The following is a 144,179-nucleotide window of genomic DNA, read 5'->3' on the forward strand; positions in this document are numbered from 1 at the left end:
TCAAGGTCCCATTCTCAGAGAAATGTAATTATTTAACTTATCTGGTGGTTCCTTGGAAATTCTACTTACAATGTATATGTTTATTTGACCTGATTCAGAGCTCACCCTATGTGAACAGCCTTTATGCAGGGGCATTTATTGAAAATAATCACTGGTTGTTTAACTTTGCAGCTATGTGAGGCTATGATAATAGCTGGGGCAATCAATAGTCTTATGAAAAAATTTAAAAGGAAAAGCTGAGGAAGGTTGGTCCATAGAAGCCTTTGTAAAGTTCTGATACGTGATTGGGAATCTATAAATCTATGTGCATATGCATGTTCAGGGAAGACCTGAGGAGGCTGTAAGCCCTTATCTCTGTCCCACTTTGAGACTATGCAAGAGAGCTGAGTGTTGAAGTCAAGCCCCAGTGCACACACATGGACCTTTGAGAAAGAGCCTAGATGGTAAATCAAATCCCCATGAGGAAATAAAGAGTGCTAGTAAAGGTAACTACATAGATAAATATAATAGTAAAACTGTGATTCTTTTAACTTTTTTTCCTCCTAAAAGACAAGTGTATAAAGCAATAATTATAAATCTGCTCATGAGCATACATTGTATAAGATGTAATTTATGTAATAGCATAATGGAAGGAGAGGGAAAGGAGATAGATAAGAACTTAGTTTTTCTATACTCTTGATATCAAGTTGGTATTAACCTGAACCAGATGTTATATGTATTAATTTCCCGGGGCTTTCATATAATATTACCACAAACAGAGTGGCTTAAAACAAAATGAATTTATGCACTCACAGTTCTGCAGTCTCAAAATTTAAAATCAAGGTGTCCTCAGGGCTGAATTCTCTCTGAAGGCTTTAGGGAAGAATGTTTCCATGGTTCGTTATAGCTTCTGGTGGCTTCAGACAGTCCTTAGAATTCCTTGGTTTATAGCTGCCTCACTTCAAACCCTGCCTGTTCCATGGATGGTCTCCTTTCCTGCATCCATCTCTGCAGGTCCTCTCTTTCCATAGACACCAGTCATTGAATTTAGGGTCCACCCTAATCCAGTCTGACATCATTTCTACGTAACTAATTACATCTGCAAAGACCCTATTTCCAAATAAGGTCACATTCTGACAAGCACATCCTGGGTAGACATGAGGGTCTGGACATTCAGCTCAACACTAATTGTAATCCCAGGGTAACCTTTCAGTTAAAAAGATAATTAAAATATAATAAAAGAGACAAAAATAGAATAAAATGATGCACTAGGACATATTTAACATAAAGTAACAGAGGAATAGAGGAACATAAGAGACATAGACATTTAGAAGACAGTGAAATAGCAGACATAAGTGGTTTAACCACTTCAATTATAAGGAAGAAATTGACAAAAACCAACACAATCCAATGATGTGCTGTTTATAAGAGCCACCTTTAGGTTCAAAGACATACATGAATTAAAAATAAAAGAATGAAAAAATATGTATTACGGAAACAGTAACCAAAAGAAACCATTAGGCTATACTAATATCAGACAAAATAAACTTTAATAAAATATTGTTATTACATACAAAAAAGGAAATTTTATACTAATAAAGTGGGCACTATATCAAGAAAATGTAACAATTATAAACGTGCTTTTAAAAAAGGAAACAAAATACATGAAGCAAAAACTATCACAATTTGAAGAGAAAAACAGACAATCATTCAACAATAATAGTTGAACTTTTAACAATTCATTTTCGATAATGGCTAGAACAGATATCCAGGAAATCATCAAATTTGTAGAAAGCTTAATTAACACTAATAATTAAAGACTTCACAGTAAACAATAACAATAGCCATTCTTCTCAAGTACACATGGAAATAAAAAGAAAGGAATCACAAAGGAAACTAGAAAATACTTTGAGATAAATGAAAATGAAAACAAAATACTAAAACATATGAGATGCGGCTATAGCAGTGCTACAAAGAAATATATAGCTGTAAATATCTGTGTTAAAAAGGAAATAAATCAATAACCTAATCTTCTACCTTAAGAACCTCGGAAAAAAGAGTAAACTAAACTCAAACTAAGCTCAAACCAAACAGAAAGAGAAATAAAGACAAAGGGAGAAATAAATGAACTGGTGAATAGAAAAAAAGAGAACACCAACCAAACCAAAGGTTAGTTCTTTGAAAAGATAACAACATTGACAAACCTTTAGCCAGTCTGACCATGCAGAAAAGAGAGACCAAAAGAAGGCATGAACCAGAGGACGTTATAACCTCCTTTACAGAAATAAAAACGGTTATACTGGGAACACTGTGAACAATTTTACGCTAACAAATTATATAACCTAAATTAAATGGACCAAGTCCTAGAACAACACAAATGAATAAAACTGTCTCAAGAAGAAATAGGATATCTGAGTAGACCTATAGCAAGTAGAGGGATTTGGTTATGTTAAAACTTCCCACAAAGAAACTCCAAGTGCTGTATGGTTTTACTGCTGAGTTCTACCCAATGCATACAGAAAAAATGACACTAATCCTTCATAGACTCTTCCAAAAAAAGATGGAGAGGACTCCAGGGGACTAGCACTACTCTGATACCAAAACTAAATAAAGACATTTAAGAAAACTGCAGACCAATATCCCTTTTGAATATAAATGCAAAAATCAAAGTACTTCAAGCAATATATAAGAAATTAATTGAAGCAATATATTAAAAACAATAAATTAAATGCCATAACCATGTGAAATTTATCCCAGGAGTGCTAGGTTGGTTCAACATAAGAAAATCATTCTGTGACATATACCAATGTTAATAGAATAAAGGATAAAACCCACATGATTAACTCAATAGCCATAGAAAAAGCATTTGATAAAATCCAACACTTTCATAATACAACTGCTCATCAAACTAGGAAAAAGGAACTTTCTCAACCTAATAGGGGCATATACAGAATATCCATATCTATCATAATACTTAACGGCAAAGACTGAAAGCTTTCTAAGTTCAGGAACAAGATAAGGGTAACTATTCTCACTATTCAACATTGCGTAGAGGTTTTAACCAGGACAGCTAAGCAAGAGAAAAGAATTTTTTAAAATCCAAATTTGAAAGGAAAAGTAAAACTCTCTCAACCAATATCTGGAAAGCCAGCAAGTGGAAACAATGTTTGTATAGGAATGAACTTTAAACAGTGCACTATTGTTAAACTTGGAATCTTTGACATTAATATCAATTTAGTTATAAGGGACACTAGAGCTGAGAAGTTGAGAACAGTACAAATCTTAGGTTACTGAAATATTTACCTCTTAAAAATAGTATCTCATGAACGGGTTATTGTATTGGCATTGCCATTCTCTCGCATTATTCAGTGCTGCTCTCCTTTAATCAATGCTTTCTTAGCATTGTAGTTACCACCTTAAGGAGGCAAACTTCAGCCCTGGGAACCGCTGGTACCAAAGGGTGTGCAGGAACTTTTAGCTCATTGTTTTCACTGAGTGCTGTCAGGGTGCTGATAAGACCAAATGACAAAAAAGTATTTTCTAGACAAAACACTAAAGGTGATGCAGAGCCACTCAGCCTCTCTGTATTCCCTGGCTTTCTAAAGCATCTCCATCCTTTCACTCTGAGCAGGGAAACCTGCTTCTAGTATCACAGAAAACAGAAGACTCAGTAAGACAACCCAGCATTTTCCTATCCTTATTTGTCTCAACTTTTTCTGCATGTGTACTCAGTTTATTCTCATCCCTATTTTTCTCCTTAAAATACCTATTTCCATTCAGTTATGAAGTGAATCCCTTTCACCAGTGCTCTGGATTCCGTCTTTCTCTCCTACACCTTGTGGAAATGTGCTCCATCAATCAGCGTTTATTGCTCCGTACATTCAATTTGTATTTCCACACTAACTTCTCCTACCATGTCTAACTCTGGGGAGAAAATCCCAGGGCAAAATACCATTGAAACCGAAATCAGTCAAAGGGAGTAATAAACTGGGAGAAACCCATTTATTTCTTACAAGCTACCCACTTCTGCTCCCCCATGTCTCTCATGACCAGGCTGCAGAAGAAGAGACCCCCCACCCAACCTCTCCCGTCCAGATAAGCCCTCCCTGTAATTACCTGTTGGTATAGAGATGGACTACTTCTCTCCACCCTGTGGAAACGCCTATTGTATGGAGATGCATTAAAGGCAGGCAAGAGATTCTGGAAATATTGCAATTTTACCCACACCATGTAAATGTGATTATCTTCTCCATCTTGAATAGAAGCCTCCATAAGTTTGTCACTGCCCTCCTCACACCCCTCCATCCCATCATGTCTCTTGGTTCTTCCTGTCAAGCCTCCTGAAAGAGTAATTTACTCTCACTCTCTATTAGCTCATGTCTCATTCACTAGCCACCTTGAGCAATTTGATTTCCCTGCAACAATGGCAAAGAAACCATTCTCAGCAAAATTGCCCCTGCCATTAGGGTATTTTTCTGTCCTCATCTTACTCAAAATCTCTGTGTTACCTGAAACTCTTGCTTCCTATGTCTTCCCTTATACTACTTCCTCCTACTTTTCCTCTAATTTATTTGGCTGCTCTTAATTGAACTCCTCAAGGACATAGACCATATATTTGTCTTCCCATCACCAAGCTCAGTGCATCACACAGAGCAGACACACAAATACTTGTCAAGTGAATGAATAAATGCTCCTCGGCCTCACGGCCCTCCTTTAGCATGGCGGTATGCTAGCGTTTCATCCTTGGCCCTCTTCTTCATTCATTCTGACCATTTAACTGGACAGTCACATTTACTTTTCACCTTCAGGCACTGCAGATTTGGTGACTTCTAAACCTAATTCTCCTTTAAACTCCATAGTGATCGACCCAGTTCTCTTCTAGTTAACATCTCCTGATGGCCTGCAAGTACTACAGTTCAACATGGACAAAGCTTTCCTCACTTTTAAAGAAAGCATAACCTAATCCTGACTGATATACCTAGCGTTTCAGCCTTCCCCAAAAGGCTACTTGAAGGGACTGTAAAGAAAGAGAATATGATGGGAAATGTTTTATAGGTTGGAAGTTGAGAGGAGGGAATTCTTAGATCAGGGGATGTGTTCTAGCTGTCCCCTGCCTGAGAGAGTTAAGGAATAGCATCAAGATCAATCCCCACTTGATGGATAGGTCCCTGGGGGAAGGTAAAGTAATTTATAATAAGGATGATACGTCTCTAACTACTGAGCATATGGAACATAGTTTGTATTTTATTGAAAATTGCCAAAGATCCTCTTCCTTTTTTGGATGAGTTAACTTGGAAAGAAGGCAGTGCCATAAATTCCTCTACTCTAAAAAATTTTAAGATTGTCCTTGAATAAATCCCAGAAAATACAGCTCTTGGAATATCTCAAGGGGGAGAGTGTGATTTAAAATGTGTATGATATATGGAGCCATTACCTTTGAAGAACAGTAGACAATATTCTGAAAAAGCTGTATAATTAAATTGCTCACAGAACCAAAATACCACTGACATTTATTTTCTCAGAGGAAATCACTTCTCAATCACGGATTGCATGTATTCTGGTGGATATAATTCACACTTGAGGTTCTCCCATAGTCAGTTCTTTAAGAAAGGTAGTCAGAAGGAAGAGCGTAGGAATAAGAGGAAGGTGTCTCTCTGATAACCATGTTTTAGGACTCTAGATTTATAGATGAAAACAAATAAATGAGAAACTGAAAAAATGGTTTTATAAGACCCTCAGTTTCCTCATTTATCAAATAAAGAGGCTGGAGCACAATGGTCCTCTGGCTCTTAAAAATCTGCAGTTCGTCTTCTTTTGAATTTTCTAACTCAGGGCAATGTGGTAAACAAATTACATTAAACTGACTGAATATTAGAGGCACTAATCTCGTGAAATACATTATGTTTTCATTTATTCTATGGAGTACTTTCCAAATTGATCATAGAGTCAATTGCTATTCTACTAGGGACATAAAAACTTAATTAAACCACAGTTTTTTTTTCTGGTAAATTTAGTGGCCCTGCAGTGATTATGTCAGAGCTGGACATTTATTGAAAATTAAAGATCTGGAAAATCAATCCTTTCCTCAAAGTGATAATAAATCACCCTTTCTAAAATTACTGCGTATCAAATATATTTATTTTAAAAAGTAATTGCATGTACCTAACCTAATACTTCAAAAAGTTTGATAGCTGAATGAGATTATTAAATATATACTAGTCTTGCCATGATTAATAATGTTTACTTGTTAAGTTTGTGGGTGGTACATGGAACTCTCACTGCTGAAGGTGATGAGAAAATAGATTATAACAATTTACAATGTACCAATTTCTGTTGTTACTAAATCACATAATGGAGCTCATGTCTTTGAGTTGAACTAAGGTGTATGAAATGGTTTACCTCTTGATTTTAATAAGTTTGATATCCTCTCTTTGGACACTAAACATCCAAGACATTTTGTTTTCTCTTTTATTTTTCCACTTCTTCTTTATAGAACTACCATAACATGCTCATCTCTTTATCCATTATTTTTATTACAAACTGTTAATCATACAAGCTAAAGTGTGTAGTTAGTCAAAAATGTAATTGAGTTACACAAAATATATTTGTGTCCTATAGTTATCTTAGAAAAACAATTTTGAGATCTTTATCCTTTGTTCCTCTAAAATTACTTTCCTTAAGCATGCTTTGAGGTTTTCTGCCTCTCTGCTTTTGCTGATCCAGTTCCCTGACTTTGAAAACCAGTGTCCCCATCTAACTCCTTTCTTGCTTTCTGTCTATACCAAGTTCTTGTTGCAAGTCCTTCATGACCTGATATCAAAACCCAAACTGTCCAGGTCCTGGTGTTTCAATCCTTTTCTGACCTTTATATGCCTATCATTGTTCTGTGACAAGTACTTTAGTATTGCTATGTTTTTTTTTTTAATGAAGTTTTTGCTGTAATTCAACTTTTCATATGTATTTCTCTAGCAACTATACCATAAACTCCTTGAGGGCAAGGATCACATCTTCTATTTTGGGTGAGTTCTAAGTTATCTAACCCAATGCTGTATACTTCAAAAGCATTTGATTTTCTGATATTAAATAGTTGTCCTTTTTTGAAGGATTTGAAAAAATGAGAAGGCTATTCTTCCCATCCTCCATGTAAATCAGTCAGTACCTTAGTGCATGCTAAAGGAAGGAGAGCAAATCCTCCAATTGTAGATTCTTAGGAATCAGGCTTAGGTGCATTTTTCTTTGAAAAGTTGGGGTTCAAAACTCAAAGGAGTTAAAAAGGGCAACACTAGCTGGCGCAATAATTCATTTGTTTTTGTTGTTGTTGTTAAGACCTTTGTTGAGATCTAATTCACACACCATATAAGTCATCTATTTAGAGTGTACAATTCAGTGGTTTTCTGTATATTCACAGATTTGTGCAACCATTACCACAATTGCCTTTAGAACTTTCTCACACTCCCTCTCCCAGGGCCCCATACATGTTACCAGTAATTTCCTGTTCCTCCCGTTCTCCCTCTCTCCTTCAGCATGCAACAACCACTAATTTCCTTTCTGTCTCTGGTAGATTTGCCTATTCTAGACATTTCATATAGATGGAATCACATAACTTGTGATCTTTTATGGCTCACTTCTTTCACTTAAGCTAACATCTTCAAAGTTTAGCCATGTTATAGCGTATATCAGTTCTTCATTTCTTGTTATGGCCAAATAATATTGTATTGCATGAACACACCACATTTTGTTAATTGAATCATTAGTTGATAGACATGTATTGTTTCCAATTTTGGGCTATTTGAATAATGTTACAATGAACATCCATGTACAAGTTTTAGTACGGACATGTTTTCTTTTCTTGTGGAGGGGGGAATTGCTGGGTAATGTGGTAACTATATTTAACCTTTTTGAGGAACTGTCAAATTGTTTTCCAAGGTGGCTATATTGCTTTACATTTTTATCAAAAGTAAATGAGGGCTCCATTATCTCTATATCCTTGCTAGTTTCTTTTTAAGGCTATTATGAAAACTAACAAACAATAAAAAGAACTCTTAGAGGGTAAGGAAAGACAGTAATTTGGCCTCAACTTCAGGGAGACAATTTGGATGTGATGGAGACTGAAGTGTCAGAAGTTCAAGTCCATCCAAAGAGGGAGTCAGTCTCCACCATCTCAAGCCCATTGTACCTTGAAGGTTGTGGCCCCTTCTCACCAAATCTGTTTCTTCAAGAGCAGATGAAAATTTGGATATTTCATACAAATTTTATGATTTTTATAAAATAAAACCCTTTCAGGTGTGGTCTGCTATTCTGTGCCCCCTCCCAGTGGTTCCTGAGATTACAGACTACTGCCACTAAGCCACTCACGGTTCTTCCCTCAAGCTGCTCTTGTCACAATGCCTCCATCCCGCAGAACTCCTTCCTGCCCTTGTTACTCTCTCTCCCATGGGCGACTGTGTAAGTCCTGCAGGCCCTTCTCTGTGTGGTGACATAGAAAGAAGAGCACCTCATTCCATTTGGTCACATTTGTACCTGAAAGTGAAGGGAAATGTGCTTAGTCAGGTTAAGTCTCTGGCTTCCTTTTAAGGAAGAAAGTGAAAGGATTTTTGTTTCCTGTTTCACTCATCTCCTGGAGTCCCTTAAGCTACAGAAGGGCTGTGGAGTTTCTGGTGAAGTTCCTGCAGAACTCAATGTTAGCAGAGAGTGCGAGATGTCCCACGTGGCAGACGATATCGCCCTAGCAAATGTGTATAAAGTCTAGGCTACTGTTCTAAATCTACTTCGATAGATACATCTCTATTTGTCCAGACTAATACATGTAGTCTGCTTACAGCTGTAGTTTTGGGAAGGATCTGTCCCAAATACTGAGGTCTGCCAAATTATATCTAAACCACTGTCATCATTTCTTTTTTTTTTGTAGATAATTATTTTTTATTGAAGGATAGTTGACACACAGTATTACATTACATTAGTTTCAGGTGTACAATACAGTGATTCAACATTTATATACATGATAATTCTAGGTACCAGCTATCACCATACCAAGTTGTTACAATATTTTGACTATATTCCTTATGCTATACATTACATCCCGGTTACTTATTTATTTTACAATTGGAAGTGGGTACTTTTTTGTTTGTTTGTTTGTTTGTTTCTGTTTTTGTTTTTGTGAGAGCATCTCTCATATTTATTGATCAAATGGTTGTTAACAACAATAAAATTCTGTATAGGGGAGTCAATGCTCAAAGCACAATCATTAATCCACCCCAAGCCTAATTTTTGTCAGTCTCCAATCTTCTGAAGCATAATGAACAAGTTCTTACATGGAGAACAAATTCTTACATAGTGAATAAGTTACATGGTGAACAGTACAAGGGCAGCCATCACAGAAGCTTTTGGTTTTGCTCATGCATTATGAACTATAAACAGTCAGTTCAAATATGAATACTCATTTGATTTTCATACTTGATTTATGTGTGGATACCACATTTCTCTCTTTATTATTATTATTTTTAATAAAATGCTGAAGTGGTAAGTAGATACAAGATAAAGGTAGAAAACATAGTTTAGTGCTGTAAGAGAGCAAATGTAGATGATCAGGTGTGTGCCTGTAGACTATGTGTTAATCCAAGCTAGACAAGGGCAATAAAACATCCATGTATGCAGAAGATTTCTCTCAGAACAGTGGGGGTGAGGTTCTAAGCCTCACCTCTGTTGATCCCCAATTTCTCACCTGATGACCCCCCTATGACTGTGCCTGTCTTAGGTTGTTCCTCCCTTGAGGAATCTTACCCGTCTCTGGCTAACCAGTCATCTTCCGGGGCCATACAGGGAAATGTAAAGTTGGTAAGTGAGAGAGAAGCCTCATTTTTGAAAAGGTTAGCTTTTTACTTTGCAGATTTATGCCCTGTGGCTTCTATGCCCAGCATTTGTCTTGAGGTATCTTTACCACTTGGAAGAATTACGATACTCGGTAAATTTGATATGAGGCATGAATTCTATTTAAGGGTTGTAATTAGGAAGGAAGAAGAAAAGCTATAGAAGTAGCAGGCGGCAGAAAACATGGGAAGATTGATTATTTCTTTGACATATCTTCTTGTAGAGTAACTTCAGCATGTATAGGTTTTAAACTACTAATTAAATTGCGTACACACATTAACATAATAGGAGTATAGTTACATAACCAAAGCATACCTGTAATTACCAGCCATCTCCAGTGAAACCAAGAAAACCAGTTAGGCACCTTAGGCATTTGTGAAAACCTATCTATGATATGGTGGATATTGTCCAACTGAACGCGAACAGTCTGAGAGAAATCAGACAAATTAAAACAACCCATTCCTGGGGACTGTTCATATCCCATATGTTCTTTTAACAGTAAATAGTCTGTAGTTGTAAGATTTTGGAGTGCTACAATTTGCACTTCTCCTAATTCTTGGTTGAGTTCCAACAGTATAGATCCAGTCAAATTTGTTTTACTGTATGCACAGGCCAGCTTAGATATCTCCTTCCTCATTCCCATGGCAAGTCCAGGAACCGGTGGGATGAGTGCATCTACACCTGTAGCAGTGCATGGATCTTTGTTGGGGTTTTTTGATGATCATCTTCTGGCATGAGTCTTCCAGAGAGTGCTGATGTTGAAAGTTCTTTTTCATATCGTATCTTAGTTCATTTTCGGGGTAGCCCAATTAGGCATTGATCCTCTGTTAGTCCATTCCTGAGTTCTGTGATTCTGCTGCTGTTTTGTTCCTTCAGTTTTTCCTTTGTTCTTATATTCCACAGATGAGTGAAATCATTTGGTATTTCTCTTTCTCTGCTTGGCTTCTTTCACTGAGCATAATACCCTCCAGCTCCATCCATGTTGCTGCAAATGATTGGATTTGCCCTTTTCTTATGGCTGAGTAGTATTCCATTGTGTATATGTACCACTTCTTCTTTATCCATTCATCTATTGATGGACATTTAGGTTGCTTCCAATTCTTGGCTATTGTAAATAGTACTGCGATAAACATAGGGGTGCATTGGTCTTTCTCATACTTGATTGCTGCATTCTTAGGGTAAATTCCTAGGAGTGCAATTCCTGGGTCAAATGGTAAGTCTGTTTTGAGCATTTTGATGTACCTCCATACTGCTTTCCACAATGGTTGAACTAATTTACATTCCCACCAGCAGTGTAGGAGGGTTCCCCTTTCTCCACAGCCTCGCCAACATTTGTTGTTGTTTGTCTTTTGAATGGCAGCCATCCTTACTGGTGTGAGGTGATACCTCATTGTAGTTTTAATTTGCATTTCTCTGATAATTAGCGATGTGGAGCATCTGTTCATGTGTCTGTTGGCCATCTGTATTTCTGTTTTGGAGAACTGTCTGTTCAGTTCCTCTGCCCATTTTTTAATTGGGTTATTTGTTTTTTGTTTGTTGAGGCTTGGGAGCTCTTTATATATTCTGGACGTCAAACCTTTATTGGATCTGTCATTTTCAAATATATTCTCCCATACTGTAGGGTACCTTTTTGTTCTATTGATGGTGTCTTTTGCTGTACAGAAGCTTTTCAGCATAATATAGTCCCACTTGTTCATTTTTGTTATTGTTTTCCTTGCCCGGGGAGATATGTTCAAGAAGAGGTCACTCATGTTTATATCTAGGAGGTTTTTGCCTATGTTTTCTTCCAAGAGTTTAATGGTTTCATGACTTACATTCAGGTCTTTGATCCATTTTGAGTTTACTTTTGTATATGGGGTTAGACAATGGTCCAGTTTCATTCTCCTGCATGTAGCTGTCCAGTTTTGCCAGCACCATCTGTTGAAGAGACTGTCATTTCGCCATTGCATGTCCATGGCTCCTTTATCAAATATTAATTGACCATATATGTCTGGGTTAATGTCTGGATTCTCTAGTCTGTTCCATTGGTCTGTGGCTCTGCTCTTGTGCCAGTACCAAATTGTCTTGATTACTATGGCTTTATAGTAGAGCTTGAATTTGGGGAGTGAGATCCCCCCTACTTTATTCTTCTTTCTCAGGATTGCTTTGGCTATTCGGGGTCTTTGGTGTTTCCATATGAATTTTTGAATTATTTGTTCCAGTTCATTGAAGAATGTTGCTGGTAGTTTCATAGGGATTGTATCAAATCTGTATATTGCTTTGGGCAGGATGGCCATTTTGATGATATTAATTCTTCCTAGCCACAAGCATGGGATGAGTTTCCATCTGTTAGTGTCCCCTTTAATTTCTCTTAAGAGTGACTTGTAGTTTTCAGAGTATAGGTCTTTCACTTCTTTGGTTAGGTTTATTCCTAGGTATTTTATTTTTTTTGATGCAATTGTGAATGGAGTTGTTTTCCTGATTTCTCTTTCTGTTGGTTCATTGTTAGTGTATAGGAAAGCCACAGATTTCTGTGTGTTGATTTTGTATCCTGCAACTTTGCTGTATTCCGATATCAGTTCTAGTAGTTTTGGGGTGGAGTCTTTAGGGTTTTTTATGTACAGTATCATGTCATCTGCAAATAGTGACAGTTTAACTTCTTCTTTACCAATCTGGATTCCTTGTATTTTTTTGTTTTGTCTGATTGCCGTGGCTAGGACCTCCAGTACTATGTTAAATGACAGTGGGGAGAGTGGGCATCCCTGTCTAGTTCCCGATCTCAGGGGAAATGCTTTCAGCTTCTCGCTGTTCAATATAATGTTGGCTGTGGGTTTATCATAGATGGCCTTTATTATGTTGAGGTACTTTCCCTCTATTCCCATTTTGCTGAGAGTTTTTATCATGAATGGACGTTGAACTTTGTCAGATGCTTTTTCAGCATCTATGGAGATGATCATGTGGTTTTTGTCTTTCTTTTTGTTGATGTGGTGGATGATGTTGATGGACTTTCGAATGTTGTACCTCCTTGCGTCCCTGGGATGAATCCCACTTGGTCATGGTGTATGATCCTTTTGATGTATTTTTGAATTCGGTTTGCTAATATTTTGTTGAGTATTTTTGCATCTACATTCATCAGGGATATTGGTCTGTAGTTTTCTTTTTTGGTGGGGTCTTTGCCTGGTTTTGGTATTAGAGTGATGTTAGCTTCATAGAATGAGTTTGGGAGTATCCCCTCCTCCTGCATTTTTTGGAAAACTTTAAGGAGAATGGGTATTATGTCTTCCCTGTATGTCTGATAAAATTCCGAGGTAAATCCATCTGGCCCGGGGGTTTTGTTCTTTGGTAGTTTTTTGATTACCGCTTCAATTTCGTTGCTGGTAATTGGTCTGTTTAGATTTTCTGTTTCTTTCTGGGTCAGTCTTGGAAGGCTGTATTTTTCTAGGAAGTTGTCCATTTCTCCTAGGTTTCCCAGCTTGTTAGCATATAGGTTTTCATAGTATTCTCTAATAATTCTTTGTATTTCTGTGGGGTCTGTCGTGATTTTTCCTTTCTCGTTTCTGATACTGTTGATTTGTGTTGACTCTCTTTTCCTCTTAATAAGTCTGGCTAGAGGCTTATCTATTTTGTTTATTTTCTCGAAGAACCAGCTCTTGGTTTCATTGATTTTTGCTAATGTTTTATTCTTCTCAATTTTATTTATTTCTTCTCTGATCTTTATTATGTCCCTACTTCTGCTGACCTTAGGCCTCATTTGTTCTTCTTCTTCCAATTTCGATAATTGTGACATTAGACCATTCATTTGGGATTGTTCTTCCTTTTTTAAATATACTTGGATTGCTATATACTTTCCTCTTAAGACTGCTTTTGCTGTATCCCACAGAAGTTGGGGCTTAGTGTTGTTGTTGTCAATTGTTTCCATATATTGCTGGATCTCCATTTTGATTTGGTCATTGATCCATTGATTGTTTATGAGCGTGTTGTTAAGCCTCCATGTGTTTGTGAGCCTTTTTGCTTTCTTTGTACAGTTTTATGCCTTTGTGGTCTGAAAAGTTGGTTGGTAGGATTGCAATCTTTTGGAATTTACTGAGGCTCTTTTTGTGGCCTAGTATGTGGTCTATTCTGGAGAATGTTCCATGTGCACTTGAGAAGAATGTATATTCTTTTGCTTTTGGATATAGAGTTCTATAGATGTCTATTAGGTCCATCTGCTCTACTGTGTTGTTCAGTGCTTCCGTGTCCTTACTTATTTTCTGCCCAGTGGATCTATCCTTTGGGGTGAGTGGTGTGTTGAAGTCTCCTAGAATGAATGCATTGCAGTCTATTTCCCCCTTTAGTTCTGTTAGTATTTGTTTCACATATGCTGGGGCTTCTGTGTTGGGTGCATATATATTTAGAATGGTTATATCCTCTTGTTGGACTGAGCCCTTTATCATTATGTAGTGTCCTACTTTATCTCTTGTTACTTTCTTTGTTTTGAAGTCTATTTTGTCTGATATTAGTACTGCAACCCCTGCTTTCTTCTCGCTGTTGTTTTCCTTAAATATGTTTTTCCATCCCTTGACTTTTAGTCTGTGCTTGTCTTTGGGTTTGAGGTGAGTTTCTTGTAAGCAGCATATAGATGGGTCTTGCTTTTTTATCCATTCTATTACTCTGTGTCTTTTGATTGGTGCATTCAGTCCATTAACGTTTAGGGTGACTATTGAAAGATATGTACTTATGGCCATTGCAGGCTTTAAATTCGTGGTTAGGAAAGGTTCAAGGTTAGCCTCTTTAGTATCTTACTGCCTAACTTAGCTCGCTTATTGAGCTGTTATATACACTGTCTGGAGATTCTTTTCTTCTCTCCCTTTTTATTCCTCCTCCTCCCTTCTTCATATGTTGGGTGTTTTGTACTGTGCTCTTTTTAGGAGTGCTCCCATCTAGAGCAGTCCCTGTAAGATGCCCTGTAGAGGTGATTTGTGGGAAGCAAATTCCCTCAGCTTTTGCTTGCCTGGGAATTGTTTAATCCTGCCATCATATTTAAATGATAGTCATGCTGGATTCAGTATCCTTGGTTCAAGGCCCTTCTGTTTTATTGCATTAAATATATCATGCCATTCTCTTCTGGCCTGTAGGATTTCTGTCGAGAAGTCTGATGTTAGCCTGATGGGTTTTCCTTTATAGGTGACCTTTTTCTCTCTAGCTGCCTTTAAAACTCTTTCCTTGTCCTTGATCTTTGCCATTTTAATTATTATGTGTCTTGGTGTTGTCCTCCTTGGATCCTTTCTTTTGGGGATTCTGTGTATTTCCGTGGTCTGTTCGATTATTTCCTCCCCCAGTTTGGGTAAGTTTTCAGCAATTATTTCTTCCAAGATACTTTCCATCTCTTTTCCTCTCTCTTCTTCTTCTGTAACCCCTATAATACGGATGTTGTTCCTTTTGGATTGGTCACACAGTTCTCTTAACATTGTTTCATTCCTGTAGATCCTTTTATCTCTCTCTATGTCAGCTTCTATGCGTTCCTGTTCTCTGGTTTCAATTCCATCAATGGCCTCTTGCATCCTATCCATTCTGCTTATAAACCCTTCCAGAGTTTGTTTCATTTCTGTAATCTCCTTTCTGGCATCTGTGATCTCCCTCCGAACTTCATCCCATATCTCTTGCGTATTTCTCTGCATCTCTGTCAGCATGTTTATGATTCTTATTTTGAATTCTTTGTCAGGAAGACTGGTTAGGTCTGTCTCCTTCTCTGGTGTCTCTGTGATCTTTGTCTGCCTGTAGTTTTGTCTTTTCATGGTGATAGGAGTAGTTTGCAGAGCTGGAACGAGTGACGGCTGGAAGGACTTCCCTTCTTGTTGGTTTATGGCCCTCCTCTCCTGGGAGAACAGCGACCTCTAGTGGCTTGTGCTGGGCAGCTGCGCGCAGACAGGGCTTCTGCTTCCTGCCCGGCTGCTATGGAGTTTATCTCCGCTGATGCTGTGGGCGTGGCCTGGCTCGGGCAGCTGCTCCAAAATGGTGGAGTCGCGTTGGAGCAGGAGCTGCTGGGAGGCTATTTATCTCCGTAAGTGGCCTCCGAGCTCCCTGCAGCCCACGGGATTAGGGTGCCCAGAGATCCCCGGATTCTCTACCTCTGGATTAAGTGTCCCGCCCTGCCCCTTTAAGACTTCCAAAAAGCACCTGCCAAAACAAAACAACGACCACAAAAAAAAAAAAATATTTTTATTAAAAAAATAAAAAATGGCCGCTCATTTTTCTCTATTGTCTGGCGCCAGCCTCAGGCATCTGCTCACCGGTCTTCGCTGCCCTGTTTCCCTAGTATTGTGGTCCCTATCCCTTTAAGACTTCCAAAAATGCTGGCCAAAACAAAACAGCCAAAAAAAAAAAAAATGGCCACTCGCTTTTCTTATGTCCTCCGGTGCCAGGCCTCCGGTACCCGCTCACTGTTGTTGCTGCCCTGTTTCCCTAGTATCTGGGGCCCCGCATACGCACTGTGTCTGCGCTCTGGCCCGGATGGCTGGGGCTGGGTGTTCGGCAGTCCTGGGCTCCGTCTCCCTCCCGCTCTGCCTGCTCTTCTCCCGCCGGGAGCTGGCGGGAGGGGCGCTCGGGTCCCGCGGGGCCGGGGCTTGTATCTTACCCCCTTCGCGAGGCTCTGGGTTCTCTCAGGTGCGGATGTGGTCTGGATATTGTCCTGTGTCCTCTGGACTTTATTCTAGGAAGAGTTGTCTTTGTTATATTTTCATAGATATATGTGGTTTTGGGAGGAGATTTTCGCTGCTCTACTCACGCCGCCATCTTGGCTCTCTCTTCATCATTTCTTTTTTTTTACACTTCTGGAGACAGAGCTTTAGTTTATATATGCTTCTGTGGAAATGAAAAAAGTTCTCCTCAGAGAAAAGGAGGTAGTCAAGTTTGTCAACCCTGGGCACTCGCAGCCCCTGTGGCTTTGTATAGATTTGTCCTGTAAGCAGTAGGCTTACCAAGGAGCAGGTATTTCATGGGAAGAAAAAGGCACCCAGAGCAAAAAGTCTTGCAAGTGGAGTGTGGGCTGAGTTTCAGCCCCTACTGATCCCTTCAGCCCCAATTTTATGAGCAATATATGAGCTGCACAACTGCATGCTCAGGCCCTGCCTGGAGAAGCTGTTGGCTCAGACATGCCTGGTTCTGTCATTCATTAGCTGTATGGTCTCAGGCAGTTAATGTTTCAAAAATGTGTGTCCTTCTTCTGTACAGTGGAGATCATATCTATGTCATGGAAATGTGGAGAGGGTCAAGTAAGACACGTTAGTATCTAGCCCAGTGCCTGGCCCATGGTAGTAGGGAGCTCAATAAATGGGACATTATTATTATTATTAAACATTGTTAAGGAAAAGTATTCAGAACTTAGAACTAAGGTGCAGGGGTGACCGCATGTCCTACAGCTGGAGCGGTGCCTACCAGAGCCATTCCAGTATTATTTCATTCTCTCCAGGATTATTTGTACCTTGGTTTATGTCACTAGTTACTATGAATTAGGGCTTTACCCTCAGAGTTATATATTAAGTCTTGTAGATGTTTATTTGTTAAAGTTGCAGGTGATTTCTATGTGGTAGAATGAATGAACCCAAAGTTCACAGTTTTTTTGCCTAGTAGGAAATTCTGTATCTAACCTAGTAATCTTCTAGCAGTCTTTCAGTTTCCATGCATAGCTGACCTTTGAGCAACACAGGTTTGACCTGCATAGGTTCACTTACTGATGGATTTTTTCAGTAAGTATATTGGAAAAGTTTTTGGGGATTTGCGACAATTTGAAAAGCTTTCTTTTCTCTAGCTTACTTTATTGTAAGAATACAGTATATAATACATATAAAGTTCAAAATATGTGTCAATTGCTTATGTTTTTAGTAGGATTCTGGCTGACAGTAGGCTATTTGTAGTCAAGTTTTGGGGGAGTCAAAAGTTATCCATGGATTTTCAACTGCAGAGGTCTGTGCTCCCGAGCCCTGCATTGTTTGAGTCAACTGTGTATTGTCTTGAAGTTTTTGTGAACCATTTTTACCATCCTGCTGTTTCCCTCATTAATTAAATCAGAGTCATTTTGGAAAATTATACTTTGACAAAGTCCATAGTGCATGCTTGAATAAGTGTACACCTTTGAATAAGTGGCTGGTTCCACCAAATGAAATATGAGTGCGCCTTCTTCTCCTAAACTATTTCTGCATTTTCAGGGAGTTTCTGGGTTTCTGGTAAGAATGAGAGATTTGGGGGAAGCTCAGGGTTTTACTGAGCTGCTGCTTTATTTTATCCTGCCTGTCCTACTGAAGGTCAGTGGGGTTTCATCTCAGGTTTCTTCTTTCCAGTTACTACCAACTCTTACCTTCCTCTCTGGGATCCTCTTGGTCCTGCTGTTGGTGGTGAAGTCAAGGGATGCTTTTCAGATCAACTTTCTGCCTGCCCTCTTCTCCCCATTGCAGAAATAAACACCTTAACCAGTTCCATGTCTAACATACTTTTACTCTTAATATAAATACATGCAGTGGTTAGGGGATATAAGCAAAGGGTGAACTGCAGAGTGGTCAAATACTTAAAAAGTACTTGTCAGGTTTTCCCCCTACTGCTGCCCTCTGCCCTACCTTAGCCTCCATTCTCCATTCTCCATTCAGGCCTCAGTGAGTCAGCTCTGCTTTCAGCTAACCTCTTTTCTTTTTCTCAAACTCTTTGAAAGTTCCCTTGGGAGTTTCACATCATCCCTCTAGCCACCACTCTTTTATTTCTAGGGGCTGAGTTATCAAGACCTCTACCTTCTTTGAGAAAGGTATTAACGAGCTGCCATTCAAGTTAGGAGGATCTTTTTACACCTGGAGGAAGCTCAGAGATGGTGTCCATAACCTTGAGGTCCAGGCAATTGGCTTGGACATCTACTTTCTCTTAGGAAAAAATTAGCTGAGGTCATTGCCTAACAGAACCCGGACTTGCCTGACCTGATGAATGGAGGATCTCAACTGAGAACAGCGGGTTGCTGTGTGCAAGGCAAGGGGCAGGTAAATGTCTTTTGAAAAGGCATATTGTTCATTGTGATTTTGTACTTGGAACTTAAAAAAAAAAAGTTTTTATAGTATAAATTACAGAGAAAGATGCATGACAAAACTGGCTGTTGGTGACACACTGCAAATGTAGTACTTCTCTATGGTAGGATGGGGTGGGAAGTGGAATTATTGGAATCTCCTGGACATAGCTGATTTTTATATGTATCAGAAGGGAACATGGATTTTTTACATAGTTGAGAAATGTTGTGGGATTTTTGGACAAAGCCTTGCTATAGTTCAAATCCATCCAGCACTCTAGATCCTCAGAGATTTCAAGCAGCCTAACCTACGATTTTTCAGCTGCAATATGCAAAATTTCTAAGCTGTTTCAAATTCTGTCTGGAAGGTTTGTTTGCTTTTGTTTTTATTTTTTTAAGCTACAACATTGGAAATAGTATATGTGACACATTTAACTCTTAGTATGTTCTGACAAGTAATAAACTAATACTTATAATGGTTCCTGAACTATTTGAATGAAATGATTTACATCAGTGAGTGTGGGTATACATATACAATATTACAAGGAAAGACAATGATAGCTCACTGACTAGTAAAAGATTGCTTCAGAAAACAAATTATGAGAGATCCAAGTAATAGCTTTCCCTGAGGGGGTTTTGAAAAAATTTACATTTGAATTGAATCCTGAAACTCTAAATTTGAATTTATCACACATTTTTCAAAAAATATTAGAGAGCACTATAGGAATGAAATTTAATGACAACAAATGAATATGGTCTTTAAAGAATTATTATTAGAATTATGTTACTTTACTGAGGTGGTTCTTGCTCTAAATTCAGCATGTCTTCATAGCATCCAGAATCTGACCTCGAATGGATTTCATAAATAATCCCTTTTAATAAATTACCATGATTCTTTGAAATGTAAAAAGAAATCTCATGTAGAAAACTCAACCAGGAAAAGAGCTGGCAATAAATAGGGATAGGCATATAGAGGCATAAAGAGAAGCATTTTTTAGGTCCTGAGATGAAATCTTCTCTAAATATCAAAATATTTATGTCTTTATAGACTCATTGGTCAGTTTAGATTACCATTTATGACTCATGTGTTCCATCATTCCTAAGGATTAAGTTATTTACAGAAAATAAATGTGGGATGTTCATTTTTTGTTAAAGAGCTAATGGAGAATAACTCATTCAAATATGTTGGGATTTAAATGCATTCTGCAAATCATTTCATCAGAAATCAACTTTTATATATGTGTGTGTATATATATATATATATATAATTATATATGTCTTTAATATAGTGGAATGGATGACTTTAAGCACTGGCTCTGTCCCTCCCTCACTGTGGGCTGTCTACTGGACCTTTTTGCATTTATTTCTTCACATATGAAAATGGTGGTAACACTATTAGTTACCTCATAAGATTGGTGAGAAAAGTAAGGAAATATGAGTATGAAACCCTGTGCTTGGCACATGATAAGGGCTCAATGGCTGTTATAACTTTCATGCTTAATAAGTTCAAATGATTGACAAAGAAGGATTGAGGCTTTGCAATGTATCCTTTAATCCACATTTTGGTGTTGCTCTTCTTTCCAAATGCATTTAACTTCTTGCACAACAGAGCCATCACATTTGTACTGTATTTAAATCCATGCCATAAAATAAGCTGTCACATATTTTGTTTAGGGTCTTCATGGGGGTACTTCCAATGTTAAAATTACTTTATGATGAGAAAGGAGGAAAGAAAATAATGTCTCTTGAACAAACATACTGTTTTTTATTTTTCCTTTTCCTTTTTGTTATTGTTTCATCTATAGAATGGGCAGCACTTCAGAAAAGCTGGTGGAAATAATGCCCTTTGGGAAGTCTGCAACACTGGCAGCATGACAGAAACCAAGAAGAGTCCTGAACTGTCAGCTCCCAGGGTCCTCACATGGCCAAAATGCTCTTCATTTCCTGAAATTGGTCTAAGAATAATTTGTTACAGCAATTTGAATAAACGGACTCACATGCCACTGTGATTTAATGTCTGCTTTGCTACCGACCAGCTGTGTTTGGCCAGCCTTGCTGTCTTCACATTTTTCTTTGTGTTTATCCTTAAGCTTAGCAACCGACCAAACACTGAGTGGAATATCAATATTTAAGAGTAAAACATATTAGCAGCTACAGAGAGACTGAATGTGTGTGGTTTACATTTTTGTACTTCTGTTTTACTTATGATATTCTGAATGCATGAAATTTTGGCTCCTCCCGCCCCCCCACTATTCACTAGCTTTCAAATGCTGGTAAAATGTGTGTGTAAGTATCTTCAGTTCATGTAAGAGATTATGTTAAGTGTTGGTGAATACACAAATGTAAGAACATGAGGATAATTTTATTAAAGAATCAAAAGCAACAAATGTATAAACAGGACATTTGGTTACCTTACGGTAGTGACAGTAATTTAAGGTTACCCCCCACCATGTAGTTTCTTTTGACTAAATAACTATATAGCTGTGTTTCTTGATACAAAAATGTTTTAGTTGGAAAAATAGTGCTTTCCTGAAAGCAGATTTTAAACAAAATGTTTTATTTTCATGCCATTAAAAAAATGTCATACATTTATAATGAAAGAATTACAGTGCTTATTTTATCTGGAAAGGGTCCATTTCACACACAGTAATTTGAACTGGGCAGAGAAAAAGTATTGTGTTTTTTGCATCAGCCCTGGCTTCTGAATGGCGCCTTTTCCACCCATCAGAGAAACCTTTTGAGAGGGCAGGGTCTTTCAAGATGATTATTTTATACCCTCATTTTAGAGATAAAGAACCAGGCCCAGAGAGAGTAAGTGACCGGCTTACGGTCCACAGGCCTCCAGATACCCAGTCCAGGATCTTTCCCCAACGTCACTACTATGGAGGCTGCTTTTCGTATGACCTCCCTTTTCTGTGCACGGCCACAAGCCCGGCCTGGGCGCCGCCCAAACAGGCGCAGCCGCGCACGTGTCCCCGCCGCCCGCGCCGCCCAATCGGCGCGCCGCCCGGCGCTCTGGGTCGCGTCCGCCGGCTCCCGCCGCCATGCGGGTCCGCTTCGGCGTGGTGGTGCCGCCCGAGGCGGCCGGGGCCGCGCCGGAGCTGCTGGTCGTGGGGTCGCGGCCCGAGCTGGGGAGCTGGGAGCCGCGCGGCGCGGTGCGCCTGCGGCCGGCGGGCACGGCGGCGAGCGCGGGCGCGTGGGCGCTGCGGGAGCCCGGCCTGTGGCTCGGGGAGGTGGAGCTGGCGGAGCCGGCGGCGCGGGACGGGGCGGAGCGCGGCCGCGTGGACACGTTCTGGTACAAGTTCCTGAAGCGGGAGCCGGGCGGAGAGCTCTCCTGGGAAGGTACTGGGCGCTGCCGTACGTCCCGGGCGCCCCGCCGGTGGCCCGGCCCCCAACGGCCCGGAGCGGCGCGCGCGCCCCGGCTGCCCCTCCCGGGCCGGCCCGCTTCTCGCGACCGGCCGCCGGATCTGTCCTGTGCGCCGGGCGCGCCCCCCGGTCTGTGACCCTCCGGCCTCCCCCCTGCGCGCCGCGCGCGCTGTAATCCTGGTCGCGTTCCGTGCCCGCCCTCCCCCCCGCGGCCCCCCCCCGCACCCCCGCCGCGCCTAGGCCCCGGGCGGCCCCGCCGGCCCCTCCGCTCCGGAGGCGCTCCTCAGCTCTGCCTTGGTTTTGCGCCCTCATTTTCCTGCCCTACTTCACTAAGAAAGTGACCCAACCAGTGAAGTTACCTTTCTCGCTAATTGTAGCCTGCAACGTGCTACTTAGTGTATGGTAATTTTCTTCTTTTTCCCTTGGATTTTTGAGTGAATTAGTGAAAAGACCTTGGATTTTTTTTATCCCAAATATATGACAACTGAGATATGCTCTGATTTCTTAAAATATGCAAGCAATACATGCTAGTTGTAAAAAAATAGAAAAAGTATGTATATACAAGGTAAAACTTACCGTTTCCTGCACACACCTTAAACGCACTGCCCAGTATGTGTTTCTGTTTCACACCCCAATTGTGTATTATTCTGTATTTATCAATGTGTAGGTGATTTTTCGTTTTCCTCTGTTGTAAACAGTTAATAGCTTAATTGAAAGTCCGTATGGACAGTTGAGCCTTTCGGGCTGTAGCGGTATTGAAATCGTTTGGTCAAAGTGTAGCCATATTTTCATTTCGGTAAGGAAAGCCAAATTATACCCTGAAAATGTAGACTCTGGCCAGCGATGTGTGACTTTAGACAGCTTTTTCTTTAAATGAAATGTGCAGAGTAGAGGATTGGAGGGTGTGCAACTCAATAGTTGTGTAAAACTGGTGAAATGAATGTGTAGAAGTTTATATGACAAAAGTGGGCCATTTAGGCCATAATGATGTGGAACCAATGAATAACGTGAGTATTCTGTAATATGTTTGTATATTACCGTTGTTCCTCTTTTTGTACCCCACTGGGCTTTATGGGCTGGTAGCAGTTATTGCCCTTTTGTATTACCATGCTAGAATTAAAAGGTACCCTCATCGTTTATGCCCTGGATACTACTATTATTAATAATAATACATATTTAAAAAAATAACATAGCTGCTAATTTTAATAAAGATTAAAATGGTTAAAAACAAAAGTCTTCCCTTTCCCCTGTTCCCTTTTTTTATTTTTATTTTTTCTGATATTCCTCGCAGTTTTAAATATTTTTTATATTTATATTTCTTAATGTATCACCTTTAACTTTTCTGTTTTTAGATTTTCTTAGTTACCATATACATTATAGAAAACATTTAAAATTAAATGTATATTAAATTAAATGTCTGAATTTATATTATCTATTGACAGCTGTTCTATGCCCATAAATTTAACCATCATACTTGCTATGAAATAATGAGGAATTTAGCTAGTTTATTCTCTCTCCTCCCTGTGGATTTTTGTATTCTTATCTTAAATTATACATAAAATTTACTGTTGACTTTCTATTTATTAGACTTTCTATTTCATATTTGGGTGATAATGTTCTTTTACAACTTGTTTTAAAATTTCTAGTTAATTTTTTTTTAACCGAAGCAGCACATTGTTCCTCAAATTTCCCAGCTGAATTGCACTATTTAATGAATGCAAAATCCTTACTTTTTTTAAAACATTTTTTTTTTCCTTGAAGAATTGGGCTTCTTGTTTTAATTTTCTCTAACATAGAGCTTTTTGAACACAGTTCTTTGACTTTTTAAAAAAATGATCTACTGTGTTGCACCTCTTTGGATTCCCTGTCTTCTTCTTTCTTGAATATCTTAATCAGAAAGAGTTAATGGAAGATAAAATATCTGAGTCCTTAAATTCCTAGAAATGTCTTATTTTTGCCCTCACACTTGATCATTTGGTAGAGAATTTTACTATCAAAATAATTTTCCCTTTGAAGACTGTGCCTCAGTGCCTGCTAGCACCCATTGTTAGTTAATTCTGTTGCCAAACTAAGTCCATTCCTTTGTAGGCAATCTGTTTTTACTTTCTCCTTTTTTGAAGCTTTTAAAGTTTTCCTTTCATTATCTTAGCAGAACGTGCCTGAGTCTTTTTTGTTCCTATCACTTCGCAATTGGTTGGCTCTTTCAATTCTAGGATTTGTTTCTTCCAACTCAGGCATTTTTCTATTCTTATTTTTTATTTACTTAATCTCTGTTTTCTCCTTTCTTTCGAAATGTCTCTTATCCATATATTACACCTTCTTAACTTAACTTCTCTTGTATTTTCTACCTTTTGTGTTTGCATGGGTTTCCCAATGTTTCCCAGATCACTATTTGGTTTTTAATGCTAGCCATTCCATCATTTAGTTCTTACATCGGATTTTTCATTTTTGGCAGTCTTTATTTGTAATCTCCCACATTTTCCTGTTATTCTGCTATCTACCTTTTTTCAGAGCTGCTTGTTCTTCCTGTATTGACACAATTTATACCCAAATCTTTCTGAGGACATTACACAGAATTGATTAAAAGTTGTTTTTGTTTCACATTAACTTTTTTGTAAGCTCTGTGGTCAATTTTTTATGCTGTAGGTTTTCTCAGATATCTGGAAATCCTTGGACTAGTTCATTATATGAATAAAGGATATGTTGATTAATATAGGTTTCCTGTTAAAGTTTATGTTTATCCAAAATCTTCAAATGAGAAGATCCTCATTAGATACTGTACAGTTTGGCAGATTTTGTGATTTGGCAGAAACTTTCCCCTTTTTAGGGTGTGTGGTTGGGGGACCAGCAGGCTCCAGGTACTTATCAGTAAAAGGAAAAACAAAAAACTCAACTATGCGTAGAGATGTTTTAGTATATTTTACTCTGGAATGGACTTGCCTGTTTCTTTTACCTCCATGTCTGTTTTGTGTGTCCACAGACATCTCAAGATCTGTTCCACCTAGATCTCTAGCCCCTGTCCCCCATACTAGGGCCCTTTCCAGGAAAACCATTTCCTCTTGTTTTAAGCACATTTATTTCATGTTGGGGATAGGGTGCGGTGCAAAGAGGCAGGTGGGAAACCCGTCCTTCAGCTCTTCTCCAGGTTGGCATCTGTTCGTTTGGTAGGTCTCTTCTTACACATTGCTGTTTTTAGAAGGCTTCCCTGTCGTCTTCTTATTTCTCATAGCACTTCTTCTTTCCTCCTACCTCATATTACAATTTAAAGTCATAGTAGTTATATTGGCTTGGACTCTGGTTGAAAGTAATAGAAACTGAGTATGAATTAGCCTAAAAAAGGAATTATTATTAACTCATATAACCAAAACTACAGGAGGCCTAGGATTCAACCTCTCTCTACTCACTTGCTCTCTCGCTCTCTGTCTTCCCCTTGGGTTTGCTTTACTCAGGTATTGGCTTCATTTTCTCAGGCTGACTCTAACTAGTCTGTGGGGAAGGCTGGCTTACATACTTAAAGCCAGATAAGAAAAAAAATTCTTCCCTGTCAGCTCTGGTTAGAAAAATTTGGGGGTAGGACTGGAAATCACCTTGCTTGAAATAATCACTCTTGCCAAGGAAGTGGGAGCAGAATACTGGGCACTACCAACAGCAAACACTTTCTGGAGGAGGAGAGGAATACTTGCTTCCTCCTGAAAAGTGTGTACTTTTTCAGAAGCAGATTAGAATGCAATGGACCGCAAGTTACAGAAAATGTAACAAATAGTTGCTTAAAAAAATTAGAGTTAATTTTTCCTCTATTAAAAGTTCATAGGAAGGTGGTAGTGGTTAATGGTGTACAGCTCTTGGATGTCAGGTGAGATGTCTTTTCATTTTCTTAGCTTTTCCTTCAAGGCAACTGCTCTAGCCATCACATCTGCATTCATTGTAGTAAGAGAAGAAAGTAAAGGATGGAGGAGTCAGTCCTAGGTATCCCCTTTTGTCTGTAAAAGAGTAACTTCACCAGAATCCTCCCCTGCCACCAACATACATACTTCTACTCATGTTCAGGACTGGACAGAGCTGCTGTGTTCTCCCTCTGGTGTAAGAGGCTGGGAAAACCTTTTTTATAGTCCAGTATGTTGCTGTCCTGAAGAAAATTAAGATTCTGATTACCAAGAATAAGGAGAATGAATTTTAGGTAGGCAGTTATCAATGTCTGCTACCTTGTAAACAAAAGATATAAACTACAATATTTATATTTTATGTGTTTAATATATGCCTTTCTACCAGACTGTGAACTTTGGGTGTAGTTTCTATGTCTGCTTTGTTCACTTTTTTTTAAATCCTGCAATTGTAGTTGGCACATAGTAGCTGCTTAATGAATATTGGTTGAATGAGTAGAGCCCCGAAGAGAGAGAGGTGGAAGTTTTTCTTCTTAAGTGTCTGTGATGTGCTAATTACTTCTTAGGTGCTTACAATTGAATTACCCATTGTCCTCCAACAGCATTGTGAGGAGGTGGATAATCATTTCCCTGTTACACAATAAAGAGATCAGGCTTTCCTGGTATCTAATCCACAATCTGCCATCTGGTGTTAATTCCATGCAGTGAAATTTTCTTTACAGTGTTGCTTTTTCTTCTCTGGAAGTTCCAGTCAGTATTCCTCAGCATATTTTCCTTTTGTTCTCATTTAGTGTTTGTTTTATATAAATTCTTGACTACATTGAACATATAGCTAGAGTCTTTGTCGTCTAGTTCCCTTGTATTTGTCAAATTTGGGTCTGGTTTCTATTGAGTGATTTTCCTATTGGTTATGAATAATAATTCTCTTTCTTTTCCTGCCTTTTTCTTCTGACATAACTGAGCACTATTTGTGGATTTTGTTTACATAAATTGGATTATATTGTATATATTAAAAAAAAAAAACTATATTTGGAATAGTTTTAGATTTAAAGAAATGTTGCAAAGATAGTACAGAGAACCCTCACACCCAGTAACTGGGTGCTCCAGATTCAGTTTCTTCTACTGTAATAAACGTTTTATATTAGTATGATACTCTTGTTAAAATTAACTAACCAATGTTGACACATTATTATTAATTAGGGTTCATAGTTAATTTGGATTTCATTTTCGTTGACCTAACATACCTTTCTCTTCTAGGATTCTATCTGCAGGACCGCATTATATTTAGTCATCACAGCTGTAGAGGTTTCTCTCACTTTCTTTGTTTCTGAGATGACCTTGACAGTTCTGAGGAATATTCATCAAGTATTTTGTGGAATATTCCTCAGTTGGGGTTTTTATTATGTTTTTCTCAGGATTAAACTGGGATTGGGGGTTTTTGGAAGGAAAACCATAGAGATAAAGTGCCTTTCTTATCCCATCTTATCAATAATACATATTATTAGCATGACTTACCACTGTTAATATTGACCTTGATCACCTGCCTGAGGTAGTGTTTGTTAGTTTTCTCCTCTGCAAATTTACTCTTTCCCCCTCTCTTTCCATACTGTACTCTTTGGAAAGAATTCTGTACAGCCTACATTTTAGGAGTGAGAAATTATGTCCACCTGTTTGACAGTGAAGCGTCTACATAGATTATTAGGAATTCATTTGCCTGGGGGATTGGTCTCTTACGAAAAAATAGGTTTTTATTCATTTAATTACTTTTTGATTTTAGTATGAATTCATGGGTTATTTTTATATTTTGAGTGATAAGCTGTTAGTATTTTATTTTTGTTCAAGTATAATTGACATACATTTATTAGTTTCAGTTGAACAATATAACAATTTGGTATTTGTAATATATTGCAAGATGATCACAGTGAGTCTAGCTATCATCTGTCACTAAATATCATGATGAATTTTTTTTCGTGTGATGAGATCTTTGAAGATCTTTTCTCTTAGTAACTTTCAAATATGCACTACAGTATTGTACCGCAGTCACCAGGATGTACACTGCATCCTCATACCATTTATTCTATAATTGGAACTTTTTGTCTTTTGACCCCCTTTACTCATTTTGTCCACCCCCACCCTCCTCGCTTCTAGTATTTTATTTTGTTGCTCAATTTGATCCAACTTTGGCTGTGAAGAGATCTTTCAGTGTCTTTGAGATGCCGCCACGATTATGTGTGTGGTTTGTTTGTTTTGAACACTTCCTTACTTTTTGGCACCACTAGGTGCTCCAGGCTCATTTTTTTAAACTTAAATTTTATTTTTTTATTTCCTGCCCCCACTCGGAAAACAGCCATTTAAACTGAAATCTGGGCCCTGAGTATGCTCCTTGCTTCTGGGATGTTTTTGCTTATAGATGCTCTTTGCTGGCAGAACAAAGAAATGTGTGTATGTGTGTGTGTGTGTATATATATATATATATATATGTATATATTTATGTATGTTTGTTTATTGACCTGGTATATATACATAGGGAACAGATATACTGTTTGTAATGTTATATAGGTTTTCAAAAATGTGTAGTGCCATATATTCACCATTATAATACCTAGAATAGTTTCACTTCCCTAAAAATTCCCTAGTCTTTTTCTTTTCAAACATCCCCCATCCTGAAATCTCTGGTAGCCACTGCTCTGTTTACCGTCACTACAGTTTTGCTTTTTCCAGAATGTCATATAATTAGAATAATACACTGTGTTGCCTTTTCAGACTGGCTACTTTGACTTAGTAATATGCACTTAAGATCTTCCTATGTCTTTTTGTGGCTTGTTAGATCATTTCTTTTTACTGCTGAATAGTATTGGATTCACCACAGTTTCTTAACCCATTCTCCTATCAAAGAATATCATGGCTCCTTCCAGGTTTTGGTTATTTTGAATAAAGATGCTATAAATCTTGATGTGGAAGTTTTTATGTAAGCCTAAAGTTTTCAAGTCTGTTGGGTAAAGTACCTTGGAGTGAATTTGCTGGATCGTATGATTAGACTATATTTAGCTGTGAAGAAACTGCCAAACCATCTTCCAGAGTGTCTATAGCATTTTTCATTCCCACCAGTCATGAATGCTCCATATTCTTATCAGCAATTGGTTTTGTTCATTTTTTGGATTTTAACCATTTTAATAGGTGTATAGTGGTATCTCCTAGTAATAAATTATGTTGAGTATAATTTCATATGCTTTTTTGCCATTTGTGTATCTTTACTTGGGTATCTATTTAAATCTTTTTAAATGAAATGGTTTGTTTTCCTACTGCTGTTTTTTAAGAGTTCTTTATATATTTTGGATACAAGTTCATCAGAGATATGTGATTTGTGAACATGTCTGTGACTTGTCTTTTCATTCTCTAAAGAGGATCTTTCATAATATAAAAACTTCCATTTTAATTCAGTCCAACTTACCATTTTTTTCTTTCATGGAGTATGGTTTTGGTTTTGAATAAAAAAACTTATCTTGAAATCAAAGATCATCTGATTTTCTCCTATGTTATCTTTTAGAAGTTTTAAAGATTTGCATTTTCCATGTAGATCTATAATCTATATTGTGTTTATTTTTATGTATGGTGTAAAGTCTGTGTCTAGGTTCTTTAAAAAAATAATTTTTTCATATGGCCATCCAATTGCTTCAGCACCATTTGTTGAAAATACTCCCCCTTTTTTTTTTGGAGTTGCTTTTATCAAAAAAAATCAGTTGATTGTATTTGTGTAGGTCTTTTTCTGGGCTCTGTATTCAGTTCCACGATCTAAGTGTGTGTTCTTTCACCAATATCACAGAGTTGGTTACTGTAGCTTTATAATAATTTTGAATAGTGCAGTGTGAGTCCTCCAGCCTCATTCTTCTTCAGTGTTGTGTTGGCTTGTCCTGGTCTTTTCCCTTTTCATATACATTTTGGGAACAGTTTGTTGATATCTACAAAATAGCTTGCTGGGATTTTGATTGGGATTACATTGAATCTGTACATCAGGTTCAGAAGAGTTGACATCTTAACAGTATTGAGTCTTTCAATCTATGAACATGGACTATATCTCCATTTAATTAGACCTTCTTTTATTTCTTTTCATCAGTGTTTTGTAGTTCTTTACATATAAATCCTGCACATATTTTGTTAGATTTTTATGTGTGTGTGTGTTTTTCTTTTTTTTAGGGGAGTGTGCTATTTTAAATGGGATATTTAAAAACTTCTCAATTTTAAATTTCAATTGTTCATTGGTGGTATATGGGAAAGAAATTGATTTTTATGTGTATTAATTTTTATTTGGATGCTGGACATTGTAGTTTTACATTGTTTCAAAGAGTTTGGATTTTTTTTCTGGCAGTTATTTGTGGATTAGCTTGCTCCTTTTGAGGTTTATCTTGAAAGTTTGTAAGGGCAGGTCTCTAGTAGCTTTACTATAGGGCTAGTTTGGCTCTACTGCTAAGCAATGACCCTTCTAGGTTCTCTACTGAATGCCCCATGTATTAGACAAGCTCTCCTCGCTCTGGTGGAAATGTTTCCCAGTTCTGGGTGAACTCTTCCAATTCTTTGGCCCACAATTGTCAGAAATTATTCTTTTCTTGTCATTTATTCTTTGTATGGCTCTTTCAGATTCCAGCTTAGCCACCCACACATTGGCAGGAAGCCAAAGGTCCTGTCTCACAAAAAAAGCCAAATTTACTGTCTCACAGCCCTGGAAGCTCAAAGTCCAAAAATCAAAGTATCAGCAGGATTTGTTTCTTCTGAGGGCTCTGAGGGAAGGATTTATTCTAAGCCTCTCTCCCTCCTTGGTTTATAGATGGCCATCTTCTCCCTATACCTTCACATCATCGTCTCTCTATGTGCCTATTCAAATTTCCTTTTTTTATGAGGACACCAGTCATACTGGATTAGAGGCCACCCAATACCTCATTTTAACTTGATTGCCACTGTAAAGGCACCATCTCTAAAGTCACATTCTGAAGAACTGGGGAATCAGACTTCAACATGAATTTGGGGAGCCACAATTCAATCCATAGCAGGGAGTCAATAATTTCCAGTGTTTATTTCATTCATCAGATTGTTCTAAACATTCTAAATTACTAGAGAAGGCTGTCAGTTGTCTCTGGGTGAGAAAATTTTCCCTATAGTAACTTCACTGTTACCAATATTGTACATAAAAGACATCTATTTGGAAGGCAATATGAAGGGACACCATAGTACAGTGGAAAGAACACATATTTGGAATAGAATAAACCCAGATTTGTATAACCTACATAAATTACTTAACCCCAAGGTTTTTTTTTTCTTCCTTTCTAAAATGGGATCATTAACAACCACACTAGGGGTTGGTGTGAGGACTAATTTACAAAGTGTCTGCAATTAAGTAGTCACTATAAGTGTAAGGTAGCCAACAATTTATGACAGCTGAATTACTTCCACTTCTCTATTTTTACTAAGATGAAATTTATTGATCTTAAAGACAGTTTATGTTTGTAGAGGCAGTAGTTTTATTGAAATACTGGACTACTGCATACACTGATCCCAAACTATACCAGTATTGCCAGTATATCCTAGGCCATGCTGTAACCTCCTGAGAATTACTTGCATTAACCAATTCTACTTGCTTCTACTCTGCTATTTTTCAGAGAAGACTAGGTTTTATTGGAGGATAGAAAGACACATATTGCATAAGCGATGTCCACATTCTAGCCTTATTTTGTGAATTCAGTGCGTTCAGTTTTAATGGGGTAAATTTTGAATAAAAGAAAGGTCTCCTAAATATGACCTTGGTCCTTTGTTTAAGAGTCTTTCATGAACATACCTTTGCTTACCACACTCAAAGGAACCATCTGAGCAATCTTACAAAGGGAAAATAAACAGAGAGACCTGTTGGAGAGTTACATGAGGATACCTTAATGAAACAGTAATGAGACAAGTATAAAGAAAACCATGAGGAGTGATATATGACATGGTCAAGAAAGAAAGAAAGATTGATTTTGACACTAGTTTATTACTGTTGAGAGATAATGTCTTTTGATTGTGGTTGAAGAGGTTTTATTTCTCAGAGATATGTATTTAAAATTCATCAGCAAATCAATCTTAAGTGTGAGGATTGTAGAGAGACATAATCCAAATCAAATTTAAAAAGAAACTCTTCTGGGTAATCTGCTGTTACAAAGGGGAAAAAATGCCATGAAAATAGAAATGTGTTAATATCATTAATCCTCAAATTTTAGTGTTAGCTATGGAAAAAAGATCCCTGTTACTCTTCCTCCTTCAATTAGGCAGAAAACCTAACAAATTAGAATCGGTATTTGATTAATTTATTCAGCTCATTTAGCAAGCAATGTTGAGCCTCATTTACTCACCTGGAATTGTGATAGGTACTGAGAAACAAAGATGAAAAATTCCCAGGCTTTGAGTTTAAGAAACTTATATTCTGTCTGAGGGGAGGAAAAAGGTGTTCGGTCAATGGAGGACTGTAACAGAAATCTGAAAATCTATATGCAGTGTAGTAGAGAAGGTTTATCCTGGTAGGAATTCAGAAATGAGCAAGGGGATGGAGAAGTCTTTATTTCAGGGATAGTATTTTGAATTCTGTATTTACAGAAGAATAGAATCTTCTCTCATTAATTTTCTATCATTATGGAAATAAAAACAAATCATTCTAAAAATATCTGTGTGGTGTGAATCCAAAAGGAAGTTGGTGCTCTTTCTCCTTCGTGAGTGAGAGTCATGGTTTTATTAAAGTGACAAGGAAAGCCAAAATCTGAGGGTTCAAAGGCATCTAAGCCTTTTGTGGTGGGCTCCCTGGGAGTCCTGTGATGGGGTGGGCTGAGCTGCACGTACGCCAGTCTTGGGTGAAAGAACCCTGATGGGCGTTGCTGCAGGGGTAGCTGGTGAGGAGGGTAGGGATAGGGGTTGCAGGAAGCTGGGGGCATCTTCTTCAGGAGTGGGGGTAGGGCTTTCTTTTTTGAGGCCTGGAGAACTTGGACTATGACAGCCTCTCTTGCTGCTCATTTTGAGCTATCTGTGTGGGCCTCTTTTCCTTTTTCTTCAAATGTAACTCCAGTAACTGTAGTGAATTTTCTAGGCACACTGGTAATTCCCCAACCTGACTGATCACTTGGGAAGCTTTTTAAGCATACAGATTCTTGGGTCGACCACAGACTTAGGATGGAGTCTGGAAATCCATTTTTTTAAACAGTTTTATTGAGATATAATTTACCTATCATAAAATTCACCTCTTTATAGCATACAATGTGGTGGTTTTTAGTATATTCACAAAGTTATGTAACCATTAATACTAATTCTCCAACATTTTCACCACTCCAAAAAGAAAGCCTGTACTTACTACTAATCAATCCTCATTCCTCCTTCCCCCATCCTCTGGCAAACACTGTTTACTTTCTGTCTTTATGGATTTGCCTGTTCTGGATATTTCATATAAATGGAACCATACAATTTGTTGCCCTTTGTAACTGACTTCTTTCATTCAGCATATGTTTTCAAAGTTCATACATATAGCAGGTCTCAGTACTCCATTCACTTTTATTGCTGAGTAATATTTCATTGTATGGTTATGTCACATTTTGTTTATTCATTCATCAGTTGATGGACATATGGGTTTTCACTTTTTGAATAATGCTGCTGAGAACATTTGTGCATAAGTGTTTTGCGTGGACATATGTTTTCTTTTTAGACTGAGAAGTAGAATTGCTGAATCTTATAACTTGTGATGAACTGCCAAACTGTTCTCCAAGGTGACTGCACCAATTGGACATTCCCACCAATAGTATATGAGAATTTCAATTTTCTTACATCTTTGATAACACTTGTTATTGTCTGTACTTTTAGTTTTAGCCATTCCGGAGGTGTGAAATGGCATTGTGGTTCTGACTTGTATGTCCCTAATGACTGATGATGAGCATTTTTCATGTGCTTATTGTCCATATGTCAATCAGAAGATACATATATGTGTGAGTATTTTCTTGGAGAAATGCCTATTCACATCTTTTGGTATTTCAGTGACCTTCTATGTGATCTAACTCCTTTGTGTCACTTCTCTATTCAGTCCTTCCTACACACGGCTACCAGAATTATCTTCCTAAAATACAGATTGGGTAATGTCATACATATGATTAAAAAATATTTCATGATTTATTTCCTAAAAAGAGTCTAAACTTCTAGTGGGACTTCTCAGTCTCCTCACAATCTGCTAGATACTGACTTCTGCCTGCTCTTCTCCTGCCAATTCTTAAAAGCAGTCTAAGTCTCAGCCACCTAGACTCTTATCCCCAATATTTCATGCAGCTCTTCGTTAGTGCTGTCCCTATTTTTTTATTTTTTATTTTTTATTTCTGTCAAACCTATAGCAGCCTTAGTTATGCAATGAGCCATGCTACATTTTTCCATCTGCTTTAGTGGAATAATACGAAAAGCAATCAAAGATAGCCTCTTCAAATAATTTATATTTATTGTACACTATTTAAAATGACAAATGTTTATATGATATAAAATTATTGAATCTATGTAAATAAAAATTCCTGAGTAATGCACAACATTCATGCATCATATATAAATTTCTTTGAATTTAGGAAATCTTAACCTCTATGGGGGGGTCTGCCACTGTCCATAAGTGGCATTGTAAGACAACTTTCTTTTTCTCTGGCAGCTGCCTGGGGCATCACTGTTGTTGGATTCAATATGAAGGCTTTCATTAGAGCTTCTGGTCAGAGACTTAACCATCAGCATTGCACCCCTCCAGCTGGAGCAAGTGTTATTGAGCTATGAAGATAGCATACAGTTTAGAGAACTCACATATTTTGTTCAAATATATGATTAGTACATATGTTAACTCTGTTGCCTCCACTCAACTGGTGGTGGGTTTTACTATATGTAAGTCAGGCAACCCAATGTGTTGATCCTAGATGCAATTTATACATCTGGCTCTGAAATCCCATGCACCAGTTTTGTGCATATGTGCATTAAGCAACCCTGCCATGTTGCTTCTGAAATGTGACATCCTTCACTGGACACAGGCAGCTTCCATGAGTTTGTACTGATAAAGTGCTCTGTCAAGAACTGGGACTTAGAGTCTTAATTCATACTTACAAACATCCTAAATGCCTTTTCCTTGTCTACTTGTTTAATACATACTCATGTGTATCTCACATACTTGAAACCTAAATATTGCAAGTCCTCTAGCTTTCTTTCTTTTAATATATAAGTAAAATTGCTTGGATGCCCATCCCACATATCTAGGAAGTCTGGACCCTTTCTCAAACCACTTTTCCTCAGTGTATTTGGAAAAGTTGGAATGTGGCAGACTGTTAGTGTTTACCAATAACCGTGTCCTCTCCTTGGTGGAGAATTTTCCTTCTTCGGCTTGTTCAATAAGTAGATCTTCATTATGTGACTTGCTTTGGTCCATGAGATGTAAGAATAAATGGTCTGTGTCACTTCCTGTTGCTTTGCCTGACTCTTTTCTCTCTGCCAAGCAAATACTATTGATGTTCTAAATAGTAATTGCTCTGCCTGATGGCCCCAGCATGAAGATTATGACAATGTGAAGAAGAGCACTTATCAGCCAATCTGCAGTGAACTCTAACATGGGAGAAAAGTAGACGTTTGCTCATTTATGCCACTGATACGTTGGGGTTTGTTATCATAGCTCGTCCTAGGAGCAAAAATGACACTTGGCATTTGGCAAGTGTTCATTAAATGCTTGATGAATGAATGAAGTTGAACAAGACATTTTCCAGGGGTCTGAAACTGATACACTCATACTCTCTGCTTTCCCATCTTCAGTGTGGGCCTGGGCTAGTGAGTTTGTAGCACAGGATGGAAATGTACAACTGTCTTGGAGCAACAATTGTTCTAAAAGACATTTGAAGGAAAAAACATTTTTTAATTAAAACAGATGTGTATATTATATCATAGAATACAGATGTCACAGGAATTTTAAAAGGAAAATACAAGCCTTCAAATAAAATAGGTTACTGCTTCAAGATATGTTCCAGAGTCCTCTTGGAAATATTTGAGAAGCCTTGATAATCTCTGAGTCTATTTTTTTCCTCTGTGAAATGTAGTGTTTGGACAAGAGTAGAAATGCCAAGGTCTCTTTAGGAGGAGCCACATGGGCTAAGCAGCAGCTTTGGGCTTCAGTGCTCACTTTGGTACTAAAGCATAGGACTCTGTCATGTCGCTTAATCTGTCACTTAATCTGTTAGAACCTCAGACTCAGTAAAATACGTACTCACACATCTGCTATCTGTCCCACTGTTTGTATTTTTTTGAGGAATAATATATGAAAGTACTTTGAAAATTATTAAGCTCTATTATTTAAAATGAAAAGGGATATGAAATTCTTGCATTCTTTTCAAATTCGAAGATTTAATTTTTATTAATAATTCCACAGGGTGGCAGTATTTCCCTTGCATTCAACTATAATTTTATAGTTTGTATATAATCTCATAGAAAAGAATTTAATCAACATCTTATTCTCTCCCAACCTGACCTTTCCCCTTTGCTATCCCATGTACTCCATATTCCCAAAACAATTCTGAGAGTTGCCATTTGTCTAAAAAGATTTAATGACATAAATGACACAGTCACCCTAAGACAGCAGTTTATCAAGAACTTATGTTTCATTTGGGAAGAGGTGTTAGGTAGCTGAATTTTGCTCAGATGTACTTTGATGTAGGTATTTAAAATCAGTAAAAATACCACCTACAAAAATCTTGCCGTTGGCTTTTTTTGTGAATGTTTTCATGATTATTTTTTTAAATAAACTCGTGAATATTTTTGAGTGATAATGCCACTGATTTTTGTTTTATCCTATGTATTGTAAGATCATAAGGTTGCCACGCAGCCTCCTTTTATGTCTATGACATGTTTGAGAAACATTTTATAATGGTTTCATATCTGTTTACCTTGTGTCAGAGTTTCTTAGAGAATTAATTCCACGGATGATTTAAATAAGAAAAGTACACTTGTAAATCTTGACAAGTCATTCCTTGCTGACTTCTGTGGATATTAAACTTCAATATAAGTGATGAGTTAGGTCTACCAGAGTAACCTTGTCCTGTCGATGGGAAAAAATAAAAATTCCTCAGCAACATAATGGATTGCTAGTTTTCACTTGTAAGATGACCATCAATGCAATTTTTAAACTGCCATAATCATTACATTCTATGCAAGAGACAGTAGCTGGTTTGAAAAATCACTGTTAAAAAATTGTTTATAAAACTTGATGTAGATAGAGAACTCTTTATTTTTAAAATGGTTGACATTGATAGGAAATTTTAATTGTTTTGTTGCAAATAAACCTTTGCTGATTTAAGGGGAGAAAAAAGAATAAGCTTAAAAAAATAGATGGTTAAACTTGAATTGATATGTTAATGAAAATTCCCTCTTTGTCTCCTAAGGTCATATTTATGCACCACATGCCCTCTTTTCTAAGGTACTAGAATAATGATAGTAGGCACTGTGTGCATGAGCATTTAAAAACATTTTTGATGATCTATAGCTTTTTACTGATTCTCAAAGGGGCTTATGACCCACATAAAGCAAAAATCCCCTGGTATTTCATCATCATTAATCATATTTTTGAAGTAGATATAAAAATTGTTTTTGAAGTTTTATCATATCAAATGTCAATCCTCATTTGTATAGGGGAAAATGGAGGACCAATATATCTTAGTTTCAGGAAAGGATTTTACAAAGATCTCACAATTTACTTCTCCACAAGTTAAAATGCAACTGGCTGGCTTATAGATTAGTTACGTGGATTCATCATAACTGGAACAACTGATACTAAAGTGCTCTGAGTAATAAATGAGTAAGAACATGAGGGTGGGTGCAAGTGGCATTTTACAAGTCATTTTATTTTAGGCCCTTTTCTGCTAAATGTTTCTGTCAGTAATTTAGGAAACATGCTTATCAGATTGGCTGGTAAGAAAAAGCTGGGAGAGATAGTTGCTATTTTGTTTGCAATAAGCAGAATTCAAAATATTAGGTCCCAAATACAGGAATAGAACAGTAAGAAATTGATAAAACTCAAATCTTGTATCTGCCCTAGTAAGTTATTTTAAAACAGAATTAGAGAAATTTGCCTAGAGAACAATTCAGAGTGAAAAGATTTGGGGGTTTCAATTTCTTTTGATTTTAGGGAGAAAGCATGGTTTGGGCAGAGATTGGTCAGAATTTGCCGAAAAATCAGTGGTCTTATTTTTGGAACATAGGAGCTTACACAAAGTTACTGTCATCGTGTTCTTGTCTTGAAACACAGGTCTGAACAAAGCTGTCGTGAAAACAATTTGAGCTCATTTTAGGCATATACTTGTTTTGCAAGTCAGTATACAGTTTGTAAATAGACTAGAAGGACCGGAAGAGATGTAAAAGAATACTCATTAAGAGTTGTTACTGAACACCTTCTGTGGCAGCTCCTGTGTTAAATCCTTTAAATGGGTTATCTAATTGAGTTCCCTCACAACAACCCTTTAAGGTAGGTAGTACTATGATCCCTGTTACAGAAATGAGAAAGTGACTTTCTTATTACTCTTTACAAACAGTAAGTGGAATAGAGTTCAAATCTAGATCTTGAGTCCACGCATTGAATTGCTAGAATATGCTGCCTTCCCAGAGAAGATGGAGCCAACCTAGAAGAGCATCCACAGAGAGTGGTCACTACTGTTAAGTGCTGCAGGCAGGTAAAGGAAGAAGAATGAATCAGACAGGAGATCATGTCATTTAAAGTTGTTTTCAGTGAGATGTTAAGGGAAGATGCCAAATTGTAGTGCCCTCAAGAATGAATAGGGAAGTGTGGGTATTCAGTGAGGACAGGGCTAGTTGGCGGAAAGATAAAAGAGATGGTGGTAGGACAGACACTTCAGAAAAACTGGAAAAGGATGGATTTGGGAGGCTTAAGGGTTGGGCTAGAAGGAGACTCCGTTACAGTGAAGAGGTCGTACAACCAAACACAATCAAGAACTAGACAACCTGTACTTTCCCTTTATTTTTGTTTCTTGGCAACTTTCAAGTTTTTAAAATACATTAAAATGCTTATAGTTTTACTGTTGATTCATTGAAAAATAATTTACAATTAAAAGATTAATGTGTTGGATATTTCCAAATTAAATCAGGTAGAGCCATGTGAAATCTAAAGAAATGTGGTTTATCTTCCAAAATGATTTGCTGGAGAAAGATGACATGTTCAGACCCATCACAATCACCATCAGTGGCCTAATTCATGGTTGTTTCTCCCCACTTTCTCTGTTAACAGAATCCTGGTTTGTTTTGGTAGCAAGTGGGTGAATCATTATTGCTCCAATCAGTTTACAGAACTCTCAGTTCTTTGGGTAGCAGTTGGTCTAAAGATGTCTGTGTCACCTAGTTCTGGCTAATGAGATACAGGGAGTCTTTGGGTGAGGCTCCCAGAAAAGCTTTCACCTTTCTCATGGAAAGGGACAGAGGCTCTTCAGTCTTTTGCATGTGGAGTGTCCAGACATGATGCCTAGAGGTCACCCTTTGAACATGAGGTGAAAACAAAGTCAGTGTGTGAAGGATGGCAAAGCAGACTTTTAGAAAACACTTGGTATGGTCCCAGTTCTGGGTTGCCTGGCCTTGCACCTCTTGTTATGTGAGAGAGAGACCTGTATTTGTTGAAGTCACTGTTAGATTTCTGTTGCTAGCAAAATCCTTTTTCAGCTGTTTCTTATACACGTGTAGTTAATGGCTATGGTAATTTTAAGATAGTCTCCCTAATTGTTCCTCTCTCATTTTTACTGTTTATAATGTCTCATTAGAAGAGTTTAAAACAATCTGGCTTATTAATTTCAGAAACAATTTAATCTTTAAATATTACTTTTGAGTTTTCTCTCTCTAATTCTGGTTTCTAGTTTCTTTCCAGTAATTAGAGCAATGCCTATGTGAGGTTCACATTAGCTGTATGTCTGTAACATCAAAAGATATTTCTGCTATGGAAGAAACCAAAGCATAAAGCCATCACAGACGGTTTTCACATCAGAATTAGATTGGTTCAAGGGAATGTTTTTTGAACCACCAGGTCCACCTTCTAGATGATCTTAATTAAGGAGTGATTTCATGCCAAAATGTTTATTACTATAAAACTGCTAAAATGCTCATCTCCTAGGCTAGTTGGGTAGTTACGGGGTTAAGTGAAAAATAATGCTGAATGCTCATCAAAGTTACTGGGAGGAATATGTTTATTCTGCATTCTTTGCATCTAAAAGTTGGACACTCTTGAAGTATGGCTATGAGGGAAGTTACCACTTAATACTCCAGCATTATATGACTTAAATAGTCCACAAAGATTGGGGACATGTGAGATTTTTTAGTGGGCTTTAATGTATGACAAATGAAGAAGGGGAATCTGGTTAGAAGCATTTGCTTTATGTAATGAGTGTAATACTAATACAGGTGTTTTATTTATATAGTATGATAGCTTTATGTTCATATGATGAAGCAATGAAATTTCTGTAGTCAATTCTGGGAATGCTATGGAGAGAAAAATTAACCTGCCAGTTTAATAACAGCAACAGTCTAGACACTACTATAAAATTGTTTAAATGACAGTAGAAAAATCAACAAAGTTATTAGAGCAATTAAATAAAAATTTATTAAACACATGAATAAAAATCTCTGCATGTGACAGAGAAAGTAAAAGCCGTAGTAGAAAAGTATATCCAGTTATGCAGAGATGGAGCATTTTAATATGCTGATCTTGTTCAATCTCTTCAGTCATGGCATAATTAGCTACCAAAAGATCTGATCACTTCAAATCAGGTGGTCAAATCTTTTGGCTTTGCTGTAGATTATCATCACATTGAATAAATTATTAATAATTCAGTCTTGATGCTTTGAGTCAAGTTTATTAAGAACAATATAACTTTCAGGTTTTCTCTAAAAGCTGTATGAAAAGAAGAGCTCTGTTACTGTATTTAGTTTTAAATAGAAGTATAAATGCCTGGTAATGCCATTGGCTGTTGCTCAAGAAAATCTTCAGTCTTTGAGATGCTCCCCATTTTGACATATGCATATCATCATGAATGACTAATGTAAATTATTTTCACATATATTACATTAACAAATATGACTTCTTAAATATGGCTAGAGAACTGGTAATTCTGTTCTCTGCTTTTTCAAGTCATGAAGTCCACTTGTTTTTACAGTGCTCACTTGCGAATTTGATAAATAATACGGATGCCCTATGAGAACATACTATGTTATCACTCTACTCACTGAAGTAAAAGATTTGTTTTTATTCACTGTTTCTTGCTTTAAACATATTCACTCATACATTGTGCTCTTTGTTATGTATCTAGAACATACCCTTTGTCATTCACAGCTTGAGCATTATCTCCTGTATCACAAACCCTTTCCTGGTAATTCTAACCCACACTGATACAACCATCTCCATCTTTCAGTCTTCTTCAACTATGTACAAACCACAAATCTATTACAGTTTTCTTTCTTGTGAACCAATCACTCCTCAAAATACATCTTAACATAGCTTACCAGTCATCAGACATTGAAAATGGCATTGCAGATGAAGCCTATTTACAGTCCTTGAATATTTTCTTCATGTAGCAGTATTTTATCATATAGTTTTAAAATTATTTTTATGATTTAGTTAAGTTTTGTTTCATTCACTGATTGCTTTGTGTGAATTTTGTCTAATCATCAGTGGTCCATTCACTGTGGTAATCAGGTTTTAAATTTCGTTTGTCTATCTCAGTTCACGACAGGACTGGATACATAACAAGCTGTCAATAATACCTGTATATTGACTGGATTAATCCAGAGTATTTCACATATATGCATTAATCTTCTCAGACTACTGTAACAAAACGCCATTGGCTAGGTGGCTTAAATGACAGAAATTTATTTTCTCACAGTTCTGGAAGCCAGAAGTCCCCAATCAGGGGCCCAGCAGGTTTGGTTTCTTGTGAACAGTCTTCCTGGCTTATAGTTGGCTGCCCTCTTGCTGTGTCCCCACACGGCCTCTCCTCTTGCCTGCACGGAGAGAGAGATCTCTGGTGTCTCCCTTCTTATAAGGGTGCCAGTCCTGTTGGATTCGGTCCCTATCCTTCTGATCTCCTTTAACCTTAATTACTGTCCTAAAGGCCCCATCTCCAGAGGCACTTTGGGGGTTAGAATGTCAACATATGAATTTGAGAGAAATATAGTATGTAACAATGAGATATTAAATTATTAGTAAGTCTTTTAAGAAAAGAACTATTGAATTTTGCATTGCCCATGTTTTTTTCTATTATATTTCTTCAACCTGGCTTGATCTAAGCCTCCATTTCGCTTACATCTTTCTGTAATCATGGAAATTTTCCCTTCTAATATTTTCTGCTCTGTGTGGTTTGGTAGCTATTAAGTTTATACTTAAAATTCTTAGCTGGAACTGATCAAGGCTCTTCTCATTTTTATCTAAAAGATGCCCTCTGGAGGCTTGTCAGAGAGTGAGTCCAAGGCTGAGCTGTATCACTCCTGTGGTTCCCCTTTTCTGTGCACCTCAGACTCACTTTTGAGAGGACCTGTGCATCACACCCTTCTACCGAACAACTCAAGGACTTTGACTGATTGTTTCATAGGATTCGAAGCATATGGACATGGTCTGAAGTCTGATTATTAATGAGAACAAATGAGGCTAGGCTTTTATGTATAAAGGTATGAGCTCGTTGACTTGTATTCTCTCAAGTAATTGTCTTAGGCTGAGGAGCTCATTTTTGACTAAAAGGGTTAGACAAATTTACATGTACAGATGTACAGAGAGGTTGATAGCTTATGTATCCTATCTCACATTTCAGCTTACTATTTGCTGTAAAAATAGCAGTCACCAAGAGTAATGTTTTCTACCTTGAAAGACACTCACACACACATTCACACACATGAATGCATGCTCAGGCACCCCTCCACACCCCCCACCTGAGCCAGATGTTGATTCATTACCCTAATCACCCTGACACATTTGATATTTTCTGGTCCTGCAAACTCTAGCCTCCTTAAGAAAAAGTATTTTATATCTATTGTAGAAAAACATTATTATCTCTAAATCTCCTTCCTGTTTTCATCATTGTTAAGTGAGCCACATATTTGTAGTCATCATTATTATTTTTAATCAAAACCCTCAAAGCTCTTTCCTGAATTTGTTGGATGGCTTTGGTTTGGATTTTTCCTAGGAGTTATTTTAGCTTTAACTCTGGGCATAGCACATTTAGCTATGTAAGTCTCCTATTATTTTAATGCAGTATTGTTACAGAGGAACTGGGCTTTTGTCCACCTGTCTTCTCAAATTAGCATAGAACTTCCTTCATACCCTAGTAACCATTCATTTCCTAATTTTCATTAGCCAAATTTCATTATTTTTGCCATTAGCATGAAGTGCTACTTACATTTTGTATTTAAGATTTGTGCATTCCTTTAATCAAATGAGATAAAAATCTTGGAAATAAAAATATTCTGTGTAAGTCCTGTGTTATGTATTATTTTCTTTATAGATTTCATTGTTTTCTTCCTTAATAGTTTATTCAGTTGTTTCTGTGCAGTTTCCAAAAGCTTGTAAAGACTCTTACATAGGTTAGATTTTAACTGGTTTTCCTCCTTATGATACATGTGACGTATATAACCAGCCCCTGTTTCTGTAGTTTGGGGAGGATGGAATCCTCTCCAAGATGCCTGTTTTGCAGGGAAGGCTTATATCTTCACAGTCATTCTTGACTGCTTTCCTGCTTCCGTTCTGCTTAGGAATGCACACTTTTGTGACCATACTTATGTTGCCCTGTCAATGTACCCAAGGAATTCAGTTTCAAATAAATTTTCAATAGTGAACTACCCTGTCTCCAAACTAGAAATTTGTCTGTGAATATAGAAGGTTATATTGAAGGTTGGGGAGGCTGATAAGAATATTACAGAAGGGCAAACAATTTCAAGTTAAGTATTAAAATGCTTGCCTTTCCTGCTCTTTGGTGGTCTCATGACCAGTGTGTTTTGATTATTCACGTCACTTGATAAAGTTTAGAAGCAAGATCTCTCTGCTCTTTCTCCATCTTATCTCTCCTCTTCCTCCTAAATCTTCACATCTTTTTCTCCCATCCTCTCCTTCTTTGACTGCACTGAAGTCTTCTATTGTATGGTGCAAAGCAGCTGTCTCTCATCAATATATCCAAACTCAGATATTTTCTGCCATTGTGTTTTGCAGTTTATCAAAGTGCTTAACCAGAACAGAACCCGCTCTTTCAAAGAGATGGTTGGTTGAACAAAAAGATTTTTTGTTTTATTTTGTTTTGCTTTCACCATTAGAACAGAATATCAAAATGCCGAAGAGTTCGTAATAATTAAACCATGTTTGTACAACTTTATGCACCAGTAGCCTCTGAGGTAGTAACAGATGGGGCATGAGAGAATCTGATTTGGGTGAATTGCTAGGGAAAATTAGAGATTAATGTGTTAGGTTCATAATTTATGTTCATGTGCTGGAAATAAAAACTGCTAAGTAATTAAACTCCAAGAAGGATAGATTCAAATAATATATGAATAATAATTAGAATTTTAATTTTAAATAGACTACACTACCCAATAGATTTTGCTGTCCAATATAATTTTAGAACTTCTGACTTTATAAAAAATAAACCCATTTTAACCAGAACTTTCAAATTTATAGAACTATTTAAAATAATGCATTAGTTTTGAGGTTTAAAATCCTGCAGTTTCCTCTCTGGCTTTAATTGCAGTGCTGGAAAGCAGGATTCTTACTCCTTGATGTTTGTTCACTTTACTTTAACTTACCTAACAAATAACACTATGGCCAAATCTATGCTAAACAAATAGGTATTTATTGCTCACTAAACCAATCCTTGTCAGTTTTTCTTACCATAGCACAGATTAGTTTATCCCACCTAGTGAGATGTTTGTATCCTTATTTTAAATTAATGCCAATGAATAACTGGCAATGGCCAGCTACAATCTGGACAGATAATTCATTCCTACCTGTTCCCCATCCCATTTCCCTGCCTTTTACCTTTAATCTGTCACAGCATAGCCAACTGACTATTATAAGGTAGATGAGACCTGGAAAAGTTAACTAACCTTCCAGGCATGAACAATGTGTTATATATTGCACTCTGAGGCCAGTCCTGTGGAACAGAAAGTGAATTGGAAATCTATAAACATTTTCCAGTCCATTTGGAAAAAAAAAACCAAAACACTTGATTCCTTAGGATTGGCTACATAGACAGTTATGTCATCTGCAAATAAATACAGTTCGTTTCTTTCCTTTAGGTTTTTGCCTGTGCACTACGTTGAAGAGATTGTATAGAACTGGTGTTGATTCTTCTTTAAACATTTGGTACAATTGTCCAGGAAAATCACCTGGACCTTAAGATTTCTTTTTGGTGGGTTTTAAAATTATATATTCAATATCCTTAAGAATTACAGGGATATTCAAATTATCAATTTCATTTTATGAGTTGTAGCAATTTGTATTCTTTTGAGGATACTCCATTTCATTTTAGTTGTCAAATTTATGTATGTTTCGTTGTTTACAGCATCCCTTTATACATTTGATGGCTGTAGTGATATCCCTCATTTCTTTCTTCCTTCTTTTTTCTCTCCCCTTCCTTCCTCCCTCCCCCCTTTCTTTCTTTCTTTCTGGTATCTTGTGCTTTTGTCAGTCTTCTAGAGGTTTGCCAAGTTTATTGATCTTTTCAATGAAGCTCTTTGTTTCATTGGTTCTTGTTTAATGTTTTTCTGTTTTCAATTTCATTGATTTGCATTCTTTATTATTTCCTTCCTTCACTTTCCTTTGGGTTTACTGTATTCTTTTTCTAATTTCTTGAAGTGGAATTTAGATTCTTGATTTGCACCTATGCATTCAGCACTGTAAGTTTTCCTCTCAACACTCCTGTAGCTATGTCCCACACATTTTGATATGTTGTATTTTAATTTTCATTCATTTCCATTTATTTATTTCCTTTGGGATTTCCTCTTTAGCCCATAGATTATTTAGATGTACATTGTTTAATTTCTATTTATTTGAATATTTTCCTATTACCTGTCAATTATTGACTTCTAGTTTGATTCTATTGAGGTCAGAGGATGTATTCTGTATGATTTAATTCTTCTAAAATGGTGAGTGTCTTATGGTCTAGGATATGGTTTATCTTGGTATATATTCTCTGCACACATGAAAATGTTGCACATTCTACTATTGTTGGGGGTTATCTTCTATAACTGTTGAGTAGATTCAGTTGGTTGATAGTGTTGTTGAGTTATTCCTTGCTGATTTTCTGTCTAGTAGTTCTATGAATCATTGAGAGAGAGGTGTTGAAACCTCAAACTATAATTCTGGACTTGTCTATTTCTCCTTTCAAGTCTGTCAGTTTTTCTTTCACATATTTTGCAGCTCTTTTTTTTGTTACATACACATTTAGAATTGCTTTGTCTTCTTGGAAGATTAAATATTAAAATCATATAATTTCCCTATCCCTAGTAATTTACTTTGAACTGAAGACTTGACTTTATGTGATATTAATATAACCAATTGTGCTTTCTTTTGGTAAATATTTGCATGGTATGTCTTTTTCTATACTTTAACTTTCCACCTGCCTATGTAATTTTAGGTGGGTTTCTTCTAGGCAGCACAGAGTTGGTTAATTAAGAAAATCCATTCTGCCAGTATCTGTATTTTAATTGGTTTCACTTTCAATCATGTCCTCCCACCTCACTTACTCCTAGTTTTTCTCTCCAGCTTCAATTTCTGTGCATCCCTTATAAGCTTATCTTTCTTTATCTAGCTATTAAATGTTAGGATGCTTTTAGACTTGGTTTTATAACCCTTTTGTTCTCAATATTGTTTTTCTTTGTGACTCATATATATCCTTGTCTCAATTACAATTTACACTTAGATGATTAATAAACATTTTTCTAATTCAGTCAGGTCTCTGGTTTGAGTGAAGCCAATGACTCCCAGCTCTCTAGCTGATGTCTCCTATTGTATCTCAACAGCACTCCAAGCCCAACATGCCAAAACCAGACTGATTATCTTCTCTTTCAACCTTTCCTAGATTTCTCAACACAATGAATGGTACCACTAGATACTGAGTTATATTTGCCAGAGGCCTAGGAGCCATTACTGACTCCTTTTCACCTTTACCTCCCATATCCAATTAAACAGCAAGTCTTGTGGCTTTTCCCTCCTTAATCCACTCACTTCCTTCCATTTGTACCTCTAGGTTTTTATCATCTTCTGCCTGGGTTAATGCAGTAGTTTCCTAAATGGACTTTCTGCCTCTAATTTTATTGTGCTTGAATATATTTTTTTACTCTTTAAGCAGCAAGATGCTTTCAAAATAAAATTTGGTCATATCACTTCCCTGCTTTAAATATTTCAATTTTTTTTATTATTCTGTGGCATATATTAAAATCCTTAAGATGACTTAACAGTGCCTGTCATGTAGTTTACATTCAATAAATATTTATAGAAGAATGAATAGATGAACTTATGTAGTTTATAGTGTTTGCCAGTAAAATAGTATTGCTACACACATGTAACTATGTATTCTTGTATTTCTGATGGATATATTTCTAGAAGTGAGACTGCTGGTATAGTTTGCTTTTCATCTATTAAATGTCAAGGTTAATAGAGCACTTGCTGTAGTGCCTTTTAGCCATCAAGAGAAAAAGAGGAATCTGATCTAGGAAGACCAGTGATGATTTATTACAGGAGCCATCTCATACCTTCTAGCCAATGGAAGGGAGTTGTATCCTAGAGAATTCCTTTAATGACTTAAGGATTTTTTTTTTTTTTTTACAATTTTGTGCCAAATGACTTCAGGTAAAATGTTTTGTAAGACAGAGCAAGGAAGAAATGAGTCAAATTTTCATATTCTAAACAAATATGACTTACTCCTATTTTTATTTTGCTTATATGTTTTTCTTACTGACTTTATATGGAAATTAAATTAAATTAAAGGAAAAGAATGATTTGAAATGATGTGGTCACATTAGAAGGGCTAAGAAAAATCATGTAAAAATTATAATTTTCATGAAATAAAGGATTTGTTTGCTAGTGTAGTTAATACAGGCTAGAATTTTGATGTAGGCAGGTAGTGTTTTCCATGTTGGGTTTTTCTGTCTGTGCCTCTCCTGCTGCATTCCCGTGAGGGGGGGTGGTGTGTCTTGGTGTTTGTGAAGTAGGCGGAAGACAGCACAAAAGTACTAGGTGCCTGAAAGGGGAATTAGAGGCATGGGGTTACTACAGCTCTGACCTTACTAGTTATGTGAGCTTGGGCAAGCCTGTCAGTCTCTGTGATACTTAGTTTCCCCATCTGAAAATAATGCTAACTACTGATTTACATGCAAACAAAATTGGATGTGATCACCTGTTTTACCATTTATTAATGTCTTTATTTTTAATATGTATTTATTGTTTGAGCTGATACTAAAACGTTTTTATTGTTGATTTTAATAATGAATTTACATACCAGAAAAATAAAAAATGTAATACAGGAACATTAATGGCTTTAAAAACCTTTTTTCAGCAGCTTTTCAGCCTGCAAAATGACTCATAATGGGCTTTAGACCCTGAGAGTTACCATGAAATTCTGAGAGTTTATTATGCTTTTGGAAATGTCCGTGTATTCATGATGTAGTCAGTGAAATTCATAAGTAGCTCTACAGATTTCTGCTGTTTCCTTCTTACTCTAGTCTGGTTTTGTTCATATTGAAGTGTGTAGATTAAGCAGCTTTATATTTATTTTCACTTTCCTATTAATTTTTCATCAGCTACTTTGTGTCTGCTTAAGCAAAACATTGATTTAATTGCTCTGTTTTTCATTTCTTCTTGTTCTAGGCAATGGACCTCACCATGACCGTTGCTGTACTTATAATGAAAACAACTTGGTGGATGGCGTTTATTGTCTCCCAATAGGACACTGGATTGAGGCCACTGGGCACACCAATGAGATGCAGCACACAACAGACTTCTATTTTAATATTGCAGGCCACCAAGCCATCCATTATTCAAGGTAAAAATAGTGCCATGTTTATAAGCACAGAAGTAGGACAAGAGGTAGCATCAGGACAATGGAAATATTTACTGTGTTCAAACTGCAGTGTCTCTCTTTGGAGGGCTCTGTAGGCCTGTAGAACTTTGAGGAGATAAATTTCAGTGAATCACCATATGAGCATTTTTGGTTCTAGATGTGAAGAGTTCTTTTACAGAATTATTTTATTAAACACATACTCTGGCAGCAGTGTATTTTGACCAGACAGTAGATAACCAGTCTTTATACTTTCATAGTGGATTACAAATAAAAGCTGGGCTAAAATATCCTAGGCTCACAGTTGTAACGTTTATGCTACTGACCAACAGGGAAGTCTGCCTGCTCCCTCTACTGCTGTATTTCCCCCAATTTAGTCTTTCCACAGGCAACCACTTTCACATCTTTAGCTGATTATTTGCTTACTACCTTCAGGTAAATGATAAATAGTATGATCATATTGCTATCTATTGGTTTTAGTTTTAGGTATTATCTCTTTATTTCACACCATAAATGTAAAGATTTAGCTTTTTTTTCTTGGCTTCCCTCCACAAACCTCAGTTTCATCCCTTCTATTGTTCAGTCCTCCCAAAATACTTATACAGTAACTTTGATGAGATCGGTATCCACACATTTATTTGTATGCCTTTGTAAATGCCATTTAGTACTCCTAACTGTTCACAAATGTCTAAATGTCTTTTGAAGAATGTATACTCTTGAAATGTACTTTCAATAGTATCAGGGTTACTATTGAAAAGTCAAAGCCATTATGGTTCCTAGTCCTTTAAATTTGAATTGGAGAAGCCTTTAGAATCTTTCCATTTCCCATATTATGAAATTTTATGATGGTATGTCTTGTGGTGGGTCTATTTTTATCAATTTTTATTAAATTCTCAATGAATAGACTTTTTATCTTCAAATTCAGGTGCTTCTTTGAAAGTTAATTTCTGGAATTATTTCTTTGTTGATTTATTTTCCTTTCTTTCTTGAAGTCCTGTTATCCAGATATTGGAACTCTGGCCTGAGTCTTTTATATTCTGTATAACTTTGGTTGTTTGTTTGTTTTTCTTTCTAACAGATTTAATTAACTTGCTTTGTCCCCCCCAATGCTACTTAGTTTTTTTATTTCTGCTATCATTCTTTATTATCTGGGAGCTCTTTAATTGTCTGAGTGTTTCCCAGTCCAGAGACTTGTTTTATTCTTCCCCAGAATAAACCTCTAATCTTTGTCAGGACTGGGAAGGGAAAATTTCCCAGCTGAGGAGAGTGGGAAAATGAATCTGAGGGCCTGGCTCTTTCTTAAAAAGAATTGCAACCAGTTCTTATCCCTTTTGCCTACATCTAGGAGTGCATGGCAAAACCAGTTTCTCACTCTGTTGGGGATTCTGCAGTGAAATTCCAGTCTGTTTTCAGCTTTCTTCGCTTCTGACCTTAGGACTTAGTTTTTTTCAGAACTGTTATATTATTCAGTAATTAACCAGTTGCTTTCCATCTTCCACAATTTTGTTGTGGCTGTCTTTCCTCCTGTTCACTTCTTGTGGCTTTATATGTTTCATTTTTCTTCAAAATCTCTATTCTTGTTTTAAAGGGATTTGGTGAAAGGGTCAAATTAGATGTATGGAATAAGTTTGTCTGCAATGAAATGAAAGTGAAATAAAATAATAAAATTTGGGAAATAGTAGTCAATAAATATTAAGTCCATTCTTTATTTCTTGCATTTAACTTGTGTTCTGTTCCTCTGGCCTAGATAAGATTCTACCAGGGTAGAATGAAATAAAAAAAATTAACCGTATTCAGGATATACATAGTGCCAAACTACATTTCCCTCTTCAGTTAAGGTTTTTTTTAATGCAAGAGAATGAACATTTGCATTAAAAACATAGATAACTAATTTAATAAGACTTTAGCAGAAAGGGACTATAATTTCTGTATCTTGAAAAGGCTTATTGCCAAATAAACACATTTCAAGAGGTATAAATTAGACTCTATGAACATTATACTTTACACTTCTTAAAAGATGTTAGAATTTAGAAAAATGTACTGTTTAAAAGCATGCCTATTCTTTGTAGCTTCTTTGACTTATAAAGAAAATATATACAATACACTATTTTCAAAAATCAAAATCATTTTAAATACTGTAGAACAATAATTTTTCACATTTAAAAATACTTTTGTACCTAGCACATTTTCCAAAATGAGTGTAATTAATTACTTCAGAGAGAGAGTGAGGAGCTTGGGTGCCAGCCCAGTTCTCATTTACTGCTGGGTAACCTTGGGACAATCCTGTAATAGTTCTAAGTTTCAGTTTCCTGATTTGCAAAATGAGCTGGTTGAACTAGATAACCTACTAAAGGCAGTTCTGGAAATAATCAAGGATTACAGTTAATTAAAAAAGCTAAGGCTTATGAGACATTTTGCCAATGTTATATTGGCCTAACAGTGAGCACTCTCCATGGCAGCTTCTCTGCCTTCAAATCCGGGCACCAAACACCTGCAGTTCAGTGCTGCCTCTAGGTGGTGCTTTCCTTCATTTTTATGGTCTGGAGCGTACATTCAGTTCAACTCTGTGGCAGCTGTATTTGGAAATACACATATTTTATAGCTAGTATACAAAAAATCCTTAGTTAAGTACATATATGCTCTTTATATAATGACATTTTTTATGTTGCTCATTTTATAATCAAATTTTGACAAGAAATCTCTTTTGAAAAATGTAGAGAATAGCCACAAAATTCTGTGTGCAACAGGACCTCAGTAGATTGTCCTACCTCAATAGTTCATAGCTAAGACATCGGTCAAAGGAAGAATTTAATTTCAGTTGGTATTTACATCTGATTGAATGATTTAAAATTTTTCTAAACATTAAAGGCAAGATTATAATTGCTCATCTTAGTAGGACAGGAAAACAGCATAATCTTCTTTGTTGAGTTCTGTAGTGCAATGATTTTTGTTATTAACTAAATTTGTAAGATTCTTCATAGTTCCTTTCCCTGTATAAATAATGCTATTCATATTTTATAAGGTCAGATTAACTGATGGATGTCCTTTTTTATGATCAAGATACCTATTTATATATGAAACATTTAAACATATAAATAAAATAGATTGCATATTTTATTAGAACTCAACAAGAAAGAAGATTGTGCTGTCTTCCTGTCCTATGAGGATGAGCAACTATAATCTTGTCTTTAATGTTTAGGAAAATTACAAATAAGTAAATCAGATATAAGTTTCAATTGCAATTAGGTTCTTCTTTTGGCCAGTGATGTCTTGATTGTGAACTATTAAACTAGGGTAATGTAATGAGGTCTGGTTCAACACAGAATTTTGTGGCTCTTCTCTACTTACTTCAAAGGAGATTTCTTGTCAAAGTTTGATTATAAATATGAGTAATATTTTTATATATATTTCTATTCTACTGTATTGAGAAGATTTATTTTCAACACCGTATCAAAAAATGTTTGTGTTAGGATATTAACATCCTAATGGTAATGTGGACTAATGCAAACATACCCCTTAATTCTTGTTTCTTAGAAGTCATTTAAAACATCTGCTAAAGTTCATGGAAAAATTGGTTTTTGCTCATAGTGTAGCGGGGAATTAGTTTAAGTATAAAAGAAGCAGCTGGATTCTGTGTTGTCTTGTATGTTACTGACAGCATTGCTATTTAAACAACGATTGGAATGCTTTGTTCACTGTTGAGTTAGAACCTTGATTTAAGGAGAAAACTAGCCTATTGGATCTGAGGTTGTGTCTATAGGGATGGTAGCAAGAAAGAGGGCATATTCCACTTTTTATATTTTTTAAGAAAAATTTTAAGAAAATTGGACCCTGTGTCATTATGTGGGTAAAATATAAAAACTTTACCATGAAAATATGGATTTTTATTATAAAAGGGAGCAGAGAAATGAGGAAATAGAGAGGAGGGGAGGGTAGTTTATAAGGTGGGCCCTATTACAGAATGTTTTGACGTTAATGAAAATGATCCCATGGAGTTAAGAAATGTTAATTATAAAGAGGAGAAAGGGGAGAGTTTTAGGAGCAAAATCTGTGTAAGCATGAGCGAATTGAGTACAGAAGTCCATCTGTGATCCTGGGAGAGGTGGACTGTTTGGGCATGGATGCAGGTTGGTCAGTGTAGAATTGAGAGCATGTGGAAGTTTTGTTTTTAATTGCTTCTGTTTTCTCAGTGAAATAGGAAACCAAGTCATCAGATGAGAGTGAGGAAAGAGAGGAATTTTAGGTTTAAATGAGATATGTAGACTGGGTAACTCATGGAATGTAAATGTACTGACTCATGAATTTTAATTTTTACAAGACTCTTCCAATTCCAGTATTACAGTGGCCAAAGAAGAGTTATTTCCTATCAAATGAATACTGAAGACAGAGTATTTTTGACAAGCTAAGGTAGCCTTTTTCTACAGTTTTCTGTGTGACTCTAGCTTGATCAGAAAGATGTCTAAGTAACATGCTAACATGGAGTTGTGGTAGGTTAGGAATAACATACCGTGCTTTTTAGAGCTAGAATTAAATTTATTATGCTTAGCCATTACTGGAGGTCCTCTTCAGGAAGACCAGTGGGTCTGTTTATATTAGAGTCAGTGTATACATCAGGGAACATCCCTATCTTGTTTACAGAGGGTTAGAATAGGTTAATGGAAGCAGGAAGTAGATTTTAGATGGTGTAGAGGATTATATTGGGCAAGTAAAACCATCGTAACCCTTTATAACCCTCAGCTACTTCTAACTATGAGAGGAAGGGAGCCATACATGTATCCTCTCATGTTATAGAGGAACAAAGAGGGAACAAAAGCTGCCAGGTCCTGCTCTGAGTTCATCACAGCTGACTTCATTCCTGGATTCCCTTCCACGGTCCTCTCTGTTCTCCTCATTTTCTTGTACCAGAGCATTCTATGTCAACTTCAGATCAAAGCACGTCTGAATACAAATATATAACAAAAAAAATCCTGCTTATTTTCACTGATCAAATATTAAAGTTTACATAGTTCCCATAATCTAGAGAAGTTGAATTAATTATAAAAAAGACCTGAAACCTTTTTTTCTCTGCCAGCACCTTCATGCCATTGTTTTAAAAGTGATACATTAAACTACAAGTCAAATGTCCTGCATTTGACTTGTAGTTTTACTCATCTGATTATCTTTCCCCACCTTCTAATCTCCAACTATTGTATCAATTGCATATCTTGTTCCCCCTTTTCCTAGATTGCAGACCCTGTTCCAGCACCCCTTTCATCCATAAGATTCTTTTGTTTGACCTGTTTTGTTTTTCAGAGACAATTATTATTAATCTTCTTAATGTAGTCACTGGCATTTCCACTGCTATGCCCTCTTCTCAGACATGTTTATTCTACTTACCATTATGAATAGGCAATTGATTTTAGAGGAAGGCATTTTATGAGAGGATCTTCCAGTATAAACTATGTCATGTTGTTTTTCAATTGCTGTTCCAACTTAATTATACTAGGTGTGATTCCTGCTAGGCTTTATGAAAACTTAATATGTAAAGTTCCACAGATCAAAGAGATATATTTGCATTAAATAAGAAGTCACCAGAGAATTTATTTAAATGGTTACTTCCCCAAGGACTTGAGTTTATTCCTAGACTTTTTTTTGCATCTAGTTTTAGGAGGGAAGAGAAACCGACAGCTAAAATGAATGATCAACTGGGAATGAAAATTAAGCGTCTTAAAAATGATAACTGGTGAGAAGCATGATTAATGTGTTATAAAGATAGTAGGTTTGTACATATTATGAGGAGTTGTTTTGTTGTGCAAAGTGAAGTATATCTACATCTATAAAGCTATTTTTATGTTTAATCATATCCTAGAGAAATTAGGAAAGAAAAACAAAGAAGGAGAGAAGAAAGTAGGAAGAAGGAAGGAACATGGACTTTTTTCTGGATTTAGCCCCTTTTTGTTCAGCTGTTCTGTGACAGTGGCTGGTAGCATGGATTGTTTTTAGTCTCCTTTCCTTCCGAAGTGGGCTCTGTCCCTGGAAAGTGCACTCTGAGGTGTTGTTTCTGATGGTACCAATGGTTTGGAACTTGGCCCTCTTGGGTCTCATGGTCTCACTGCTTGTCGCCATGACGATAAGTTTTTATTACTTCAGATCTTTTCAAAGAAAACAAAGCCCAGGGAAGCAGTGGAAGTTGAAAGCGCCATTCTGGGAGACCCACAGTGCCCTGCTCCGTGGTCCTCAACCAGAGTGATGGCCCCGTCCTGTTGCTGGGGTTTGAGAACTCTTTAATTCAGGATATTCAAATTATGGGTTGTTAATTAAGGCAAGATGGAGTAAAACAGGCCAATAAAAATGTTATCAGAGAAGATGGAAATACTTCTCTGGTGTTGGGGTTGAGGTTGATGTTGGGGTTGTTGTTAATTTATTATAGAAATAGATTTGAAACCAGAACATCAGTTTTTAAAATGGCCATTTTCATGAGATTGTTTAATATTATTCCCTACTTTAAAAAATCAAGTCTAAGAAGCTGAATTTAGAGGTGTCATTTTGATTTTATACCATGTACCCAGTGTTGGGTTGTTAAATTTTTTCAACTGAAATAATGAAATTATATGGTATTTACTTATATCACAAAAGTTGTTCTTCACTTTGTGAAAGGATCGCCTTATATTTAGACGAGCAGACCTTCTTAGGATAGACCTGAGGAGCATGATCTCTCGCTGGCCTGAATGAAGGACACCCGAGGAACATTTCTGCCCTGATCACTGCCACGGTGACTGGGAAAAATTAAGAAAGGGAAAAAAGACCCCTCAAAACTGTGAACAGGAATTAACCAGAGAATTCACATTTTTAAAATGAGTATTGAGAATTCTAAACTCTCAACCTCATGGCCCTGATGATCTACTGTTTGTGGAATGGCATTTATAGACTTTATGTACAAACGTGCCTTTATCTATCAAGGTTTGCCTTACTCTTTGCCACCTTTCCTATTTCTCTGTCATTCTCTGTATTTCCAGTCTACTCCTGTCCTGTCACTGCCCTGCTTTGTTATCCACTCTTTCTCTGTCTCTCTTTTCCTACCTCCTCTTTTCTGTCTCCTACCCTCCGTGTCTTTCCTGTTGCTTTTTTACTATCTTAATGTCCTTCCCTGTTCTCTTCATTTTCTATTTGCTATTTTATTAACTGGCCACAATATGGGATTGCAGTCCATATTTAAACACATGTTTACAACATTTCCTACTTCCTGTTCTGAACATGGTAATCAGGTGATGTTTGTCTATTTTACTCCATTCATTCATTCACTCATTCATTCAGCTATTTTTGGGGCACTTACTTTCTGCCAGAAGCTAGATACTAGAGGTAAAAAGTCAAGTATGATCTGGTGTCTTTCCTTCAGAAGCTAATAGTTCCATGATAGGGACAAATAAAGTATGTATTTGAAAATCTTAATACAATTAAGTTAAATGTTACTGTTTAAGTGGCCTTCATGAAGTAAGGTCTTGAATTTTGGTTGAAATCTTTCTGTGTTTAAAATATGACTATGCTTACAAAAAGTTAATATTTAATTTTCAGGAACAATTTCTATTTTTAACTAATTCAAAATAGAATTTATATCACTAAAGAGAGTGATTTTTCAGTGTTGAGTCGCATGCATTTTAGCCTAAATCAGTACTTCTCAAATTTTTTTCACAAAACACTATTTCTTCAGGCAGTTAATCCACAGTTGGGAAAAATGGAACAGGTTATGATCAAATACATTTGGGAATTGGGAAATGCTGGGTTCAGGAACAATTTTTCCTTATTAAGGTATTGATACACAGTCTTATGAAGGTTTCACATGAGCAACATTATGGTTACAACATTAACCCATACTATCAAGTAACCCCCCATACCCCATTATAGTCACTGTCCATCAGCATAGTAAGATACTGTAGAATCGCTACTTGTCTTCTCCATGTTATATTGCCTTCCCTGTGACCCCCCTACATTATGTGTGCTAATCATGCCCCTTAATTCCCTTCTCCCTTGCTTACCACCCACCCTCCCAACCCCTTCCCTTTGGTAACTGCAGTCCCTTCTTGGAGTCTGTGAGTCTGCTGCTGTTTTGTTCCTTCAGTTTTGTTTTGTTATATTATACAGATGAGTGAAATCATTTGGTACTTGTCTTTCTCCACCTGGCTTATTTCACTATGCATATACCCTTTAGCTCCATCTATGTTGTTGTAAATGGTAGGATTTGTTTTCTTATGGCTGAATAATACTCCATTGTGTATATGTACCACCTTTTCTTGATCCATTCATCTACTGAGGGACACTTAGGTTGCTTCCATATCTTGGCTATTGTAAATAGTGCTGTGATAGGAACAAATTTCATTTTAATAAAGGGAGAGATCATGGCACTTAACATTGTATGAAGGAAAGAAATAAAAGTTTAATTTACTTCATATTCTTGTTTTCTCTTTCTAATAAAAGCTTTTCAATAATTATGCTGTTGAAGTACAGAAAAAGTTCTCTGGGTAAAGTACAACACTGTCTTAAAATTGTGCTTTAGAGTTTTATCATTATTAAAAAAATGAAATTTCATGGAGGGTTGGGGCAGGATGGCTTGGCCAACTCCAGAGTGTGTGATGCATTAAGTAATCCGCACAACACCCCTTCCCCACCCCACCTGACTTGGTAGGTGTGGCAGGCCTGGTTGCCTAAGACTTTTAGGTACCATAAAGAAATCAGTTGGTGGGCATTAACATCTTTTAGACAGACATATACTTAAAAATTTTATGGTGGATTTTGACCCAAGATGTAATAAATTCTAAGAAATTACTTTTATTAACCCTTTTAGTTTGTAAGTCAAGTGACTGATATTCCATCACATCTCCTTTGGGATTCTGAGTTAAGGCCTCTCATGCTGTTTAATCCTTAAGCATCTCCAACTTCATAGTGATGGGGGTTAGAACAGCTACCCCAAAATATGGCAACTTGGGTAATGAATATAATTTACCTGAAGGAATTTGAGAAACAGCATGTGTAGGAAGGACTTTCTGACCTTCCCCAAAAGCAGGTGTTTAAGACCCTCATTGAGTGGTGCCCTGCATACACTTGGAGGAGAGGAGCCCCCTCGTGTCTGAAGATGGAGGGGAGTCCAAATGCACAGGCTCTGCCAAGTGTCTCTCAGTTTATTATCCTCAGTTCATATCCCTTTGTCCTGTCACATTTTCCCACAATTGTCACTCTTTGTCAAACCTGGTATAAAAGGCTCAGGTTTAGGTGCTTCATCAGGCCCTCATTACCTTATGTAGGCTCCTGTGTTATGTATATATATTAATATGAATACATTTGTATGGTTTTCTCTTGTTTATCTTTTGTGAGTCCAGATTGCAGGACCTCAGCCAGGGAACCTGGAAGGATAGTAGGAAAAATAATTTTTCCTCTTTTACAATAGTGTGAACAACTTTTCTGGAATTTGTGTAGGATTAAGTATCTAGGCCTAGAAACAAACACTTCTAAGCACAATAGGAAAGTGGAGGTTAAAAAAAATTTTGTAAAGTCCTCTAATCTATTGGCAAGATTAACAGTTAACATTAAAAATAAAAGCCACTTTTGGATTTTGAATTTATAAAACTGTTATAGCTTTTTACTACTTTAAAAAGCTAAAATGGATTTTTCTACATATTTAGGTCTTTGAAATAGCCTTACAAGGCATGTGGCATAACAGTAGATTTTTATTGCTTAATAATAAATTGAATTTTAATGAAAACAACATAACTTTTGTCTGGAATTCAGTGAACTCTGCCATTACAGAGTAAGACTGAAATAAGACATCTTAGTTATATTTTAAATGAAAAGAAGAGGTATGGCATCTACAGGGGTTTCTGCTTTTAGAAATAAGAAACAACTAGCTCTTTGAAAACATCTGAGTTCTAGTGATTTTATTGAGGAGAAATAATGACTTAAGGAGCAGGAGTCATCTGTTGTGTTGTAAATGGTGAATCCAAACTACAGATCTTCATTAAAAATAAGGCTGTAAATTTAGAAATGCTGTAGAGTTCAGAATAGGTCATTCACTTAATGGAATATATCTGTAAATAAAATGCAAAATAAAGAGAGGGTGGAGTATGATGCATGCTTGGAGAGATGCAGCCAGTATTTATTTCCTAACTGGCTTAAATTACTTCATCTGGTTGACTCGACTAATTTCTTCAACTTATTTAAAGCTGTTTGTCTTGAGCTGCTTTCTTGCTAATGCAAATAGCTTTCTGATAAATCAAAATAGTAAACATAGAGTGCACATAAAGGCAGCTAATATACTGAGAAAAATTAAGAAAATGAAGTTTTATTTCAGACAGTTGAGGAAACAAACACAGTCTTATGATATACTAGGCTGATAGGAACTTGGTATTACCAGTTTAGGACAAAGTAGAAGGGCAGTCCCTAATGATGCATCACTTGAGTGCACGTATGACTGAGTTCAGCAGACTCTGGGGACAGATACTGTAAATTTTTTGCCCTTTTAAGAGTGAAATGACAGCCTTTTAATTAGAGCATGAAATTGGTCCTTAAAGTGAACTTGAAAATCTTAATAAAAGGCTTCTCCATGTTCCTAAATTTCTAATAAAACCCTGCCCCGTAGCAGCCTCAGACCATAACTGACCAAAACAAGTTGTTACAAAAATGCCACTTATATTGAAAGTCTGATCCCTGATTATGGATCAAGTGGTTAAGAGAAGCTAGCATAGAAGGAGAAGGAACAAATGGAAGAAAGGGAATAGAAAAGAATGTAAATGAGAAAAAGCAAAAGTCAGAAAGAAAAACTGGATGCATCCTAATGAAGAGAATAAATCCTGTCCTATGAAAAGGATAGCATCTGTAGAAAATTGTAACACTTGACTGGAAAAAAAGAATCAGAAAGATTAATTTTCTCAAATTAAAAGAAGTGATGGAATTCTTTTGTTTGTTGTAATTTATCACTTCAGATTTTATTATTGATTCTAGGCCTATGATATTGAAACAAATCCTGCTTTATTAGTGGATACTGAAAAAAATTTCTAGCATTTCCTATAAAATAAACTAATATGCATAAGACCCAAGAGAATATTTTATCTTTAGCAGTACAGTATTGAGTTTCACATGGCCAGGCTCTCAAAGGAATGTTAAAGAGCCTTGTAGAGCAGGAATTTTTTGTTTTTTTGAGACTCCGAATACTATGCCTGACATTCCGTGACTAAGAACATAAATAGCAGCAATGGATCAGGAAATTACTGCATTCAGACTCATATGGCTTTTTTGGCCCCAGCACTGTAACCGTGTCAACTCTTTTCCATGATGTTGACATATCTTGATATCAGGTCCATTCTCTGGTGTCAACTACTGTGAATCCTTCTCTGGTAGGGAGCATAGAAACTTTGTCTGTTTTATTCACTGTTGTATTCTTAGGCTCAGTATCTACATTTTGCTTATGTAATTGATCACTTCTTATTTTACGTGAAAGTTATTTAATGATTCATCTTGACAAGAAGACTATAACTCTTTCAGTGCAGGATATATGTCTGAATTCAGCTCATATTCATTCACTGCATTTTACACGATGGCTTGCATATAATTGAGGTTATATTTGTAGATTGAAAGACGAACTTCATGAATTCTAATGGGTCATTATTACTTGCCATCTAGGAAATTTTCCACGACATTTGAAACTCATGGGTAGGTCCTGTGTGGTAGGTGCCACAGGGGCAACTGAGCTGCTACAGAATTGTAGCTTGGCCTCCATCAGGCACAGTGCCTTCTCCCCACTTTCATTCTCTAGAGTGCACGTCTGACCATGTATTATTGGCAATTCAGAGTGGATGCTTCTCAGACATAACTAATTATGAAGAGTGCACATTTCAGTGGATAGAGGGAGTGGGGAGATGGGAGTAAAGTGAATAAATATAAACTATAAGAAAATTATACGAATTTGGAATTATGGAATGTTATAGGATCAGTTGATCTCAAGTGATAGATGGCAACTCAGATCAAGGTGGTTGAGTGCTTCTTGGTGTCTGTGCTGAAAAAAGTAGAGCAGGTGTCAGATTGCCTATTCTTTGAAAAGCCTGCTTACAAGGCTGGCCCTTTCACTGTTCCCTGGGAATCTGGCTTGTGTTCCTTTTTCTTCCTTTTTTTCTTTTTTGTTTCATTAGAATCATTTCAATAGAAATAGCAACCAAAAGATTTTTACCTATGCCAATCCCTGAAGTAATTCCCTTTAAAGCTTGAGGGAGATCTGAAGCCTAACAAGCAGCATCTTCAAGTACTATACTAGTTGTAAATTTGGGTCCTTTAGATCTTAAATTATTACTATTTTGAAGTCATTTTGTTTTGTGAGTTTGAAAATAAATTATGATTCACTCTCTCAAATATTACTGTAGAGGACTAGTGTCACTGTTTGTGTTTTTGATGTTAGGAACCGTCTCTTACTTGCCTTTATATCCTTACATCCTATTTCAATGCTTGGATGCTGAGTACATACTCCAAAATTACTAAACAGTTCCTTGGATTGTTTTTTCCTTTGATCACAGAAGCAATATACAAGTTGTTTTTACATACTTAATAGCTATTTTATTCTTCTCTAGCTACTTTGGATGGTTTCTAAGATCTACAATAATAGATGCTTAGCCATTAAGTACATAGCATATGATAGAATATAATGGAAAAACACCACTAGGAAGAACCATCCCACTTTCATTTCACAGTAAAATATTTCTGTTTGGAATACCAGGTTCCTGGAATTTTCAAAAGTCCAGATTTGCTCCAGTGTCATCATATCATGTATGCATGTTGTCTTGTGTATATGCACACACACACACACACACACACACACAACCAAACCAAATAAACCCAACAATTCATACAATCTTGGGCAGTGACAAAGGGGAATAAGAATGTCAACTTCAAGGTGCTCTTAGGCTAGAGTGGACAGAATAGACTTATAAACAGATCCAGTCATTGGTGACAACAGTCCGACATTATACAAGTAAAGGAAAGGATTCTGGAAACAGGAAAATTGTCCAGAATTTCAGGAAGCTTCAAAAACAATTCCATTAACATACGGGACTCAAACTAAGCAGAAATTGGTTTAATATTAGCATCTCAGTAGCCAGTTATTAAACTATAAGCCAAATTCTCCATTTTACTTTATTCTTAAACTTTAAATAACCAGGAAGTGATATCAGTGAACAGATTACTCATACCTTCTGTTGCTGAGGAAATAAAGAAGTGAGTTAAAATCTAGGTCAGGTGGAATAAACTTGACAGACTTTGTAAAGCTCTTAAGGCAACTGGGAATTTCTGTTGGCAGATCAAAACCCTTTTTGTATTTCTTAGAATCAAGAACATTTTCAGTAACATATAAAGTTAAATTAGTATTTCTTAGTTTCTGCTTCCTGGTCCTGAAATAACTTTCTGCTTACCTGTACTTTTTTTTTCTGTATATTAATACAAAATTACATGAGCAACACTGTGGTTACTAGATTCCCACCATTATCAAGTCCCCACCACATACCCCATTACAGTCACTATCCTTCAGCATAGTAAGATGCTATAGAGTCACAACTTGTCTTCTCTGTGCTATACTGCCTTCCCCATTGCACCCCCCTACATTATGTGTGCTAATCATAATGCCCCTTATTCCCCTTCTTCCCTTCCCACCCAACTCCCCAGTCCCTTTCCCTTTGGCAACTGTTAGTCCATTCTTGTGTTCCATGAGTCTGCTGCTGTTTTGTTCCTTCAGTTTATTCTTTGTTCTTATGCTCCACAGATGAGTGAAATTTGGTACTTGTCTTTCTCTGCCTGGCTTATTTCACTGAGCATAATACCTTCTAGCTCTGTCCATGTTGCAAGCTTACCTGTACTTTTATGCAGTGTTAGAATTGCATAGCCTGTGCAGAAAATAGTAAAATTTACACTTTAAAAATACATTAGTTGATCAACAAATATTCAGTGAGCTCTGAGGTCAGGAGAGTAGAGGACCAAAGAAGTTCAGGAAAAGATCCCTGACCTCCTGGAGTTTATTATCCATTAGGAATGATAAGACATTAATTCCCAAACATTTTAGTAGCAATATATAAGTTAAACAAGAAAAGAGTAGAAGGGCCCCTAGATAAATAGCTGTGATTGTTAAGCTCTGCGCCAGCTTGGCTGGGCCACAGTACCCAGATATTTGGTCAGAATTATCCTGGATGTTGATGTGTCTCTGAAGGTATTTTTTAGTTGACTGTAACATTTAAATCAGTAGACTCTTGAGTAAATTGTATTACCCTATAGAATGTTCATGGGACTTATCCAATTAGTTGAGGGGCTTAATAAATAGAAAAAGATTGACCTCCCTAGGAAAAGGGATAATTCTGCCCACTGATGACCTTTGGTCTTAAACTGCAGTACTGACTCTGTTGTCCAGTCTCCTGGCCCACCCTGCAGATTTTGGACTTGCTCACCTCCATAATCACTTGAGCTTTTGTCTTAAAACAAATCTGTTGTATATGCACGTCTGTTAGTTGTGTTTCTCTGCAGAGTGCTGACTAATACAGTACCAATGGCTGTTTAACGGTATGATTTAAGCAGAAAAAATCAGCTGAAATAGTGTGTGTCATGAATCTCTTGTCTTGCTTCCTTTTCCCACATTTAATCTTCCTAGATGATGAGCTCCTAGAGATCAGTGGCAATAATATCAAAGGTCATGTGGATAAAGATTTCAAGGGGAGTATCCTTTACCTTTTACATTAAAGCAGTCAGAAATTACTTCAGAGTGCAAAGCACATAGCTTGTCATATGGATTTCTCTCCCCAGTGACTTAAGGAAGGCTTTTAGAGACAACAAGCAGTCCAAAGGGAAGCAAATTAGTTGAAAAGTCTAGATTTTGCTCTTCAAAAAGTTTAATGACATTGTGCAAATTGTCTTGTGTCTCTACACCTTTGTTTCTACTGGTAGATTTAGCAAGATAACAGAAATTCATTAACCTACCAAAATAGGTAAAACTAATCTATGTATTTATTATAAGTCCAAATAGCAGTTTTCCTTGCAATGATTAGAAAGGAGTTACAGGGGGGTCTTCTATGTCCTGTTTGAAGTTCTGTTTCTGGATTTGGGTGCTGGTTTTATGGATATATTCAGTTTGTAAAAAAACATATTGAGTGATGGGATTATTTTTAATGTATCTTTAATGTATATTATGTTTCAATAGAAATTTTGAAATACTCCTGTATTCAGTCTTGCAAATACTTTAAAAAAACTGATGGGGTACCAAAACCCTAATGTGTTCCAAAGATAAACAACCAAAATAACTTGCTGAAGCATTTCCCTTCGAGAGTTTCCATCAGAAAATTAGATTTGCCATTAAAGGCAAACAAAAAGGGATAGTAAAGTACAAGACAAAGAAAAATAAATTTCTTTGAAGTCCATTAACTGAGCCACCTAAATTGTGTTTTAGATCACAGGGACTGTATTTATCTTAGTGGTTGATATTCATCTCAAGAATGTGATAGGCCAAATGGCTGTATTTGGGAAAGTGCTTTTTAATACTTCTTAAAACATGATGGAGAAGCCAAAGTAATAGCAGTATAGCCTTTTTATAGATCATAAAAGGAACAAATAAAACCTCTTAAAAGTATATTTGAGCTTCATGGGTCCTAGTTATAAAATGGAATTACTTAGTGTTTCAGTAAAGTCATGGGACCATCCTCTTATGAACCATAAGTACCACGCCAGCCACCTACTTTTAATATGAGAAGAGGATGGATAGAATTTTCACACCTATGATTTGTGTTAGAAACAATAAAACATACACCAACTTTCTGCAGATTCCGTTTGACCTATGTTATAAACAGAGTTGTTTTTTTTTTTAAAGCACCTGTATTACTCAGGATTCTCAATCACTGCCATGCTGCCTCTTCTGTCTTGGTTATTTTATATTCATGACCATTCTTCTTTCTTTCCTTATGTAATATAAAAAAATACACCATTTAATTCCTGACTCTGTTTGCTGGATAGAGGAGGCAATTCATTAATCTGTGACTCAGTATTTCTGGCTGCGGCACAGCTATGCATTGCTAAGCAGAGGAAAAGGCTCCCAGGAAGCCTTCTTTACACTGACAGACACAGGTGCTCTCTTTTAGTTGTCATGTCTCCCTTTGGAGAATCTCACATAAGTGGTCCAAATTACTTTTAAGGGGAAAATTCACCAAGGCATAATTACTTTTCATCAGGGTACCACAAATAATGGAAAGAAAAGAACATTAGAAGTATATTGTAGTCTACTTAATCACTATCACTTTAAAAAGCTGTTGGAGAATTCCTTACTTCAAGACAAATTGTATAGCTTCGGTGGTAAATTAGGCATATTTTCTAAACACTAAATTATATTTCTTCTAATTCACAGTTGGCAAAGAAAAGCTGATTAGTCTTTGTAGTAACAGAATATATGAGATAAGGTTTGCAGCTGCCATTTCAAACAGTGCATTTCTGTCTGTTCTTTAATAGCCTCCTGTGTTTCCATTCATGTTAGATGAATCCCCTTCTTTATCTTTCATGGTAAGATAAATTTCATCACAGATGCTGTCTGTGCAAGATGCAGGCAGATAACTTATCACCTTGCCTCTCCATCTCCCCTTGCCCCCACCCTACCCAAGATCTAAACTTGGGCAATAGATTATTAGTATGGAAATATTAAAGCTTTGCCCAATAATAAACAATGATCTAGCACAGTGCCTAAGAAATCCTGGTCATTTTATGCAGCATTTTCTTCACTTAATAGAAATACTAGAACTGAACACTTCAGTTGAGGCATAATGAAAAATCTGAGACTGATAAAACTAGGTTTGACTACAAACTCAACCAACCATTGGTGCGAGGTGGGAATTTGCTTGAACTCTGCATGCCTTGGTTTATTCATCTGTAAAACTAGGATAATAATACCTGTCCTATAAGAATCAAATGGTACAACAAAAATGATTTTTTAGGACTGTACTTGATTAATATAGTAACAATAAAGGAAATCCAATATTTTTGGGAAGGCGTGTAGACTTTGGGGGAGGTGATGGGAGAAAGTGCCCAACGTACATCAGCATGTTTAACTAGGGTCAGGCTTCAGGTCCCTTCTGGTTTCCCAATTGCCTTCATTTTTTTCTCCATCAGCAGCATTTCCCCTGTGATTCCTGCTGTTTGTCCTTTTGAGCCGTATCACTGAGAGCCCCCCACCCCCATAGCCCTTCTCTCTTTGCATCCCAAATCGATGCTGTTCCCTTGCTCCTCCAACCAACTGGGCTGATGGAATAGAAATGCCAATTTGTAAAATAAAATTTGTCTTGATTAAGTTACTGTGGGGTAGAGCTATAGGCTTTCCAATATATTATATATCTAAGTCAGGGATCAACAAACTTTGTCTGTAAAGGGTCAGACAGAATATTTTTTAGGCTTTTGGGTCGTATGGTTTCTGCTGCAGCTGTTTAGCTATTCTGTTATCATGTGAAAGCAGACATAGACAGTATGTACACATATGAGCTCAGCAGGGTTCCACTAAAACTTTATTTACAAAAAAAGAAGGTGGGTTGGACTTGGTCCATGGGCCATCGTTTTCTGGTTCTCTAAGACATAAAGATGAATCACACCATGCTAGAGTTTAAAGGGACAATTACATATCCCCAGAATGTGCTCCATAGAATGTTGTCTCTCTGCCATCAGAGGTTAACTGGTCAAATGTATTTTAGAAATACTTTGATTTGACTCCTACTCACCATACATGAGGCTCACCAATTTATTAGCACACCAAAGGCTCTGACTTTTTTCTAGGAAGTAAAATACTAGTAATAGGAATAAAACTACTGTTTTAATAGTGCTTACTATATGCCTAGAACTGTTCTAATGTGTTTACAGATATGATTTCATTTAATCTCACAACCCTGTGAGATATGTAGTATTGTTAATGCCATTTTATAGTCAATGAAACCAAGACACTGAAAGGTTAATTAATCTGCCCAAGGTAACATAATATGTCGAATCAGGATTCAAATTTAGGCAGCCTGACTCCAGGGTCTGAGCCGTTGGTCACCCTTTCACTGCCATGTAACATCTAGATACCTATGTTGGCTACCATGTGAGCTGGGAAAATGCTTCTTGAATCCAGTTCTTAGTTGTACACATTAGAATGGTGATGTCTAGAGAGATTCCAGTGACTTTACAAGGGTCATAAGTGTAATTAAAAACAGATAAGTCTACAAATCAATTAAATCATTACCTGGTACTTGAAGAAATACCTAAATTAATCTTTGTAAAGACAGAAAATCCTTTTAAAAATGAGTAATCACCTCTAATTTCCCTATCTTAATTCAGGTTTTTATAACCAGTTAAATTTCAAAGGGGTATATGTGCAGTTTGATTTTTTATAGGGTGGAATTATTTTCTCTTTTAAAAATCTGATAGGTAAGCCCCTATGAAGGGAAAAGTGACAAATCTTTATCTCCAATCCTGACCTCTCAGGCTTTAAAGTGATTGCCAAGCTTCAGTGTATGTTAGAATCACTTGAGATGCTTGGAAAAAAATGATGCTGGACACCCACCTCACTGCCCCAGAAATTCTGTCTTAATGTAGGATCTAGCATTTCTCAAAGTAACTCCGAGAGATTCTAGTATGTAGCTAGGGTTGCAAATCATTGCTCTGGAATCACATTTGTTACTGTCTGCTCTATTTGTCCACCTGCAATAACAGCTAACATTTAAAATACTACATGGCATGAAACAAAAATGAAGGTTATGGCCCATGGGTTATAATTAATAAAAATGTGATCACATTCCAAGCATGAGTAGGACTTTATTATTGCAGATAAATTGTACTGGCAGCTATAATATTCAGTCAGCTTTATGTGAGGGGGACCTTTGGATTGACATGCAGAGCTGTGGGACCAGACTCACTAAAAACTCAGAAATTCCGATGTTGCAAAAATCTGTATGGCTCAAAGAGAGGCTGGTCACTATCTTTTATGTGGCTATTTAATGCCTGGGGCTTATGGTAAAATAAACAACATTTTGGAGGATTTGATTTTGCCACCATCCTTTACCTACTTACAAATATTATAATCATTTATAATAGAAGACTTTAGAAGAGAAATCATGCACAGTTGACCCTTGAACAATGCAGGGTTAAGGGCACCAACCCCCTATGGGTCGAAAATCCAAGTATAACATTTGACTTTCCCTAAACTTAACTATTCATAGCCCACTGTTGACCAAAGGCATTACTGATAACATAAATATTTTATCAACACATATTTTGTGTGTTATACGTATTATATGCTGTATATGTTCAATAAAGTAAGCTAGAGAAAAGGAAATATTTTTTTCAAATTGTTGCCAATGTCCAAAAAATTTTCCAATATATAGTGAAAAAAAATCCGCATGTAAGTGGACCCACACAGATCAAACCTGTGTTGTTCAAAGGTCAATTGTGAGTTGAAGAATTTAGGATAGAAATGGAACATCTATGAGAGCAATAGAAATAGAAATTACCAATCTATTTGGGGATTTCAAGTGGTATAATTACTACTATTAAACATTAAATTTGTCTAAGTTTTCTGGCAGTTAAGGCAAAAAAGGAAACATACTGAGTGACATGGTTATATATTCTGGCTAAAAATAGCTTTTATGTTTGTCGGCAGAAGAAAATTGTTATTTTTGAACTGATTTCATCCAGTAGTTTAACATGTATATCCTTAGGATAGCACAGTTGAAAATGTCTTTGCCACTGTTTTGCAAAAGTCACAGAAATGCTGTTCAGTTGGTGATAGTTGAAAGAACCATCATATAGTTGAATGAACTAAATATCTTGTGTAAGTGAAGACATTCCTGCAATTATTCATTTATTCACTCATTCAGTCAGTTACCTGTTTGCTTCTAAGTGCTAATGATATGCTGGATAAGTTCTGGGAATATGGTGATTAATAAGACATCATTCTTGTTCTCAAGGAGTTCATAGTACAGAGGAGGAAGTGCTCCGGAAAGGTAACATTTCAGAGTGAGAGAGATCAGAGCCTGAACTAACAGTGTGTGATTGTATATGTTATGGGAACACAAAGAAGGACCTAAGTGAGACTGGGGAGGATCAGGGAAGACCGAATAAGTTTAGCAGATAGATGAGCAGTGAAAATACATTCCAAGAGAAAGAAGAGCAGAATAAGCACCAGGGAAGGGCCAGTGCATGGTGCTTCAGGAGGATGACAGATACCTCTGCTAAATTGGGGCTGGGGTTCCCATGGAGATGCCATATTGGAGATGTATTAGGGGTCAGCTTCCAAAGGGTCAGGCCAAAGACTGACAGATTTCATATGAAAGTGATGGATTGATGGCTTGTCACCCTGTATTTTAGGCAGAGGACTCACATGATCAGATTAGTGGTTTGTTTAGAAAGATCACTCTAGCTGCAGGATGGAAGGGAGACAGACTTGGAGGTCATGTAGGAGGCTATTGTTGTAATTCAGTTTTTAAGTGTGGAGGATCTGAAGGAAAGTAACGGTAATGGAGAACAGGACAGCTATTTAGGAGATTGACTTATATGACTGGGTGATGATTAGCGAGGGGAAGAAGGAAGAAGTAAAGTTTCTGGCTTAGGTGACTGGGCAGCTTGTGACACAGTTCATGGAGATCAGGAACAATAGAGGTGAATTAGGTTTGTGGGAAGAGAGCAAAAAATGGAAAATGGTGATGATGAGTTCAGATGGTAGTTGTGGGACACTGAGTAGAGAATTCCAGTAGAGCATTGAGGTCCGAGCTGGAGGCAGCAGATTTGGAATTTACCGGCATGTAGATGGTAGTTATAGATGGCAACTTACAGTAGGGAGATAACTTAAGAGTATACAGATTGAAGAGACACCGGAGTTTGGAACTCTGAGAAACGCACTTAGAAGTCTTGGAGAGGACAGAGTTGATGAAGGAGACAGATGCACAGTAAGAATAAACCAGGAGTATGTGTGGTAACGGAAGTGATCACTAGGATACATGCTACCACCTAGGGATGTAATTTGGGACAGAAATAGAAAGTGTATATTAAACAGTCTCTGTGAAATATCACTTGTACCAGACAGGACTTGATAGGTGTGGGTCTCTGGCTGCTAGACTGAATTCTCTTAGTAAGAGCCTTACCCTTAGTAAGATGGCTTTTATTTATTTATTTATTTATTTATTTTTTATTGAAGGGTAGTTGACAACAGCATTGCATTACATTAGTTTCAGGTGTACAACACAGCGACTCAACATTTATATACATGATATTTCTAGGTACCAGGTATCACCATACCAAGTTGTTACAATATTTTGACTATATTCCTTATGCTATACATTACATCCCGGTTACTTATTTATTTTACAATTGGAAGTGTGTTTATATATATATTGTGAGGGCATCTCTCATATTTATTGATCAAATAGTTGTTAACCACAACAAATCTCTGTATAGGGGGGTCAATACTCAATGCACAATCATTAATCCACCCCAAGCCCAATTTTCGTCAGTCTCCAATCTTCTGATGCATAACGAACAAATTCTTACATGGAGTACAAATTCTTACATAGTGAATAAGTTACATGGTGAACAGTGCAAGGGCAGTCATCACAGAAGCTTTCGGTTTTGTTAATGCATTATGAACTATACACAGTCAGTTCAAATATGAATATTCATTTGATTTTTAAACCTGATTTATATGTGGATACCACATTTCTCTATTATTATTATTTTTAATAAAATGCTGAAGTGGTAGGTAGATACGAGATAAAGGTAGAAAACAGAGTTTAGTGTTGTAAGAGAGCAAATGTAGATGATCAGGTGTGTGCCTATAGACTATGTGTTAATCCGCGCTAGACGAGGGCAATAAACATCCACGTATGCAGAAGATTTCTCTCAGAACATGAGGGGGGAGGTTCTAAGCCTCACCTCTGCTGCTCCCCATTTTCTCACCAGATGGCCCCCTGCGACTGTGCCTGTCTTAGGTTGTTCCTCCCTTGAGGAATCTTACCCGTCTCTGGCTAACCAGTCATCTTCCGGGGCCATACAGGGAAATGTTAAGTTGGTAAGTGAGAGAGAAGCCTTATCGTTTGAAAAGGTTAGCTTTTTACTTCTTTGCATATTTATGCCCTGTGGCTTCTATGCCCAGCATTTGTCTTGAGGTATCTTTACCACTTGGAAGAATTATGATACTCGGTAAATTCGACATGTGGCACGAGTTCTATTTAAAGGTTGTGATTAGGTAGGAAGAAGAAAAGCTACAGAAGTAGCAGGCAGAAGAAAACCTGGGAAGATTGATTATTTCTTTGACATATCTTCTTGTAGAGTAACTTCAGCATGGATAGGTTTTAAACGACTAATTAAATTGTGCACACACATTAACATAATAGGAATATAGTTACCTAACCAAAGCATACCTGTAATTACCAGCCATCTGCAGTGAAACCAAGAAAACCAGTTAGGCACCTTAGGCATTTGTGAAAACTTATCTATGATATGGTGGATATTGTCCGACTGAACTTAAACAGTCTGAGAGAATTCAGATAAACTAGAACACCCCATTCCTGGGGACTGTTCATATCCCATATGTTCTTTTAACGATAAATAGTCTGTGGTTGTAAGATTTTGGAGTGCTACAATTTGCACTTCTCCTAATTCTTGGTTGAGTTCCAACAGTATAGATCCAGTCCAATTTTTGTTTTACTGCATGCACAGGCCAGCTTAGATATCTCCTTCATCTTTCCCATGGCAAGTCCAGGAACTGGTGGGATGAGTGCATCTACACCTGTGACAGTGTGTGGATCTTTGTTGAAGTTTTTTTTTTTTTTTTTTTTTTTTCTGATCATCTTCTGTCATGAGTCTTCCCGAGAGTGCTGATGTTGGAAGTTCTTTTTCATATTGTATCTTAGTTCATTTTCGGGGTAGCCAAATTAGGCTTTGATCCTCTGTATAAACACAAACAGACCCTTTGCCTACACTTTTATATGTCCTTTATATCATTGTGTAGAACTCATTAGAGGTCACCACATAGGAACTGCATTTTTTTTTTAATCATTAATCTACACTTACATGACGAATACTTTGTTTACTAGGCTCTCCCCTATACCAGGTCCCCCCTATATACTCCTTTACAGTCACTGTCCATCAGCGTAGCAACCTGTTGTAGAATCACTACTTGTCTTCTCTGTGTTGTACAGCCCTCCCCTTTCTCCCACCCCGCTATGGATGCTAATCTTAATACCCCCCCTACTTCTCCCCCCCTTATCCCTCCCTACCCACCCATCCTCCCCAGTCCCTTTCCCTTTGGTACCTGTTAGTCCATTCTTGAGTTCTGTGATTCTGCTGCTGTTTTGTTCCTTCAGTTTTTCCTTTGTTCTTATATTCCACAGATGAGTGAAATCATTTGGTATTTCTCTTTCTCTGCTTGGCTTGTTTCACTGAGCAAAATACCCTCCAGCTCCATCCATGTTGCTGCAAATGGTTGGATTTGCCCTTTTCTTATGGCTGAGTAGTATTCCATTGTGTATATGTACCACATCTTCTTTATCCATTCATCTATCGATGGACATTTAGGTTGCTTCCAATTCTTGGCTATTGTAAATAGTGCTGCGATAAACATAGGGGTGCACTGATCTTTCTCATACTTGATTGCTGCATTCTTAGGGTAAATTCCTAGGAGTGCAATTCCTGGGTCAAATGGTAAGTCTGTTTTGAGCATTTTGATGTACCTCCATACTGCTTTCCACAATGGTTGAACTAATTTACATTCCCACCAGCAGTGTAGGAGGGTTCCCCTTTCTCCACAGCCTCGCCAACATTTGTTGTTGTTTATCTTTTGGATGGCAGCCATCCTTACTGGTGTGAGGTGATACCTCATTGTAGTTTTAATTTGCATTTCTCTGATAATTAGCGATGTGGAGCATCTTTTCATGTGTCTGTTGGCCAGTAAGATGGCTTTTATTGTTTAAGGGAATATGATTTAAATATCAGATATGTTTCAAAAGTTTGATATCCAAACATTTCTCTGCACACTTAAGCCAAGTTGTGAATGCAGAATAAAGATTCTCAAAAATCTTGAAAATATCTGAGCACTTGCATATTACAGGGTGGAGATGACAATGAAACATGGAAGAGGCAATTTTAGCGTAAAAATTTTAAGGCTAATTTTTCCTAATTAAGCACTTCAGTGAATAGATGTTAAGTATGGTCAGTGGAATGGATGATCTTAAATATAACTACATTGTGAAGGTCTTGCCAGAATTTAATTGCAAATAAGAGCATCATGTAACTGAATGCACTCTCATGTTGATTAGGGTTATTTACCAATTTGAATGTGGGAGTTTTAGAATGGGTATGATTGGTTCTTAATTCTCCTTGTGAATTGTGTTAGGCCACATTTCCAACTGTTTATTTAAGACCTTTCCTGATTAGGAATAACATAAATAGATGAAGTATCACTGATACCTAGCCACTTTTCCCATATCTATCGATCCTCAGGATCCATGGGTAACATAAAGAGAACAGGCCTTTTAAATTTACATCTTTAACATGGTTCATTGACTGTCATGACTTCCGTCTGCACATCTTGAAATATACTGTCTGCACATCTTGAAATATACTGTATGTGCCCTGATTCCAAGCTGATGAAACAAGCAAAACTTCCAAGGGATTTTATAAGTCCCATTATTACAGTATATTTAGTTTTGCATCTCTCTCTGTCCCTACCACCCTAACTACTCCTATCTCATAGGGAAGAGGAGGTGTTTACTGTTGGTCTTGCTGGAATTTTCCTAATTTCAGACACCCCTGACTGCAACACTTGCTAATTGCATTAGAGTTCCCAACAATTTAAATTCCTTGGTGTTCCATAAATTTCAAGTCTTATGTGTATTCCCTCAGTTTTCAGCATCCATATGTAAAAAATGTCAAACTGCATTTTTAAAAGATAACACAAAAGGAAATTTTAGGTTCCTATCAAGAGGCCAATGAGACCTGTAAATAAGGAGAAAGAAGAATGTTTTAGAGCCAGAAAGGTTATTATGTAAACACAGTTGTTTTGTTTCCTGTAGATTCTTCGACAGGAAAATGAAAAAGTGGGCTGAAGAGATTTAAAAATTTTACGTAATTAGCAGAATTTTAAAAAATATTGAGACTCTCTACACAGTTAATATTAGGCCTCAAATATTAGCATCAACAACAGAGATAGCATAGTTGCCTTTTTATTTGCCCTCACAGAAGGATCTTATTTCTTTCACTTCTCAGTGTGTCTAAGCATTATGAATCATATTGAACTGCTGTGATGTATTACAGTATAACAATATAACAACAGCATTTAGATTAAATATCATAAGAGTATTCCTTACTACTCTGTGTGTCCCAAGTACCAGCAGCACTGGCATTACCAGGAGCTTGTGAAAATGCAGAATCTCAGGCTCCATTCCAGATTTACTGACCAATCTGCATCTTGACTTGATCCTAAGACTATGTGCCTGCACCAAAGCATTTGAGAAGCACTGGTCTAGATGAATACTAATTGTACAACTATCTCAAGTGCTTTTTCTTTTGATCAAGAAAATTATAATAACAACAATTATTGTTAGCTCAAAGTACTTACCCCTTCTTACACCAGGAATTCGTTGAATTTAAGTTAATCAAATGACTGGCTGGGAATAAAGAATAGTTAACATACAAAAGAAGAAAAATCATGATTTTTTTCGTTTTCCTAATTGTGTTTACTGAATTCGTTTTTTTATTCTAGAGCTGAAATAAAGACCCACAGTGAAAATAATACATTTAAAAAATATCTCTTTAGTCAATCAATTAAATAAACACATAGGTTTTATTGTGTTCCACTTTGTATACAGTGACTTTTCCTCAATATGAGCTCAGTCAAATTGATGGGCAACATAACCTGTGTATAAAGTTCTTACATCAATAAAAACCCTACCTTACTAACATTTCTATAATAGAAATAAAGATTTGGGTGGAAAACTAAAAGGAAGTTTGACTAATTTGATATTATCAAGTCTTTAGGCATATGCTGTAGGCCATAAACATGATGCCTCATAAGTAAAATGCTGGTTAAATTGAAACTTGTGAAAGTATGTAGTGAAGAATCTTAGAGATAAAGGCTTCACTGAGCGCAGACCTGGTTAAGAAACCATAGACAGCAATATCACATTAGTAAGCTTGGAGTCATTTTTGAATCTTCCCTTTCCCTCAACTCTTTCATCTAATTAATGTGCAAATTCTGTTGGTTTGACCGCTGAAGTACATTTTGAGTTAATCCACTTTTCTCTTTGCACTACTAACTGCATTCTGAGCCATGCCAATCCCAAAGGTCTTCCCTTTTCCTCTGTAGCATCTGCTGTCTATCCTGCCCAATCCATTTTCCACGTAACAGCCAGAATCACCTTTTAAAAACTCTAAAATAAGTCCATGTAACTTTTCTACTTAAAAATCCTTCACTGGTTTTCATTGCTTTTGTATTCCTACACAACAATAGCATATCAGTAAGGCTTGGCATGGTCTTAGTCTGTCTATGCCACACTCCTTCCTCGCCCACCCTTTTCCATGTCCCTGTGTTTTGCTCAGTTCTAAAGTATACCTCCACCTTTCAAACCATAAGGATGTTGTATGTCACTCCTTTTCCTATATCAGGTCTTAGTTTTTAGAGAGGAGCTTCCTCTTTGTCTTATCTGAAGTCTAGCTCTCCTGTGATCTTCTATTTTAAAATCCCTGTTTATATCCTCAATAGCACATTACAAGTTAATTTTACACATTTTATAGATTTTGTTCTTTTTTTTGGCTTATTGCCTGCCTTTGTCAAAGAATGTAAGGTCAAATAAGGGCACATATTGATGGTCTTGCTCACCGTTGATTGTTAAGTACCTGGCTAAAAGGAGGCATCATTATATATTTGTCGAATAGACAGGATGACTTTAAAGCAAATACAAAATAATCTTACATGTTTAATTTTTTATTACTTCCTTGATCTTCTGTAGTTCCTAATTCATTATGCAAGTGATTAATTTCAAGCAAATCCTTTCATTTTCATTATGTGAAAAAGTATTAAACATGACATTTTACTCTTTCCAGAAATTCTCAGCATTGGAAACAAAATTAGTGTTCCAGGAGGATATTTTAATGGAACATTCTGTTGAAATTTGTATCAAGGTAACCAATTGAGGCTGCTTGCCTAGTTTTTTGTCTCAATTTTTGTGTTACCTTGCAACTTTAAGAAAGTGAAGTGTGCTAGCTGCTAATTTCCTGATCTAACCTGCAAATATGGCATATAAGCTAAATTTCAGGGGAAGAAATGCTCAAACACAAGGAAGCCAAACTGTCTTAGATTCAGAACCTCAAGTTATAAGTCTGAAGACTGTACTTAATATAAGTTCAGGTGATTCTCCATTGGGTCCATTCTCTGAAAAACCAAGCATAGAGACCCAAGGCTCTACTGTGTTTATCAAAACTAGATGCCTCAGACTGAGTTATTAGATCAAGAAAGAAGCCCACATAGTCCAGTCAGGGGCCTGATAGTGTCTTCTGCCATGTTGGAGGAGCTGAGGTGATGGATTGAAGGACGTGAGTGAGGGGGCGAGGGTGGGTGGTATTGTGTATAAGAAAATAATTGGGGCACCACAACCAAATGTTACTTGTATTTGTAGAATCATAAACATGAAAAGTGAGAAATATCTGTTAAAATGATTTGCTTTAAATACACCTAATAGATGGATATTTGAAGAGTCTGAATGACTGAATCTATGTATTTTAAGTCTGAATGTTTAGACCTCGTATTAGTTTCCTAGGGCTGCTGTCAAAAACTGGGTGGCTTACATCAATAGGAAATTATTGTCTCATATTTCTGGAGGCTAAAAGTCTGAGGTCAGCGTTGCAGGGTGGATTATTCTGAGGACTGTGTGGGAAGGATCTGGTCTAGGCCTCTCTCCTTGCCCGGTAGATGGCATCTTCTTCCTTTATCTTCACACTGTCTTCTCCCTGTATGTGTCTGCATCCAAATTTACCTTTCTTATAAGGACACAGTCATATTGGATTAGAGTCTACCATAATGGCTTTATCTTAACTTGATTACCTTTGTAGTGACCTTATCTCCAAATAAAGTCACATCTGAGGTGCTGGGGGTTAGGACTTCAACATAGGAATTTTGGGGAAATACAATTCAACCCATAAAAACCTTAATAGTTAATTTAAGTATAAGGTATTTTATATATAGTAAATAAAAGGGACATATGTTAAAACTATTTGCTTCATGTGGCTGTAAACTATATAGCACATTAAAAAAAAAACACCAAAAACCCTCTAAGGAACTAACTGCACTTATAGAAATTAGCATGTACTCTATCTCTATATATACTGTATAGTCTTATGACCCATAAACAAACTATAATAAAACTATTTTCTGATAAAGAAGTTAATTAGTATCACTTTCTAAATTGGAGTTTGTCTGTGAGGAGTCATATACCCTTAAGTGGAGTCTGTTACATGCACCCTATTGGGTAGAAGTTTGGCATTAATAACTTAACACTTGACACCAGAAGACAAATTTTCAGCAAAAGGAGCTATGTGTGCTAATGGAGCTTGGGGAGTACTGGAGGTTGATTTTAATGTTTCTCTTGCTTTCTCACTAATGAGATCTAAATTACAGGACTGATAGACTTCTTTTTCTTTACCCATTATTTAAAAGCCAGTTCACATTTTAATTTCACATTGAATTGTCCATAAAATATTAAATAAGGTAAATGCAGCATAATTATCCAGCTTGGGAAACATGCTAATCTTTTTGCCTCAAAATCCTTAGCTGGATTTTATAAAGAACCTCAAGAAAATCTATCTTCTCCATCTTTGAAATGGTGTTGTGTGTGTTTGGCTTGGAAGAGGGCATTGTGCAGCTCAATAGTTGTGACCTGTTGGTGTGATAAGAAATAAAAGTTTATGTTTTTATATTGATCCCATCATTCCTGTGGTTTTTAACTTTTCTTTTCTTCCTATAAACAAAAATTAATGCTAATTTTCACCTTTCGGCAAAGGTTATTCCGCTATTTCTCATGTCCATCAGCAGCGGAGCCTGTGGCAGGGAGTTCATATAGCTGTCTCATGAGTTGGCATCTTCTGATTTTTTCCATGCCCCGTCCTCCTGTCAGCTCCCTGTGATGGGCTTCTTGCGAAGTGCTCGGATGCTCATTCTGTCTGATGTACACATCACTGTCAGTGAGGCCTCCTTAGACTGACGGCCGAGAACGCAGCAAGCAAGCTCTGATTCACACGCTTCAGTAGTCGTTGTGCTGTTGGCCTGGGCCTGACAGGCGAAGCAAATGGTGTAGTGTTGTGATGTGATTCCCTGGAACCACAAATCCAGATTCACTCAAATGAATGAAATTGATTTTGATTTACAGTCCAAGAAAGTAAGGTTCCAGAATGTTGGCCATCCATTTCTTTCCCCTGGTCTTTAGCTAAGTTATAATATTATTAGGATGGATTTTATTTAAATCCACCCTTGTTGAATCATAGTGGCACTAGGCAAAACACAAGTTAATGAATTTGTTTTGACAAAAGGACATTCTTAATGGATATAACCATGTTAAATATTTGTCATAACTCAGAAGTAGATTTAGTTTTTACTTCTTAGAAGATACTGTGCATTAAATACATGGACACACACACTTGTAACTGCTCTGTCACAACAGTTAGCTTCCCATTCTTCATTCTCTGTCTAGGAATCACTTGCAGTCTTGAAGCTTACTTTTGGAGAAGGGTAAGAAGTTAACTTTACATGTACATGTGTAGAGTTGAACAAGTCTATGTCTTCTCATCTCCATATTTTTTGCTGCTATTAAAAGTTATTGAGATTTATATACTAAGCTTCTCCCACATGTTTATTGGGATCTGCCAGGCTCATGATTTTGGAATCTCACTGTGTAGGTAATAAATATAATTTGGTTAATTTCTTTAAAAAAAAATCCACGGAAGCACAGGACTCCCTCCTTAACCACTTTATGAATATCTCTAAAATAGACAGTGGTAACAAATTTTTTATAGAAGCACCTCATGTAACTTGAATGCAAAGCCAGGTTTGGGAACTTCTGTTCTGGGTTGACTGAATATCAGTACACATTTGGATCAGTGGTTTTTCTTTGCCCTTTCCAAGTAATCTATGGAGATTTCCAAGAAATCTCTAATATAACTCATGATTGATAGTGAGCTATTCATAAAATAATTCTCTGGGAGTTTTACTACACAATTTATAATATAATTGTAAATTTTAAAAAATTGTATGTTTTTTATTTCATTATTATATCTTTGAAGTTTGGTATGTTTTGCATTAAAACTAACTTTTCAGAGATTTTTATTCCCTAAATTCCATTTCTCATTAAGTTCCTTTTCACCTTAAAAAAATCCTGATTTGTAAAATTGTTTAAAGTATCACAGACACCAAAAGAAGATTAAAACTAAGATGAGTAAAATATTTTTAATGGTGTCAAATCATTCTCTTTTGAATAAATAAGCAGAAGTTTAATTTCTGTTTAGAAAGTACACCATGTATCTTATTACCTCTAGAGTATCATGAACTAGAAATGTATCACCTACTATTAGAGACAACAAACTGGAATACAGTGCACATAAAGGGCACTTGAGCTGCCTGATTAAGCAGAATGCATTGATTAAGCTCAGTCCATTGTCTACATCCCATATAATGGTTCAGTACAATTTACTTTATAACTTTAATTCCCTATCCTTCAATACAGTGCTTGTTTTCAGAATTTATCTTTAGTTATCTATCTCCTAGGTTCAGAATATCTTGCTTAAAAAAATCAGGACTTATTTTATTTTCATTTCCTAAGACTTGTAGCACTTCTAGAGAAAGAATTAATTATGTTATCAAAAATTTGGAATTATCTGATTCAAAGACTGGTGCTTATGTGTGTGTGAGAATCTGTGGGTGTGTATTTCAAGGGCTTATTTCCCCTGCAATCTTGATGTGGGCAATATATATGTTAAGGTACCAACTTTGGGCTTATCTGTGGCTTACTCTGAGTTTCCTGAGGTTCTGGTTAGTTTAAGTATATATGAAGACAAGGCTGAATGAGATGATTGAGTTAACATGTTTTTTAGCAACATAATGTGATCTATATACTGACTCTTGGTTTGGGATTTCTTATTTTGTATGCTCACACATCCTGATTTAAACTTTGTATATCTCTATGGACTACTCTTTTGTCTTTATTTAAATCCTGCATGGCAGCCACTTTATGTTGGCATTTATTTCGGAGCTACATACTAAATGTTGCCCAGTCAAATAGTGCAGTATTCAAGAGAACTCTGGGTAACATTTGAAATTTATCTTTCCTGTTATGAATATTGACTTCAATATTTTACCAGTTCACACCAAGATTTTGCCAATAAAAATCTATTGTTTGTTCTAAGGGTTGTATTTCTTGGTCATACACCTGAGGTGTCCACATTCCTCTTTTATGGCTTAGGTACTTTAGTATACCTTAGTTAAGCCCCAAAGTATAGGTATGGCATCCAGATCCTTACCACCCACTAGGCAGCCAGCAGGTAACTGGAAGAGGAATCATTAAGGGGCAATGGAAGAAATGATGGAACATCTAGATAGAGGTTGGTTCCTGCTCCCACTTAACAGCCAGAAGAAAAGGGGCACTGACCCGGGGGGTGTCACATTTCCATTCCTGCAATGACTGAATGTGCAGCTAATGGTGTCCTGGTCAAGCCCGTCTCCTGGGCACTCTAGAAGTCTCCCTGCTAATGATCTTTCTCTCAGCAAAGTATCTGAGAATTCTCTGGGGTCAGGAATAAGGTGAAAAGGCCATTAGATCCTGTGCCTCTGTCCAGAATACTATTACATCTTTCCTGGGTTTCTAAATAACCCTTAAAAATTTTTTTTGCCATTACTTTCCCCATGATCATCCTCAATAATTCACAATGAAATTCTTAATAATCCATTAGACTGAGAACCCAAGCAGCAACACAACATTGGTTTTCCTTTTCTAGAGGTTAAGTAGGATCCAAGCTTTAGAAAGATGATGCTAGTTCTTGTGAGATGTTTCCACTGAGGGTAGGTAATACCCACATTGGAGGATTAGTCATTTGGCTTGTTATGTTAACATCAACAATGACAACAACAGCAGCCAAAAGGAAAAAAAGCCACAACAACAAGCTAGATATCATATAGAAAAATAGGGTGAGTATTCAATATACCATTCAAGTGAATGATACACACAGCAATGAAAAATTGTCTGAAATACAGAATATATTACTAAAATAAGTAAATTATTAGACAAAATATCTGCTTGCATCCACTAGGGTCAGTCCTATTCAAATACCTTTTTTACTTATTTTACTTCTTACAAAAATCCTGTGAATTATTTTTAGACCCATTTTAAAGATGAGCACACCAAAGGCTTGGAGATGCTCAATAAGTTGGCCTAATGTCAGACAGTTATTACCAAGTACTTTAAAAAATATCATGCTAGAATTGGCCTTTGACCTAGTTTCTCTGGCTCATGTTTAGGGCCATTTCCATTGTACTGCACTAAAAATGTTATAGTGCTGTTCAACTATCTAATATTAGGTTTTTGCTTCATTCTCTAGGTCTGTCTTTATATACATACATACATATTTTAAAATATGACATGGAGTATCATATTATTACACTAACATAACTGATGAGCCACAAAATCTGTGTAGATACATTGGTCTGACTCCTGTTCTTCATTCCTTTTCTTCCTACTAATATAAGGAGTTCAGTCCTACTTGTATTCCACTAAACCAAGGCTTCTTAACTTTGGCATTATTGGCATTTTGGACTTGATAATTCATTGTTGTGGGGAGCTGTCCCGTGTACTGCAGGATGCTTAGCTTCATCCCTGATCTCAGTCTACTGGATGCCAGTAGCACCACTCAGAGTGAAGATCAAAAATGTCCCCATAATCATTGCCAGGTAGCCCTTGGAAGCAAAATTGTCCCCTACTGAGAACAACTGCCTTAGGGTAACTAAATGAAAGTGTAGTCCCTCTGCTCAGTTTCTTTGCCACACAGTAAAGACTTCAAGCAGTTAATTATTTAAGCATTGTATCAGAACAAGTCAGGTTATGCTGTGGTAACAAACAATGCCAAAACTGGGTTAACACCACAAGCCATTCATTGTTTAGGGCAGCTGTCTTCCCTAAGGAAGCTTAATGTTCTAGGTTATTTAGTTTCCTGGCAGCTCCGAAGCCACAAGTGTTTACGGTCATTGCAGCAGAGAAAGAGAGAGTGTGGAGAATCATGCCTGAGGTATTTAGTATGTGCCTCTGGAAGGACACATGTTACTTCAGCTCACATTTGAGTGACAAAAGCAAGTCACATGGCTGTTTCTAACTGTAGAGCAGAGAGGAAGCTTAATCTTCTGATTGAAAGGAGATACCAGGGAACACTGGTGATCATCAGGGGTGTCTACTGTCCTCATCTCGTAACCTTCTAAATGTCCTATAATGAACCTAGTAAAGTTCTGAGTAACATCATTCAACTACAGTTTGAAATAGAGTATTTACCTGTTAGCTCTGGAGAAAACGTACACTTGTAAAAAAAATCAGTGTGCAAGACAGTTTATACCATATGCTGCAGATTAGAATAACATGCATTAAATTATATATTAACTTGAAAATACATTTTGTGGTATTTGCATTTTATGATTTTTAAATATTACCATTGGAGAGCATGGTATGTCTTTTAGGTTCTAGGACTCAGTTGTAACCTGGTGGAGGAGGAGGAGGCTTCCACACACACCCAGGGATTCTCTGGACCAACTGGGAGTCCAGCAGTTCAACTCAATTCCAATACTGTCTACCTGGAGATAGTATCAGATTCCACAGGTCAAGGGTTTAGTCCTACAAGACGGCTCCCACCGCCCAACTTCAGATCCCAGTCACAAGCCCAGGTTGTCATCTGTTCTTTTGATCTACTGGCTACAGATCGAAGGTTCCCATGACCCTCCCTTCCTTGGTCTTCATTAATTTGCTAGAGTGGCTCACAGAACTCAGGAAACATTTTACTTACTAGATTACCATTTTATTATAAAAGGGACAGTGGCAGAGGTGCATATGGCAAGGTATGCAGAAAGGGCATGGAGCTTCCATGCCCTCTCCCAGAGTGTCACCCTCCCTCCACTTGTTCACCAACCAAGAAGCTATTGGAACCCTGGCCTTCTGGGTGTTAGGGAGGCTTCATTACACAGGCACGCTTGCTTAAATCACTGGCCATTGGTGATTGATTTAATCTCTAGCCTCTCTTCCCTCCCCAGAGATCAGGGGGTTGGGCAGAAAGTTCCAACCCTCTAATCACAGGGCCAATGTCCCAGGCAATCAGATCCTATCCTAAAGTGCCATCCTAAAGTCACCTCATTAACATAACAAGACACTTTTAATGGCTCTCATCACTTAGGGAATTCCAAGGGTTTTAGGATGCCAGAAACTGGATGAAGACCAAATATTTACTTATTATTATAAATCACAATACCACAATATGTCTTAATTTGTTGGTGTTTTTACCCTTAATGTCCTCCAATAAAATTTCAGGTTTTTTGGGGTTAATTGTAATCCTAGATATCTTATAATTTTGGTTGTTTTTCTTTTGGATGAGATTCTGCCCCCTCCCCACTTCATTTCTACTGGTTATTGCTAATACAGAGAAAAGCTGCCTGGTTTTTGTATATTTTCCTTCATTTAGAGGTCTTAATCATAATGCTTTTAATGTTTTTAATACTTGTCTTAGCTTTTGTAGATGAATCTCTGAGGGAGTGGTCTCAAGGTTTTGCCCCTGAACTAGCAGCACCAGTTACTACCTGGGAACTTGTTAGACATCCAAGTTCTTGGACTGGAGTGCAGACCTACTGACCCAGAAACTCTGAGGATGGGGCCGAGCCTTAGGGATATTTAGATATAGAATCATACTTGCAAAAACAGTGATTATATTTATTTACAGATAATTATATTTCTTCTTCTTATAGATACAGCACATAGGACAGAAAATGTTGGGCTACTAAGGGACAGAATCTTGACTCATTTGATTTAAAAGAAGGCTGTTTGTTTCTGGTGTTTGAAAGGTCTCATACTATCTGAAAAATTTATATAGAGTTTTTTTTTTGTGAGAGGGCAGCTCTCATATTTATTGATCAAATGGTTGTTAACAATAATAAAATTCTATGTAGGGGCCTCAATGCACAATCATTAATCAACCCCAAGCCTAATTCTCAACAGTCTCCATTCTTCTGAAGCATAACGAACAAGTTCTTACATGGTGAACAAGTTCTTACATAGTGAATAAGTTCTTACATGGTGAACAGTGCAAGGGCAGTCATATCACAGAAACTTTCAGTTTTGATCACGCATCATAAACTATAAATCAAGTCAGATATGATTATTCGTTTGATTTTTATATTTGATTTATATGTGAATCCCACATTTCTCCCTTATTTTTTTTTTAAATAAAATGCTGAAGTGGTAGGTAGATGCAAGATAAAGGTAGAAAACATAATTTAGTGCTCTAAGAGGGCAAATGTAGATGATCAGGTCTGTGCCTGTAGACTAAGTATTAATCCAAGCTAGACAAGGGCAAAAAAACATCCACGGATGCAGAAGATTTCTCTCAAAACAGGCGGTGAGGTTCTAAGCTTCACCTCTGTTGATCCCCAATTTCTCACCTGATGGCCCCCCTGTGCCTGTGCCTGTCTTAGGTTGTTCCTCCCTTGAGGAATCTTACCCGTCTCTGGCTAACCAGTCATCTTCTGGAGCCTTACAGGGAAATGTAAAGTTGGTAAGTGAGAGAGAGGCAATATTGTTTGAAAAGGTTAGCTTTTTACTTCTTTGCAGATTTATGCCCTGTGGCTTCTATGCCCAGCATTTGTCTTGAGGTATCTTTACCACTTGGAAGAATTATGATACTTGGTAATTTTCGATATGAGGCACGAATTCTAAAAGGCTGTAATTAGGAAGGAAGAAGAAAAGCTATAGAAGTAGCAGACGGGAGAAAACATGGGAAGATTGATTATTTCTTTGACATAACTTCTTGTAGAGTAACATAAGCATGTATAGGTTTTAACAAACTACTAATTAAATTGCACACACACATTAACAGAATAGGAATACAGATACATAACAAAAGCAGACCTACAATTACCAGCCATCTCCAGTGAAACCAAGAAAACCAGTTAGGTACCCTAGGCATTTGTGAAAACTTATCAATGATATGATGGATACTGTCTACCTGAATTTGAATAGTTTGAGAAAAATCAGACAAATTAAAACAACACATTCCTGGGAACTGTTCACATCCCATGTGTTCTTTTAACAGTAGATAGTCTATAGTCGCATGATTTTGGAGCACTGCAACTTGCACTTCTCCTAATTCTTGGTTGACTTCTGACAGTATACATCCAGTCAAATTTGTTGTTTTACTGTATGCACAGGCCAGCTTAGATATCTCCTTCTTCATTCCAATGGCAAGTCCAGGAACTGGCGGGATGAATGCAGCTACAACTGCAACAGTGCCAGAATCTTTGTTGAAGTTTTTTGATGATCATCTTCTGGAATGACTCTTCCAGAGGATGTTGATGTTGGAAGTTCTTCTTCATATTGTATCTTAATTCGTTTTCTGGGTAGCCAAATTAGGCCTTGATCTTCTGTATAAACACAAACAAACCCTTTGCCCACACTTCGATATGACCTTTATACCATTGGGAAGAACCTATTGGAGACCACACAGGAACTGCTTTTTTTTTTTTTTTAAGAGAAAGGAATATTATCAGAAAAATGTACTTCCATAGCTGGTCATCCGATACCCTTTAAAAGATCAAAATTAAGGACATGGAAAGCATGCATTAATCATTGATTTGCAGTTAATTTTATCCTATCAGGGAGTAATCCCCCCCTTTTTTTGTTATCATTAATCTACAATTCCATGAAGAATATTATGTTTACTAGGCTCTCCCCTACACCAAGTCCCCCCAACAAACCCCATTACAGTCACTGTCCATCAGCATAGCAAAATGTTGTAGAATCACTACTTGTCTTCTCTGTGTTGCACAGCCCTCTCCTTTCCCCCATCCCCCACATTATACATGTAATCATAATACCCCCTTTCTTCTCCTCCCCCTTATCCCTCCCTATCCTCCCATTCTCCCCAGTCTCTTTCCCTTTGGTAACTGTTAGTCCATTCTTGGGTTCTGTGATTCTGCTATTTTGTTCCTTCAGTTTTTCCTTTGTCTTATACTCCACAGATGAGTGAAATCATTTGGTATTTGTCTTTTATATAGTTTTAAACAGGAATAATGATTAAGTTTTGGCAAATATTTTCTAGAACATTTTGATAAAGTCATAGGAGTTTTGCCTTCAGTTTGTTTGTATTTGAAATTTGTTGTTGGTGTCCTTATTTTGGATGACATCTATATTCATAGAATAAATACAGCTTGGCGGACCTATTTTAATATATTTCTAGGTTTGGTTTGCTAATGCCTATTTTCTAGGATTAAGTTAACTGAATTGTTTCCCCTAAAACACCACCACCAGTATTTTTTCTCTCAATGATAATATTGGTTTCTCATACTGCTAATACAGATTTTTCTGTGCCAGATTTAAAGGTTAATTGCATTTAAAAATTACACGTTTTATGCAGTTCCCCAGATCTTAAATCAATCTTACAACAATACTAAAAGTTGCTTCCATATATTCTCATTAGAATTCTACCAAATATCTGGCTGGGTAGCTGCCCTCGCCAAGTGGAACATGTAACCATCAAACTGAAGCATGAATTGGGGATTACAGCTGTGATGAATTTCCAGACTGAATGGGATATTGTACAGAACTCCTCAGGCTGTAACCGCTACCCAGAAGCCATGACTCCAGACACTATGATTAAGTTATATAAGGAAGAAGGCTTGGTCTACATCTGGATGCCAACACCAGATATGAGCACTGAAGGTAAGCATTAGAGGAATCTTCCTGGCTCCTTGGTGAATGTGTTTCAGGGAAGCCCTTGCTGTCTGTCTGTCTGTCTGTCTACCTGCCTGTCTACTTACCTACCTACCTATCTTTCTATCTATAATTGAATGGCCTAAATAAGAATGATAGAAATGGAATAAGTATAGGATTATAGGCTTAATATCTTTAATATACATCTTTTGCACCTTGGCTAAGATTCTGCTTAACATGGCTCTTTCAATTTGTTTATTCATTAAACCTATATTTTTTGTGTATCTAATGTGTGTGTATGGCATTATGTTGGTGGCTGGAAGTACAACAGTGAGGAAAAGCAGACACAGCTCTTGTCCTTACAGAGCTTATAGTCCTATAGCAAGGTAAGGAATAACTAAATGACTGTAAGTAGAAATTAAACCTATGACAAGGTTTTTTTTTTTTTTGATAGATACACCCATATTACTGAGAGCATGCAGGGGTGAATGCACAGACATATGAAGAAGAGTTAGCAGTGCTCTTGGGTATATCTGAGCTGAGATTTGAAGGGCAGGTTGGGGAGGGTTGAGGTGGGAAAGAGGCTCCCAGGCAGAGGGACAGGGTAAGAAGACCCTGCATTGCAGTGGAATGTAAAGTGTTGTAGGAACTGAAAGAAGGTCACTGTGGCTGCAGGTCTGAGAATAAGGGAAAAGGGGCTTGTAGAGTTTGGCCACAATAAGGATTTTAGATTCTATCTAGAGAAGTGAGAAGATCTTAAAAGGGTGTGAGTCTGGAGATGCCAAAATAACCATTTTTTTTCCTACAAAAATGTACTTTGCACTGTGGAGAATGGATTGGAGGTGAGTCCATAGTGGATGTGGGAGTGCCAGTTAGGAGGTTACTGCAGTAGTAGATTGAGAGACACTGTGAGGGAGCATGCAGCTTGGGGCATGGTGGCAGTAGGGAGGCTGCGTTTACTGCTCAGCGTTGTCTGTGTGAAGAGGGAATCGCATTGTGACAAGGATTCTGCTGTGGGAACAGAGACTAATAAGGCATGGTTTTGACCTAATGGCAGTAGACAAGGTCAGGACTGACCACAGTACAGAGAGGCATGAGTCTCGGGCTCCAGGGGGTGTGGTGTGGGAGGAGCACTTTCCATGGAGAAGCCCAGGGAGGCTCCGTGAGTGTCATGGCATGTGAGGTGGGCACAGCTTTGCCAGGTCACTGTGGAGGGTGGAGGGCATGCCACGTGGGAGGAACAGCACAGGCCAAGGCACAGGAACATGGGAATTTAGCGGAATGATTTGTATTGCAGCCTGATTGCAGAATAGGGTTTTTGTGTAAAAGTAACGGAGATCCCTGGAGCCAAGAGAACCAAATTACACTAGTAGTATCGACCAAATGTCAGCAGGGGGAAGCAGAGAGCTGTGGGAAGGGCACAGGCTGAGTTGGTGTATTTTTTCTGGGGGAAAGAAGGAAGGCAGTGAGGCCAACTGAGGAACGTTGCTACCATCAGCCCTTCTTCCCGCAAAGGACATTATGTATCAAACACTCATCTAAGCAGTTTTCATGCATAAACTCATTTACTTCTCACAACTAGACTCTGGGCTGGTGTTGTAGTTCTAAAGGAAGAGCTTTAGGTACAAAAACCTGGCCAAGGTCATGGAACGGAGAGAGACGCAGACTGGATTTCAACACAGACTCAGAACGGTGCTCCAGACACCACACCGTGAAACTTCTCCCTGCAGCTCCCACGAGCTCTTTGTGCACATTCTACAGCCCACCGCACTTTCAAGCCCACATATTCAGGCTCAGCTGGAGTTCGGCAAAGTCATGAGTTGCTAGGGAGGTAGCTTGTCTCTCCATCAGCAATAGTATAAGATGTGGGTGGCGACGGAAGACCTCAGGATCACAGGCAGCAAGGGCCTCAGCCATCTTGGCTCTTTATGGCCCCAAGTGGTCCTCCTGGCCGGGCCGAATCCCTCTGTGGGTTTGTGTCTGAACTGAAATATCGCTGGGGATGAGGTATAATATTTGCTCCTGAAGGAGGCGGTAGTTTGGTTACTCTGCTTAATAATGCTGATCCAGAGAAACTCAATTTAGCCGAAGGAGCTCTGCTCTTTTTCAAGGAAGAATAAAACAACAACAACTATTTGAACAGAAGAGCATTGGTTGAATGTAAGTCATATTCACACTGTCTAGCTTGTTTCTCTGGTTTCAAGCAGAGCAGATTGTAGGATAGTGTCCCTGTGGCTTCCAGGGAGCATTCTGCTTCTCTGACTCTGACTGTGCAGCACTGTCTTCCCACTGGAGTATCCTATGAGTTGGGGCATAGAAAGGCTGAACCACTAACGACGGCTCACATCCATCCATCCCCTGCACTGATTACTTGGAGGCCCTGATGACTAATAGGTTAATCCGCCTGATAGTTTGGGGTACATAGAAGCCTGAGGGGAAAACTCCACCCCAAAGACCCAATGTAGTTGTATTAAAACCTCCCTGGGGTCACAGAGTCTTCAGGTCCGTCATAACAGTGTAGCGTCTTCCACACCCATGCAGTTTGGTAACAGGAATGACAGCAAAATGAAAGCTCCCATTTGAAAAAAGCCAAACTTTAAGCCCAAATAAAGGGTTTCTTTAGTTCAGCATAACCTGGGGGAGCAAAGGGTTAACTGCCATTCCTGAGTTGCAGGGCCATTTCTGACCAATAGATTGATCTGTGTGGCTCATGATATTAGCACATTGAACATATAGATTAATTCAGCTGAATATTTTTAGAACTCTAGAGAAAAATCCATCTGGAACTGTTTTGAGCTGCAGCATAATGCTGTCAAAAAAAGTCTGAGCAAGACAGTTTGTTAGGCTTGACTGGCACCACTGGTTGTCACAGACCTGTTACAATCAATTGTGTTATCCATCCTTCCTCTTGTTCATTTTGTCATATGCAGAGGAGTTGCTAGGTTTTTCTTTTCTTTCATTTAAACTGTGGTTTGTGGCTTTCACCTGAGAAAGGAAGAGCTTCCAAATCCAGCACCCACCTGAAGAGATCAAATCTGTTCACTAAATTCAGTTTTCTTTTGTCACGGCGGAAGTACTCAGATTGTGTGCTGATCACAGTCAGCACAGGGCTGTTGATCCCAGCCTGCCCTTGCCTCCCACAGGAGTTACTGTGCCACCCAGAGTCCTCAGCTTCCCCTTGTCACTGCCTGAGCTCTTTGACAAAACACACGGAATTCAGTTCTGTCATGACGCGAACACACTGACCTTGGGGCCACAAGACCTGAGCTTGAGCCTCGTCACCACCAAATAGATGGGTGTCACTGGGCAGGCTCGTTCCTGCGTTTGGCAAATGGGGATAATAATTTCTGCCTTACAGGATCAAAGCGATAGAGTCAGATGACTGAAGTGAAGGTGCTTTGAAAATCACAAAGTTGGGACTATGTTAGTTCCAAGTCCTAAAGGATGTTATAGACAATGTGGACCTTAGCTGTATTCCTATATTACATTGCAAAGGTGGAAAAGGAGATATGCTCAAATATAATCGGAATGTATTCAGTCATAAACCTATACCTGGAGTAAAAAAGGAAAACGTGTGTGTGTGTGTGTTGAAAAGGCTGAAAATTGTGCCAGCAATGGTTTCTCTCAGGGCCAGCCTTAGGTTAAGTGTACCTTCAAGGCCTTACCAACCTCTCTCTTATTTTCAGGCCCGAAGGCCTCAGGCTGCCCCACCATGCCCCAGGCCTCTTCCCAAACCTTTGCTTGCTGAATGCATGCTTTCAGGCAGCTTTTAATCATTCCAGAGTTGAATCGGCCTGGAGTAGGTATGGAACCAGAAGTTAGGGTAGACGGGTCTAGTCAGATCAAAATCAGTATTGTTGGATTTAACATTTTTTTTTTTTTGAGAGGGCATCTCTCATGTTTATTGATCAGATGGTTGTTAACAACTATAAAATACTGTATAAGGGAGTCAATGCTCAATCATTAATCCACCCCAAACCTAATTCTCGTCAGTCTCCAATCTTCTGAAGCATAACGAACAAGTTCTTACATGGTGAACAAATTCTTACATAGTGAATAAGTTCTTACATGGTGAACAGTGCAAGGGCAGTCATCACAGAAACTTTCAGTTTTGATCACGCATTATGAACTATAAACAATCAGGTCAAATATGAATATTCGTTTGATTTTTATACTGGATTTATATGTGAATCCCACGTTTCTCCCTTATTATTATTGTTATTATTATTATTATTATTTAAAATAAAATGCTGAACTGGTAGGTAGATGCAAGATAAAGGTAGAAAACATAGTTTAGTGCTGTAAGAGAGCAAATGTAGATGATCAGGTGTGTGCCTGTAGACTAAGTGTTAATCCAAGATAGACAACGGCAATAAAACATCCACGGATGCAGAAGATTTCTCTCAGAACAGGGGGGGTGAGGTTCTAAGCCTCACCTCTGTTGATCCCCAATTTCTCACCTGATGGCCCTCCTGCGACTGTGCCTGTCTTAGGTTGTTCCTCCCGTGAGGAATCTTACCCGTCTCTGGCTAACCAGTCATCTTCTGGGGCCATACAGGGAAATGTAAAGTTGGTAAGTGAGAGAGAAGCCTTATTGTTTGAAATGGTTAGCTTTTTATTTCTTTGCATATTTATGCCCTGTAGCTTCTATGCCCAGCATTTGTCTTGAGATATCTTTATCACTTGGAAGAATTATGATACTCGGTAAGTTCGATTTGAGGCACGAATTCTATTTAAGGGTTGTACTTAGGAAGGAAGAAGAAAAGCTATAGGAGTAGCAGACGGGAGAAAACATGGGAAGATTGATTATTTCTTTGACATATCTTCTTGTAGAGTAACTTCAGCATGTATAGGTTTTAAACTACTAATTAAATTGCGTACACACATTAACATAATAGGAATACAGTTACATAACCAAAGCAGACCTATAATTACCAGCCATCTCCAGTGAAAGCAAGAAAACCAGTTAGGCACCCTAGGCATTTGTGAAAACTTATCTATGATATGGTGGATATTGTCCAACTGAACTTGAACAGTCTGAGAGAAATCAGACAAATTAAAACAACCCATTCTTGGGGACTGTTCACATCCCATATGTTCTTTTAACAGTACATAGTCTGTAGTTGTAAGATTTTGGAGCACTACAATTTGCACTTCTCTTAATACTTGGTTGAGTTCCAACAGTATAGATCCAGTCAAATTTGTTGTTTTACTGTATGCACAGGCCAGCTTAGATATCTCCTTCTTCATTTCCCATGGCAAGCCCAGGAACCGGTGGGATGAGTGCATCTTCACCTGTAGCAGCGTGTGGATCTTTGTTGGGGTTTTTTGATGCTCATCTTCTGGTATGAGTCTTCCAGAGAGTGCTGATGTTGGAAGTTCTTTTTCATATCGTATCTTAGTTTATTTTTGGGGTAGCCAAATTAGGCTTTGATCCTCTGTATAAACACAAACAGACCCTTTGCCTACACTTTTATATGCCCCTTGTACCATTGTGTAGAACTCATTGAAGGTCACCACACAGGAACTGCTTTTTTTTTTGTTGTTGTTGTTATCATTAATCTACACTTACATGACGAATATTATGTTTACTAGGCTCTCCCCTATACCAGGTCCCCCCTATAAACCCCTTTACAGTCACTGTCCATCAGCATAGCAAAATGTTGTAGAATCACTACTTGTCTTCTCTGTGTTGTACAGCCCTCCCCTTTCTCCCACCGCTGCCATGCTTCCTAATCTTAATACCCCCCTTCTTCTTCCCCCCGTCATCCCTCCCTACCCACCCATCCTCCCCAGTCCCTTTCCCTTTGGTACCTGTTAGTCCATTCTTGAGTTCTGTGATTCTGCTGCTGTTTTGTTCCTTCAGTTTTTCCTTTGTTCTTAGACTCCACAGATGAGTGAAATCATTTGGTATTTCTCTTTCTCCGCTTGGCTTGTTTCACTGAGCATAATACCCTCCAGCTCCATCCATGTTGCTGCAAATGGTTGGATTTGCCCTTTTCTTATGGCTGAGTAGTATTCCATTGTGTATATATACCACTTTTTCTTTATCCATTCATCAATCGATGGACATTTAGGTTGCTTCCAATTCTTGGCTATTGTAAATAGTGCTGCGATAAACATATGGGTGCATCTGTCTTTCTCAAACTTGATTGCTGTGTCCTTAGGGTAAATTCCTAGGAGTGCAATTCCTGGGTCAAATGGTAAGTCTGTTTTGAGCATTTTGATGTACCTCCATACTGCTTTCCACAATGGTTGAACTAATTTACATTCCCACCAGTAGTGTAGGAGGGTTCCCCTTTCTCCACAGCCTCACCAACATTTGTTGTTGTTTGTCTTTTGAATGGCAGCCGTTCTTACTGGTGTGAGGTGATACCTCATGGTAGTTTTAATTTGCATTTCTCTGATAATTAGTGATGTGGAGCATCTTTTCATGTGTCTGTTTGCCATCTGTATTTCTTTTTTGGAGAACTGTTCAGTTCCTCTGCCCATTTTTTAATTGGATTATTTGTTTTTTGTTTGTTGAGGCGTGTGAGCTCTTTATATATTCTGGACGTCAAGCCTTTATCGGATCTGTCATTTTCAAATATATTCTCCCATACTGTAGGGTTCCTTTTTGTTCTATTGATGGTGTCTTTTGCGGTACAGAAATTTTTCAGCTTAATATAGTCCCACTTGTTCATTTTTGCTATTGTTTTCCTTGCCCAGGGAGATATGTTCAAGAAGAGGTCACTTAGGTTTATGTCTAAGAGGTTTTTGCCTGTGTTTCTTTCCATGAGTTTAATGGTTTCATGACTTACATTCAGGTCTTTGATCCATTTTGAGTTTACTTTTGTATATGGGGTTAGACAATGGTCCAGTTTCATTCTCCTTCATGTAGCTGTCCAGTTTTGCCAGCACCATCTGTTGAAGAGACTGTCATTTCGCCAATGTATGTCCATGGCTCCTTTATCAAATATTAATTGACCATATATGTTTGGGTTAATGTCTTGAGTCTCTATTCTGTTTCACTGGTCTGTGCCTCTGTTCTTGTGCCAGTACCAAATTGTCTTGATTACTATGGCTTTATAGTAGAGCTTGAAGTTGGGGAGTGAGATCCCCCCTACTTTATTCTTCTTTCTCAGGATTGCTTTGGCTATTCGGGGTCTTTGGTGTTTCCATATGAATTTTTGAATTATTTGTTCCAGTTCATTGAAGAATGTTGATGGTAATTTGATAGGGATTGCATCAAATCTGTATATTGCTTTGGGAAGGATGGCCATTTTGACGATATTAATTCTTCCTAGCCACGAACATGGGATGAGTTTCCATCTGTTAGTGTCCCCTTTAATTTCTCTTAAGAGTGACTTGTACTTTTCAGAGTATAGGTCATTCACTTCTTTGGTTAGATTTATTCCTAGGTATTTTATTCTTTGTGATGCAATTGTGAATGGAATTGTTTTCCTGATTTCTCTTTCTATTGGTTCATTGTTAGTGTATAGGAAAGCTACAGATTTCTGTGTGTTAATTTTGTATCCTGCAACTTTGTTGTATTCCGATATCAGTTCTAGTAGTTTTGGGGTGGAGTCTTTAGGGTTTTTATGTACAATATCATGTCATCTGCAAATAGTGACAGTTTAACTTCTTCTTTACCAATCTGGATTCCTTGTATTTCTTTGTTTTGTCTGATTGCCGTGGCCAGGACCTCCAGTACTATGTTAAATAGCAGTGGGGAGAGTGGTCATCCCTGTCTAGTTCCCGATCTCAGAGGAAATGCTTTCAGCTTCTCGCTGTTCAATATAATGTTGGCTGTGGGTTTATCATATATGGCCTTTATTATGTTGAGGTACTTGCCCTCTATTCCCATTTTGCTGAGAGTTTTTATCATGAATGGATGTTGAATTTTGTCAAATGTTTTTTCAGCATCTATGGAGATGATCATGTGGTTTTTGTCTTTCTTTTTGTTGATGTGGTGGATGATGTTGATGGATTTTCGAATGTTGTACCATCCTTGCATCCCTGGGATGAATCCCACTTGGTCATGGTGTATGATCCTTTTGATATACTTTTGAATTTGGTTTGCTAATATTTTATTAAGTATTTTTGCATCTACATTCATCAGGGATACTGGTCTGTAGTTTTCTTTTTTGGTGGGGTCTTTGCCTGGTTTTGGTATTAGGGTGATGTTGGCTTCATAGAATGAGTTTGGGAGTATTCCGTCCTCTTCTATTTTTTGGAAAACTTTAAGGAGAATGGGTATTATGTCTTCCCTGTATGTCTGATAAAATTCTGAGGTAAATCCATCCGGCCCTGGGGTTTTGTTCTTGGGTAGTTTTTTGATTACCATTTCAATTTCTTTGCTTGTAATTGGTTTGTTTAACTTCTGTGTTTCTTCCTTGGTCAGTCTTGGAAGGTTGTATTTTTCTAGGAAGTTGTCCATTTCTTCTAGGTTTTCCAGCTTGTTGGCATATAGGTTTTCATAGTAGTCTTTAATAATTCTTTGTATTTCTGTGGAGTCTGTTGTGATTTTTCCATTCTCATTTCTGATTCTGTTGATTTGTGTTGATTCTCTTTTTCTCTTAATAAGTTTGGCTAGAGGCTTATCTATTTTGTTTATTTTCTCAAAGAATCAGCTCTTGGTTTCATTGATTTTTGCTATTGTTTTATTCTTCTCAATTTTGTTTATTTCTTCTCTGATCTTTATTATGTCCCTCCTTCTGCTGACTTTAGGCCTCATTTGTTCTTCTTTTTCCAATTTCAATAATTGTGATGTTAGACTATTCATTTGGGATTGTTCTTCCTTCTTCAAGTGTGCGTGGATCGCTATATACTTTCCTCTTAAGACTTCTTTCGCTGCGTCCCACAGAAGTTGGGGCTTTGTGTTGTTTTTGTCATTTGTTTCTATATATTCCTTGATCTCTATTTTAATTTGTTCATTGATCCATTGATTACTTAGGAGCATGTTGTTAAGCCTCCGTGTGTGTGTGAGCCTTTTGTTTTCTTTGTAGAATTTATTTCTAGTTTTATACCTTTGTGGTCTGAAAAATTGGTTTGTAGAATTTCAATATTTTGGATTTTGCTGAGGCTCTTTTTGTGGGCTAGTATGTGGTCTATTCTGGAGAATCTTCCATGTGCACTTGAGAAGAATGTATATCCTGTTGCTTTTGGGTGTAGAGTTCTATAGATGTCTATTAGGTCCATCTGCTCTACTGTGTTGTTCAGTGCTTCCGTGTCCTTATTTATTTTCTGCCTGGTGGATCTATCCTTTGGGGTGAGTGGTGTGGTGTGTTGAAGTCTCCTAAAATGAATGCATTGCAGTCTATTTCCCCCTTTAGTTCTGTTAGTATTTGTTTCCCATATGCTGGTGCTCCTGTGTTGGGTGCATATATATTTAGAATGGTTATGTCCTCTTGTTGGACTGAGCCCTTTATCATTATGTAGTGTCCTTCTTTATCTCTTGTTACTTTCTTTGTTTTGAAGTCTATTTTGTCTGATATTAGTACTGCAACCCCTGCTTTCTTCTCACTGTTGTTTGCTTGAAATATATTTTTCCATCCCTTGACTTTTAATCTGTACATGTCTTTGGGTTTGAGGTGAGTTTCTTGTAAGCAGCATATAGATGGGTCTTGCTTTTTTATCCATTCTGTTACTCTGTGTCTTTTGATTGGTGCATTCAACCCATTAACATTTAGGGTGACTATTGAAAGATATGTACTTATTGCCATTGCAGGCTTTAAATTTGTGGTTACCAAAGGTTCAAGGTTAGCCTCTTTAGTACCTTACTGCCTAACTTAGCTCGCTTATTGAGCTGTTATATACACTGTCTGGAGATTCTTTTCTTCTCTCCCTTCTTGTTCCTCCTCCTCAATTCTTCATATGTTGGGTGTTTTGTGCTGTGCTCTTTCTAGGAGTGCTCCCATCTAGAGCAGTCCCTGTAAGATGTTCTGTAGAGGTGGTTTGTGGGAAGCAAATTCCCTCAGCTTTTGCTTGCCTGGGAATTGTTTAATCCTGCCATCATATTTAAATGATAGTCGTGCTGGATTCAGTATCCTTGGTTCAAGGCCCTTCTGTTTTATTGCATTAAATATATCATGCCATTCTCTTCTGGCCTGTAGGATTTCTGTCGAGACGTCTGATGTTAGCCTGATGGGTTTTCCTTTATAGGTGACCTTTTTCTCTCTAGCTGCCTTTAAAACTCTTTCCTTGTCCTTGATCTTTGCCATTTTAGTTATTGTGTGTCTTGGTGTTGTCCTCCTTGGATCCTTTCTGTTGGGGATTCTGTGTATTTCTGTGGTCTGTTCGATTATTTCCTCCCCCAGTTTGGGGAAGTTTTCAGCAATTATTTCTTCCAAGATACTTTCCATCCCTTTTCCTCTCTCTTCTTCTTCTGGTACCTCTATAATATGGATATTTTTCCTTTTGGATTGGTCACACAGTTCTCTTAATATTGTTTCATTCCTGGAGATCCTTTTATGTCTCTCTATGTCAGCTTCTATGTGTTCCTGTTCTCTGGTTTCTATTCCATCAATGGCCTCTTGCATCTTATCCATTCTGCTTATAAATCCTTCCAGAGTTTGTTTCATTTCTGTAATCTCCTTTCTTGCATCTGTGATCTCCCTCTGGACTTCATCCCATTTCTCTTGCATATTTCTCTGCATCTCTGTCAGCATGTTTATGATTTTTCTTTTGAATTCTTTATCAGGAAGACTGGTTAGGTCTGTCTCCTTCTCTGGTGTCTCTCTGATCTTGCTTTGCCTGTAATTTTGTCTTTTCTTGGTGATAGGAATAGTTTGCAGAGCTGGGACGAGTGACAGCTGGAAGAACTTCCCTTCTTGTTGGTTTGTGGCCCTCCTCTCCTGGGAGAACAGTGACCTCTAGTGGCTTGTGCTGGGCAGCTGCGCGCAGACAGGGCTTCTGCTTCCTGCCCGGCTGCTTTGGAGTTAATCTCCGCTGTTGCTGTGGGCGTGGCCTGGCTCGGGCAGCTACTCCAAAGTGGTGGAGTCAGGTTGGAGGGGGAGCGGCCGGGAGGCTATTTATCTCCATAAGTGGCCTCTGTGTTCCCTGCAGCCCAGGGGTTAGGGTGCCCAGAGATCCCCGGATTCTCTACCTCTGGACTAAGTGTCCCGCCCTGCCCCTTTAGGACTTCCAAAAAGCACCCACCAAAACAAAACAACGACCACAAAAAAAAAAAAATGGTGTTTGTGGCCGGCGCCAGCCTCAAGCACCCGCTCACCGGTCTTGCTGCCCTTTTTCCCTAGTATTGGGGTCCCTGTCCCTTTCAGACTTCCAAAAAGCACTCGCCACCAAAAGCAACAACAACCACAACAACAGAAAAAATGGCCGCTCGCTTTTCTTTTGTCCTCTAGCGCCGGTCTTCGGTACCCGCTCACCGTTCTTGCTGCCCTGTTTCCCTAGTATCCAGGGCCCCGCGCACGCACTGTGCGCTCTGGACTGGATGGCTGGGGCTGGGTGTTCAGCAGTCCTGGGCTCCGTCTCCCTCCTGCTCTGACTCCTCTCCTCCCTCCGGGAGCTGGGGGGAGGGGCGCTTGGGTCCCGCCGGGGCCGGAGCTTGTATCTTATCCCCTTTGCGAGGCGCTGGGTTCTCTCAGGTGTGGATGTGGTCTGGATATTGTCCTGTGTCCTTTGGTCTTTATTCTAGGAAGAGTTGTCTTTGTTATATTTTCATAGATATATGTGGTTTTGGGAGGAGATTTCTGCTGCTCTACTCACGCCGCCATCTTGGCTCTGCCCCTGGATTTAACATTTTTATTTTATTTTTACACATGCATTTAATGAATGTTTATTAAACATCTACTGAGAGCCAACATCTGGTTTAAAGTCTGACGTAAGAATCACAGGTGGTGAAATGTTTTGTTAGGCATGCACAGGATTTAAAATTTTCAATTTAGTTGCCACTATAAAATTCGGAATATTTTACTTCAAATTCTTGATTTGTCTTGCCATTAGGTATTTTCATTTTTATGAATGAAAACTTTTTATCATATTAAAATCAATATGGAACCTAAATATCCGAAACAAAAATTTAGGGTCTCTGGTTGACACTGGCTTCACTATGTGAGCCCTGATCCTGGGGACCTTCTTTCTACTTTCTGGCAGGTTGCCTATAGCTCAGGTACCCTGGAATGGGCTTGGGGGTTTCAAGCAGAGGAACATAGTCTCACTGGGCACAGAGAGTTCCTCTAGGGCAGGGCAGAGGGCTGAACCCCAGGAGGATGTTCCTCTCGCCCATGGGTAAGAACCACAGCCTGACCAGGTAAGTGGGGTGCAGAGACTGACTGAGATTTCAGATTGACAGCAAGAGCCACTGACCCAGCAAGTTAGGGAAAGGCAGTAGTACAGTGGTTGAGACCAGGGCTTTGGAACCTGACCCACTGGGTTTGAGTGGCCACAGGGGGATAACCTTAGTCAAATCTCTGTGTCTCAGTGTCCTCAGATATACAGTGAGGATAATAATAGTACCAACCTTACAGTTGTTAAGAGATGCTTGTCAATGAGCTGTTGCATGCATGGTGCTTAGAGCAGCACTTGGCAGGTAGATAGCGCTCAGTAAATGTTAGCTGTCATCAGTCAAAGCAGGGTGCTGAGATGGGTGGACATCCTGGACCGGCGACTTCTCTGGTGCCCCGTTTTATTATTTATTTATTCTCTATGTTATTTAAGTATTTGTTTGAAAGTTCTTAAGTGGGATGGCTGAGTGATTCTAGGAGAAGAACACTGGTGGGTGAAACTGTTTAAACTGAGGGCGTTCCAGAGCTTTCCTGTGCCAGCTGACATTTACCTTCCAGGATTCGTGTCTGAGATCATAGAACCTTAAACTAACACATATCCCTTTTCAATTTCCAAATGGTGTGCATGCCTCTTGAAGAATCTCTTACAGATAAAAAGGAAATGGGGAGATACTGCAGCCTTTGGGCCATTTGATGCAGACCCTTCCTTGGGGAGCCTCTGGCCAGAGAGCAGGTGGCTGGAGGGGATGCTGACGGGGCCATGTGATCCTTGTCTTGGGTGAGGCTTGGCCCCAGCAGCTTTTTCTGCACACCACTGTGATCTATTCATTTGCTGGGAATTTGATGAAAACTCATATTAAAAATATTTCTAATTAACTCCTGGCAATGCACACGGTAGCTGGAGAGGCAGCAGCAATGGGGAACTTGTCAGTTGATGCCAGCTATGGCAGGAGCTGGAGAACCCAAGCTTGCTGGACTTGTAGGTGGCCATTCCCTTCCCAGCCACTGTGACTTGGAGTAAACCTCTAACACCCTCACAGTAGAGCAAAAGCCTCACATTGTGCAGGCCGCACCATTATCAGTAGGGTTGCTCAAACATACCTCCTCTGATCTTTAACTGAAACGGCAGATCCCTGCACCGTATACTCTCACTGAGACACACAGTGGGACATCTCTCTGGTGCATACAGTGTTCTACACCTTGTTACTTCTCCAGTGATATTTTGTTGCCTCTAGGAGGGTGCCATGAACAACTGACTGTGTGGCAGGCCCATCTAGCTTTAATATCCTGAAAACCAGCATGGAGATATAAGTCAATCAAAGTTTATGGCTCAGTTTAGACTCAGAGAAATCAAGCAACACACGGGAGCTGGTGTGTCTCCAATTCAAGTGCCCTCACAGACCAGGCAGGGTATGTGGATGCATGGCATAGGCACTAGGAAGATGTGGAGCCTGTGGACTTGCCAAGTGTGCCCTGCCTGGAGGCATTCCACTTACAACTGTCTCTAAACTTTGGTGTGGGCCCATAGCTTTAGATCCCCTAAGTTAGCCAGATTAACAGCACTGGCAGCAAAATTACAGTACCCTCCCAGCTTCCATGTAGACTTCTTGCTCCTGTCTCAGAGTAGGGTGATCCTGAAGCTAAGGTAGACCCACCTGGATAGGGCGGGAGCTGACCCCTTCAAACTGTAGTGGGGTCATTGGTAACATCTGTTCTTCTAAGGTGCTGATGCATGATCACACTGTGCAGTGTGTTGGCCATGTCAGGGACGCTGCATTTTAAGAGGACATCTGAAGATGGAAGTCTAACTCACTTCAGTGGCTCTCTTGGGAGAATCACAGGCCTTGGTGCAGATCTGCAGTGAACTGCTTCTCCAGTCATCTAACGAGATGGCAATGTTAGATGTTTTATGTGGATGCTGGGCAGGGCTCTCATGAGACCCTTGGAAGATCCTCCCAGGCCATGGTGCCCCCATGTGGTCGAGGACAGAGAGTAGCTGGAGGATGTCAAGGCAGAGTCACATAGTCTTAATCCAGGACTCTGTGATTTCCCTCTCTCATGCCCCTTTGAAATAATTTACACTGACTGTCCTCCACCCTTCCAAAAAAACCCCACTAAATATCTTTGCTGTGATAACCTGTGATCAGAAGAGACTCCAGGGAGCCAGGAGTTTGATGATTTTAGGGGGATCTCTGCACCCTAAGATGAGAGAAGAGGGCTGGGTCCTATAGGCATTGCATATCCTCTCAATGGGTTGACAAGAAGACATTTGAATCATCTACTAATCAGTAATAACTAATCATAATTCCCTAGTAAAGGAGAGATTGTACCAGTTTTTATTCTCACTGTATCATGAGGACATGAACCGTTCTCCCATGTGTATCAATTAATGTTAGCCATTCCTTTGGCAAAATGAAAATCAGCGTATGTTGAATGAATATGATTGACTCCTTTAACCAATAAGGATGAATTCTCTATGTTTTATCTTTACCTGGGAAGTTCTTTTGATCTAAGAAAATTCAAGTGAAATCCTCTAAACCTCTCCCCAATCTGTACAAACCATTCTGGTAGATGTTATGAAACCCTTTCTTCTGAGGACAGGCAACCGTTAACGTTTCTTTGAAGAGGAATTTGCACCAGTGCTGAAGTTCACTCAAAGGAGCAGCAAAAAAGAGTGACTTTTCAGAGCAGACCCATTGCCTCCGGAGTACTCTTTCCACTTTATTATTAGCAGGTTTTGATGTTGTCTCACCTTTCCCTTCAAAGCAAAGGACTGACACAAGCTCTCATATCCTTGTCTCTCCCAGCATGGCCCTGTGATTTCAGGAGGTGCTGGAGGAGTTATCATTAGCGGGGATGGAGTTTCCTTACTCACATGTATGTGCTGTGCTCTCTCAATCCCAGGCCGGGTTCAGATGCTGCCCCAGGCTGTCTGTCTCCTGCATGCGCTGCTCGAGAATGGACACACCGTGTACGTTCACTGCAACGCCGGGGTGGGCAGATCCACCGCCGCCGTCTGCGGCTGGCTCCAGTACGTGATGGGCTGGAGCCTGAGGAAGGTGCAGTACTTCCTCATGGCCAAAAGGCCGGCTGTGTACATTGATGAAGATGCCTTGGCCCGGGCTGAAGAGGATTTTCTTCAGAAGTTTGGGAAGGTTCGTTCCTCCCTATGCAGTGTGTAGGTGGCGGATCTGCCTCTCCTCCCTCCCGATTTCCTTAGAAAGCCTGGGGTGATGTTAGTAACATGACCTAGATACAAAGATTCTACCTTAATTGAAAATACTTGTCGCTGGCTTCTTTGAAATGTTTTACAAAAGAAGCTGTGACTGACACATGAGAAAAAGCCACCAGCAGTTGCGCTGTACCATGTTCTAGCATCAGACGGAAAGGTAATGCATGTAGCCCTTGCTGCCTGCAGGCCGACCAGCCCTTTAAAGCTGCATTTGTTGTGCTATGCATTCATGGCTGCACTTCCCTGTTGCGTTGTGCTCTGGCATGCAGAAGAAAAGAGGGAGTTCTGTAGATTTCATGAATTGTGTGTGTACGCACACACGCATGCGTGCACAACTTTTTATGCTGATTTGAACTGACATTACAAAATGAGAGCTGGTGGGTTGCCAAAGAGAAATAGTAGAAGCCCGGACTGTGACAAACAGCTCGACATGCCCCTGAAGCGATGGCTTTCCAGACTTTGTGGTTGCGTCCTGCTTCCCAGTTGCTCAAGTCCATACCAAGGCATCACTTTTTCTACCCACAACCCTGAGTGCAACCAAAGTAGAGTCTTTCTCTCTATTTGTTTTAATTGAGGCTTAATGAGCATAGGTAGCTTGCCCGAGTTCTCATGGCTAGTCAGGGACGAGCTGGAGTTTAAACCCAGGTTTTTCCGACTCAGTGCTTTTTCAGCACAGCTTGTTGCTCTGCCAGCATGATAAAGGATTCAATTTCTCTCTAGCAGGATAAAGTCTATTTTTCTGTAGAAGTTTCCTACAGTGAGAAATAGAATGCTGTTCTGATTAGTTGCCAAAGAACTTAGGAAAGTAGTTATAATTTTGTACAGCCTAATTTAAAACATGGTAGGCAGTCTCAATGCCATAGTGGCTTGAGCCATAGCTCATGAAGGAGCTGTGTTACTGTAAGAGTCGAAAATGCCCACAGATAATTATTCCACAGTTTAGGAGCCATCATGGTTCAGCCCTCAATTCACTACAATACACAGTTACCGTGCCTCCAGAATATGCAAATCACTGCTCCAGGTTCAGTAGGAGATACAGAGATTAACAAGACTGCCTTTAAAAAATTCATAGTCTAGAAAATAGCCCTGTGTTCAGTCAGTGGTACTGCAGGAGTGAATGGTATGCTAGACTAGGGGAAGGGCATTAACTTTTATTGAGTGCCTCTTATGTTGTAGGTGCTTTATAATCTTACCCAATTTCATCTTCATTGTAACCTACAAGGGAGGTTTCATTACCTCCATTATGTGGATGAGGAAACTAAGGCTCAGAGAGGTTAAATCAACTGTCCACTATCAAATGGTGAATAAATAGACAAAATCAGATGCAAAGCTAGGTTTGACCTAATGCCCATCCTTTTTCTATTAAACTGTGATGCTTATTTATTTTTCTCCTCCTAATCTTCCATCAGTATTTATTGATAAATATGAGAGATTCTAATTTAGGAAGTTTGGGGGATCAGAAGGATGCAAGGTGAGTTCAGGGGCTGTCAGAGGAGGGAGAGATGTCTTACAATGGTGGGGCTTGGGGGAGGGTGGCTTTGACTTGAGCAGGGAAGGCTAGAGAAGACAAAGACACATTTCTCCCAGTTTTAAACAGTTAAATTTATAAGTCAGTATTGAATAATGTGAAATCCAGCTCCCTTGGCTAGAAATACCTAGAGATAACTACTGTATTCAAGTAACCCATTTATAGTCATAATGTATTGTGAAAATGTAATCTTAAATATGGAGTATTTCTAATTATACATGTATGTGTGTGTATCTATAAATTTCTTTAATGTCTAAGAATTTCAGCTGCATAATTTCCGCCACAGAAAGACCTTTTTGGGTGGATTTTTCCCTTTTTGCTCTAAAAGGCAAAACCAGTGTAAGGCTACTAAAGAATGTCTTGGAATAACTTTTCTTGGCCTCAGTGAATCAGATGTCCAGTGTGTTTCAAAATCACCTGGAAGTTTTGCCAAATAAAAGCATTAAAAATGACCTCTGTGTACAGAATGTTTAAAAATGTTATTAATTCAGTCTGAAATCTGGAAGAACAAACTGTGTTTCCTTATTTATGAAAGAGGCAGTCAGCAGAACTTGTTTTTTCCTTGTCACTCTCACTTTCTCATTAGCTGATCAGAATTGGCAGTTACAGGACAAAAGGAAGTCAAAGGTGAGGGTGCCACCAAGAAGTGAGGACAAAATCCTCAAGAGTATGTCAGAAGTGATCATAGCACATATTGTGCCATTTGCTGCTTGCCTCTGGCATTCACAAAACTATCCAGTCATGTGTTTCTCAAAGAAGATCATGAGATCTCACTCATGGTAAAGAAATATCCAAGTAAGGTTGCTTTCTTTAAACATGAAACATTGTTCCTCAAATATTTCGTGTGCCAACATTAGGAAACATCTAGAAATAGATGCTCTTTTGACCAATATTAAAGTATGGGTGAAAACCACTAAGAAATCATAATGAAAAATTGTTAGTACTATGAAAATTACATGGAAGTAGTGGAAGGAAAGATCTGAAGGTAATTTAGACAGGAAATGAGAACTGGTGACACGTGAAAAAACACCGAAGAGCTAAACATATAGTCAGTTTGTGCAGACATTAAAACTGGAAGCATCTTTAGAGATAGTTTCCTTGACTTCCTTTATTTTACAGAGAAGCAGAGACACCAGGCGACTCCTATGGCAGAGTTTTAGCTGAGGGCCAGAGGAAAGGGACAAGCTAGGAAGATAGGCCAGGGTGTTTACTGAGAGTCAGTGAGCGGTTGGAGGGGAATTTCTGGATGAAAGCAGACAGTATAGCTAGATAGTGGAGAGGAGTTTGGGGTGGAGTGGCTAATGGGAGCTGAATTAAGGGAAGAAAATGGTTAGAATGAGGAAAAGCAAAGCATAGTGAAATTTCCAAAAGAAGAAGCATGTTTCCTTCTATAAAGATAATATTGGGAGGGATATTGAGAAGCAAGGTATGATTGTAAAAAAAGGTGGGTGAGCCAGAGTTAGGTTCCCAGGAGAGAGGGTCATGCTAAATATCCACTTACTCCCCTTTGGGCCTAGATTGCAGTAGGAAGAGACCAGGTAGACTTGATGTGCTGACCAAGTCAGGGCTAGGATGTGCACTGGTTTGTTACCTGCTTGGAAAAAAAGAAATCTTATATAAGATGGAACTAAGAATAAAAAGGGAAGGATTGGTGAAGCTGCCTCTCATTCTTAAAATAATAATAACAACACTAACAACTTTGTCCTTTCCTCCCTGAACCCATTGCTGCGAAAGTCTTTCTCCATTCAGTTAATGGAAACATTGTATTTGATCAGGTTCAAACTTCAGGGTCGTTCTTAACTCCTTTTTTCTAACATCACATTCAGTCTTTCAGGAAAGTCTGCCACTTTGTCTTTCAAAATATCTATAAACTACCTTCTTTTTACCTCCTGCACTGAACAACCCTGGGCAGAGCCAATGAGATCTCTAGACTGGCTTCAGAAATATCCTCCTAACTGGGTCCCCTCCCCAGCCCCTGCTACTCTCAAATCTACCCTCACCCAGTGATGAGGGTGATGTTAGATCACCTCCAGTGACTTGCCGTGTCACTCAGGGCAGAAGCTGAAGCCCATCCAGACCTACACAGCCTGGTTCCCTGTCCTGCCTCTAGCCTCATCTCATGCTGCCTCGCCCCTCACTCTGTTCCGGCCACGCTGCCTCTTGCTTTCAGGGCATTGCACTCGCTCTTCTCTCTACCTGGAATGCTCTTTTCCTGATGTGCAAATGATTCCCCAGTGATGCCTCTCTGGACCAGCCTCCACCCCAGCCTTCCTTCCATTCTCTGCTTTATTTCTCTTCATGGAACTTATTACTGACCAATATATCACATTAATTGCTTTTTTTGTTTTATTATCTGCATCCTTTCACTACAATACAAGCTTCACAAAGGCCCTTGTTTATGTCTGTTTTGCTTGGTGGGGGGTGTATCTAGAGGTCCTAGAACCGAGCCTGGCAGATAGTTCCTCAAGTGAAGGACAAGAAGAGCTGCACCTATTGAGCGAGACAAGCCCCATGGGCTGTTTCCTAAGGGCTTCACATGTATCAGATGATTAATCTTCCCAACAAAGCCATGAGGTAAAATGTTATTTTTTTGAGTTTACAGATGAGAAAACTAGAGGTAAAGAGAAAACGTGAACTTATTCTTAGTCAAGTCAGACAGTTTCCCCCCTGGTTTGATGGTGTAAGCTCCAAATGAATAACCCTGTATAAACTCCAGAGACACTGCATGTGTTCATTTGCTAGGGCAGCCATAAAAAAGTCCAACGGACTGGGTGGCTCACACAACAGAAACATGTTGTTTTACAGTTTACAGTTGATTTACAAATCCATGCAGGCTAGAAGCCTGAGATCGATGAGTAGTAGGGTTGATTCCTTTTAAGGGCCTGTAGGAGAATCTGTTCAGGCCTCTCTCCCAGCTCCTGGTGGTTTGTTGACAGCGTCTGGCGTTCCTTGGTTTGTAGAAATACCACCCTGACCTCTGCCTTCATCTTCACATCACATTCTCCCTGTGTGTGTCTGCAAATTTCCCCTTTTTATGAGGATACCAGTCACACTGGATTAGTGGTCCACTCTCACCTAGGATGACTTATCTTTTTTTTTTTTTTTTTGTAGATAATTATTTTTTATTGAAGGGTAGTTGACATACAGTATTACATTACATTAGTTTCAGGTGTACAACATAGTGATTCAACATTTATATACATGACAATTCTAGGTACCAGCTATCACCATACCAAGCTGTTACAATATCTTGACTATATTCATTACATCCCGGTCACTTAATATTTTACCATTGGAAGTGTGTACTTTTTTTTTTTTTTAATTGTGAGGGCATCTCTCATATTTATTGATCAAATGGTTGTTAACAACAATAAAATTCTGTATAGGGGAGTCAATGCTCAATGCACAATCATTAATCCACCCCAAGCCTAATTTTCATCAGTCTCCAATCTTCTGAGGCGTAACAAACAAGTTCTTACATGGAGAACAAATTCTTACATAGTGAATAAGTTCTTACATGGTGAACAGTACAAGGGCAGCCATCACAGAAACCTTCAGTTTTGCTCATGCATTATGAACTATAAACAGTTAAAATATGAATACTCATTTGATTTTTATATTTGATTTATATGTGGATACCACATTTCTCTCTTTATTATTATTATTTTTAATAAAATGCTGAAGTGGTAGGTAGATACAAGATAAAGGTAGAAAACATAGTTTAGTGTTGTAAGAGAGCAAATGTAGATGATCAGGTGTGTGCCTGTAGACTATGTGTTAATCCAAGCCAGACAAGGGCAATAAAACATCCACATATGTAGAAGATTTCTCTCAGAACAGGGGGGGTGAGGTTCTAAGCCTCACCTCTGTTGATCCCCAATTTCTCACCTGATGACCCCCCTGCGACTGTGCCTGTCTTAGGTTGTTCCTCCCTTGAGGAATCTTACCCGTCTCTGGCTAACCAGTCATCTTCCGGGGCCATACAGGGAAATGTAAAGTTGGTAAGTGAGAGAGAAGCCTTATTATTTGAAATGGTTAGCTTTTTATTTCTTTGCATATTTATGCCCTGTAGCTTCTATGCCCAGCATTTGTCTTGAGGTATCTTTACCAGGATGACTTATCTTAATAATTACCTCTACAAGGACCTTATTTCTGAATAAGGTCACATTCTGAGGTACCAGGGGTTAGGACTTCAACATATGAACTACAGGGGACACAATTTAAGCCATGGCACTACAGTAAACAATTACCTGAAGACTGTGGAAAGCAAAAACTCCAGGCAGGCTAGAGGAGAATGGAAATTTGGAAGAAGGAACGAGAGTGGGCTGAGTTTCCCATTTTTACAGGTTGAGCCTGGTGGCAGACAGCGGAAACACTGACAGAAAACCCTCTCTCTCATCCCCCTCATCCTTGGGTCAGGAACTCAGAGTCGAGCAAAATTGCACATTTCCCTAGTGGGGGAGATTGGTTCAGGCCAAACCCTGTGACTAAACATGGGCCCCAGAGATACACAGAGCAGTTCTGGGGGCTTCTGGGTAAAGTGTTCTCATGATTAAGAAAGAACTGCACAGGCAGAGATGCTCTTTCTTCCTCAGGTAGTGGTTTTGTGTGGGTACGTGATCCAGACTAGTGGGACCATCTTCCTACCACTTGAGAATAAAGCCAACACAGGATGGAGAAAACAGAACTGATGAAGCTGGAGTTACTAGATAAGTTAACTGATAAGTTCTTGACTTCCATCTGTGTCTAACTATTTGTGTTTAAACCAGTGAGAGTTGGGTTTCCTCTTACAGCTGAAGGCTCTAATTGGTACACTACCAATATGTAAGTTATAGTTTCAAAAACAGTATTTATTTCTGTAAAACTTGTGGTATTAAAATGTATTCTGATTTCTGATATCACTTAAAGAACTTATGTTTTATATTTTGCTTCTACTGGGACAGTGTCCGTCAGTGATTTTGCTACCACTGGGTTTCAGAGAATAGTTAAAAGGCAGATGAAAGTCTTGAATAATGATCTCCAGATTAAAATTCTGTGACAGAGAAAAGTAGTTTTAGTGGGTCTATTGGACTTCAGAGCATTTATGTATTTGTGATTCTCAGTTACTGTCCTTTGAACAGTGGTTCTTAGCAACGGAAAGCCAACACAGAATGGTAAATATTGAAAGCACTCCATTTTTCTTGGCAATAAACATACACTCTACAGAATTATGCCTTCAGATAATCTCCAAACCTTATGTGAGCCAGGTAATCTTACTATCCAGCCAAGTAGCTAGTTAAAAATGAGGTGGACTGGGCTGGTTTGAAGTTTATGACTTCTTTTCCCTATCTTTACATAGAAATTATTCTGAGTATTAAGATTTTTAAAAATAGAGGAAAAGAAAATAAAAAAGTAGCATGTAGAGGAAGAAACAGTAAAAATAATGGATTTTTCGCAAATGGAATCATTAGCCCCTGAATATATGAATTGATTTTCTCATTTTAAAAGAATTCACAAGTAGAAATTTAAACGTAAGAAACTTTGAAAGATGATTCATATGATAATGTTCAGTGTTTCTAGCTGTATACTTATAAACTTGGACCAAGTTTGTATCTGATAAAACCTTATGTTCAATCTCCAACACAAAACACATTCAAAACATTCTTTGGTTGAATAATTAGCTTTTTTCTCATGTAAGACCATTCAGAGTCTACTAAAAATGTATTTGTATATTTCATATCATTGGTCTGCTACTGAGCAGTTCTTTAATCTTCTAAAGATGTCCCTTTACTCCTGTTTATCTTTGATTACTTAGCATTAATTTAGTGTCAACATGAAATATGTGGTTAGTACATTAGAGTAGGCATGGAATAGTGGAATGGCTAAGTCCTGGGCTCCTGTTTTTAGCCAGAAGATATGATGGGATGTCCAAGAATCTGTCCAGTGGGGAAAAAGCTTTAAGCTCAAATACAATCTTGAAGTTCTCATTTGGCCTCAAGGACAGAAACCTAAGAACAAAGTCCAGAGACAGCTGAAAGACTTGTCAGAGGCAGGCAGAAAATGTGGGGCCATTCTAGGAGACAGGAAGAATTCCTGTGCTAACTGTATTAGGCATTATACCAATATTACTAAAGGAAATATTACTTTAGCATTCAGTGAGTAAGATCGCTGTCATTTAAATCTGAACCAGAAAAATTAGTATTAAATGATCTGGCACAGTACCAAAGTGGAATGGATTACCAAGGAGAAATTCACAAGAAACTGGACAGTGAAAGAATAAAGAGCTGGACCTAGAACAGAGCAGGTAATTGTCATTGTCACACCTATCAAGGCTTTCATCAGTTGCTAGTAAGAAAAAACTCAGAACTCGCTGAATGTATTTCAGTGTGCTATATATAGTGGTTTAAGAAAATGGAATATAGTTTTCATTTGATAGAGATCCTTACTGTTGCCTTCTTAAAGTTAAGTGACAAGTCCAAAGATGGATTTATGGGCCAATTTCAGTGAAGATTTTGTACCCATTGTGGACAACAAACAAGGTAGGCACCCTCCCATTTCTATAGAATGGTGTTCAAACAAAGCTTAGCCTGCCCAGCCCTTCACATGTTTCAGGGGCTTAAGCCATTTCTGTTCATTATGACTACTGACATATTTGGATATGTTTCCATTTGTTTAGTTTTTATTTTGAAAGTGTTCTGCTTTTTCTGTTTTATTTCCTCCTTTAATTTTCACTTTTATGACTTTTCCCCCTTACAAGGAAAGAGCATTAACTTACATCCACTGGTCTTTATCCCTTCTTCATGCTGACATTATTACAATTGTAATTATGAGATGCTTTAGATATATTTCTCTTTTTCCTTTTGTGTTCCTACCTTTTAAAAATAAGTGCAGACATATGTTTCATCGCCAGACTTACAATTACTGCCCGATCCCATTTTTGCTTCCTTATGTCTCCTAACTTGCATTGTAATTGAGAATTTTAAGCTCAGTGACTCTCAAGGCTCTGATGGGCACATTACTGCCCACCTCCCCAACAGTACTGCATCTCCTCACTAGGAGTTCTGAGGCACAGCTTTCTTTCCTTCAGTTCATCCATTAACTTAGTTCTGAAAGCATCTTTCATGCTTAAATATCTAATCTGCCGGTAATCTTTCGTACCTTTTCTGCATTGTTGCAGGTGGATTTCTATCTTCAAATTTCATATGGTGATTTCCATTCAGGTGTCAGGAGAAATCATGTGTTTGCATTTTAAATCAGAATTTTCTCAATAATCATCTATACCAATGACACCCAAATCTCAACCTTAATTCTAAAGCTCTTTCTTGAGCACCAGACCCCTATGTCAAAAATTTTTTGAACACTTTTATTTGGACATATTCAAGGATATCTCCCAAACTCAGTATGCCACAAACTGAAGTTTTCTTTCTTTTGTCAAATCTCCCATATTCTCTCTATTGGACAGACAGGGGTGACACCTTCTCTCTAGTTGCTCAAGTCAGAAACCTGAATGTCATTTTTTCATCTCCCTCCCATTTACCACCTTTCTAATCACCCAGCAAGTTCTTTCAATGATACCTCCTAAATAACTCTTAAATTTGTCCACATTCAACTGCCAGCTCTGACATAAGGTATTAAAGTACTCTGACTGATCTTCTATTGCAGTGCTTACCTCTTTCCAGACCATTCTTTATAATGCTACCAGAGAAATCTTTCTAAAATTCAAATGTGATACTATCTCTTACTCAGTACTTCTCAATGGCTCCTTATTGTTTCCTTGGGAAAAAGTAAAAAGGTTCTTATTGTGGCATATAAGACCCTTTATAATCTATACCACACCTTTCTCTCCAGTCTCTCTTGTCATTCCTATGACCACCCCCTAAGAGAATATTCACAGTGAATTACTTAAATGTTCTATGACCTTTTTACCTTCTGGTTTTGCACATAAGCTTTCCTCTGCCTGGCATCCTTTTTCCTCCCATCTATGTCTGGCTAGCTTCGACTCATTCTTTGGGTCTCCACAGTCACTCTCTCTTAGGTATCTCCATGAGTCCCCAAGTTTGCTCCTCCTAGACATTTTCAAAGGTCCACACACTTGCTGTTCTTGAAGCATTGAACACACTGTATTGTAATATTTTAGGTAGGAATGGTACAAAATGCTTAGTAAAATAGGCTTCTGCACATTCTCAGATCTTATTTAAGCCAAATACTCTGGATCCTATGCTCAGATCTAATGTGTATTTTAATCCAGGAGAATGAAGAATGCATTTCAGGAGAACTTTTATTTCATGTAAGTTAATGAGTGGGGTATTATTTACTAAATAAAATATTATCAAGGGCTTTGTTTTGTTCTGGTTTTTTTTGTTTTGTTTTAAGCACTTGAATAACTACTTCTATATATACTACTAGTATTAAATTATATTAAATCATAACGAGTACCATATCAACATCAGAAAGCCACGATCCTGTAAAATGTTATATTGCATTTTCAACCCAATCTCTTGCTGGAAATTGCACTTATTCAATCCCCTTTTGGTTTGTCATCATAGGCTAATAGTGATGGCCTTCAAAAAAGAACAGCCTTATGAAATACACTGCTATATGTGCTAAGAATATTGTTGATTATACTACATGGCACAGTATTCTCCCGTGAGTGATCCAATGGAACAAATTTCCTTCTGGCTGAGGAATTAAGCACAGTTGTTATTTTCCTGAGCAATAAAAGAATATGTAACTGTGAAGCTTGCAAATAATTGTTTTCTCAATAACAACTTGGATTAAGTAGTACAAGTTTCTTGAACTAAATTCTTTGACCTGCCTTGTATTCCTACTCATTTTTACCTTATTCTCTAATTTTTCTTACTTATTTTGAATTTTATTTTCATTTTGCTATGTTGTTTTATCTATTATAAAATGATTCCTTTTGGAGGAAGAGAGGTATAAATGTATACACAAATTAGATAGTTTTCATGTTGAAGCATTTGCATAATATAAAAGCTAAGATTATGAATACTACTGGTATAAATGTCAAGAGGTGAACTGTCATACCTGTGTCAGGGTAAAGTTCTGTCTTTTGGAAATGAAGATACTCTAAAAATAATACCATCCCTTAACCTTCACCTCATGGACGCAGTATCAGAGGATTGTCTCAAATCTGCCAAATGTCTCCAGGTGTGTGTGTTAATTTGATTGGCAGATGCATTCTTATGATCAAGCAAGAATGAACTGGAATTCAGATCATCATCATACATTTTCTGTACACACAGAACATTACAGATGGAGGAATGTGATTTTTTTACTTTTTCTCATCCAATTATTTTCCTAGTCTCCATAATTTCTCTTATAATCAATGGAGTAAACAATCAGACGTGACCACCTGTTCTTCCTCCATGTAGTCTGTTGAGCATATAAACAACTGCAGGCCTCAAAGTTATAAATGAAATGAAAACTAAAAGATTAGGCAAGGCTAGTGACCTGTTACATTTCAGATGTCTGAATAGTGGAATTCTCTCTCCTAGGGAAAACTGAAGACTTGATAGTATTGTTAGTAATCAGCAGTATTCCCTTGTGAAGTTAACACCAAGATTTATTTTTTTTTCTACTTATAGTATTACTGTTTTCTCTGAGGGTAAGCTGACATTTTAAATCATTACTTAAAAAGATTTCTATTTCTGTATGCAGAAAAGTTTTGAGTAGTTTTAATATAGTAAGCTGACAATTAGAAAATGGAGGTGACATTCTTTGGAGAATATGGGATCATTCATTTAGATACAGTAGCCTTGCATGTATTCACTGGCAAGCAGTAATTGGAGTTGTTTAAAGACAATTTGTTTCATTATTTAGGTATTTAAATAGTCCCGTATATGCATGAGGAATAACAACTGATAGAAAACAAGACTCTTTTGAAAGGTGATTTTAAAGTGTCTATGAGCAAATGTCCAAGTTTAATGAGAAGAATGTGCCAATATTCTTTCTCCAGAAATTGCTTTCCCAAAAATACTTGTTTGTAGTACAGAATGCATTTTATCCCTTGGTAGTCTTTTTTTTCCCAGATAAAAGAGAACTTTTTGATTGTCATTTTTAATGACAGAAATAGAGTGTACATAAACTAAATCCACATTTTAGTCAGGTGTCAATCTTCCTGCAGCTCATAATAGAAATATTATCAATAAGATATTTTGCAAATATGAAAAAGGGTAAAACATGGCTTAGTAATAGTTCAAGTGAAAACAATGTATTTGAATGAGCCAGCCCTTTGCTGTTGCTAATAAAAAGGCTAACAAAATGAGGGGCTGATTTATTACATACAAAAATACATAAAGAAACGAACGCTCAGGTCCTGACCACAGAAAGTACAGTGTAAAACTTTTGCTCTGACCGCTAGTCAGTTGAAGGTTATATTCAGTTCTGCCAACAAGTTGGAAGTAGTATATTGGCATTTACAGATTAGACAGTTTTCCAAAGAGGATTTCTGATTTCCTCAGAAGTAGAGCTGGAGAAAACAAGACCCACAGATCTTTTTTGTACTAGTAATTTTCTCTTTTGAACAATTATGCAAATGCTTACTATCTTCCAAGTGTTTGCTCATTTAGTGCCCACAGTGGCTTCGCTCCATGGGTGCGATTATCAAAATGTGTAGAAAGGAGCTTAGGAAGATTCACTTTAAGAGAAGAAGACCATGGAAAGAAATTTCACTTTCAATGTTCGAAGGATTAGGAGAAAAACAAGGCCATTACGTGGTACTTGGTGCTCCAGAGGGCAGACGTAAGATTCCCAGTTAGGATTTGCTGGGCGGCAGCTTTTGCCTTGCTTTAAGGAACAGCTTTCTGGAGTTGGAAAATGGCAAGACACATTCTTTGCAAGATAAGGAGCTTCTCAACGCTGACTTATTTTAAACCAGAATTTGAAAAACTCCCTTCCAAAAATGTTTTAAAAGGGATTGATTACTGGGAAGATTTGAACATATGATTTCTGAGGTCCCTTTCAAAGTTAATAATCTATGCTCCCAGTTACTGATTTATGACAATTTAAAATTTCCTCTTTTCCCTTGAACATTAAAAGCTACACACTAGTATTTACCAAGGCAACCCCAAGGACCCAGGAGGGAAGTACTGAAGTCCTACAGTGCTCAAAGAGAAAACCGAATGCTCAGCTAGCTCTTCTTGCCACTTCCTAGTGACATTGGAGAAGATGGGGTAATGGAAATGTGCAGCCTAAATAAATACATGTAGCTAGCAGAGGGTGTCATGTTGTGTGTGCAGGGAATATTAGAATGACTTATCTCGGGCCAAATGGAATGAGCTATGGATGGCTTCTCCAGTGAGAAAAACTTTAAAGGAGAAAGGGGGTCCTAGCCTCAAGAGAGAAGAGGCCATCCTTGCCACAGGAATCATCACCTCCATTCATTTAGAATTCGTGTAACTGTCTTGCTTGGGTGTAAATCAAAGACTTTCCCTGTAATATTTTTATTCAGAGTTCTTCATGAAGATACCACTTTAAAACAGCTGTGACAAAAATTCAGCCTGATATCAGTAAAACAGATTTAAATTTGATCATTCTTGGGCCCAGTTCTACTTTACTGGCTGACGATTCTATGGGCCATATTATATTAGGTGTATTGGCGGGTCAAGTCACACTCACCTTTTCATTCATTATTTTAACTTTGAGCCAAACCAAATCAATTGACTCAGAGCACCACTCAAGACAAGTATATTACACATGCCAGGATTTTACTAATTCCCTAGTCTTCTGGCTAAATACCAGCCCCTCAGTCCCATCAGAAGAACTTGATTCTTTTTCTTGTTTCATAGGACAAGAGCTGTTTGCTCAGGCAGTGTCCTAGCCAAGTACATTAAAGATAAGGATACTTGTGAATATGATCACATTTCTCAAGTAATCTCCTGAGTAGTTGGCTCCCTATTTTCCCTGCTGTTTAATTTCTTTCCTTTGACACAATTTTCTGCCTATTTGATTAAACAATTAGATATTTGTGTTAATTAGATACTTGTCTCTCCTGAAGTGGAGGTACTTAGCTGGTGATGGGAGCTGCGTCTTTGATGCTCATTCTGAGTAAGTCTTTTTGTTTTGCTCTTTTCTCTGTGGCACACATTATCTGTGTCTTCATTGCTGTGAGTGGTGCTCCAAAAGTACATCAATCTTAAATGGTCCCCCAAAACAGAACTTCTTTTGTACTGTGTGTTGCTTAAAACTGTGTTTCTGATGTCCGCACCACACATCCATAGATGATGTTCTTAACTGGACATCACAGCGTTTCAGGTAGGCCATCTGTTGCAGGGCCTGTGTGCATGTGCGAGGCTGCACATTTTGAGAAGGCTCAGTCATGCATTCGTGTACATAGGGTCTAGTAAAGCATCATGTGTCTGTGAGGACATAATCGTTTCTTTGGGGTGATGATGAAAACAATACTAGGATATCACCTCAGCTTGTTCTGGACATAATAGTTATGGTAATAGTTTAGTGTGAACTGGGTTCCATAACAATTCTTTTAAGTAGATATTATGATTGTTCTCATTTGCTGATAGGAAACTGAGGTACAAAGAGGTTAATACCGTTCTTGGGGTCACACAGCTTGTAAGTGTTAGAGATGGAATTAAAATCAGGCCAGCTTATACCATAAGCTCCACTCTTAACCACTACGCCGTGTTGCCATGATAGCTGATTTTTATTTTTAATATATATGAAGGACAACCCAACCATTTCATGGTTTTTGGAAAAAAAAAACATCTAAAATATTTAATAAAATCTATGAAACAAATATTTATGTTTTGGCATAACTCAAATATCAATTTAGAAATGTTTTCCACATAAAATTTTAACATAGTATATAAATATTTAAATATGAAAAATTAATATAAAATGTAAATACATGCTTTAAAAAAACATAAATTTTTTATTTATGCCAGGGCATTGAATATTATTTTTCCTATATGTAAGAAATACAAGTGGGGGAAAAAGACGAATGATGTCTAAAAAATGTAATAAATTACACAACTATGAAATGCCAGATTAAATGATATATTTGTGTGCCTATGCTTCATTTAGACGTTCATGCAGGGCAGTGAAATAGCTGAATAGGGGCACAAGAACCATAAGCAATTGGTTTGTTTTCATGTGGAGTCAAACTTTTCCATATTTGTCTTGGGATGTAGTTTTCATTTTCTTCTTCTTCCCTTTGGTGGATGTGAAATTGAATAAGAATCTATACTGTTGTAAAGGGATTTTCAACTGGCAGAAGTAATTTCCATAGCTAGTTGCCTGGTTTGAGAAGTATCTGATAGGATAAAAAGCTGTAAGATGAACAATAGGATTATAATTGGCTTTTTATCAATGAATCAAAGGGTGATGGAAGTTTCCTGTAGTTTTTTTTTTTTCACACTTTCTTCCTAACCTTGTTAAGTGTGCTGTTGTTTGATGTATCATTTTTTGGATTATTTCTTCTGAGTTGGAAAGAGGATATTTTTGTTTTGTCTTGACCATGGAGTTTTAAATTTTTAATCTAAAATCTATTTAGTGGACATGAATGTTAAAAAGGTGATACAAAATTTTGATGCTGAGGAAAATCACCCCCTTTTTGAATCTGGGAGGCAGTGTTATGAGCAATGTGTCGTTCCCTGCCTGAGGACATTTTCTTTTGTGTGTCAAGTTTTCCTGAATTACAGTGATGTTGGTCTCCCTTTGAGCCTCGTATATTCCTTTTTGAGATTTGCAGTCAGCGTAATTGAGCTTCAGAATGAAGAATTCCTGTATATCACCCTTGTTTCAAAGAGAGAGGCTAATAGAATGGCCCGAGCTTATGAAGTCCACATATCATGGTACAGAACCAGGTAGTGGAGCTATGAATATAAAAAGTTAGGCTGGTGTTCAAACTGTTCAGAGTGTTTTTGTATTTCTATAAAATGGTAGGAACAGAAAAAAAATTCATTTAAATACTCAAATGAGAACATGCTAAACCAAAGGGTATTTTACTTACCAAGTATGGCATGATAACTATAATTATAATTGTTCAATAATTGTTATTGCTGTTAGAAATTCTGAGTGGTTTCTCAAAGGAAAGGAAAGTGCAGGTTGGCAGTTAAATCCACTTTCTGACTTTCAGGAGCAACTTCTTTGTAATAAGTAAACCATAAAACATATAATCTTTCCCTGGCCAAATTGCAAATTGAATTTTTACCATCATCTTGCTGTATCAATTCCTCTTTCCCTTTCCATTCTTCCCTCTCCCCACACCCAGGGATGACAGTAAGGCACAATACCAATGCCCGTACCTCACTGTGGTTCCCTAGGCCTGCCCACGCAGTTATAGGATCTCTCTCTTTGTTCCCTAATCAATCTGATGTTCCTTCCTGCTTGTGTCTTAACTTTTGCTCTTGGGCAATGACTATATTCTAAGTTCTACAACCTAGAATCCAATATGATTGAATAATTTAAGTTTGGTATATTTAATGTTTCCAAAAATCTAGACACCAAAAAGAGACCTACCTGCTTGCGCACTGCAAAAATCCCCAAAGAGCGAATCCCAAGTAATGAAATGGCTAATACTACAATGGTCTCAGTGATCTTTAGAGGCCAGTGGTCCTCATTAATATTTTTAAAGTTAGATCTTTTAGCAAACTATCTACTACTTATATTTGAAGCTGTCATGTTCAGTTGAAAGGAGTTGGAGGTAATACGTTGTATTCTGTTTTTCCAAAAGGAAGGAGTATTGTTGACTAAGGGAATACTTTGCATGAGGATATGAGAAATAAAGCAGCTATTCTCATTGGCCCACTTTTCTCAGATTGCCTTCCTTTTCTCTTCTGTTTCTTTGAAACATCTTCATAAACCATTTGATTTGTGAAAATTATTCACAGGCTCTGGAGCAAATGTAAACACTACATTATTTTGTAAACTAATGTTCATTATACATTTTAAAGACAGTAATAAAACTAAATTTGGAAAGTTTTGTTCATCAGGGAAGTATTATTTCATGTTAGAGTATTTCAAGATATTCTTCTGTGTCTAGGTTAGATTTTCCAATAACTGCATTTTGTGGAGTCAAGGTAAACTGCATTTGTAAGAGCAGGGTGAAATCTAAAACAAAATATTCATCTATATATACATTTTATTCTTTATCAGAAATCAAATTGTTAGAAGAGTTATCCTAAATGGTCCAATGTGCCCAAATGCCTAATATATTTTTCTTGAGTATGATAGTAAATTCCTAAAAGAAACTTTCAAATCTTTGCACATGGTAATATTATCCAGCAGGCATAATAACATTTCTCAAATTCTCAAGAATTAAAAACTACTTTATTTCTTAAAATGATAAATTTAGAAATATGCATAGACATTTTAGGGATTTTTCTGCATTGCCCAAAAGTGCACAAACTGTTTATAGTTATCCAACCTGGCTTCTGTGAATAAACATTTTATTGTTTGTAATTCTGTTGGGTAGAAAATGAAATAATTGAAAAATTTCAATCCTATATATTTTAATGACTTTTCTTCCCACATATTCAAATTTACCATGAAGGCCTTTTTTCTCCACTTAAATTACTTGAGATATTGTTAGTTGTTTGAGATATGAGAATGTATTTTGTATTAAGAATCACATACTTTTTAGGTTTTTTAACTGAAAGGGATCCTAAGAGATCATTGCTAGAATAACTTCTTCACTCTACAGATTAAAAAAAAAAAGAATCTCAAAGAAGCTACATAGCCATCTGAGATACATGACAGATAACTAATTCTCAGTTCAGCGCACAGATCACTTCAGTAAACATTTATTAAGTACTTACTGGGTACTTCTTAAAATTGAGAAATAATGTCAACCTTGTAGGAACATATAATCTAATGGGGTATGCAGACATATAAATAGTAATATCAATAGAATGTGTTAAATGTGGTAATAAAGCAAGTGCAGGATAAAAATATAACAGGAATAATCAGTTTATTTGATAAGTACTTTAAGTTTTCTTCTTGATTCATTTGATAAGTGCTTTTATTTTTCTTCAACTAACTTTTATTGAGGTCTACTAAATATCAGGTGGTAAGTCTGGTAAACTAAAATAGACATAGTCCCTGATCTCAGGATTCTTAGTCTTTTCAGGGGAACCAATATTAATGAATTGATCACATAAAAATGTATAATAAAAGCTAACATAGTGCCTTGAACGCAATTCTAGAAGGGCACATAGCCAAAGAACCTGATGGGACTGGGGGTTCGTGAAGGTCTTCCCTGGTATCCAGTCACATGTTGAAGGGGCCAGACTCAATGACTTTAGCAGTCAAGGTTTAATGAAAAAAAAATTGTTTTAAAGTTAGAAATAACAGATTCTCTTATAGATAGTTTAGCTTGTACAGAAAAGGCAGTTCACTAAGGAGTGTTTCACAGCTTCTCAGGCTTGAGGGAGTCATAGCAGGAAATGATTCCCTATTGGGTGGCTTTAGTAGGTGTTTGTGTGGCCCCGTATGGACACGGCAGTGTCCTGCCAGCACAGGGTGTGGATGCCAGCACGAAGATTTCTGTTGCTCTGTGTCTGGACCCAGAGTCTGGCCACTCTACTGAACTGAATCCAGGAGGAATTCCATTAAAGACATTCTTCATTTATGCTACAGTATTCTTTATTTCCAGCATTTCTTTTTTATTCTTTCTTAGAAACTCCATTATATATTACCTACCTGTTCTTGAATTTTATCTGTGTTTTCCATTAGATTCTTTAACATATTAATCATAGCTATTTAAAATTCTCTGAAATCCCCAAATCTGTCTTACCTGAGACAGGTTTTGATGCTCAGTTTGACTCTTCAGACTGTGTTTCTTTCTTGACTTTTAGTATGCCTTATAGATAATATATTTGAAGCTTGAAATGATGTAATAGGTAATAAGTGAGGTAAATGGGCCATTAGTGTGAGGTTCTAGGTTAATCTGGCAAATGGGCTGTTAGTGTGAGGTTCTAGGTTAATCTGTCCAGGAGTCAGGATGTGTTTAATGTTTGTGGTAGGTGCCAGTGGCTTCAGATTCCTCTAATGTCCTTGTTCCGGTCTCCCCTCTGTCTTCAGGATTCCCTGGGCAGCTGTTGAGGTTATAACCTACTAATCTTATATTGGAGCCCTGTTGATGGGGTGTTTACACATGGGGGAGGGGAAGTATTCTATAATTTTAGGATTAAATTTCAGTTTTTAATCAGGCTGTGACCTTCAAAGGTGTTTGTAGTTTCACTTAGATGAAACAAAAGGACTAAGGGGGCTAAAGTAAGCTAAGTCTCCTTTCCCAGGTGTATAATGCTCTGGTAAAGTCTTTTACCTTTGCTATGGAGAACGTTCTGGGAATATTTCAATATGACTGTTCTCCCTTCCTCCCACCAGACACAGGAGGAGATCTCTCTTGGCTGTTCACAGTGAGAACCTTGTGAGATTTCTGGAGGTAAAATCCACAAAAGCATGAGGTTTTTCCTAAGACTGTGACCCCCAGGAGTTCCTCATTTGCATTCTAGTCCACATTCAGGCTCTGACATTTTGTCAAAATTACCATGTATGCCTGCAATATATGGCTCCAGCAACTTCTGCTCTGGATAAACAGATCTTCCCTGTGGTTTTCCATAGTCTCCCATGTCTTGCCTGAGGGTTTCATCCCTGGGCAAGTTCACCATGGATTCAGTAAGACTAAGAAATGACAATGGAACAATCTTCAGGTAAAAGGGTTTATTACCCAGCTTTATTCTCCTGGTGGTTGATTGAGTGCTAGAAACACATCTAAAGGTCCAGAAATCTGCAGATCCATAATCCTCCTCTGACTCTGCCTCCACTCAGAGCACTGGGTGGAGCTCTTTTTGTAGTGACTCAGTCAATAATAGCTTATTGCCCACGGTTGTTGGAAGCACTGGCCTAACAGTAGGCTGGTTACTTCATCAGGTGGTTTAGGGTCAGGTGAGGATCCTGGCCATAGGAACTTGCATTTTCCCCATACCTGTTTCTCCATATTTCAGCATTCCAGTTTGCCTCATAACCTCAATTCCCTAATGGAAGTCATTGATTTTTAGTTTGTTCAGCTTTTTTTCTTATTTTAAGGATGAGAATGGCAATTTCTAAGCAACACATAAGAATTAAAATTGGAAACCAGGACTTTAAAAAAAACTGGTTTGCTTTAGCCTTGTTTCTTTCTTTCCTTTTAAAATTTGAATCGTACAGTGACCATGCATTGTCTAAGTAGCCCAGACATTAGTGGTCCTCTCATCATTCAAGCTGATCCTCTTTTGGCCTCACATCAATCACTATATCCACTCAGACCCTTTGAAAGTTTTCACATGAAATCCAATTTCACTTACCATTCATCTTCATTCTTCTCTTTTTCTTACTTTTGTAGTCTCGACATAAGATTTATAGTGACACTGGAAAAGATGACAGTCACGTATTGTGTAGACAAAGCCCCATTACCAACAGTTTTTACAAAGTCCCTCAATCCTGGTGCTACGTCAGATATTCTACTTCACCATCTTCTGGACACCCTGCATACCCTCCCCAACACGGATGCTCAGCTTCTGTTTCCCATTAAAATGTTGGGTCCTGTAGTGAAAGTACCTGTTGTTTTATGGAGGTAGGCACATTTGCAAATGAGAAGTGAAATAGTGAAGTGCTCTGTCCACTTGTACTGTGGACCATACACTTTGCTCTCCAGCAGCCATTTCCACGTAGCTCTCAGCCAAACACATTTCCTCACAATGCTGGGCTCCTTCTGTAAACCAGCTCCAGAGGCCCCACAGACTCCAGAAACTTGGGATGTTTCCACAGAACAACACTGTCCCTTGCTGTCTGCTAAATTTCTTCACTGCCAGCAGATTCTGTGCTCATGTTGCAGACACACCTTTTTTGAAGAGCACTAGATCTTGGCCGTGGTAAGGGCAAGGGCATCTCCTAGCTGTTAGTTTCCTTATTTTCCACTCCTCCTTAGTCTGGGGATAGTAGCTTTTACATCTGCTATCTTTGGACACCTTAGAGTTCTCCTTCTTCTCTTTTAGTAGTTAACTACTCTCTACTAATTAAAAATCCCCTATAGTACAATTTTCCTGTTCAAGTAATCATGTGCTTTCTTTATTCTTATGGACCCAAGCCATTTGTCGCAATACATTGTTCCTGAGCCTATATCTATCTGTTTCTCTCTGATACTTGAAGTCTAAATTTATGGACTATAAAACATAAGCCATAGATTACATTTTAATCATCTTTTAATCTTTAACATCTTGTATTATTCCTGATATGCAAATTCTCAAAAATTGGTAAATGGATGAATGAGTACTGGTGATGATTTTTTTTTAACCAACAAAGCAAATTAGTATGATTTTTCCTAAACTTTCACACTTTAAAATATTCCTTAACACTTTTTCCAAATTTGAATTACTTTTGAATTAACTTTGGGATTAGTAATGAAAACTGGAATAAAATTTCCTAAAGGACATTTCCCAAAATAAGCTCAATTCTCCAACTTAAGCATGTTCCGCAAGAGGAATTTTAACTCTGCTCACTAAGGTATTAATTCATGAATTGCATTATTCGTCCATTCTTAATAAATGTAGAACAAATAGGCCTCTAATATAAAGCTTATTTATTTCCCTATTGCACTCAAATGTTTTTATTAAGTCCTTTCCAGTATTAAATACTGTTAAACTGTGAGATTATACTTTCCCCAGAAGAATAACATGTCAATATTATACTCCGTGAGGTCTAAAAAATATGTATTTAGCAATGAGACACATTATTAAAGCATTCCTGTCATCTGTGTAATTCATTATGGTTCATCAAAGAAATTTATCCTGGGGTTTTTGATGTTCATTGTCAGCAACTAATAAGTATGCTCTTAATACATTTTGCAACAGAGTGAGTGACAGATAAATCTGTAAGTGGTTTCTAAACAGACTACTATCTGATTTGTGCATGTATAACTGTATTTAATTCAGAAGGTTTTATATATGAGATTTCACCAACATTAAAATTTTCATTTCCAAATCTCTTGATAAATTGAATTACAGAGAATAGGATGGATTTAAGAAAAATGGTATAACCTTCAAGGTTTTCAATATTTTGTTATGTTTTATGCCTCATCAAACTTTCCTTTAACCCAAATTCTTGATTTTTTTTTTCCCCTCTAGAAAATGATGTAAGATATGGATAAAGTGAGAATTATGCTTAGTAATGACTTTATCAGAATGTATGAATTGGGTACTCAATTTGTGCAATACATTGCAAAGAATTGAAAATTGTGTTCCGGCCTTACCATCACCTGTTTGGGAAAAAAAATGAGTGTTTTTTCTCCCCAGCTTGCTGTACTGAGCGAATTCTTATCTATAGAAGTCAAGGAACAGCTGTTTACTAATAGATCACAGCAGGAGAATAAACATAGCAGTCTGGGCAGAGGATATTTTTCACTCTTGTGCAACTTGTTTCTCAATATTTTGTCCTCTGTTGTGGATTATAAAGTGTTTATGTGAGAGTAAACATCAGGCAATCACTCTTCCTCTCGCTGCATGAAGAATAACACTTTGCAGCATATTAGTAATTCATATATTCTGAACCATGTGCAATGTAGTTCTTTATTGAATAAAATGAGTATAAAATAGAAACATAGATTGGTTTTACTTTTCTCATTAATCATAAGAATTAAGATGGGAATGCTTCCTTCAAATGTGGCATCCCTGACTTGGCTGTTTCTATATTCTGTCTTATGTTATTACCAATTACTGCATGCCTTCCATAATTACCTGGCTGTTGCAGTAGTCTAGGTGAGACATTATGAGAGTGAGCTGAGGAGAAATGATTGGAACAAGAACATTTCAAGATGTTGAGAGTCTTTGAAGGTTTCAGTACTTCAAAGAAGTCATATATAAAAGGAAATTAAAACAAAAAGCACTCAATGGATTTGGCAACTTGGAGCTTTTTGAAAACTTTGGAGTCAGCTTGGGAACCATACTACAAAGGATGAAGAATGGTTATTGACTACTATTTCAAGATTGACAGTAATGGCCATTAAAGTTCACTTGGAGTTTTGTTTTAGGTAGAGTAGAAAGTATGTATTTCTTTGGGTTGGGGATTATTCCTATTTTATTTTTAAAAATCTTTTGTTTGGGGGTTGGAGAAGGGTAGTAGACGATGCTTAGAAATTACTATTAAGTAAACAGGAAATACCATTTTGGGGGGCACATAATTATCTTCATGTTACACAAAGATCTAAATAAAGGAATGCATCTTTGAGTGTGTATTTTGTGAATAACTTACCATGTCACTTTGCCTTCAAATATAGTGGCATTCACTGTTTCTTCTTTCATAGTAATGCTTCTCACAAGACAGATGCCTGTGCTTTAGACTCAGTGATACACAGAGTTATAATTTTAAAGCACAAACAGCTCTGAAGGGAAATTTTGTTATTTGACTGCACCCTGCTATTACACCTGTGTGTTTCTTGCTTCTTCCCTGAGGGCAAGCCCACTTTGTGAATGCTGAAATTTAGTTAAGAAAAACAGAAAGAATAAGATCTCCATAGTAACAACAACAAAAAAGACAAACATTTTTTTAAAAGGGCTATGAAGATGTTATAACAAGAAAAAGATTAATCATCTACATTAAACAAGCAAAACATTAAGCAAAAATATATGAAAAAATGTTTTTTAAGGTACTATACCTTAAGCAATGAAGGATAATGACCCCGGGTGAGGAGAAACAAGTGACTTGAGCCCAGTGATGGCTGCAGCTTACTTCCTCACACGGATTTCCAAGCTGTGTCCCAGGGAGGGGGACTACAGGTGAAGCCCAGCAGACCCTGTGAGTTAAGGAGATGGAGTTGAGGATCTGGGTTGACCAAAACAGCTAGAGTTTGCAGGATGGAGTGCTGAAGAGGTGACACCTAGACCAAGGAAGTAAGGTAAATGTGAAAGTTCCCCACATTAACACAGCACTGGGATTGTGTCCATTCCTAATAACCAGGCTGCCAAACCTAATAATTCATGGAAAATTGGGTAAGTACAGAAAGGGCTTTGCATCAGTAGTAAGGCAAAATTAGCCTGACACTAAAGGCTGTTCTGATCCTGCTTAATATATTTTAAACAAAAGACCCCAAAATATCAAACCGTTTCCAAGTAATGTAAATGTATACCAAATCAAAACTCAAAGATATTTGTAGATAAATATATTACAGTCATGTAGCCAGCTAATAATACTATGTGAAGTACTGAAAGAGTCCTTTAGCAGAGTAGTGATACCGGATGGAATACGGATCTAACCAGAGGGATAAAAAGTACTGAAAATGGTAACTACACAGGTAAGTTTATAAGAATGTTTTCTTATTATTTAAATATTTTTGAAAAAAATTGGCTCTTTAAACAAAAATAGTAACAATGTAGTGTATAGTTTATAACCTATGTAAAAGTACAAATCTCAAAGACCAAGATGAGAGAAATGGAAGTATACTATTGTAAGGTTTTTATATTATATGTGATGTGGTATAATACCACTTAAATATAGACTGCTGTAAGTTAGAGATGTCTACTATAAACCTGAAAGAACCACTAAAATAACAATACAGAAAGTTATAGCTAATAAGCCAACAAAGAAGATAAACTGAAAATAAAATTCTATGAATCCAAAAGACAGAAGAAAAAGAGGGATATGGAAAACAGATGTGGCAAATAATTAGTAGTACAATGCTGGTCTTAAACTATATCAGTAAGCACAATAATTGTAAATGGTCTAAATATTCTATTAAAAGGCAAAGATTTTCAGATCCAATTATTTGTGCCTACAAAAAAGGCACTTTAAATAGAATACACTACTGGGTAAAAACTTAAAGATAACCATGTACTGTGCTAACAGTATCAAAAGAAAACTATAGTGGCTATATTTCTATCAGACAAAGTAAATACTAAAGCTAGGAATATTAGGAGTAAACATCATTTCATGATGAAAAAGGAGTAAATTGGTCAAGAAGACATTATAAACCTAAATGTTTATAGATCTAAAAATATAAGTTCAAAATACATTAGGAGAAAGCTGAGAAGTCATCAAGGAGAAACAGACAAATCCATAAACATAGTTGGATATTTCAGTAATTAATAGAACAAGTAATCAGAAAATCAGCAAGTATCTAGAAAACACAAAGAACACTACCAACTTCAGCTAATTGACATTTTAGATCATTCCTCCCAACAATAGTAGGATACACATTTTTTTCAAGTGCACATGAATCATTTGCCAAGACAGACCACATTCTGGGACATAAAAGGAATCTCAATAAGTTAAAAAGATTCAGGTCATGCAAAGTTGTGTTCAGACCACAGTAGAATTAAATTAGAAGTCACTAAGAGATCTTTGAGAAATTCCCAAATATTTGGAAACTAAATACCATACTTCAAATAACTTATGGGTCAAAAAAGAAATCAAAAGAGAAATTCAAAAGTATTTTGAACTCAATGAAAATCTAAGTACAATACCAGAATTTTTGGAATGCCTCTCAAGTTATGTCAGGGGAAATGAATAGCACTAAATGTCAGTGTTAGAAAAGATGATCTCAAATCATTGACCTCAATTTCTACTTTAAGAAACTAAAAAAAAAAAAAGAAAGAAACCTAAAGTAAACAGAAGAAAGAAAATAATAGTATTAGAGTAGTGTCAATGAAAGAGAAATCAGAAATACTATACATAAAAACAAGTCAAACCAACATTGTTTCTTTGAGAAGATCAATGATATTGATAAAACATCTAGTCAGAAGATCAAGGGGATAAAATGGAATAAATGAATCAGATCACGAATGAGAGTGGTAACATCACTCTAAATCCTATAGATAACAGTATGAACAAAAGTTGATGGTGACTCCATGTGGGAGGCGGAGCCAACATGGCGGCGTGAGTAGGACAGTGGGAATCTCCTCCCAAAAACATATATATTTTTGAAAATACAACAAATACAACTAATCCTAAAAGAGAGACCAGAAGACACAGGACAACAGCCAGACTACATCCACACATGCAAGAGCCCAACGCCTGGTGAAAGGGGTAAGATACAACCCCCGGCCCGGCGGGACCCAAGCACGCTTCACCCCAGCTCCCGGCGGGAGGGAGAGGGAGCCCAGGACTGCTAAACACCCAGCCCCAGCTACCCGCACCAGAGCGCAGACACAGTGCATGCATGGAGGGCTGGAAACTAGGGAAACAGGGCAGCAAGACCTCTGAGCGGGTGCCAAAGCTGATGCCCCTGTGACAAAGAAAAGCGAGTGCTTTTTGAAAGTCTTAAAGGGACAGGGACATAAGAGCAGGATGAAAACAACACAGGTCACACCCCAGTGGCTGGAAATTACAGGGAAAACTGGGCGCACTAACCCCCTGGGCAACAGCTCTGAGACCCCTCATGAAGTTAAACAGCCAAACAGCCCCCCTGTCCATTACCCCTCCAGGTGCTGCGAAAGCAGAGAAGCAGCCTAAGGCAGACCACGCCCACAGAAAGGGAAATTCCTTCACTCCGGCAGGGCAAGACACAAAGACCCAGTCTACACGCAATTACCCACCACAAGCCACTAGGGGTCAGAGTTGTCCCAGTAAAGAAAGGCCAGTAGCAAGTGAAAAGGTTGGCCCTCCCAGCTGACAGTCAATAGCACCTGTCAACATGAAAAGGCAAAAAAATATGATCCAGACAAGACTAACCCAGACAGCTTTGGCATCTGCTACATCTTCCCCTGAGAAGGAACCTGGGGAGATAGATTTAACCAGTCTTCCTGAAAAAGACTTCAAGACAAAAGTCATAACCATGCTGATGGACATGCAGAGAAATATGCAAGAACTAAGGAAGGAGAATACAGAAATAAAACAAGCTCTGGGAGGACTTCAAAACAGAATGGACGAGATGCAAAAGACCATTAATGGACTAGAAAACAGAGAACAGGAACACAGAGAAGCTGATGCAGACAGAGATAAAAGGATCTCCAGGAATGAAAAAATTCAAAGAGAGCTGAGTGACCGATCGAAATGGAACAATATCTGCATTATAGGAGTATCAGAAGAAGAAGAGAGAGAAAAAGGGATAGAAAATGTCTTTGAAGAAATAATTGCTGAAAACTTCCCCAAACTAGGGGAAGAATTGGCCTCTCAGACCACAGAGGTACACACAACTCCCATCACATGAGTTCCAAGGAGGGCAACACCAAGACACATAATAATTAAAATGGCAAAGATCCAAAGACAAGGACAAAGTATTAAAGGCAGCCAGAGAGAAAAAAAGGTTACCTACAAAGGAAAACCCATCAGGCTAACATCAGACTTCTCAACAGAAACCCTACAGGCCAGAAGAGAATGGCATGATATACTTAATGCAATGAAACAGAAGGGCCTCGAACCAAGACTACTGTATCCAGCACGAATATCATTTAAATATGAAGGAGTGATTAAACAATTCCCAGACAAGCAAAAGTTGAGGGAATTTGCCTCCCACAAACCACCTCTACAGGGCATCCTACAGGGACTGCTCTAGATGGGAGCACTCCTAAAAAGAGCACACAACAAAACACCCAACATATGAAGAAGGGAGGAGGAGGAATAAGAAGGGAGAGAAATAAAGAGTCATCAGACCATGTTAATAATAGCTCAACAAGCAAGTTAAGTTAGACAGTAAGATAGTAAAGAAGTTAACCCTGAACCTTTGGTAACCACAAACTTAAAGCCTGCAATGGCAATAAGTACATACCTTTCAATAATCACCCTAAATGTAAATGGACTGAATGCACCAATCAAAAGACACAGAGTAATAGAATGGATAAAAAAGCAAGATCCATCCATATGCTGCTTACAAGAAACTCACCTCAAACCCAAAGACATGCACAGACTTAAAGTCAAGGGATGGAAAAACATATTTCATGCAAACAACAGAGAGAAGAAAGCAGGTGTTGCAATTCTGGTATCAGACAAAACAGACTTCAAAATAAAGAAAGTAACAAAAGACAAACAAGGACATTACATAATGATAAAGGGCTGAGTCCAACAAGAGGATATAACTATTATAAATATATATGCACCCAACACAGGAGCACCAACATACCTGAAACAAATACTAACAGAACTAAAGGAGGAAACAGAATGCAATGCGTTCATTCTAGGAGACTTCAACACATCACTCACTCCAAAGGACAGATCCATCAGACAGAAAATAAGTAAGGACACAGAGGCACTGAACAACACACTAGAACAGATGGACCTAATAGACATCTACAGAACTCTACATCCAAAAGCAACAGGATACACATTCTTCACAAGTGCACATGGAACATTCTCCAGAATAGACCACATACTAGACCACAAAAAGAGCCTCAGTAAATTCCAAAAGATTGAAATCCTACCAACCAACTTTTCAGACCACAAAGGCATAAAACTAGAAATAAACTGTACAAAGAAAGCAAAAAGGCTCACAAACACATGGAGGCTTAATAACACGCTCCTAAATAATCAATGGATCAATGACCAAATCAAAATGGAGATCCAGCAATATATGGAAACAAACAACAACAACACAAAGCCCCAACTACTGTGGGACACAGCAAAAGCAGTCTTAAGAGGAAAGTATAGAGCAATTCAGGCTTATTTAAAAAAGGAAGAACAATCCCAAATGAATGGCCTAATGTCACAATTATCGAAATTGGAAAAAGAAGAACAAATGAGGCCTAAGGTCAGCAGAAGGAGGGACATAATAAAGATCAGAGAAGAAATAAATAAAATTGAGAAGAATAAAACAATAGCAAAAATCAATGAAACCAAGAGCTGGTTCTTCGAGAAAATAAACAAAATAGATAAGCCTCTAGCCAGACTTATTAAGAAGAAAAGAGAGTCAACACAAATCAACAGTATCAGAAACGAGAAAGGAAAAATCACGACGGACCCCACAGAAATACAAAGAATTATTAGAGAATACTATGAAAACCTATATGCTAACAAGCTGGGAAACCTAGGAGAAATGGACAACTTCCTAGAAAAATACAGCCTTCCAAGACTGACCCAGAAAGAAACAGAAAATCTAAACAGACCAATTACCAGCAATGAAATTGAAGTGGCAATCAAAAAACTACCAAAGAACAAAACCCCTGGGCCAGATGGATTCACCTCGGCATTTTATCAGACATGCAGGGAAGGCATAATACCCATTCACCTTAAAGTTTTCCAAAAAATAGAAGAGGAGGGAATACTCCCAAACTCATTCTATGAAGCTAACATCACCCTAATACCAAAACCAGGCAAAGACCCCACCAAAAAAGAAAACACAGACCAATATCCCAGATGAATGTAGATGCAAAAATACTCAACAAAATATTAGCAAACCGAATTCAAAAATACATCAAAAGGATCATGCACCATGACCAAGTGGGATTCATCCCAGGGATGCAAGGATGGTACAACATTCGAAAGTCCATCAACATCATCCACCACATAAACAAAAAGAAAGACAAAAACCACATGATCATCTCCATAGATGCTGAAAAAGCATTTGACAACGTTCAACATCCATTCATGATAAAAACTCTCAGCAAAATGGGAATAGAGGGCAAGTACCTCAACATAATAAAGGCCATTTATGATAAACCCACAGCCAACATTATATTGAACAGCGAGAAGCTGAAAGCTTTTCCTCTGAGATCGGGAACTAGACAGGGATGCCCACTCTCCCCACTGTTATTTAACATAGTACTGGAGGTCCTAGCCACGGCAATCAGACAAAACAAAGAAATACAAGGAACCAGATTGGTAAAAAAAGAAGTTAAACTGTCACTATTTGCAGATGACATGATACTGTACATAAAAAACCCGAAAGACGCCACCCCAAAACTACTAGAACTGATATCAGAATACAGCAAAGTTGAAGGATACAAAATCAACACACAGAAATCTGTGGCTTTCCTATACACTAACAATGAACCAACAGAAAGAGAAATCAGGAAAACAACTCCATTCACAATTGCATCGAAAAAAATAAAATACCTAGGAATAAACCTAACCAAAGAAGTGAAAGACTTATACTCTAAAAACTACAAGTCACTCTTTTTTTTTTTTTTTTTAGGAGAGCAAGGTACAGGCTTTTATTTAGAGATAAAGTGAAAGGACAGAGCTCCCGGCTCATGCCAGGAGGGGACAAGAGAGGCCCTACAAGTCACTCTTAAGAGAAATTAAAGGGGACATTAACAGATGGAAACTCATCCCATGCTCGTGGCTAGGAAGAATTAATGTCATCAAAATGGCCATCCTGCCCAAAGCAATATACAGATTTGATGCAATTCCTATCAAATTACCAGCAACATTCTTCAATGAACTGGAACAAATAATTCAAAAATTCATATGGAAACACCAAAGACCCCGAATAGCCAAAGCAATTCTGAGAGAAGAATAAAGTAGGGGGGATCTCACTCCCCAACTTCAAACTCTACTATGAAGCCGTAGTAATCAAGACAATTTGGTACTGGCACAAGAGCAGAGCCACAGACCAATGGAACAGACTAGAGAATCCAGACATTAACCGAGACATATATGGTCAATTAATATTTGATAAAGGAGCCATGGACATACATTGGCGAAATGACAGTCTCTTCAACAGATGGTGCTGGCAAAACTGGACAGCTACATGTAGGAGAATGAAAGTGGACAATTGTCTAACCCCATATACAAAAGCAAACTCAAAATGGATCAAAGACCTGAATGTAAGTCATGAAACCAGTAACTCATGGAAAAAAACATAGACAAAAACCTCTTAGACATAAACATGAGTGACCTCTTCTTGAACATATCTCCCCGGGCAAGGAAAACAACAGCAAAAATGAACAAGTGGGAGTATATTAAGCTGAAAAGCTTCTGTACAGCAAAAGACACCATCAAAAGAACTAAAAAGGAACCCGACAGTATGGGAGAATATATTTGAAAATGACACATCCGATAAAGGCTTGACGTCCAGAATATATAAAGAGCTCACACGCCTCAACAAACAAAAAACAAATAACCCAATTAAAAAATGGGCTGAGGAACTGAACAGACAATTCTCCAAAAAAGAAATACAGATGGCAAACAGACACATGAAAAGATGCTCCACATCGCTAATTATCAGAGAAATGCAAATTAAAACTACCATGAGGTATCACCTCATACCAGTAAGGATGGCTGCCATCCAAAAGACAGAGAACAACAAATGCTGGCGAGGCTGTGGAGAAAGGGGAACCCTCCTACACTGCTGGTGGGAATGTAAATTAGTTCAACCATTGTGGAAAGCAGTATGGAGGTACATCAAAATGCTCAAAACAGACTTACCATTTGACCCAGGAATTGCACTCCTAGGAATTTACCCTAAGGACGCAGCAATCAAGTTTGAGAAAGACAGATGCACCCCTATGTTTATCGCAGCACTATTTACAATAGCCAAGAATTGGAAACAACCTAAATGTCCATTGATAGATGAATGGATAAAGAAGAAGTGGTACATATACACAATGGAATATTACTCAGCCATAAGAAAAGGGCAAATCCTACCATTTGCAGCAACATGGATAGAGCTTCAGGGTATTATGCTCAGTGAAACAAGCCAAGTGGAGAAAGAGAAATACCAAATGATTTCACTCATCTGTGGAGTCTAAGAACAAAGGAAAAACTGAAGGAACAAAACAGCAGCAGAATCACAGAACTCAAGAATGGACTAACAGGTACCAAAGGGAAAGGGACTGGGGCGGATGGGTGGGTAGGGAGGGATAAGGCGGGGGGAAGAATAAGGGGGGTATTAAGATTAGCAAGCATGGCGGGGTGGGAGAAAGGGGACAGCTGTACAACACAGAGAAGACAAGTCATGATTCTACAACATTTTGCTGTGCTGATGGACAGTGACTGTAAAGGGGTTTATAGGGGGGACCTGGTATAGGGGAGAGCCTAGTAAACATAATATTCATCATGTAAGTATAGATTAATGATAACAACAACAACAACCAAAAAAGCATTTCCTGTGTGGTGACCTCCAATGAGTTCTACACAGTGGTACAAAGGGCATATAAAAGTGTAGGCAAAGGGTCTGTGTTTATACAGAGGATCAAAGCCTAATTTGGCTACCCCAAAAATAAACTAAGATACGATATGAAAAAGAACTTCCAACATCAGCACTCTCTGGAAGACTCATACCAGAAGATGAGCATCAAAAAACCCCAACAGAGATCCCGGCGCTGCTACAGCTGTAGATGCACTCATCCCACTGGTTCCTGGACTTGCCATGGGAATGAAGAAGGAGATACCTAAGCTGGCCTGTGCATACAGTAAAACAACATATTTGACTGGATCTATACTGTTGGAACTCAACCAAGAATTAAGAGAAGTGCAAATTGTAGTGCTCCAAAATCTTACAACTACAGACTATCTACTGTTAAAAGAACATAGGGGATGTGAACATTCCCCAGGAATGGGTTGTTTTAATTTGTCTGATTTCTGTCAGACTGTTCAAGTTCAGTTGGACAATATCCACAGTATCATAGATAAGTTTTCACAAATGCCTAAGGTGCCTAACTGGTTTTCTTGGTTTCACTGGAGATGGCTGGTAATTATAGGTCTGCTTTGATTATGTAACTGTACTCCTATTATGTTAATGTGTGTGCAGAATTTAAGTAGTAGCTTAAAACCTATACGTGCTGAAGTTACTCTACAAGAAGATATGTCAAAGAAATAATCAATCTTCCCAAGTTTTCTTCCGCCTGCTACTTCTATAGCTTTTCTTCTTCCTTCCTAATTACAACCCTTAAATAGAGTTCGTGCCTCATATCGAATTAACCGAGTATCATAATTCTTCCAAGTGGTAAAGATACCTCAAGACAAATGCTGGTGGGCGTAAAAACCACAGGGCATAAATCTGCAAAGAAGTAAAAAGCTAACCTTTTCAAACAATAAGGCTTCTCTCTCACTTACCAACCTTACATTTCCCTGTATGGCCCCGGAAGATGACTGGTTAGCCAGAGACGGGTAAGATTCCTCAAGGGAGGAACAACCTAAGACAGGCACAGTTGCAGGGGGGTCATCAGGTGAGAAATTGGGGATCAACAGAGGTGAGGCTTAGAACCTCACCCCCCCTGTTCTGAGAGAAATCTTCTGCATACGTGGATGTTTTATTGCCCTTGTCTAGCTTGGATTAACACATAGTCTACAGGCACACACCTGATCATCTACATTTGCTCTCTTACAACACTAAACTATGTTTTCTACCTTTATGTTGTATCTACCTACCACTTCAGCATTTTATTAAAAATAATAATAATAAAGAGAGAAATGTGGTATCCAAATATAAATCAAGTATAAAAATCAAATGAGTATTCATATTTGAACTGACTGTTTAGAGTTCATAATGCATGAGCAAAACCGAAAGTGTCTGTGATGACTGCCCTTGTACTGTTCACCATGTAACTTATTCACTATGTAAGAATTTGTTCTCCATGTAAGAACTTGTTCGTTATGCCTCAGAAGATTGGAGACTGACGAAAATTAGGCTTGGGGTGGATTAATGATTGTGCATTGAGCATTGACTCCCCTATACGGAATTTTATTGTCGTTAACAACCATTTGATCAATAAATATGAGAGATGCCCTCTCAAAAAAAAAAAAAAGTACACACTTCCAATTGTAAAATAAATAAGTAACCGGGATGTAATGTATTCCATAAGGGTTATAGTCAAAATATTGTATTAACTTTGTATGGTGAGAGTTGGTATCTAGAATTATAATGTTTATAAATGTTGAATCACTGTGTTGTACACCTGAAACTAATGTAATACTGTGTGTCAACTACCAGTCAATAAAAAATAATTATCTACAACAACAAAAAAAAAGTTGATGGTGTTTCTTTGTATTAGCAATGAACAATTGAAAATTAAAATGAAAAACGTTTTATTTACAATAATATTAAATAATAAAATACAGAAAAACCTGACAAAAATTATATAAAACCTATAAAATACAAAATACAAAACTGGGGGGAAAAATTAAAACAGATCTTTATAAATGGCTATGATTTGGAAAAGTCAATATTATTAAAATGTCAGTTCCGTCACTATTGATCTACACTTTAAAGCAATTCTATTCAAAACTGCCAACATGCTTTCTTCTTTTAGAAGTGGCAAGCTGATTCTACAATACAAAGTAGCAGGAATAGCGAAAAAAATTATGAAAAATAACAAATTTGGAAGACTAAGAGTACTTACTTAGGTATAATGCTTACTTGTTATTTATAATACTTACTATAAAGTTACAGTTATCAAGACAGTATAGTATTGGCATAGAAAAGGACAAAAAAATCATGGACCAGAATAGTGAGTCCAGAAATAGACTCACATATATATGATAATTGATTTTCAACAAAACAGAAAGGTGAGTCAGCGGAGAAAGTGTGGTCTTTACAACAAATGGTACTGGAACAATAAGATGTCTGTAGACAAAAAAAAACCCCAAAAATAATAACAAAGAAACTTCAATCCATATCTCATACCATTTGAGAAATTAACTCAAAATGGATAATAGACCAAAGAAATCCTAAACATAAAAGTCGTAGAAAAATTTTGTGATTTTGGGCTAGACAAAGATTCTTCTGATATGACATCAAAAGCGTAATCCATAAAAGAAAAGAAGAGAAATTAGTCTTCATCAAAATTTAAAACTTACTTTTGAAAGATACTTTAAAGAGAATGAAAAGACAAGTCACAGAATGGGAGACATATTTTCAATTGATACATGTGATAAAGGACTTCCACCTAGAATACATAAATAATACTTAGTTAGAATATAAACAACTCAGTCCAAAAATGGCAAACATTTTGATCAAGCATTTTACCTAAAATCTTCTAAAGAAGATGGCAAATCAGCCCATGAAAAGATGCTTACATAATTTGTCATTAAGGGAATGTGAATTAAAACTATAATAATATATCGCTACATGCATTTTAGAATGGCTGAAATTAAAAAGATTGACCATAACAAATGTTGGAGAGGATATGGAAGAAATTGAACTTTCATACACTATTGTTTTCATACATAGGAAACAATTTGGTGCCTCCTTAAAATTTTAAACATACATGGATCATATGATTCAGTGACTCCACTCCCATTCCACCCAAGAGAAATGGAAACATACAGTCATACAAAGACTTTCACAAGAACGTTCATAGTAGTTTTATTTGTAATAGCCCCAAACCAAATAACCCAAATGTCCACCAATGAACAGGTAAATGGATAAACAAACCATGGTATATCCATACAATGAACTGCTACTCAACAACAGAAAGAAAGAACCATTGATACAGGCAACATCTCAAAATACCATGCTCAGTAATGAAGCCAGATGAAAAAAGAGCACATAATGCACGATTGATTCCATTTACATGAAACTCTAGAAAATGGAATAAAAAAAAAAGATGAGTTGATTTCCTGAGCAGGAGAGAAGAGATTATAAAGGGGAATGAGGAAACTTGTGGGGATGATTGATATATTCCTTATCTTGATTGTGGTTATGGTTTCATGGATTTACAGATTTGAAAACTTACCAAGCTATAAACTTTAAATATGTATGATTTATTATGTGTCAATCATATCTCAATAAAGTTGTTTTTAAAAAAGAGTTGCTATTTATTCCTGTTCATTGGCTTTTAAACTGCCATATTTTTACTTTTGGATATTATGTAAATTATGGCAAACTGCTGCTCTGTTGTCATGATTGAGAGTATTTCTTGTCCTGCCATCTGACCCCTAGACTCTTCCCTACAGTCGCTCATTAATTGGACAACAAAAGGCGAAGGAACTACAGAACAGAAGGAGGAAGGCTGTTCCAGAAATCCGTGACCACCAGGACTAATTCTTTCCATTCCCTATGTACCTTTGCTTCTGAGGTTAGGATCAGCCTGCAGAGACCATCTTTCAGGGCAGGAATATGGGGCAGGAAAGACAAGGATGGGATGGAAAGCCGGAGTATATTCACATCTTCGGAAGGTGGGATGATATACGGAAATTAAAAACAAAGCAGATCTATGTCCTATTTATGACTTCTCTTTTGTTTTGATTATTTTGATTTTTAAATAACTCTAAAGAGGGGCATTGGATTTTTATGTTCGTGAAAGAGTGTAAGTTTTATAAAGATTGAGAAACACTATTTTAGGATATTCCTATTCCTTTTGATTTAGTGGCTCTTAACTTTTTGAGGAGTTGTGAAAGCCATAGGTCATTCCTCAGGAAGAGGACTCCATACTTCATTTTTATAAAAAGTTTAAGGGGGTCCCCAAGTGCCTGTGGATTCTAGGTTCAGAGCCTGTGTGTTGCATCACTGTTTTCAGATGCCCTCAGGGATGTTTCAGGGTCTCAGGACCAATTTGTGCTCCTGGAGTATTTTTAAAAAATGAATCTGACTGGTAAACCTTGATACAGTGAGACTACCCTGACCTTGTAGCCTTTGGAGAGGAAGCAGAAGGGTGAGGCTTGGCTAAGAAGTTAGTTTTCTTTCCTGCTTACCTGTGTGATGCTGGTCAGAGCAGCTAACTTCTCTGAATCTCACATTTACCCATTTTAATATGTGGGAATAATAATATCGGTTCAATCTACTTTACAAGCACTACATGAGGTTCAAAAAAAATGATTAAAATCCATCTGGGTAAAGAAAAATGTCTATCAAATGTAAATAATTATTACTCTGCATAATAAGACAAGGACTACATAGTCAAAGGGGACTTCATTTGAATGTACGCTTTGAATTGAGACAAATGTTTCCTCTTTGCTTTCCTGACTGACCAAGAAGCTATATGAGATTGCAAGAGTGCTATGCAAATGCCATAGGTGAAAATTAATCTATTTATTTCCAAAAATGCATTTGCCATTGCCACTGCAGCCATATGAATTTTCTTGTTTGATCAAGAACTTTCCTTAATCTAGCGCCTGATTCCTCCACAGGATAGCATGCTGGGAGTTCATGAAATCCCCTGAGTTGTTAAAAATGTATTTTTCCTTTAGTAATTGTACCCCACCTCATCTGGACTGCCCAGAAACAATGATTCTAAAAACAGCAAAGAGAAAAACCATGTTTCCAAATTCACAGCTGCTTGATGAGGGATTTTTGGAAATACCTGTCTGGGTGATTATAAAAGTGGATGCTGACTACACCAACTTTGTGGCAGCTGGGACAGAGTCTGAAGGGCCATTTTGCCTTTTCTTTCTCAAATGTATTTCTTTTAAAGAACTGTGAATTTTCCTGACCGATATTTCAGCAGTTCATGTATCATTCTGGTTTCGGAAACTCCATGACTGTGACTGCCTCCTCCCCCTTCAATTCCATTGTATTGGCTGTGATGCCACCTCCAGGGCACACTCATTTGTAATCTGGGCACTAGCAAACTAGAGCTGCTTGAACACTCCAGGGGGAAGCAATTATTCCATCAGACGCCTCTTACTGTCCTCATCATGCCACTAATTTCTGCATGATTTAAATGTGCATTTCCACCGCCTCTTATTTGCCTGGTGCTGACACCACAGGTGCTATTATCAGACAGGGCCTGGCTGTCTTTTTTCTTCCCTGCAGTGTCAGGTTGGTATTCTGACATTTGAAAAGAGAAAGCATGGAGGAGATTGAAATCTAGTTCTCGACATGCCCTTAACAAAGCTCTTTGCACTGGATTAGAAGTCACAGATCCTGGGCTTCTCTTCTGGCTTTGCCATTTACAGGTAATGTAAACACAGATAAGTCAGTTGATCTCTCCAAGTCTCAGTTTCCTGCTTGAGAGTGAAATGACAAAATAAGAGTTTCAGCCTGTTGGAGAAGTCATAGGTCCATTTCCTAGATACCCTCTCATTCTCAGTCCCGTGGGCCTGTCTGAAATGCAGAACAGGTACATTTATTATAGAGCTATAATAAGTTTAATTAACCTGATCTTAATGAACATAAAATGGCATCAGTATGTGGCATCCTTCCTCCATGCTGTCAAACTCTAGGTCTCTGAGACTGGAGACTCAATTATGAAATACTGCTAGTCAGCAACAAGGGTGAATGCTGGACAGCACACTGCTAGGTCCTCTGAACATACAGCTTGTTCTGGGGTGAAATCACCTATTCTGGACACTGCACAGAGACAGAGGAGGGCCAGATGTCAGACTTTGGGCAGGGAGACCACTGGGCTCTCTCTTCATGATCAGAGGAGCCCCGCTGCTCCTTGGCACGATCTGGCTTCAGGAATCCGTATGATGGGTGGAACCGTGGCATCTGCCTCACCTTCTAGGCAGTGTGCTTGGTTGGGGGAACAGGGTGTGGCAGACACATGCCTCCCCACATTTCTCAGGTCCCCTGCAGTTAGAGGAGGGCCTGTGGCTGGTTCTGACCAGTGAGCTTGGGGGCAGGTGTGTTGGTGCCTCTGAGACTGAGGCAAGAGGCGCCAGTTCACGCTCACAAACCTTTTGTCCCGCCTAGGCAGCACGGGTCAGGCGGTGCAGCTCCGAGGCGGAACTGGCTGCCGCTCCTGCACCGCACTTCACCTCAGCAAGAAATAAACCTTTGTTGTTTCAGGTCATCCACATTTGGGGGCTTGTCTGTTGCAGTAGTGTTAATTATCCCATTTAAGACAGGGTAAAAGATATGGAGGAAGGAAGACCAGCGTTTGAAAATTATCTAGAAACAATTTCTGTTCTTCAGGAAGAGGATTTTAAGAGAACTTTTCAAAAATAGATCAGGCAAGAAAAACATATCGATCCATCCAGTGGGATAGTGACCTCTGTGTGGGTCACCCCCATGTTTGAGAAGAGGTCACGTGCACAGGACGCATGAGAGCTGCCGAGGTCTTCCTGCGGCACCCGCCCCCGGTGGTTGGGAGACCCGCTAAGACGGCACCTGTGAAAGGCTACGTGAGCCTAAGACAGCGTTAGCTTGTCAACGATGGGTTCATGGAAAGTATACAGAACATGTTTCTCATTTGCCAAAGTCAGCTCACTCTTTTGTGATTTTTAAGGAAGGAAAGACTCTAGGCTTTGTTTATTGGGTTTCACTGCCCTTTTATAGCACAGCTAAACCAGAGTGACTTGTGACAGTGGCACCAGGCACTTTCCTTTCCTAATTTACTAGATTTCTTCAGGCTTTAGGCTGTTCTTTCCTCTAGGGTTTTTGCCAGGCAACAGCCTATAGCTTTTGGTCTAAAACATCTTAGAGGAAGTCATCTTTTAAAAGAGTAAAACATTAGTGGTTTCTTTTGACCCCAGTGAAAAACCAAAGACTGATTAGCATTTTGAAAGGTGGCCTGCAGTACCTTTAGAATGTTCTTTATGGTCTAGTGTCTTGGTGATGGCTTTTAGCTTATACTCGCAGGCCACCTCACCTCAATAACCTTCACGGGCTAAGCTTAGGAAAGGAGCTAGGTGGTCAAGGTGATCAACACCTAGTAGGCAGCTGAACTACTGTGCTCACCTTGGCCAGGGGACTAGGGGCATCATGCAGGCGAGCCAGCAGGCTGGGAGCTGCACAGTGAGGCAGAGGACATTTAAGGTAACAAGTCATGTGTGAACATAACAAATCTGAATAAGAGAACCAACCCCCAGCAATCCAGGAACTGTCCAGAAGGACAGTTAGCATTTCTATATCAAACCATAACAATTCTTCAGAAAGGAATAGAATGTAATGTTAGTGATAGAAGAAGCTTAGAGCTCTTTTAGTTCAAATTCCCCAACTTCAAGGAGAAAACCAGCAGACAAAGACATGAAGTGGTGGGTCTAATGTCAGCAGTTAATGGCAGATTCAGGACTAACACTGAAGTCTCCGAATTCCCAATCACTGTTTTTGGTATTGTACCACTAATATATTCCTTAAAGAGGCATTTTGCAGGTAATTTTTGGTAAAGCTCATTCATCTGAAAAAGGATAGCCTCAGTTTATGGAGGTAGTATGGCATTCATTCATTCATTCATTCATTGTTCTAACCTCAAGGAGCTTCCATTCTTACATGGAAATAATATTCACTGACCCAGACACTGACTTGGAGAAGAAATTGCAAATTTTCTTCACTGTTAAGCACAGCATTGATTTACAGGGCTCATAAAACACTTAGAGCTGCAGTGACCCACAATGTGCCCATTCCTGATTTCTCTTTCCTGAGGGTCATGGCTGAATCTGCTCTCTGTCTCATGAACGGAGAGGACCCAGCTTGTCCCTTCTGCTTTTCCAGAGCTCTTCAGGAGCAAGGAAGATGGAGGTCCTCCCAGGAACAGCCTGGCAGGTTGACGCCGGCCCTGCATTCAGGGCTGCATGGGCTTCAGAGGGCCAGCCTCTCTTCAGGAACAGCAGCGCCCTCCTCTTCATCAGGACTTTCCTTCCTGGACCCCTGGGCTTCTGCCAGGCTCAGAGGGCAAATGCAGTCTTGAGCAGCCCTCTTGATCCAGGCTCTTGCAGCCACCCTGCTGGAAGGGGACGGGGTGGCAAGGATGGGGGCGCAGGTGCATGTTGGAAGATCACGGGTTTCCAGGAGTCCCACTTTAATTCTAAAGTTTAGTCCATGTTGTTTTGTCTTACCTAGGCATTCCCTCCCCACTGCTTCATAAATAGCCACATCATCAGAGCTTGCAGTGGAGGCCACAGCAGCTTGGGGGCCCTGCTGTGATCTTTCGTTTGCACCTGGTGCACCACGGGGAGGCATGCTGCCATGAGCACCAGTTGTTAATGCCATGTGTTCAGAATGCGACACTTCAGGGGCAGAGCCCAAGAGCAGCTAAGTTCAGAAACCGTGGGGTCATAAAAAGGGCATTCCACCAGGAGGGGTGGATGAGATGCCAGCATGAGGATGTCACGATGAGAGTGAGAGAGGAGGTAGCAATCCTTGGGTCAGATGCACTGGAGGGCCAAGGCCAGGAGGTGGGTCTGATGCACATGGGAAGCTTGAGAACAAACAGAGAAATCAAAGTTAAGACCAGTCAGAGAAAAAAGACAAGCATGAGCTCCTGTAAGCTACCCCTGTGTGGCTGTCTTCACTGGGGAATCCTTTCAAGAGAGAAATGCCCACTGACAGAGGCTGAAAGCTGCCCACGGTTCATATTATAGTAGCAGTGGTGACATAAGCCCTTCCTTTGTCACAAACACAGAAATAAGCCTCAGGCACATTTAGAGGATTAGCCGGGTCACCTCCTGTGTGAATGTAAGCCCAGGCTCTGATGTCAGCTGGCTATCTCAGTGTCCACTACAGGACTCCTGACCACACCCTCAATTTTAGTATATGTGCTGCTGAAGCGAGCACTGGACCCCACCCTCAATGGCACACACATACATACCTTGTGTGTGTGTGTATATTCATATATGTATGTGTATTTTTTATCTATTTTATGTATTACATATGAATAGTAATATATATATGACTGGTTATAATAGTAGTATATATATAACATACATGTATCTTTATCTCATTCTCTATTTTGATCTATCTGTATTCAAAACTAAGTTTTGTGGGACCCTCCTGCCCTTCTTCGAGTCTGGCTGGTCTCCTCCTCCCTCGTGCGGCCCCTGCCCCCCGTGATTCCTCAGTCACACGCTGTGCCTTGGGCAGTCAGAGGCTCCGTTTGAAGGTCAGATGCTCTCAGTTCCTCACACCTTACCTGTTTGGTGTCCCATTTCTTCAGAACCATTTTGGTAGGGTTGGTTCTAATCTAATAAACTAGTTCCATCTGGTGGTTGCTAATGGCTTCATTGTGTCATACTATAGAAAGTGCATTTGCATGTTAACTGGGTCCTCCTGAGCTTCGTCCCAAACGGCTGCTGCCAGGGTTGGAAGCCCATGAGGCAAGTCAAGTGCCCAGATGCAGAATTTAAGGAGGCGCTTGCCCAGATGCGAGAGCGAGTGCCTCCTTAGATTTTGAGTCTTTGGAGCCTCTCCTACTGCATCCTGATTCAGGCCCTGATGCCAGCTGGTGGAAGTGGAGAGCACTGTGACCCGCGGGAAGAAAGGTACTTTTTGTCACCTCCAATGTCACATCCCATAGGCATCTGCTTTCTCTAAATATATTAACCCTGGGACACCTTAGGTCTTAAATTGATTTGCTAAGTCAA

General features: G+C 38.0%; 1 protein-coding gene across 4 annotated transcripts; it reads left to right on the forward strand.

Annotated features, from left to right (window-relative positions):
* The first annotated feature begins 21,786 nt into the window (after nt 1–21,786).
* EPM2A (EPM2A glucan phosphatase, laforin) lies at nt 21,787–104,587 on the forward strand. Of its 4 annotated transcripts, none has more exons than XM_036906880.2 (4): nt 21,823–22,186; nt 48,980–49,154; nt 86,916–87,157; nt 102,280–104,587. In XM_036906880.2, exons 1-4 carry the CDS (start codon nt 21,889–21,891, stop codon nt 102,555–102,557), a joined length of 993 nt encoding a protein of 330 aa, XP_036762775.2. In that variant the 5' UTR covers nt 21,823–21,888; the 3' UTR covers nt 102,558–104,587. The 4 variants fall into 4 exon arrangements, with proteins under 4 accessions (XP_036762778.2, XP_036762775.2, XP_036762776.1 ...); XM_036906881.2 differs by having other exon boundaries at nt 21,827–22,139; XM_057489127.1 differs by lacking the exon at nt 21,823–22,186 and adding an exon at nt 22,479–22,612.
* Nucleotides 104,588–144,179: the final 39,592 nt, after the last annotated feature.

This window comes from Manis pentadactyla, chromosome 12, assembly GCF_030020395.1.
Source record: "Manis pentadactyla isolate mManPen7 chromosome 12, mManPen7.hap1, whole genome shotgun sequence".
In the NCBI taxonomy this organism is placed as follows: domain Eukaryota; kingdom Metazoa; phylum Chordata; class Mammalia; order Pholidota; family Manidae; genus Manis; species Manis pentadactyla.

Excerpts from the sequence above, each read along its gene's own strand:
- EPM2A (XM_036906880.2), top strand. The coding sequence starts at position 21,889 with ATGCGGGTCCGCTTCGGCGTGGTGGTGCCGCCCGAGGCGGCCGGGGCC. Across the intron at positions 22,187-48,979 it reads CGGAGAGCTCTCCTGGGAAG|GCAATGGACCTCACCATGAC; the intron begins GTACTGGGCGCT and ends TTCTTGTTCTAG. Across the intron at positions 49,155-86,915 it reads CAAGCCATCCATTATTCAAG|AATTCTACCAAATATCTGGC; the intron begins GTAAAAATAGTG and ends TATTCTCATTAG.